The sequence below is a fragment of the Athene noctua genome, chromosome 26 (assembly GCF_965140245.1).
Source record: "Athene noctua chromosome 26, bAthNoc1.hap1.1, whole genome shotgun sequence".
Taxonomy (NCBI): domain Eukaryota; kingdom Metazoa; phylum Chordata; class Aves; order Strigiformes; family Strigidae; genus Athene; species Athene noctua.
This window is the reverse complement of record NC_134062.1, coordinates 2,931,921-3,073,084: the sequence shown is the minus strand read 5'-3', so window position 1 is coordinate 3,073,084 and position 141,164 is coordinate 2,931,921. Positions and strand designations below refer to the sequence as shown.

Sequence of the window (141,164 nt, the reverse complement as noted above, 5' to 3'; positions counted from 1 at the left end):
CTTTGCTTGTTCCCAAAGCTTCTCCCTTAAACATCAGTTGAAGAACTAGTATTTGGAGACCTGCATGATGTAGAAATTGCCCAGATTTTTTATCTTTTTGATTCCCAAACATAAGTCACATCTTGATTTAGAGTGTATCAGATCTTAAATTATATATCTTTTTTTTTTTTTTCCTGATTGAGAATACATTTGTGGTGAAAGGAACACTGTGTATTTTATTTGCAATGCCGTGACTGGGTTTAAGATTGGCCAAATACAGTGATATATGGCTGCTTTGTTCTCCTCGTAGCATTTTTCTGGCTCTTTAGTGGGAGGTTTATGGCTTTTTTGTGCAATATGAATTTGACAGCCTGTATGGTTTTTTTAAATAATAAATACAATGCTTACAAGAATAAAACCTCAATTCCAGATAGAAATATGCACCCGCATATATATGCCAGTGCCAGAGGCTCCGATCTCTTCCCATTGGTAAGTACCAGAAGTAAACTCACAGATGCACACAATCCTCAGCTGGCTGAAACAGCTGGCCGTGGCTCGCAGGAATCTTCACAGACCTGTCCCTGGTACGGCTCAGCCCAGCGCAGAGATGTTGTGCTGAGAAGGGGGGATGCTCCTGCTTCCGTGAGGGAATCTGTCAAGTCATGAGTACTGCCCAGCACGCACCGGTCACACGCCCGGGGGGGCCAACAGCTCTCATGTGCCCCTTGTCACGGTGCTCCTGGACAGGAGGGTCGGACGGGGTGACACTGCCTGTCCCCTGGCCTGTGACCCTGGCACCCAGTTCAGCAAGGTGACAGGCCAGCCCAGCCCATGTGAAGGTGACGGTGCTGGAACCAGGCCAGCCAACAGCCCCGGAGGGATGCAAGCTGATGGGTGCCCTTCCGAGCTCAGCTGGGAACCAGGTACCTCTTCCAACGTGGCCCGGGAGGAGTGGGAGGGCACAGAGGCAACGTTCTTGCGGCATCAGTAGGTCCTGACCCCACAGGTCACGCACCAAGAGCTGTCGCTCTACAGGCACAGGAAAGCGATTCAGAGCAGGACTCGGGCCCCCGTGGCTTTACGAGTTACCACAACCCATCCAAAACACGGCACTGGCTGGACACATCTCACGCGTGAGGTTGGATGCACCGGGGCTGTCAGCGAGACTGAGCCAACAGCTTTCTTTCCCTATTGTGCCAAATAAAATTCCAGTTGCCAAACTAGAAAGGGGGCTCAAGGCGTTGTATTGGCACCGTGGAGTACCTGGCCTGCTTGTGAAAGTTTGATGTTTGGCTCACCTGGTCCTCAGCTGCCCAGGAGCAAGTGACCCAGGACCAGGAAAGTGCAGGCTTTAACACACTTGTTAGTGCTGAGTGCAGTTATAACCCAGCTGTCATGAGTATAATTACCAAAGCCACACTTAAACCAAAACTGCAGATGGACTCTTTTGCTGCCACATCTCCTTAATAAATGTATTTGGAATAGCAAAGAGAAATGTATGATGCTGTAGAAAATGACACCAGAGAGGCTACGGAGAGGCCGTAGCCAATGATCAGAACTAATGGATCGCTGTTTAATAATAATACTTAGCACTTGAATAGGTTTGAAGCTTCAAAGAGCTATGCAAACGGTAGCTAATTAATCCCCACGAAATCCCAGCCAGGTATTACTGGATTCTTCCCCTCCTTACACAACGTTCAGATTACAGCTACTAATTGTCCCCACAGTCACAGTGGGGGAGTGCGGAGATTGCTGAAATAGGAGGAAGCTGACGTGAACCCCACAACGCACAAAATGAGAGGTTTGGGCCTTTGGGAACATTACTGGAGCTAATGATTCCTCCCCTTTCAGTGATCCTAAGGGTTACTATTATTATTAACCTCATTTTCACAGGGAGGAGAGAAAGGAGCATCAGTAGATGAAGAGTCCCTGTAAGAATTTGGTAGAGAAGCGGGGTTAGAGAGCAAACCTCAGGGGTCATTCCTCAGCTGGTGAGCAGCAGCACGGCTCCCCAGAACAGCAGAGTGAGTGCAGCTGGAATCACCCCCCCGAAGTCTGGCACGGGACAGGGCACCCCACATCTCGTATTCCCACCCACCCACCCCCAAATGCTGCTTGACTGCAAATATTTAGACCCGCTGGGTTAGAACACCAGCTGTCCAGGTGATGATAGAGCTAAATCCCTCCTCAGATATCCAGGCACCTCCTCCCCTGGAAGGGCCTTTTGGCTAACGCAATGTTTGCCCATGTTAATCCGGAGCAGGCTGACGCAGAGCCACCGCCTCCGGGCCAAGGGCTGCGCAGATGGAGAATGGGCGCGCAGGAGCGACTCACCCACGAGCAGCACTTGTGGGCTCTGCCAAGACCTGTCGGGAAGAATAAAGGAGAAAGCAGGAGAGCACAACCACCCCATCCCCGAGGGCCTGGCAGCAGGGGAGCGGCAAAAACTGCAGAGAAGAGGCTCCCAGCTCCCGGCACTGACGGTACAGGCACTCTCTTTGCGGGGCTCGGGGTCCCGCACCCTGCCCAGGAGCAGTGGGGGGCTCTGGGGCACGGGGCTCTCTGTGGGGTGAGGGGCTGCCCCAGCCTGGCCGTGGCCTCGCCACTAACCACCTTGGAAGGACCGGGGAGGAAGAAGCAAGGGGTTTTCACTTGCTCCGTGGGCAGCATTTGGGGTCTCTGACTTGTCATTTGGTGACCAGGCAGAGTTTGTGTCCGTTCTGCCACTGGCACGTCGGGGGACAGTTTCACCATTTTGCTGCTGTTCTCCCCTGGCTTATATTTACGGTATAAACTCCTGCCGGTAGGGGATGTCTCCGGTTGGGGCTGTGTGTAGCCCCTTCGCAGTGGTCTGTTACTGATGGACTCGCATCTCTCCCTCTCTACTGAAACCATACGTGGCTCTGGAGTCCCCGTGAGGGGCAAACAGAAAGGCACCAGCCAGGAGATGAGAGACCTGAGAGCTGACGTGCTCTGTGCTGCAATCCAGACCAGCTGCTGTGTCCTGCAACTAGAAAACTCAGAGCAGACAAAACTGCAGGTACTTCTGTCGCACACAGAAACATTCAGCTCATCCCCTTCCCCGGCTGCTCTTCGGGACCAGCCCAGACCATTTCCACCTTCAGTCATGAAACACCGGGTTTGATAGATCTGAGCTCTCCTGAGTCATCACGGATTTCTCCAGATCCCTCACTGTGTAGCTCTATAGATAAAAAAAAAAAAAAAGCAAAAAAAAAAAAGCTTGCCTTTCCATTTTTGCATGTGGCTTGTGATCATTCAGTTGGGGGTCACAGTACAACTAACTAATCTTCAGGCTTACAGGGCACTTTGCCATCAGCAATTCAGCACAGGGGAGGAGAACAAAACTATTTCTTTTCTTTGTCACTGGCCCTCACACTAATATCACAGCACTGAACGGGATCAATGAGAATGTGCTGCTACACTTCCTTAATGGTTTATTACAGGCACCAGGGTCCTGCTAAACAGCATAATAAAATATCAATAAATAGACTGTTTGCTGTAAAGGCTCCTTCTGCTTCTGCAATTTCTCCACCTCATGCACGATTTCTGCAGCTCAGGATGTTTTAGTGTAGCCAGAGGGTACTCTGGTACGCGGGGAAAGGTGGGAAGGTGGGAATGGATAGATGGGTGAATAAATGGATGGGCTGGTAGCAGGCACAGGGGTGTCAGTTTTCAGAGGCTGGAAAGGAACAAGCACATCACGAGGGAAACACTGATGCCCACTAAAATTGTTCTGCTCTTCAGCTTCCTACAAACAACAAACCACAAAATTGTTCAGGAGGAAGCAAGGCTGATTCCTCTCACTTCGTAACAATCCCAGAGGGGAAAAAAAAAAAAAATAATAATTTTAAAAAAGTAGCAATATTTTTCTTCTCTTTTTTAAACCAAGATTTTGGGGACTGTTGGTACGAAGGGACATTTCATTGGAAAAGTGGTTAATACATGTACAGAAGTAGGGGGAAAAAAAAAAAAAAAAGGCCTACGTGAATCATTGTGTTCAAACCCAGACAAAAATGGAGTTTCATGACTGATGAAAACCACCAGGACTTTCATTTGGGAAAAAAAAGGCTTTGACCTTCCCCCGGAGCAGGAAATCCTCTATCCACCCCGTTCTTCTAATCTGCTCCATTTTTGATACCATCTTTTCTTTAGTGCCTCTGCCTAGAATATCACAGCAAAGCTCCTCTGCTGAGAGACCGCTGGATCTCTGATGCAGCGCGGTATAAGGCAGACCTCCTTTTTTATTAATAGCTAGTGGTCTACCCAAGCCTCTGGGTGAGCGAGGGCTCCGTGCAGCCTGACGCTGAACCTCAGCCAGTCTGTGCCTGAAAAATCTCTGCTGACCAAGGGCTGTCCTACAGATTCCCCCTGGGGGCTTTGGCAAAATACCTGATAAAGATGTCTTCAGCGTGTCTGACATCAAGCTATTATGCTGTTTACAAGAGATCTGTCGAAGACAAGTGCCTTCTGAACAGAAACCTTTCCCTTCCCAGGCAGAGAGCAGAGGACGCCCTAAATTAGCTCCTGAGGATGGAGTTATTCCAACACACCCAGGGACAAACTAAGCCATGCTTCAAGCTGCATTGAGCCGCGTCCTGTTATGAGTTTGACTTATGACCTGTAAACTCTCTCTCATTTCTGATCATCCTTCCTTCTTAGTTTGGCTTACTGATCTTGCACAATTTATCCAGAAGTTCAGCAGGAGAGAAGGCAGAATTTGGAGAGGAGGGACAGGAGATGGCAAGGTTAAGAAATGCCTGCTGGGAATGCTTTGGAAATCACCCAGTAGGGACACATCCTTGTTAAGAGGAGTGTTAATATGAAACAAAGCAGCCAGAAGCCCTGTCCTCCTCTCGGACACACATGGGAAACCCAGGAGCTCGGTTACAGGAGTGGCTGTAGTGCCAGCGTGCAGATCTGTGGGCAGAGCCCCGGAACACTCGATGCCCAGGCCCCTGCTGAGCTCTTTCCCTGATGCCTTCATTTCAGTCTGCAGCCAGAGGAACAGATATCCAACATCAACTGAGGTCTTCCGTGGCCTCTCATCCCGCCCTGCCGCCGTCCCGTGGAGCCACGGAGCAGAGTGAGGTGCACGCGTGTGCGTGCATGCGTGTACGGGAGAGGAGGGCAGCACGAAGTGGTGAACGTTTCATTTCTCTAATCATAAATTCAGCCTCCTGTAAATTCAATTCCACGATGCTGCGCCTGTGACGTCAGTAAATCACAGCCATAAAGAAGGGAAGGCAACAGCAGCATGCAAAGGGAATGTAAATGTGGCCGGGAAGCCGAGGCCATCGCTCACCCTGGGTTGCTGCCGAGCTCAGCCAGGAGAGGCAGGTCTGGAAGCGGCACAGGTGGAGATGCCCGTACCAGCTCCTACCCTGCGAGAGGGGCAGCACCCTGCATTCCCATCAGCTGCTGGCTTCCCCCACCAAAGGCAGCATCTTGCAGGAGGAGACGGGAAGCATCTCCTTGGAAGCTGACTCAGCTGAATGGACATTCGGGCTCAGCGGAGGATGCCTTGCGTCTCCAGCAGGCTGTTAACAGCTCTGTCTCTCTCCATCAAAGCTGATATTCCTATTGTTTTGCTGACCAAATTTTCCCCCGAGAAACAGCATTTACTGCACGTTTGACACCTGCTGTACAGAGCTGGGCGCGTAGCTGTACAAAAGCTGGTGGATGGCTTCTCTTCATAACAGGCGAGTTTCTGCCTCCAGCAGCGTCCTGACACTCCCACTGAAGGTGCTGCTGGCCCGAGTATTGCAACACACAAAATCCCTTCGCATCCCACCGAGCGGGAAGGGACTGCAGATATTCTCAGGTGTGAAGAACGAGGCCTTCGTGGCCTGGCATCTATGCAAGATCCCCGAAGACTTTGGAAGATGCTGAGAGTTCTTCCTCCCCCCTGTGCACTGAGAACATGCTGATCTGTTATCATGGCTGAATTCACCCTGCATGGCTCTGCCCAAACCACTTGCTTCTTCAGAAGAGATCCCAGCTGGCTTTCGCATCCAGGTGACCTTCTTCAGGGACGCTTCCCCCTCGCCACCCCGCTGCCCGGTCATCACATGTGTGGCTCTTGGCAGCCCAACGTGACGCTGACCCGAGGTTCCCTCCCGCACAGGCTGCTGCTCCACAAAGCAGAGGCCGATCCCACAGCCCCGCAGGTGATGAGGATGAGGAGGGAGAGCCTGCTGTGCCCTCTGCGCCTACAGCACCCCAGCCTCCGCCACTCCCTTCTCAGGACCCTCTCTCCGAGTCCCCTGCTACACCAGCACAGCCTATTCAGAATTTGGCCCGCTCTGCTTTGCCGTGTTGCTTTCTTGCCCCCCCCATCTCGCAGGGTGGCTTTGTGAGCCCCCGAGCTGTCGCAGCGCGACTGCCAGCCGCCTCCGCCCCACGGAAAGCGAAGCTAATGCTGTGTGACATCTCACTCCCAGCACATCACACACCGAAGACGAGACCAGCTGAGGCTGCTCCCTGCTTCCCGTCCTGGAAACTTCCAGCACCAGACACCTAAGTCTCCTCGCAAAGAGCTTTTCCAGGGTGATGGAGGGGTTTTTTAATGCATCTCAAGTCAGTCTGTCACAGACTTTGCTGCCTCCTTTCTCCCCAGAGCAGGGTGACTAACTCAGCAGCAGCAGATTGGGTCACAGGCTGATTCCTACTCTGATCCAACCGAACGAGGAGAGGCAACGTTAGAGGAGATTCAGAACTGCCAGGAGCAGAGAGAGTCTCAACAGCTTCTCCATACTGGAGGCTGGCTGCATCGACCTCGGCTGTGTATGGCAAAAGCCATCAGTAAGGTCTGCAGTCAAGGAAGCTGGGTAAAAGCCTCTGGCCACTCCTCCTGCGTCTGTAGAAAAAAACCTCATCCGAGCCCTGCAAGCTGCTTTTAGCTGCCTCAATCCTTTCTCTGTGGAGAGACTTTGCAGGAGTCACAGCCAGGCAGAGGCCATTTCTATATGCAGCCATCCCTGTGTCTGTCCTTCATCCGCTTGCTGATAAAACGCCCCTCACCACAGAAACAAAGAGCAGCCTCTAAAAAAAAAAAATCTGCCTGCCCGCTACCTCCAAACCACGCTTCACTTCTGATTGACAGCTTGGGAAAGTTCCTAATTATGTCCCCTGGACACTTTGGAGGCGACCCACCCCAGAGCGTGATTTGATGGCTCAGCGAATGGATGGCCTCGTTTGTACTGATTTATATTACAGAGCCAGATCTAGCCTCATCAGCCTGGCTTGACCTAGTTTTTCTCTTGCATAGGTCAATAAAAACACAGCAAACAGAGCTAATCAGACACTGGATGCACAGTTAATTTGGGCTGGGACAAACTTACGGGAACACTCTGCAAACTCTACTGTCTTAAGGAAGGAGAGAATAAATCTTTCCCTAAAAAGTCAAAGGAAATAGTACACAGAACGTGCCATTTCCAGGACAGGTAATTCATGAGGCTATTTTTTTTTTTTTTTCCCCCCTTGCTTCCCTTTTGGTCTGTCTGCATCTGGTGGATGCTGCACAATTTTCCTTCCTCTGAAAGCAGAGAGGATTGGTCACTTCTCTGCACTGGGGTTGTAAGCAATCACCAAAAGGGCATGAAGTGAGACAAAAAAACAACAACAGCAAAAAAATAAAAAAAGTGTGCAGCTGGCTCTAGAGTGTCCAAGTAAATCCTGGGTAAATGCCAGGCTGCCTTAGTGACTGGGTCTAGCGGGACAAGGATGTGCCTGTGTGGTGAGAGGAGCAGCACCACGCGAGGGGGCTGGCTGCATGGTGGCACTGTGCCACTGCCGCGGGCACACGGCCGGCGGGACCGCGGGCAGGGCTGGGCCACCGGCGAGCACACGCACGGGCACACACACACTGCAGAACGTGCCTGACAAACCAGACCCGTTAGACACATACAGCAAACGCACGCGCGTCGCCAGGGACATCCTAACCAAGTGCTTTCCGTGCAAACACTGACTCACACGTGACATATTAGAGATCTGCAGCAAAACCCGTCTGCCGCCCAGGATGCGAAGAGATGTAAAGTCTTCCAGCCACGCGCAGGCCACCCCTCCTCAGCCCATCACACCACACGGACGTGACGTCTGCATTCCGACAGAAACATGTCCGAGGCAGAACGCTTTACGCGTATCACCCACGCGTGGCGGTGGCATGCGGGGACCCGGCCATTTCGTGTTCTCCTACAGCCATTGCGTCCCTCTGGTCCCCCTGCAAACACAGCACCAGGTGTGCTCTGCGCAAATGTATTTTTCCCGGTATAGTCCCACTCGAGCAGCGGTCACAGGAGGTGTGCGACACGGCTGCGTGAAAGAAAGTAACAGGTACGTGGTTACACAGGCCGTATGGATGCATGTAGTAAGATACACATGCACGCAGCACACCCCTACCCCACACAGACACAGTCTACAACTCACTTAATGGCTCTCACTTAGCAACCTGCATGCTTCCAGCACCTCTACCTGCCCTTTTCCTCCCCAAAGCAGCTGAGATCTACCAGCAGCCCTGAGGACGGCGCTAAGGAAGGGCTGTACCTGTTCAGGTGCTCCAACCCTTTGCCCTCCTGGGGTTGCCTGTGCTCCTGCCCCTCCTGGCTCTCTCCTCGTGTGGAGATTTTCATGACGGAGCCCAGGCCTGAGCCACAGCCTAGCGGGGGCATCTCACATCCACCTGCTGATCATCACCACACACAGCAGGTGATGAGCGAAGATCACGGAGTTCAGGGCCGCCTTGGTCTAGCGCTGAGGTCAGGAGCGTTTCTTTCCCAAGGAAGATGAGTAGTTGCTTTCACCCACAGCGGACAGGCACAAGCCCGCTTTGCGAAGGGGGCAGGAGCTGGTGCCTGTCCCAGGGAACGCTGCCCTGCAGGCAGCTGCTCAGGGACTGGGCTCCAGCGCTGCGGGTGCTTGGAAGCAGCTTCATAAGGGCAGGCAAAGGGGCCAAGGTCACCCCTGCCCACGCTCACACTCAAGTGAGAGCAATCAGCACAGCACTCCCACGAGAATAGAAGCTGGCACTGATGTGCCAGTAGTGATGAGTTCTCCACTTCTGGACAGAGCTGCGAGGTTCAAACTGGCCTTAAACCACCCTGGAAAAGCACATCAATCCCTGCAGGCGCTGAGCAGCTGAATCCCCAAAAAGGAAACGGCAGGGCTGTCTGCATGGGGGGAGCAGCGAGGAGAAAAGCGGGGCTGGTGTGGGACGGACCGAGGCAGAGCTGGCCCACGGAGGACTGCAGGGCAGCGTGGCCGGCTCCTGGGGAGCGAGGCACAGCGGACTGGAGGGCAGAGCAGAGAGGGAAGGAAGGGCTCCCAGCCCGCTCCAGGGAGTGCAGAGCCCACCCGCATGCCCCCCTGAGGATGGACATGTGGGGACCAGGCGCCGTTCACCAGCATTGGGAGAGGGCTACCTGCCACCAGAACTGCACCAAATACCTTCATCGCAGAGGGGGAGAAGCAGCAGCTCCAGTCCTTTCGGCCCATGTGCCGGCTGCTCGCCCAAGAGATGCTCGTGTTTGCAGTGAGGGAGAAACAGCCGCTGACAAAAGCTATTCCCGGGCAATTAGCCCCAAGAGGCCGGTGAAGGCTGCAATTGCTGTGCTACACTGCATCCATGTTTCACCGTACCGTTGCCAGGGGAGGGGGAAGGAACAGGAGCTGAGTGCACAGAAATATGCTTGTGTATGTGTAGGAGCTTCCACCACTCTCATTACAACGCGGGAAGGTACTTCCACGCTGGGATCCAGGCCTCCTCCTGCTGCACAGGGAAACTGCAGCTCTGAGACCTGGCCCCTGGCTTCAGCTTTTCTACATCTTGGCCCACTTATTGCAGCAACTCGAAAGAGCTTGGTCCTTGCAGAGGCTCAGTCTTTAAGGAGGTAGTTGTGCAATCCCAGAGGCTTGCAGTGACCCAGCCTCGCTTTCTCTAAAGAACCGTCTATTCAAAAGATTACAGCCTTTAATGTTAGCTTGCTAAGGGAAGGTCTGGCAGCAAGGTTAAGCTCCTAGGCCAATATCCTGGCACAGACACAAAAGCAAGTGGGATGTGGCCATCCAGAAATAAAAAAAAAAAAACAACAGACCAGTGGTTAAGGAGATTGAAGATATCTGGATTTTATTTCCCCCATTTTACCACCATAGTCCCTCGGAGGGCAGAGCAGGGCCAGACACAAGAACGCACGAGCCAAGTGACACCAGAAGCTGATGCTAGCACCCAGGAAAGGCTCGCCCTCCCCCCTGCCTCCAGGAAAACCCTCCTTCAGTGTGCCATGCTGCCAGGACTTCAGCAAAGAATCAGCACTTGCAGAGCAAATTCATCTTGCTGCCTGCTGGCCCCCACCACATCCCACTCCGCAGCATTGTCCCTGTGTCTCTGGTGCTGGAGCATCAGCGTAATGCGATGTGACACCTTCCCCCACACTTTGTTATAAATATCATGTTTCCCTGTAACTGTGTCTGACACCCCCTTGAAGGCATTTTCTCATGCTCCCAGCCAAGACGTGGGCACGTGCAGACCCCCCCCAGCATGCACTGTCTCTGATGGCAGGGGACTGCCCTCCACGCCCTCCCCTTCCCCACCGACAGCAGCGGAGATGTTAGTGGCAGTGGGCTGGGGTTGGGTAGGGTGAGCCATCTGCGGTGATTCCCCTGCCTTCAGTCTGACTCTCCAAGAAATAATGCTGCTGGATCACAGATTCCTCCCTTCTTCTTCTGTAAGATGGATGCCAGTGCAACGGACAGGAGTTTATCCTTCCCCGTGACCAAACTCTTTTATTTATTTGGAGAGCAGAACCATCTCCGTACCACCATGCCCCAGCACCCCCTTCTTAGCCATACGTGCTTGTAGTGATAGTAAAATGCCACTAGATGTCTGTCAGGGTCCTACACGCTGCCTGCTAGGGGCAGCCCTGGTAAACAAGAGGGACAAGGCTGGGGTGCAAGCTGTGCAGAACGCTGTGTCCCTTTCTCACTTCATTATCCCAGTCAGGATTTCTGCTCTTTTGGACCTGCGGAAAATGGAAATAAATTTCCATTTATTTCCTTCTCAGAAATGTGGGGAAGCTGAGTGTGATCGCTGTGTACCATAAGCTCTTCTCTGGTTTCATTGCAGATGGTTTTAGACAAGTTTTGAAAAGTTTCCCCTCAGGACATGACCTCTAGGTAGGTCCCTCCATTGGAGCTGCTTAGAAAGACCTTCACCTGTACCCTACGACGGGGACATGGACAACAAAAAGATGCTGTTTCAGTACCAGCCAAGAACAAAATCAGCTGTGCAATGAATAAGCTCTTCCTTGTAGCAGGACTGGTCACCCACAATCGATCCTACAAGGGCAATACATTTATGCAGCTCAAGTTCTTCAAAGAGCTGAGGACGCCTTGCAAACGCTACGTCACTCTTTTTTTTTTTGTCATCCCACTCTCAAATAGACGTGTCCTGAACCCATCAGGGCTGAGCTGACCTCCTGAAGACATTCCCCAGCTCATCCCTCGCTCACCCCTCCAGTCTCCTTTTAACTCTGAGCTTCTCACCTTCGCCTTGCCCTGGCCTGTCCCGTTCTGGTCCTGCTGGGAGCCTCATCCCACCATGTCAGCGGGAGAGATGGAGCTGACCTCGCTCTTAATGCTGCTCCAGACCATGAACCAGGAGGGCTCAGGGCTTCCTCCGCCGTTTGCCCAACACCTTACCCCCGTTGCTCTGAGGCCAGGGAGGAACGGCAGGCTCGGGAAGGTGCTAAAGAGGGGACAGCCACCTTCATGCAAATACCTGTGTCTAATTATTTCCCAGTCTGGTCCTTTTTCCTGCCTCTGGGAGGGTGGGAGCCTGGCAGCGGGCGAGCAGACCCTTGGCAGGAGCTTGGTGCCGGGAGCAGAGGTCAAGTCATGGAGCCGCTGCCCAAGAGCCATCGCTGAGGCTTCTTCCAGTGAAAGGGCAGCTGCAGCTCCATGATTTCACCTCTTGGGTAAATCTCCTCAGCAGATGCAGTGCAATTACCGTCACTGATGTAAGCGCAATTACAGCTCAAGCTGCTTGAGAAATGCCAGTTATTTTTCAGAGGAAATTTGGGAAGGAAATCATCTCTTTTTGTGTTTTGGGGAATTTTAAATTTACACCAGCTTCTTTTTCTCTCAAAAGAGAAGTATGAGAAACACGCTTTTCTTAATACTGTTGATGTAAAGCATATTAAGGAAACACAAGAAAAAAAAAAAAAAGAGAAATCTGTAAGAGGGAAGCTATTTTTGAGTGGAAAAGAGAGAATTTTAGATATTTTCCTTTCTCTTTTGAAATCGGTAACCAAAAATTTTTATTTTTCTATTCCAAGGGTATTTATCTCTCTATGTAATAAAGTTAGTTTGAAAAAAAAAAAAAAAAAAAAAGCAGCTTTAGGTCCAGGTCTGTCCCGTAGAGGTAAGGACAGCATAGGAGCGTCTTCACTCAGAGCTGTCCCTCCCCATGGCTGCATCACCCAGCTCGAGGCAAAGGAGATTGTGACAGTCGTGGAGAAGAAAAACAAATTGGCTTCCCTTTTGCTTCACAGCTGACAGCCCAGTATGGGACCAAAGGGGACACCCAGTTTAAATCTCCCAGAAAGGCGGCTGTCCGGGAGAAAAAGGCAAAAGGCAGTTAAAAAATAATGGAGAGGAGAGAAGAGAAAGACAGAGGTAGGTACTCGGCTCCCAAGATCTGGGGCTGTAAGGAGCACAAAGCATTTGGAAACGCTCAGAAGTTGTGTCTGAAAAGCTCCCCTGGCTGATATGTCAAGGAGCTTCCACTCGCCCTTTCAGAAGCTTCTCTCTGCTGCAGCTCGCTCCCTTTGTAATGGGTGGCTGTTTCTAATTATCTGTAAATGTTAAATGTTCCCTAATTCAATCAGAACAACTTGTTCACAGATGGCAAACCCTTCGTCTGCTCCGCTTTCGGCAGAGTCTCTGACTTAAGAGCCATTCATTGATCCCTTCCTTCCCAGAGCGGCTGGCTTGGGACATGCCAGAGAGGAGAGGAGTATGTGGTGTAGAGGGAAGGAGTGTGTGGTGTAGAGGAGCAATTCCAGGTCTGTCCCTTTCCCCTTGACAGCTCTCACGCCATCCTCTGTGTAGCCCAGTGCTCTCTCCTGGCCAGGCCAGCACAGCCATGACTCTGACAGATGCGTGGCTTGGGTTCAGTCTCTCTTCCTCTCCCAGCAGCCACGTTACTGCTCCTGTCTCGTCCGAGCGAGCGGCGCTGCTCAGTGCCACCTCACCCCACCCTACAACAGGTACACGGCGTGGGGTCTGGGGTCCTGACGCAGTTATGTCACGGGCACCCGCACCCCAGATCCTGTCGCCACTACGCTACCTCATGTCAAGCTCATGCCCCCCTGATGCTGATCCCCTTGGACTCTGAGATTCTCATCTCACTGCCTGCTGATGAGCAGCACATGCCGGTGCTCCGTGTCCTGGCTCATTCCCTGCTCCAGCACGTGCGCCCACTCACATCTATCCCTCTCAGCTATAGCACTTTTTCCCTTGCTGCTGTCCAGACTTGTTGCTTAGGGCAGAAAACTGCTGCCCAATGCCCAGGAATAGCTGTAAGAGGGATCCTAAACCAGGTATCCCCATTCACGTCACTAAAATTTGCAATTTACACTACACAAGCCAGGGGGTATGGGGGACAAAGGAAGGGGGTGGTGAGGTTTTCTTGTTAAACCCAAGGGAAAGTCTCTTTACTGCCGATTACTAATGATTTATTGAGGCATCTAGTCTTCCGCTTAGACCTAGAAAAGGGTCTTGCCTTTGATCAACCAGTGACTCACCATCTGCAGCCGAGGTGATTTACGACAAATGCAAGCTATTTCTGCACATGGAAGGGGAGAAAAAATAGGCCTCATCATCACCGAGAGGGTGGGAAGGATGAAAAACAAGCCGCCCACAGGATAATGCCGGCTGGGCTGCTCCTCACAGCTTTGCTGCTCCCCCAGCACCTCAGCGGAGAGCCTGGCTCCCCACGGTAAAAACGCTGCTGCTGCACGGGGCTGTGTGGGGGAGACTCTTACGTCTCAAACAAATGGCTCCGCGCCAGGATAGGAATAGAACAGCTTAAATTATATTCTTCATGTCGCATCGTGGGGCTGGGCGCGGGTCTCCATCAGCCACGGCCCATGGAAGGGGAGAGCACCGACGGCCTCAGCCGAGCACGTACCCTGATCACGCTTCCAGGGCTGAATCTGCTCTTTCAATACCCATCTTTCCCTTAGCCAAAATCTAATCACTTCCAGATCAGGAAACTGTATTTCCTGGAAGCTTTTTTTTTTTTTTTCCCAAAAATATCCATTAAAAAAAAAAAAAATCTTTAAGGACCCCTAAACTCTTTCCACGACATGCCTAAAACCTGAAGTGTCCACCTCCACCATCCCCCTACCCTTCACTTTCTGAATCTGCAAAAATGCCTTCAGCTAAAAGATTGTCCCCGGGTCTAGAGAAGGAAAATGTTTCATTGTTCAGGACGTGAGCAGATTCACAGCTAATATCCAGCCACCCATGAGAGACTCCCGGCACAGTGAGCTTTGCAGAATCACTGCTCCATATCCTCCAACAACTGGCTAAGGAGAAGCAAAGTCATTAAAGTGTGCGTTACACTTGCTGGAACAATCCTTGGGCAGAAGCTTCATGCAGAGCCCCACTGGGCAAAGTGCTCCGCTGCTCAGGAGCAGTGATTAGGGAGAGCTTGTTAATGAAGCAGATTTTAGTGACTAAAAGCAAGTGGAGAGAGAAGAGAGAGAGAGCAGACTCTTCATCAAATGGTATAATGTAGGCTTGCTGCAGCTGATCTTCGGCGGACATAAATCAGTTCTGTTCTCCCAGCTTTTATCAGCTGAGGATCTGACCCACGGGATGTGCGAATCATTGAAGGGCACAGCACCAATCACATCATCATAAAACTGCTCATCTCTGGCAACTGCCTGCTGCAGATCTCAAAGCATTTTGCAGACATCCAAAGCTGCTTCAGAGCCATAAAGGTTTTGCTCACGTTTCCAGACTTGCCTTTTTTCATACACTCCCTGAAGGTTCAGCTGCTTTAAATCAGGGCGTTCCCCCCTGAAGTAGAGGAAGGGGGTGTAAAGGGACCCTAAGTAAAAGCATAGTCAGCCCTGCTGTTCTGATCTCGCCGGGCCACCCGCCTCTGTAATGAAAATCAGCATCACCCTGTGGATACTAGAAGAACATGACCAATTTACTCTGTCTGAGGCTCTGTTCTCAGCCCTGTGGTACGTGTTTTGCCCTGCGTGAGAGATGAAAGGGTGGATCAATGCTCTTAAAAGACCCGACGTGGTTTTCCACAGAGGGTGTGTACAGGAGGATTACACACACAACATCCCCAAATGCAGAAAAATACGCTTTCTCTTCTCTTCTTTCCCCTTCTAATTTGTCATTTCTCCTCCCCACCTCCATACCTTTCCCCTCAAGCAGGAGCAATGGGTCTCCACAGCCACACAGATAATTGCCATTTCCCGCAACAGACTGCCAAACACCAGGTATGATCCTCTAGCCTTTCTATCTTTCCCTCAGTGGTGTAACTCTACCACTCTGAGTACTCTTGGAGCGGCGAGTCCCTGCTCGGGTACAAGTTCAGCATGAGGCGGGGGAAACCCGTGTCCCCAGTGCAGAAAGGCCATCGGGGAAAGGAATGGGCTGGAGGTGAAGGGGAAGTGTCCCAGGGTCACTGGAAATGGAGCTCATGGGAGTTTGCTAGCCCAAGTGAAGGCAAAATCAGGACAAGACCCTCCCCAAAATAACACCTGAGAGATGCAGAACAGATGTTCCCAAGTGCTCCAGAGCAGCTCCCGCATGCTGAATCATTTGTGACAGGAGGAAAATAGGTGTGAAGGCAGCGAGTATGGGTGGGTTTGGAGAGACATCTCTCCTCCCCAGAGGGAAACTGGGAAGGAAGGGACAGAAGACCCCCACACACACACACATGCTGCTAGGTGGTGTACAAGCACAGAAAAGAAGTAGGATTCAATTAGACCTGACACAGGCTTTCTGCGTGTCCTCCAGGCACAAGTACCTCAGTTTGGCAAGCCCTTCCACATCTCCGCAGTTAGCGGAAAAAATGAGGCACTGTCTGATCCTCTTCATCACTCACCGCTCCGCAGTGCTCACCCACCCACCCTTCCCTACTCACCCTGAGGATAAAACCCACTCAGCCAAGCCCCTTCCCAAACAGTCCTTCATCACCAGGGATCGATTTCCTATATTGACTGAGCGGGCCCCAGCCATTAACAAGTTCATTTTCCGTCACTTAGATGCAGATGGATTCCCTCAGGAGCCTCAGGGTCACTGAAGTTTCATTAACAGACACTGTAAAAGTATTTAAATACATTTGAAAAAAAAAAGAACAAACCAAACCACTTGACAAATAGAGTGAGCCCACAGCCCTACTTCTATCAGGTTATCTTCAAAGGTAAAAGAAACCTCTGCTGCCCGCAGAAGGACAGAAAGGCCTTACAGCTTGTCCCTGCCGTTATCCGTCTCACAATACATCACCTCTAAAGAGGGCCAGTCTCCCATATGAAACCATCTATTCATTTATCCAGGCCGATGAAACCATCTATTCATCCCGATGAAACCATCTATTCATTTATCCAGGCCCTGGCTGAGGGTGTTGCAGCCCCTAAGGGCTTTTGGACCCCCAAATTCTTGTTAGCTCTCACACATTGGTGGCAAACTGAGGCACAAAATGATGAAGACTCAGACTCACGTCTGGACGCTTACATACTCTAGTAGAATGGGTGTCACAGACTGGCATTGGTAGCTCTGCTGCAAAGTGAATTCTCATCTCAATGGTTTATATCAGGGGAAAAAAAAAAAAAAAAACAAACCACCAACAAATTAACCGAGCCCTATCCAGCCTTGAACACAGGAGATTACATGGGAAAATATGTGTCAGAAATACAGGCTGAACTCAGGAGTTTATTTCTGCTGCTAAAAGATTTCTGTCTTCTTGCCAAAGACCCCTAGAAGCCACTCTGAATTTTACTACTATGAAACTCCACGTAGATACTGGCTTAGCTTGTGACTCCATGAGAGGGGATTTGGAATCGAGAAACATCATCAAATCTCCGCCACGGAAAATTCAGCCCTGCAGACCGTTTCCACTGTGAGGTCAACCAAAGAGCTAGTAGGAATTAGCAGGCAGAGCCTGACTCTTCGGCTGTTTGAGTGAAAGTTGGGGTAGACTTGTCATGGGGACAAATCCTCAGTGCCAGGCCAGCAGCTGTCCCGGGCAGATGGGCAAAGCCTCCCTACCCGGTGGCTCTGGAAAAGTCTCATCATCTCCTAGGAGCTCAGCATGAGGAAGGTGACCTCCTTCTTCCAGCACCTGCAGAAGGAAGCAGAAGCTCATGGATGGAGGAGAAGGATTGCTCCCACAATTAGACAGGAGGACGGAACTGGCCCCCAAGGAGAGATTTGTCCTCTGAGGGAGAACGGTAATGTCACTTCACTGGCCTCTCTGCAGTTACTCCAGGCTGACAGAAACATTTCCCTTGGAGTCCCTCCAAATTCACATCGCTAACTCCTCGGACTGCAGCAAAATTCCTCTGAACCAACAGCAGCCAGGCCCGGCTGGCATTTACAAAACAGACTGCGAGGGGGATTACTCTGGGTTTGCAAAAGCACTCTTTGGAGTAAAACCCCTTTGCCTTCCCCAGGACGGTCGCAAGAACCTCCGCTGCCTGCACAGCCTGGCCATAGTCTCCCCCTGCTCGCCAACGGGAGATTCATTAATGCCAACAAGGTAAACTCAGCCTGTATTATTCATATCTGTATTTATCAAGTATTTATGCTGACAACCTAGAGGGCGATAAATCAGCATCACAGGGATGTGTTGATTCCTGTGGCCGATGGGGATGCTGACAAGGCTGATGCCCGCCTTGCCTGGCGGAGGGGGGCAGAGCGACGTGCTCACAGCCAAGCAGCTCCTTGGTGACAGCCGGGAATTAACGGCCTGGCTGGAAGCGGGGGAGAGAGAAAGGACAGTGTTTGCTGCATGTGCCTCAGAAGCAAATGGCAAGGATTGAACGGGGAAGCTGCTCGTGCAGCAGAAGTGTTTCCCCACCTGGATGTGGATTTGAACAAAGCTCACACCTGCGGGCCGGGAATGGGCCCTGGGCTGCCTTCTGTGTCCAGCCATGGCAGCACGGAGGGGAGTGGGCTGCCCTGCTGCCCCACACGTGGGGCTGCTCCATCCTCAGAGCAGCAGCTGTGCTCGGCTCACTCCAGATTTACACCAGAAATCCCCATGTCTGGGCTGCATTCGCTGCAGATTTGCTAAAAAGTTAATGCACTGGAGTCGCTCCAGAGGTACACCTTGGCATGGGGGGGTGTGTGTGTGATCTGCTCCAACCCCAGGGACTCCAGCAGGGTGACAGGGGAGTTACCCAGCTGATGGCAATGTGTCCCTCCAGACTCATTGTGGTGGCCGCAGTGGCACTGCTCCCTGTTCACAGCAGCAGCTCTACTGCCATAGCATCAGATTTACACTCTCGTGCTATTTTGACTTGACAGCCTGCAAACGAGATAGGCCTGCAAACCTCTTGACTTCTCACCCTGCGATCCAGAGATCGGGTCCCAGAAGAGCTTATGCAAGAAAACAAGCCCATTTGTCCAAATACTAAAACTAGAGGGCTTATTTCCACTTGTAAATTTACAGCAAGTCCCGATCCCGATTCAAATCCGAAGCAGACCGTGTCAGTGAATTTCCAGTTGAGAAGAAATCCTCTCTGCGGCTTTTCCCTCATGGATGACTGCACAGCAGCTTCTAAAACCCTCAGTCATAAGACTATTCTGGGTATTGGTTTGGGACTCTGCGTCCTGCCTTCCCTGCCATGCATGGGCAGTGCCAAGGCGCTCAGGGAGGCAGGGCTGCAGTGCTGTTCAATAATGCATGCTGTTTTCTAATACAATAACCACTGAGGCTTGTGCGTGCTCCGAATGAGCCGTGCCAGCGCCCGAGAGCGTATCGCTCCGGATGTTGGAGCCGAGAGACCAGTCTTGAAGAGAAGAGAGAGCGTTCCCCTTGCCGGACCTCATTAGCAATACCGGGAACACGTGGCCTTTGAACTATTTCTGCTGATTTCATTTTCTATTTCTCCTCTATGTTTTCTTTCTCTGTGCCCCAGGATTCCTGTGGCCGCCGTGGCTAACCTGGCCCTTGCGTGCACACGCACACGCACAGTCCCAAGCGCACGCCTGCATGTTTGTGCGCATGTAAGACAGACCTTTTAATGCCTTCTTAGACGTCAGCTCTGTCGAGAAAGACGATCGCTCCTTCCAGCAAGCATTTAAGCAGCTTTGCCCAAGCAATTGCTCTTTGCTGACGCGGAACAGCCCACACCGACCCCACCGCGAAGCCGAGACACCGGCGTCCGGCTCCCCGCGGCTCCATCGCGGCTCCATCGCGGCTCCATCGCGGCACCATCGCGGCTCCATCGCGGCTCGGGCCCCGCCGCGGCCGTCCGTCCCCTCGGCGGGGCTTGGGCTGGTCCCCCCGCCCGGCGGGTCCCCCCTCCCCGGGGCAGAGCGGCGGAGCCGGCCCGGCTGACACTAGATGGTGCTCGGCGGTTGTGCTTGGTGCAGCGATGCCCGGGGCCGGCTCCCGGGGGGAGCAGCACGGAGTCACCAGCCCCCTCCGACAGTCTTTTTACCCTTGCGACGTGTTCCGTTCCGTTCCGTTCCGTTCCGCCCGTTCCACCGGGGATGCTCGTCCCGCCGTGCGACGGGCATCAATCTGCCCGGGTGGTCCCGGGCCGGGAAGGGTGGGAGCAGCCGCACCCCCCCGTGCTCCGGGAGACGTGACCCCTGTTCCTGCGGCTGTAAACCAGGAGATGCCTCAAGAGCACTCAGAAAGTCTGGCGCCCTTTTCCTAACAGATCAACAGATCGCCTCCACCCCTTCCTCTGCCAGGACGCAAAATCAAAACCATCTCCCAGCAGTAACCTTAGTGTTGATGGCTGGAGTGGAAGGTGTGGAGGAGAGAGGAGAGAGGAGAGAGGAGAGAGGAGAGAGGAGAGAGGAGAGAGGAGAGAGGAGAGAGGAGAGAGGAGAGGAGAGGAGAGGAGAGGAGAGGAGAGGAGAGGAGAGGAGAGGAGAGGAGAGGAGAGGAGAAAGAAGAGAAGAGAAGAGAAGAGAAGAGAAGAGAAGAGAAGAGAAGAGAAGAGAAGAGAAGAGAAGAGAAGAGAAGAGAAGAGAAGAGAGAAGAGAAGAGAAGAGAAGAGAAGAGAAGAGAAGAGAAGAGAAGAGAAGAGAAGAGAAGAGAAGAGAAGACCGAAGAGCTGCATGGCGCAGTGGTTTGAGCTAGACATGGATGCTGCTTGCAGCAGTCTTACCCATCAAGAGCACTCCAGCCCAAATTCACCCCAAATTTGTGTCTGGCTTGATCGAAAGACACTCGGATCAGCTGTTGTTGGGCATTTCCAAAACCTGGGTCCTTCCGAGCCCACCAGCCTTGCACTTCCAGCCACTTCCCACTGAAAGCCTGTCGCAGAGCTCACACTGCTTTCTGCGAGGCTGGGGATTCCTAATCTCCCCGGGCTTCTTTTATCCGTGTGTAATGAGGATTATGGTTTAATTCCTGCCTCACAAGGGGGTGCTGTGGGGATTGAGAGGGTTAAGGCACTCAGATAGCACGGCAGCAAGGCTATTGCAAACCCTTCAATAGAGGGGGACAGAAAATCCCCCACTGCTGTTTGCAGACTGCTCACAACTTGCATCAGCTTCCATTAACTGGGAGGCAATTTTCTCACCGCTTCATATTTAATTTCTTCTCCCACTGATGGCCCTATCCAGAGGACAGCAGGACTATCAGCGCTGAATTGCCTTTTAGAAGAATGGTGCTTTTAGATCGGAAGGGGTGTCTGCTGTCTGTTCGGTGTATATGTGTGCGAACGTATGTGTGTTCATGTAAGCATGTAGGAGGCTGTATCAGAAGAGCTCAGAAGTGAAGCCAAGCAGAGAATCAGCTCAGGGAGCCCTTTGCACCTCTGATCCCTCATTGTTGACTGTGCTGCAGACACATTATGTGTGTTTACAGATGAAAAAGCAAAAATAAAACTGATGCCGGCTTTAAAATTCTGTTCAGCACAGCCTTCTGCACTGATTCAAAATGTTTATAAACACAGAAGTTAATGTAATCAGCACTGCAGCAAATACACACCAGGTACACGGCGGAGACAGGAGTGTCAAACGCGCTCCCAGCTCAGAATGACGGGCCGCTGCTGCCGGCTCTTCAACTAACAAAAGCAGCTGAAAAAACCCACTGAGGAATGTTTTACAGAGCAATTCCTCCCCTCCTCCTTCTTCCCTCCTTCCAGTTCCCTCTGGTAATCGTAATTGTGAAAAATAAGATAAGATGCCCATTCCCACTGAGCCTTTCAAGTGGCAGGGTCTTGCCAGGCTGTGTGTGTGTGCAGGGAGGTGCTGGGAAGGGGCCAGTGCTTGGAGAGGGGAGTGGAGGAACCAGAGATCACCAGTGGGGGGGAATTGCCGGGTGACATTTCCTCCTCCATGGGCTGCCCAGGATGGAGAGGCAGTGGTCCCCTGCGGGCCGTCCATCAGCCCAGCCCTGCTGTTCCTGAGCTGCTCATCCCGGCGCAGGCAGGAGCTGCCTTGGCAAAGATCTGGAGAAGCCGTTTGGCCCCTGGCTCCGGGAAGGATGGGCAGCAGCTTGCCAGGGGAGACCCCATCCAAAGGAGTGGGGTCACTGCAGAACCCTAACCAAACCCATCCCCTGCCCTCCTGCACGTTGCCAAAAGGCCGTGCTCAACCACGTCAGGCAGCGGGGAGGATTCGGGGAGGCGCGTGTGAAACGTCCTGTTACAGCAGGTTGCTGCAGAGACGTTACCTCACATGTCAGCATCAGCAGAAAACTCTTGTGCTGGCTGAACAGCCAAAATGCTGGGCGGACAAAACACTGATCGACTACAAGCGAGCCTTTTTTTTTTTTTCAGCCAAATGTTGTTTCATGCTTTAATTGCAATTTTCAAGAACTATATTAGCATGACAACTTATGTAAGTGTCGGCCAAGTTACTACACCATTTCTAGTATCTGTGCCTAAAACAGATTTCACAGGGGTGTAGAGGAAGGGGCTTGTATAACGTTTGGCTCTCTGTTTGGATGGCTAGTTGCCATCTAAAATGAGACTTCTACTATCCCTCAAAATCAAGAGAGGGTAAATATAACTTCCGTACAGTATTAAAAATGATTTTCCTTGGGGAAGGGGGGATTCCTCACAGTCCAGTCCTTCAGACTACCTGAAGCACTGGGCGAGTTGGGTTTTTCTACCTCTTTGTTTCTAGTGGAATATGTTTCTAGATTTATGAAAGGGCTTTCTGAGCCTCAGAGTGGTTCACGTGTTCCTGTGCTAGGAATGGAAAGGACGGGCAAACCTTCGAACCCCCTGCCCTACTATTGCAGGCACCATGGCATATGAAGCAGTCAGGGCTTCTCCTCCACGTCTCTGCCTTGGGATGCACTTTAGAAACCTACTGCTGTGAGGGTTAGAAACGAGGAAAGAAACAATTGGCTAAACCAGCTGATAGAGCAAAGCCGAAGGCAGCCCCATCAGCCCCTCGGAGGACGTGCACTCCGAGACCTCCCCAAATCAGAAAAATAAGTCTGACGCAATTAAATATGTTACATATTATGATCTTCCTCCCATCGAAATAACAAAAACTGCCAAACCAGAGGATTCTACTCCTGCCTTTCCTGCTCAGGCAGAAGTCCCCTTGGGTTTCACGGAAAGTTTGGACTCACAAAAAGCTGCAGAAGAGGGGCCCCATGGCACTGTGTAATAAATCTTATAAGTTAACAGCCAGAACTGTGCCAAATGTGATGGGTTTTGCTTTGCACAGGATCATGAAAATAATACATTCTGGCTCAATAATTTAGGCCTGATGCACCAGGGCTAATGGTCTACTGCTGCTGCTGCTGCTAACGGATTCACATTTTTGTCTCAAATGTTTGAGGTCTGTGATTTGGGAGGCCAAGGCCCAAGGCTCCCCATATTCTTGAAGGAAATCTTTATCACGCCCCGGACGTCACCTTGCTTAGATCAAGCTCTGATCAATTCCGAGTTTTTCTTTCTGCCATTAATTTTAGATTTGATTTTGCAACAAACTGGGTGGTGGGGAGGAGGAAATTTTGTGTTCGCCACGTCTGTTCTGTGTCCCCAGGCACAGCAGTCCCCTTCCTAGCCCTCGTGGTGAACAACTCGGGCAATTTCAGTGTTTGCCAAACCATCCTCGCCGGCTGTGGCCAATCAGTGCACCAAGGGGTTGCACCAAGGGGTTGCCAAGGGTGAGAACGGGGGCCTGCTGCACACCCCCAGCTTTGGCTACTCTCTTTCCTTTCACAAAGGAAAACCTCCAGCTGCTGGGCCTGTGAGGGGAACCCTGAAGGTGTGACGCGAGGGTCACCAACCCAAGATGTCTTTGCCTGGGTCTGCAGGAAGCTGAGGTCTGGCACGCCCCAGGCATTCGGCAGAGGCTGGCTCGGGTGCCCGCGGCAAGATATTAAAAGGGAGGCAGGAGGGGGGGGTGTAACAGCGGGAAAAATGTAAGTTGGAACATTGTGTAATGTGGGGAACTCGATAGCAACCTAGAGAGACCTGCCCAGGGGAGTAATGTCTCATCAGAGGTATCTCTTTAACAGAGTCAGGAAAAGAAATAATGAGATTTTATGGATTAAAGGTGAAAATAGCCAGAGAAACGCTCCGAGGACAGGAAAAGCAACCACTGAGGCGGCTGTTGCAAGGATGCCGGGAGCTCTCCGTAGCTTTCCTGTCCACGGGGACAGGGGGTTGAGCTCCTAAGCTCTGGCCTGCAGCTTTGGAGAAGAGGCAGGAGGCAGAAATCATCAGGACAGGCTCAGCGGCCTCCACTCCGTAAGCAGGATGTCCAGAGGAATCCCAGTGGCCTCAGAGTCTGCGAATCTATTAACTAAACCTCATTACTACGTAATAACTTTTGTTATTTTGGAACAAACCTTGTATCTGGCTAATCCGCTTTGTTACAGAGCTGCCCATCCTTCCCTCGAACAGGAATTAACTTCTAAAGGAATTAAAAGGAGGAGGAGACTGCTGAAGGGGTCCTTAGAGGTATCTTTTTATAGCTGCTGGCTGCCCCCCGCTTCTCTTTTCCACGATGTGTGGTATCCTTCCCCACTGCTTCTGTCCTTTTCTGCTTGCCAGGCATTGATTTGTTCCTGTGTTGTTCTAATGGAGCTTGAAATCAACGTGACTTTGTTGGTGGTTGTTGTCATTGTTGTTCACATCTTTGTTTGGGGTTCAGCATCCTTGTGGAGGCCAGGGCAGCTCAGGGGCTGGCAGCAGCAGGCTAAATACCTCCTTAGCAAAAAAAAAAAAAAAAAAAAAAAAAATCCACCAAGGCTGTGTCTGTGTCCACATAACAAGGGCTGTTACACAGCGTGGCGTACCGGTGCGCCAGCCCTTGTGCTGGTTCTGAGTCCCCTCGGTGACCAGCGCCCGCAGGATGAGTCCCGAGCAAGCTCGCTCTCGCAGCAGCCCCCGTGAGGACGCTCTGTATTACTTAGGATCCGTATCTGAAGCGTTTAGGAGTGTAAATTTAGATTCCAGATGATAGCTGGGGCTGTTTCACACGCGGTTTTAGGTAAAGGCGTTTTGAGATGTCGTATCGCTGGCCAGATGGCTTTGGCTGCTGCCCCTGCCCAGGCGGTTCCCCCCACCCGCAAGGGAATTCGGAAAACGCAAAACCTGGGTGCTGGGGCCCCCCAGCAAGCCGAGAGGCGCCCGCCGCTCCGAGATGCTCCCCTGCCAGCACGGCGGCCACTCGCCGAACAAAGGACAGCTGCCAGCAGCAGCCAGCCGGGGGAAAGAGGAGGCGAGGCCGGTCCTCCCTGACCGCCCCCCCCCCCCCCCCTCTTCAAGCCGCGGCCATCCCCCCCCCCCGCCCCCCTCCGCCGCCCCGGGGCGCGGTGATGCTCCCCCCCGCGCCCCATCCCCATCCCCATTCCCATCCCATCCCTATCCCCATCCTCATCCCCATCCCCAACCCCATTCCCAACCCTATTCCCATCCCCATCCCAACCCCATCCCATCCCATTCCCAACCCCATCCGCATCCTCATCCTCATCCCCATCCCCATTCTCATCCCCATCCCCATTCCCATTCCCATCCCATCACATTCCCATCCCATCCCATTCCCGTCCCATCCCCATTCCCATCCCATCCCTATCCCCATCCCCATTCCCATCCCCATCCCCATTCCCATTCCCATCCCATCACATTCCCATCCCATCCCATTCCCGTCCCATCCCCATTCCCATCCCATCCCTATCCCCATCCCCATTCCCATCCCCATCCCCATTCCCATCCCCATCCCATTCCCAACCCCATCCTCATCCTCATCCTCATCCCCATCCCCATTCTCATCCCCATCCCAATTCCCATCCCATCCCATTCCATCCCGTCCCATCCCATCCCCATTCCCATCCCCATCCCATCCCCATCCCCATCCCCATTCCCGTCCCATTCCCGTCCCGTCCCGTCCCCTCCGCCGCCGCCGGGGCAGGCGAAGGGTTAACGCGGCGCCTCCTTCCTCTCGGCGCTGACATCACGCAGGAGCGGGCGGGCGCCGCCGCCCCGCCCCGCCCGGGAGTGTCTGTGTCTGCGGGTGCGTGTGCGTGGAGCGGGCGGCCGAGCCCCGCAGCCCCCCGGCCGGCCCGGCCCCGCGCCCCCCGCCCGGCCATGGAGCGCCGCAGCCGGCCCGCCGCCCCCCCCGCGCCCCCCGCCTGAGCGCCGCCGGCTCCCGGCGCCCCGGGAAGCGGAGGGCAGGCAGCGGGCGGGGGCTGCCGAGCCCCGCCGCCGGAGCCACGGCCGGCACAGCCCGCGGAGGGCTCTCCCTCGCTTCTCTTTATTTGCTTTTTTCCTCAGCCCCCCCACCCCTTCCTTTTTTTTTTTTTTTTTTCCTTTTCTTTTCTTTCCCCTTTTTTTTTTTTTTTTTTTTTTATTACATTTTTCCCCTCCCCTTCTCCTTCGCCCCGCTCTGCGGGCGGGCTCGCTCCCGCAGGAAAGCACCGGCCGGAGCTCTCCGCGCCCGCGGAGGGGGCCCCCGCTCCCCGCCGAGCCCCCGGGCCCCTGCGGATGCGCGAAGCTCCCCTCCGACCGCCCGTCCTCCCGCTGGGCGCACCGCCTCTTTGTCCTCCTGCGCCCACATTGGGTTGTTTTTTTTTTTAAAAAAAAATTTTTTTTTTTTTTTTTCCTTAAGCAGACCTGAACAGCACCGGGGGCGGGGAGGGTGGGGGGGTGGGGGGGGCCCAGCGACGCTGCCAGACCGACCCCTGCCCATTTCTCCTAAGGAACTCTCATGGCTTCACAGCTGCAGACAAGTTGCCGTGCATCTCGGTGGACTATCGGAGTTTGCATCCTGGCGGCCGCGCTCCTCCCAGGTGAGCCGCTGCCGGCCGGTCCCCCCGGGAGGCGGAGGGGCTCTGCGGGGGTCGGGGCAGCCCCGGGGGGGGGGGGGGATGTGGGGTGAGGGGAGGAGGGAGGGGGGGTGCCGATGGTGGGACAAGGGCTGCGGAGCGGCGGGGAAGGACGGGATCGGATTTTTGGGGTGCGCGCTCGGGTGTGGAGCAGGTGTGGAAGCATCTGCGGGAGGGTGGGAGAGAGCCGGGGCCGGTCGCCTCTCTGGGTTGGAGAGGAACAACACGGCCGTTTGTTTTGGAAGCAGCTGCAGGCAGCGGGCTCCCGAGTGCTGGGAGCTGAGGCCGTTTGTTTGCTTTTTGGATCGAGCAACGTCTAGCGAGGCAGAGCAGCCAGGCTTCCCGGGGAAGGGAGCCACAGGGCTGGGGGGTGAGCACAGATGGTTTTTGGGGGGAGATGGAAGGGTTCGGCTGTCCAGCATCCCCGGGATACCTGCGCCCCTCCGCACACACACACACACACGCTTCCCACCGGTGCTTTTGCGGAGGGACTGGACTGCTCCCAGCTTTCAGACCTCCCTTTCACTGCTTTTGCACTCGGGGGCGGGGGGGTGTGGGGGGTGCCCGATCCATCCCTTTGGTTCTGATCCATCCCTGGAAAGGAGGAGATGGGCAAAAAGATGCGGATCGGCTTCCCCCCGCCTCAGTCGACCAACCGAGGCGGCTGCGGACCAGCCCGTGTGTCCCCACCGCGAGGCTCGGTCCTGCCCAGGGCTGGTGGAAGCGGGAGGGTGACCCACTTCGCTAAGTGCCCCCGGGGGGGGACTCTTTCATTTCTGCTCCACTGCCGGGTGGGTTAATGCCGTCCTGGAGGGCTTTCTGGACTCGGCTGTAGGAGACGTTGAAGGGGGACCGGCAGTCTGGGCTTACAGCGCTTGTGAATGAGCTGGGAAGTGCAAACAGAACCGATGTTTGCCTTTCTGAGGCCAGGCTCCTGGTGACTGGGTCTGGCGTGTGCGGCAGAGGGCACATGTGCCACCCCCGGGTCGGTATCCAGCCTTCGGCAGGGGTAAGAGGCAGCCGGTGCCTGCGGGGGGCTGCAGCTGGAGGGGAGAAGTTGGGATCCCCTCCGCTGGGCTGGGGGCAGCATCCGAGAAGAGCAGCCAGGCTGGCTGGGCTGTGACTCTGAGATGTGGCCGCGCTTAGCAAGGTCTGGGCCAAACGCCCGGCCAGCCGAGGTGCCAGGGTTCCCCAGTGCCAGCAGAGACGGAGATGGGAACACCCAGGGCATGGGAGATGAGCGGCGCAGTGACTGGGCGAGGGCAGGGATGAAGTGGGAGGGGGGGGGGGTGGGGGGGGGTGGTCAAGAAATCAGCGAAACTGTGAGAGGGAAAAGGTTAACAGAGTGATGAGAAACCCGGTCTGGGCATAACTCTGGGTTCCCAGGACAAAGGGCTCTGCTGTGCGTTGCAGGAGGAGGTGATGGAAGGGATAGCAGCCTCTGGTCCCTGCGCTCCTCTGCGTTTCAGGCAGGTGCCTGGCTGAGCTCTGGCTCCTCACAAGGAGGCTCAGACCTTTCCATGCTGTTCTTCACCTGGTCTTCCCTCCTTCTCACCCCTCCTCCGGGCAGCCCCATGCAGAAAACCCTCCCCACAGCCCCCGGGGAAGGCACTGGAGGTGGAGTAATGCTGTGGTGACTGTGCTGGGTAAACCAAAAGGGGTTTATGCTCCCCTCAGTCCCTCTTGGAATTGCTTTCACCAAGGAGACATGCAGACAGTGACCCTGGGGCAACCTGGCATCTCACCTTGCCCTGTCAAGAGAGACTTTTTTCCCCGCTTACTCTATTTTTGGCTGTTCTGGAGGCTTTGCTGCCACTCTGCAGTAGTCGGGTAGTTTGTCTTGCACTGTCCCGCTGACAGCTCTGCCAGGATAAGCCAGTGGTGCATCTAGTGGTGCCTTGCCAAGCAAAGGGTACGGCCAGCTCTGCAATGCTCCGGGAGGAAAATCCTTCCCGACCCCTGTCCCCGATCACCCAGTGCCCTGCAGCCTGCGCGGGCAAGACTCTCAGCTGGACCAGTTTAGTGGTGGATGCACCAGGCAGGAACGACTGAGCCTGTATTGTGTATTCATTCATTCGTTTCGTTCAGCCGGGCGTTTATTTGTACTGTGGAGGCATCCCAGAGCTGCAGGGAAGGACCAGCACCATACGGTGCTAGGTGCTGCACAAAGCCACAGCAGGCTGCCAGTCCGTCCTAAACCACAGGTCTGAATGCCAAACTGAGGCAGGTAGTTCCTCAAGTTCGCAGTGCATCGTGCCAAAATCAGCTGAGGGTTTATATATATATATATATATAACAAGCCATATGTAAGCTTTGAATGCAGACAGAATTGCTTATCGAGGAGAGGGGGAGAGGGAGGCTTGGGATACTGTTATAAGTGAATTAGTAGCTGTAGACTTGGTTGAAAAATGCGGTTTGGTACCTAGTGCCCAGGAAGGATGGGAGGAAGGCAGGAGACACTACCTGCTTTCTGGAAAACCTTCCATGCTCATCTGATCAATGCCATTTCATTTTGTTCCCATCCACGTATACTGCCTCCCCCTTCTGACAATGTTAGCTTTTTTTTTTTTTTTTTTCTGATAAGGAAATAAAAGTTCCCTGCTGTAAAAGCTGTAAGGAGTCCCTTATAAAAATCTGCTTTACAAATTGGCTTTAATGTGATCGGCTCAATGGTCCAGAACGGATTCAATTCGGGGTTCCAGCAGCCCTCGGTGCAGATCTGCCTGCCCGTCCATTTGGAACCATTAACCAGGTTTCAGCTCAGGCGACGGCATTAGGGCTTTGAGAGGCTGATGTGAGTAGGGCTTGTTGAAAAGCCGTGGGGTAGTGGGGAGGAGAGCTCCTCGGCGGCTGCTCCTGAGAGGTTACGAACACTTGCAGCTAAATTTATGCTTTGCAAAGCTTAACAATCTGTCTGTTTATCCCCGCCACGAAACTTGGTACAGCTTGAGATGCAGACAGGCAGAGCGGGGGCATTCATCCTGCGCTTGGTCCTGCATCTGCAGATCTCTATTGCCAAACGCTCCCCTCTGTCTGGGGACAAATTCCTGTCTTCTATCACTGGGCTACCTCTTGGGCTCCGAGAGGGGCCTGTGAGTCTTTCTTTGTGAAGCGCTTTGAGATCCTCAGCAGGGGAGAGCTGGAGAGGTGTTTGAAGCCTTGATGCAGGGTTTTTCCATCACAGGGCTTGAAAGCGGCGTCGGCTGAGCTGCAGTGACCTGGAGGCCTGAGGTCAACCTTGGCTGCAGCTGGAGGGAGGGCTCCTTCCTGGGGAGGCACGACAGCTCTCTGGAGTGCTGGGAATAGTCCAAGTGTGTCACTGCAGGATCTGGTCCGTCTTGTACCCTAAAGAGCTGATTCTGAAGGGCAGAAAGTTGCCAGAGTTTTGTTCAGCCTTTGCTTGGAGTTCTCAGCGGTTTATTTTTTCTGTCCCCCCTCTATCTCCTCCCAGAACTCAAAACCAACGACATGGGGTTATTTCAGGAAGCAAAGTGTGTCTTTTGCTGATATTTTCTCATTAAACCTCCCTTGTTGCGGTGGAACCAACCCGTCGAGTTTTAAGCTGGTGTGAATTGATGAGCTCATGTGTGTGTCAGTGTGGGTGAGGCGACAGGCTGTACTGGGAGGCAGCTCAGCCCACGAGCAGAGGGTGGCTGCCCCATGGCCAGAGCCGGGGGACAGCCGTGGTTAATGCTGTTTGCTCTCTGAACCGGCAGCAGCGTTAATCAAGCAAGAGCTGCCAGCCCAGTGCACATGGATCCATTTGCAGAGACGTAGAGAAGCAAGGAAGGGCATTGCCACATCCAGCAACACATCCAGCGCGAGGCGAGCGCTCGCAATTAACTGGTGGCTGACAAGATGCCGATGCTGGCGGAGCCTGGCACATCTCTCCTCTCATCACCCCTCCTCTGGGTTGCAGCTGTACCAGCCACAAAGCCAAGTTTACAGGGAGGCACCAGAAGGATCCTTCGGGCACCGCTCACACCTCAGCTGAATCATGAAGGGAACCAGAAGAGCCGGTTGGCGTGACCTGCTTCCCAGGCCCGCGCTTCCACAGCACCCCTTGCCCTCTGCTAAGCCTGGGGACAGCCCGTCGTAAGGCAGGGGAGAGCGGTACGTGGCCACCACTAGCCAGGAGAAGGCTCCTTCCCACCTCCAGCGCCCTGGGGAGTTACAGAGGGAGTTACAGACAGGCTGTGGGGGAGATGGTGGGGCAGCACCAGGGGAAAAAGATTTTTTTGGAAGAGCGGATGTCAGGTTGCCTGAGAATACCGCAAGGGTGAGTTGGGAAGTCCTTAGATGGCCGGCCACAGTCCTCAGGGCTTCTGAGAAAAGGTTTGAGTCTTGCAACATCATTGCTCGAGGTCACGATGGCTCTTGCTTAGTCCTTTTCACAGACCGGCGAGGCATCTCGGTGCAAAAAGCAGAAACAAATGAGAGAGGGACAAGGGTACTCCAATCGGAGCAACCCCTAGAGATCTTCTTGCTTTTTCAAATACGTCAGATTAAATCAGGGCAGCTTTGATGCAGGGTGAGTTGGTGCCGCCAGCCGCTGGAGCTGGGCCCCAGTTTGCATTTGAGACACCTATTGTGTTAATTACCAGAGCACAGCCATCCCAGCACAGAGAATTCAGAGCTCTGCAGCGAGGGCTCCCTAACCCAGATTACTGTTTCAGGAAAAAATTTGTTTAACTAAGGAGTGAAACCTCTCGTGATACATCCCCTTGCTTTCTTCCTGGCTGCAAATATTCTCCCGGCCTTACGGTTTCCTTCGCTTCTCCCAGTGAAGGTTTAGTCCAGGCTAGATCAAGGCACGTACCCTCCCAGCACATGTGCACGTACCCGCTTGGTTTTCAGGGGGAAGCCCTCAGCTCCATAGCAGAAGAGAAACTCCTGCCCAAGCTGCTGAAGTGCAGAAGTACCATGGGAGGAAGGATGATTTCCCCTCAGCCTGTGGCAGCCAGACAGGCACCTCTCTGTCCGTCCACTGTGCTGCCACGCTCGGCTTAAAGTCCTGTCACACACAGAAAAGGGAAGCAAAATTTGCAGGTGCAAGGGGGACCCTTCCCAGCACTGTGTTATTTTATATGCCCCGTGCTGCCGTTTCTGTGTGTCCCTGGCTCTGTGGGCACCCGAGGAAGCGTGGGGAGGGTAATGCCTTGCTGTCCATTAGCTGTTTCTCCCCGTCTCTGGGGCTGATGCAGCTGTTCACACGAGCTGGCATCATAAAAGCTGCGGCAGCTCTCGGCTCTGCAGCAATCCCAAGGCAGACGAACAGCAGCTACTGGGCATGAGAGGGAAGAGAGAGCACCAGTCCCTCGCTCTTTGCCCAGCCCAGGAGGACAGGGGGTCCCAGACTAGGGAGGCTGCTTGTGCCCTGCGTGGCACAGGTCTGCCGAGGCCAGGGGTCTCCTGTCCCCTCGGCGTCTCTGGGGGGTGCTGGGGATGGATAGGAGGAACTGACCCAACTTGATGAACCGTCTCTTCTCCATTCCCTCACAGTAAAGCTGTCCCTGCGGGAGGTTTATAATCCTCCTTTGACAGTATTTGGTGTGTTGCAGGAGGAAAAAGCCTTTCCAAGCACTGTCTGCCCAACTCTGCCTCGCTGTCTTGCCCTGCTCCGGGCCTGCCCTCCCTGGCTCCAAGCCAGTCCAAGATCGGTGCTTTCCATCTGCACCCGACCTACAGGTGGGCAGGGGAAGAGCTTAAGGAGAGGCAGGATCCGTGTGACTCTCCTCCCTGAAAGAGAAAACACAGGGATGGGGTTTTGTGTTCCCCATCCCAGCCTATTTGCTTTTCTAACTGCAGGAAATAGCAAAGTGCCTCCATCTGCTCCCGACCATGCAGGGATGCTACAGAAGGACCTGCAAATCACATCACTGCCTTGGAGCAGCGGCAGGTACCAGATGGACCACCTGGCTATGAGACAGCAGGTGCTCCCAAGCCTAGTTAGTCAAGAGGACTCTGCCTCCATCTCTCTTCTCAGCAGTTCTCTCTCCACCTGGGAGAAGCCCATAGCCAGACTGATTTTGAGTCTCTTTTTCCTTTCCCATGGAAGATCCATTCCTCCCCCCGTGCTAGAGCGGGGCATCCGGAGGCACGGCCAGGAGTGACAGAGGGTCCATGCAGCTCGCAGCCAGTGGCTAACATCCAGCCTTTCTGCTCTGGTGACAGGCGAGAGCGGTTCCCGGCACAAAGGCCCGTCTGTGCAGGAGACGAGGGGGCTGAAGCAGAGTGCCGTGTGGCCACCTGAAAGCAAAACCAGCCTTGTTCTCTCTGCGAGGCTAAAGACACGGGCTCAGAACAGGCCGCCGCAGTGGAGGGTCTGTAGCCACATCGTGCAGATCCAGGGGAGACGCTGGATCTCAGCCGGCCTTGTAGGTATCTACTTTTTGCACTGAGGATCCCACGCTTGGCAAAATCAGGTTTCATTTCTTATCCGCTGGCAAGATACCCTCTGGACCAAGGGGGATACCGCTTTGAGAAGCTTTTCACTGACCGTTTTCACTGTCCCTAGGAAAGACAGGCCAAGGGGGCAGTCTGGGGGCAGAGTTCTGGCTGTGGAGTCAGCGTCAAATGCTAATTTGTAAAGAGGCTGGTGGGACTGAAGAGCTCAGGCAGAGGCCTGTAATTAGAGTCTGTTGTGCTTGGTATCCTAGCAAAGCCGGGGGTTACAAACGGCCCATGACGGGCAGAAGTCATAGACCTAGGGGAGAGTTTAATATGATGAACAGGGTTTGCTTGGAGGCACATACAGAGAGCTGGATAGTTCAGGAGAAAGGTCAGGTTTTCCATCGCTGTCTTTTCCAGGTTTCTGTGTAGAGCGGCTTGATAACGATGGGTATACCAGGCTGTGCGAGGCACTGTGTCACTCAGGGCAGGGGAGAGCAGCAAGGGAGCAATGAACCCTGCCCTGTCCTTGAACAGCCCGAACAAATGAGCTGGCTGAGCTCAGAGTCTGGGGCTGGGCGAGTTATCAGCACTCTGGAGTTGTAGCTCACCCCTCACCCAAACCCATGGCCCTGACCGAGCTTCCCGCTGCTTTGAAACATCTCCTTGCCCTCCCACTGGGCCTGGACTAGAAATGAAGAGACCGTCCTGGTCTCTGGGTGTGCTACAGCCCCAGCTTTCCTAACGAAGTGTCGGAGCTGCAGCCGCTGCTCCAGAGACTGGCGAGGGCTTTGTGCTCAGCAAAGTGAACGCTGGGGTGGGCAGGAGCAGGGTGCGTGTTGCTGCCAGCACGTTCAACATCCCTACGAAGCCTGAAGTCAGGACTACACTGGTTTCACTGGAGAATGAAGCTGCACCAAGCTAGGGCTACTTTTTTCTTAGGGAGAGGCATCTAATGGGTTTTTCCTCTTGGACTTTTCCTAGATAATCAGCACTGAGACCCCTTGTAGGCAAGCCCAGAGTCACACTCCCACCAGAGTAGTTGTGCCAGTGGCCTTCCTAGCCTGGAAGCGCCAAAACTAGAGGAAATGTTAAGGACAGATAATCAGTTTAGGGACTGTAAGTCCACCCAAGAAGAAGATCACCCCTGTTCCGAAGAGGTTGCAGCACACGGCATTTCCTTGCTGCTCTTGCCTATGTCACTGTCCTCACTTAGCCAAGGCCTGTGTCATTTCAGAAGTGATGTTGTTTTAGCAGAAGGCAGCAGCTAGTGTATTTGGTGGCGTACAGCAGAGACAACCACACAAGCTGTTCGTTCCTGGGCCTGTTCATGCTCTTTTCCTTGTCAGCTGCTGGGACACGGTGCCTGGGGACCGAGCTGTGGGCTGGGGTATCTTCTGGGTGCGGGGGAGAGCCAGGGCTGTGCCCATTTTTGGTCATTAAGGATCAGGGATGTGTTGCATAGCAGCATCCTTGCCATGCTGTAATTTAGATCAGCTGCCACAGTTTCCATTGGATACAGGACCCCTCGTGGCTCGACAGGCAGTGCTGCTGGGTGCTGTTAGGCAGCGTTGCACCCCGCAGCTGGACACGCTGGAGCTCTGTATGTGTCCCTTGGGAAGGGTGAGTTCATTTTTGTGTACCAAGGGGCTGAGACCTTGGTGGTTGGTGCTGTAGATAGGGGCAGCCTCAGACCAGCCCAGCATCCAAAGCTACAGGACACTTTATTGTCATGACTTCAAAGCCAAGTGCTGTTCTTGCTGTGTCATATCGGTAACGCGCATGGTGTCTTACGAAAGGCTTTAGAAAAGGCTTCTTGCTTTTCTGTTCAAGGCCATGGTTATGAAAGGCGCTCATGTGCACCAACACGTGAACCAACATGCGTGTACCCGAGTGTCACTTCTGTCCTGGAGTTTGCCCTTGTGCAGGCATGTCCACCCGCTGCCAGCACTCCCCTCTCCCCAGGCACGCATTGTTTTTCTGCTGTCTCCTGTGGGGAAGCGGGGACAGGAGGGTGGTGAGGGCAGGGGACATGCTGCTATTGCTTGTGACCTCTTGCTGGCCAGCCCGGGTGGGGATGCGAGACCCAGACCTTCAGGGCAGCAGCGATGTCCGTGCTGCAGGGCACGAGGGCTGGGGCAGCTCCGAATGTCCGCTGTGTGCTGAAATGGGGGAGAGGGCTTGTGGGGAACAGGGAGAGGCCTGGAGCTCTGTGTGCAAGCTTTAGGAAGAGACTTTTTGCTAGTGATGGGGCTGAGCTTGCCAAATGTATCTCATGTGCTTGGGTTCAGCAAGAACCTGGAGAAAGAGGGGGAGGGCTTATTGGGATCTCCTTGCAGAGGGAGTGATTACAGTATGCTCTGATCTTTAGAGGAGGCTTGTTTGGGGATTTGCTTGATGCTCTGATGCCTAATGGGTGTGCTCATGTATCGCTTTGATACAAGCTGAATAGGATCCTTTTGGGAGGATGACAGCAGTCCTGATAAGGGGTGGGAGGGGTGGGAGGGAGAGAGGCTTGCACAGAGCCCAGCTTGTAAAAGGGGGAATGTTCTCCGTGCCTGAGGACCCAGGAGGGAATTAGGAGCAGGACTGAGTTTGGCAGGAGGAAGGCTGCAGTGGTTGCAGAGGAAGGCAGTGCTCTGGCGGTTTATCCTTGGGTCCTCTAGGACCCCTCTGAGAGCTCTCCCATCGTTACCCCTCCCGTTGCCATGCAGCAGCGTTCAACCTGTGATCAGTTAACCTGGGGATCAGTCAGCTCTTGACAAGATTCCCTAGGTGGCTGCCAAAAGAGGAGCCCACCCCACTCCCCACCCTGCGCAGGGAAGGCAACACTAACCAACTGGAAAAACAATAAGAATCAGAAAGGAAAACCGCCCTGGTGCTCCCGCACAAGCTGATGTGTGGGTTTCCCCGCCCCAAAGCCTAGGTGGCCTTGCCACGCAGAAGGGCTGGGACACGCTGCTCCGGCGGGCAAAGCACCACGTGAGGCTCTGCCCCGGCTCTAACTCCAGGGCCAAGTCCTTCAGTTGACATCCACGAGCAGGTCCCTGTGCCCTGGTGTCCTGTTCCCACTGTGTCTGGTTACACCCTGGGGCTCCTGGCCCAGCAAACCTGAGTGCTGCTCCCGTGAGGGTGCTGCTGCGTGGAGCCGGGTCGTCTCATCTCCCTTGGGACACTGTCCCAGACACCGCTGAAGCAGGGAGAGAGCAGAAGTCACCCCCCAGGATTCAGAGGAGCTGATGTGCGTTTGCTCCTGATTCAGCTGGGAACTGAGCTAGCCATCTGACAGCGAAAAAAACCTTTATCCCCTGACTCCCCCCAGTTCTTCGGGGAGTTTGATTTCTCAGCTTACAACAGAAGGATGGTAGTAGGAATGAATTCTCTGGGGCTAATATTTCCAGCTATCACACTACAGAAAGAAAATTCTTTCTTTCTTTCTTGGCATGGCAGGAACAGACTTTCAGAAATGTTCCCTGATTTTTAAATACCCTTTTTGCCTGTGGTGTAAATACTAAAGCGTGTTTTTTCTCTCCCCTCTCTCCCGGAGTTTAAAAATATCGCTAGCCTGGGGAGGTGCATCTTTCAGTGAGATTTATAACGGCTGCTCTCAAGTGATGTGGAAAATGAGCCTCCCTCTGCCCCATCCAGCCTGGCACCTTCCAAGAATTTATTTCCTTTATTTGCGTGAGCCTAAGAATACTTAGAGGCTGCATCTCCACCCAAGCACTCTAATTATTTAAGTTTTGTTTATGGCCAGTCTCTGGGGAGGTGAGTAGGTCTGGGCTGCTGATCCTTCCCTCATCTGGATAATTCAGCCCTGCATTACTGCCGTTTGATAATGATCAACAAATCACAGATGCTGTATGCGTTGCCCGCTGTGTAACACCCCGTCTCCGTAAATTGGCTGTGCCTTCGGAGCCGGGGTGAGCGGGACGTGCGTGGCCTCTCCTCTCGCTGGCAGGGCCGCTGCACAGAGGCGGGGAGCAGTGAGCAAGCCGTGGGCCGGGGTTTGTGAGTCAGCACAGTGGGGAGCTTGCTGGGGCAGGGACTTTTGCACAGCACCTAGCGTGGCTGGGAGCCTGACCGAGCTGAAGGCGTTAGATGCTATCTCAGCTTGGCTTGTACCAGGGCGAAGCAAGAAGCAGGCAGCTCCCTGTGCGAGCCCAGAGCTTTGGTTCCTGTCCAGTCACCCGAGCCCTGGTCAGTGCCCTGCGCCCGTGCCAAGCTGCTGCATTGCTTATCCCGTGATCCCCAGCTCTTCTGTCTCTGGCAGCTCGTGGGACCCTGCTGGGGGGGTGGCTGAGCGCTGCTGGGGAGGCGGGAGGCAGGGAGGAGGAGGAGGAGGCACCTTCCCTGTGCCCCAGCGCCTGGTCAGCACACGCAGGCTCCCTCCCCAGCACGGCCAGGTGAGCGCTTGGGCTCTGCTGCCGGCCAGTGTCCAGCTCCACGGTCAAGCTGTGGCTGCCTCTGGTCTCAGCCTGACACTGCAACTCCCTGTCCCTGCGTCCCTGCGGTGCCCAGCCAGGTCCCTGCCCACCTGCAGGGCTGGGCTTGGCTCTCCCATTCACCCGCTCGCCCACAGGTGGGCTGGAGGGTCTGGGCAGCGAGAGGTTCTTTTCCCTCCTCTGTGCAAAAGCTTCCCAGCACCAGTCTGATCCACAGGAATCTGTTGTCTCCGGAGGCCACGTGGTTGCCAGCACCTCTGCTCCCGTCACGCTCCGTGATAAAGAGGGAGCGAGAGAGATTTTGATTACATTATGACAAGCGACAGAGAGATGGAGTGAAAGCTGCAGTCTGCCTATTGTAATTCCAATTAGCGGGGGTAATGTGGCCAAAGCCTGACAGCTGTATTGATCCAAAGTTTGTATGGGAAGAACCTTTAATGCAGCTTTCAAAGGTCCCCGGGGCATGGGGCTGAGCACATGTACAGCTGTGGGGCAGGAGAGGAGAAGAAAGGCCTGTTTATGATGGAGCACATGAACAGGCAACTGCATCTCGCCATCTGAAGTGCCAGAGCCAGCCTGGTAGCTCAGGTCTCTCTAGGGCTGGATTTGCCTCAAAGTCTGTGCTCTAAAATCCCCTTGAACCCCACTTAGGACTTCTTTCTGCCCTCATGATGAAGCGGTTCTTCCTGGTGTGCATGTGGAATGAATTTGTCGAGACTCAGTTTCAGACTGTACCCAAGTAAAATAAACCAGCAGTGATCTTCCTGATGGGGAACAAAAGCCCAGGGCTGCATGGGAAGGGGGGGAAGAAGGAGAAAGGGGAGTTTTCCTCTTGCACTTCAAGGCAACTCCTCAAGGTCAGAGCTGAGGCACGCTGGCAGCGGCTGTGGGCAGGCTGTTTGTGCAGATGCTGTCTCAGCTGTACCCTTTCTGTGGCTAAGGGGAGGACTCCAATTTGCAGTTTTGCTGGTATTGATCTGAGACCTTTCAGTGGCTCTAAACTCACTTCGGAAATAAAAGGCTAAAATCATTTTTTTTAGGTATATATATTTTTTGTATTCTTGAAGTCCTAATTACTGCCTTGCCCGTGGAGGACCTTATGGCACCTTGCTGGAAATGTGAATATCTGCTGCCTCACACTGACTTCTACCAGGCGTGAATCAGCTTTTACTTAAAGCTAAAGAATGGCCTGGAGGTGATGGCAAAGGCAGGCTGAGCTCAGAAGGGCTGGCAGCGTTTCTTGGCTTTGCCACAAGCTCCCTGGAATACCCTTGGCTAGCTCACTTCACCTCTGTGTGCCTTTCCTTCTCAAAAGCAGCCGGTAGCAGTCCCTCTCTTCTCTGCTCATATTGCCCCGTCTCTGCAGGGCGCCTTGCACAACTCCTCTCGCCGATGTTACTCTATACAAGCAGGAGACCGTTTGCAAAGCACGCGGAAAGGTGACTCCCCTTTATTTTGTCGTTTTTTGTAGCAGCCAGCAGCCGACAGCTCCTCGCCCAGAGATTTTAGAAGGCAGGAAACGGTTTTGCATGGATTGATGTACAAATATTCTGTCGGTGCAGACACTGGACCCAGTTTCTTACCGCTCTGAGTGTGTGACGTGGGGGCTGAAATCATGGAAATGGCTGAACATGGTCCATTGGCTTCCCTGCCTGGTTTAATTCAAAGGCTTCTTGATTTCTTGCTCCCCAGGTTTTGCATTTGGGACATTTCTGGTTCTCAGTCACTATCTGGGAGGGTTTCAGGTAGGTGAGAGGTGTGGGCTGACAGCCCTCCCCACCCCTGCTGCCCTGCCAGCCCGGGGCAGCTCCCACCCACAGCCTGGCTCTTTGCTGGGCAGTGCGCTGGGCAGGACAGGAGCGAGGTTCACGTTGTGCCCTGTCCTTGATGGATTTGCTGTGAATGCTGAGGCAGGAAGGGCGACAGCATGCTGGGGACAGTAATATAAGTCTTCAGACATCTGCAATGTCTTTTGCTTTTGCAGATAATTTCCCAGGTGGCTCTGAGCAAGTTTCATAACACCTGAGCTGCCCCACTGTAGGATGCAGGTAACAGAAATACCCTGCCTGTTGCGTGAACAAGCACTTCAAAAACTCAGTGGCTCTTCCATAAGAGAGGGCAGGTAGCAATGCAAACCCGGGCCCTAGGAGCCATCCGACTTGTTTCACGTGTGAGCCATCACATGGTACTGATTAGAGTTACCTCAGACAGCAGATGGATTTAAACAAGTGTCTTTATGCTGTAAAAGCTTTCTCCTGGGTAGATTATGATTTTAGCCATATGCAAGAGTCTATGGTATTCCAAGACTGGGGGAAACTTCCCTAGAAAGATGTGTCCCACAGCAAGCCATTTCTTTTTGCAGCCAAAGGAGCTGCAAGACACACTGAAGGAGGGAAAGGAGGTTCATATCCAAGCTCCTTAGAAGCTTGGAGCCAGGATACTGCAGCTCTGTAAAAGCAAAGAAGCACCAAGCTCAGCAACGGCCCCGGAGTCTGTCTGCATCCCCCTCCTTAACCCTCCTGCCCCAGTGTGTCCCAGCAAACTGGGCTGGGAGCATTTCAGGCTGGATGAGTTATTACAAAATCCTGGGCAGGAGAGAGAGAGAGAGAGAGAGAGAGATGGAGGGTTTAAAGTTTGATTATTGTTAATTATTACCCAGGCTTCCCATGAGACTTTCTGGGAAAGAGACATGCCTCTCTTTTGCAAAGGTGTTTCGTGGAACATTAGTCTCTGTCCTGGCCACGCTGAGTCCTTTCTCTCTGCCTTCTTTCTGTGTCCAGTGGGATTAATAAAGAGCTGCTGGAGATCTTCTTATCTAGTGGCTGAATAATGTTTGTAATACAGGGAGGGGAGGCAGCTTTGATCCGGGAAAGAGAGTAGAGGGAAAAAAAAAAAAATAATCTATTGGGGCAGGGGGAGGGTGTGGGCCAGGCTGGGCTGTGCTGGCGCGTGGGAAGCAGGCATGGCTGCTCCTGCACCCAACCTGTTCTGCAGAGAAAAGATGTGGGTTTCCAGGGCTTGTCGGGCTGGGAAAGGAAGGGCTGAACCCAGACACCAGCAGAGAAAAAAAAATTCTGGGAACCCCCTCTGTAGGAGAGGAAGCACACAAGAGGGGTGCTGCGACCAACCCCATCCACACCAGGAGGCTCTGCAGCCTCCACGAGCCGCTGCCCTGGCACAGCCCTCCCTGGCGGGGTGTTGATGCCCGGCAGCTCCTGCTCCCCTTCTCTCACCAGCAAAAGCGGCCACATCCAAGCTGGCACCAGCGCTCTCACCGGGCGGGAGCCCGGAGGCGAAGGGCCACACCTGAGAGGCAGGACGGGCTCTTGCTCTTCTCACGGGTGTGGGCTGGGAGCCGGTTGGGCCAGGCTGGGCCCCCGAGGCCAGCATCTCTGTGAGCGTGCCAAGGCCACGGGAAAGGGAGCAGCTTGGCGCAGGAACGGTTGGTGCGGGGAGAAGCAGTTGCTCTTAGGCAGGAGCGGGTTTAGCTCCCCCCTTCCCGGCAGCGCTCCGTGCAGCCTCCCAACACGCTCCTCTCTCACGCTGGGACCGCTGGCTTTCCCTCCCCAGCCTCTTCTGGCCCTTGAGCCCTGAGAAACGCTGCTTCCCAGGTGGGACGAAAACTCCCTGGGAGTCCGTGGGCAAGAAAAGCAGCTGTCTGGTCCCCGTGGATCGGGGGACAGGGCTGCAAATCTCAGCCATGATCCACAGAGACTGAACTTGTCTGGAGCTAAGGAAGTTGTGATAATGGTGGTCACAGCTCCAGAACTGGCTCTGGAGAGCAAGTGTTGCTTTGGTTGGGTTTTTTTTTGGAGAAAATGGGCCTGAGCAGTTGAGACAGCCTGTGCTAGGAGCTAACCTTCCTAAATGAAAAACCACTTCTTTTATTTTTTATTTCTTACAACAATGTTCCTCGGCATTTTTAGCCTGTGTTCCCCCATGGAGAGTCCTTCCCCTTTGCAGGTCCAGACAGCTTTGTAGCCTTTGAAGCCTACTTACTGCTTTTCCCCCAAAATGCAGCCAGTTATGGGGCTGATCACATCAAGCTGCATCGGGTTTGCAGCTCACTCTGCAAATCCGAAGAGGGGAGAAGAGGTCTGTGCGCCTGAGAAACAACCTCTTCTCTCTGGGTGCCTGGGACGTGCCTGGCTGCATCTCTCAAATACTCCAGAGGCGTCCTGGGTATCTCCAGGAGGGTTTAGATGTTGTTTGTCTCTTCCAAAGCCCCACACCGTGGCCCCACATGGATGGGTTAATCCACAGGGAGATTAGTGGCTGAGTTTTATCTTCATCCACCCCAGTCCTCATCCCCAGTCTGCTCAGATGAGTCAGTCTGGGAGACCCGGCAAGGCTGTGCCAGCTGAGCCCTGTGCCCACTCACTTCACAGATGAAGAAGTCTGGCCCACGCGCCTGCCTGCTCTGCAATCCCCTGTTTTAGGGGGTGAGGTTTGCTGAAGGCGGGCAGGGAGATGCTCCAGATGTCTGAGAAAACGTGGCTCTTCCTTCAGCCAGGGAAGCCCAGGTCATAGGATGGTGGGTGTCTGAGCGTTCATGCCCCTTGGGAGGGGAGCACACGTGTCCCTCCCTCCTGCGAGGCCACCCCGAGGTGGCACCAAGCCTCCGAATGTCTCCTCATGGCGGGAGGAGGAGGGAGAGGGGCAGAGGGGGGTGCCCTCCCTGTCTCCCCAGGCGTGTGGCTGGGCCCGCTCCTGCCCTGCCCGCGCTCCTGCGTCGCTCCCCCTCGATTTGGGATTTGGCTCACCAGGACCATCTGTTCCTTTCGGCCCGTTGCCATGGCGACGGGGTGGCTTGAGATGGGGTTTCACCAGCAGCGGCCGGGGAGGCTGGGAAAAAAAATCCAGGCAGGGAAAAGTCTGGTTTTTTTTTTTCTTCCTGGGCGGAAATGAAGGGGAGAGGGAGGGATCCTCCCACGGAGGCTTCGTCCCTTCCTTCCTCCCCGTGCCCCCGCACGGCTGTCCTGTCCCCAGGCTCCTGCTCGTCCCCCTTTCCCTTCCCATCTCACCCTTTCCCTCCAGTTTGAGTCTCCCCATCCATGTGTGTGGCCGCAGCAAGATGGGCTGCGACTGTGCTGGTGTGTGCTGGGAGGTGTCCTGCCTCCCCCCGCCATGCCAGCAGGCAGTGAGCCCGGGGGAGAAGACGTTGTACCCCTCCAAACCGTGGCTGTGGCTGTGTCCCACCACTTGCCCACTTTCTGCCAGTTTGGGGGCTCTCAGTCCAGCAGTAGCCCAGCCTGAAGTTGCCCATCCACACTGGTGGGTGGCTTGGTGTGTGCTCACGCTCAGCCCCGACAGTGGGAGCAAGATTTTGGGTTCCTGCTTGCTGGGCCGTGGTCGGGCCCCTCCTCTCCCGATGCAAAACTTGTGGTTGCATGGGAACACGTTGGCTGGTGGGCAAGTGCGGACTGGCAAGCGGGCTGAGAGCCGCTGCTGGCGGTGTAGACACAACCTGGCCTCCCGCTCTGCCTCTGCCCCACTGAGCCCAGGCTGTGCAGGGAAACTGGGCAGATCCCCTCACCCTGCCCGTGGACACAACCCAGGAGAGGCTGTGGTGGTTTGGCTGTTGGTTTTAATGCAAGGAGTCGCTTGTCAGACCAAGTTACGCCCGATCTTTCTTTGTAAATAAGCCTGGAATAGCTAGTGAAGCGGGTGAAAATGGTGCCCTCCTGTTTGCACATGTTTGCCTGTGTCTGGGTGTGTGTCGGTGGATTTCAAGTGGAAACGGCTTTAAAAAAAAAGAAAACAGAAGAGGAAACAAGTAACTATCTGCTTGTAGACAGTAAGATCTTGCTTAACGTGTAACAGATGAAGATGAAACGAACGCAGAGTGACAGATTGACAGAAAGACAGACATGTTTTTGTGCTAGTTTAGCATCCTGATGGAAACAGAAGATAATTCAGGTTGCAAAGGACCTCAGGAGGTCATCTGCCTACCTGCTGAAGTGGATGGGTGCGCTAAACGCCCTCTGTCAAGAACTCAGTACCCCTTCACCTGGCCGCAGACACACTAGAAGGCCACCCTTGGTGGCCGGGCTTTGCAGGGCCATGGCACACAGGAGCTGTGGGGCCGAGCCCAGGGTGGTTCCTACACGCTGACGGTCGGGGGCTGTGAGCAGCTCAACAGGCAGCAAGTAAACCAGTAGCAAGCTGGGGGAAGCCTAAACAACAGAGCTCCTTTTGGGTACGATACTTGCTGGAAAGGCAGTCTGGAGTTTTTGATGATGAGGCTTTTTGTTTGTTTCTACTAAATCTAGGGAAACGGGATCGATGAAGCGAGTTATCACTGTATACCTTTGGGTTGGAGTCCTGCTGTGCTGGCTGCAGTCCCGGGCGGGAGATTTTCTGATCTCTGGCTTTCCCCCTGCACCGGACATGTCTCTGGACGTGTCTGCTCCCAGGGCAGTAAGGCAATAGGAGGCATTTTGGGCCAGGGCTGTGTCTGCTGCCTTGACGATAAGTCTTGGTTTCCCGCTGAGAGCTGTGGGAAACGGAGTATCAGACCCCCGAGGCTTCACTGACCTGTTCTGGGAGCTGAGAGAAGAAACCAGGGGCTTGTGTGGCCCTTGTGAGTGCAGAGCTGGCTTAAAGACACCTTTCTCTTCCCCTTGGATCCCAGATCTGAGTGCAGCAGGACTGAATGTCACCTGTTCCCTTGTGACTAGCGATTTACAAGCGCTCATCCTGCTTCTTGTTTGCAGAGCAAATGCCCTTTTCCTGTTGGCTCTGCCCTCCCTGCAGTGGGGAATCAGCATATTCCGGTCTTGAAGCTTCTCCCAGATTTATGAGCTTGCTCCTCACCTTGAGAATAAGGCTCCCTTGCCCTGAGAAAGCTTTGAAACCCAAACCACCAATTGCTGACTTAAGCAAACACCATTGATCCTTCAGCAAGTAAAATTTCTTTTTTTTTTTTCTTTTTAGGACACGGGTTGTTGAGATTTTGTTGTTCTCTCTGTTATTTCTCTTTTTCTCTGGAGACATGAGTCCCTAACGGTTCTGAGCAAAATCAATGTGATTTGAAAAGAACTCATCGATAACACTTATGGGGGATACTGCCTCCTTGCCAGAGACTGACAAAAAAACCCACAAAAAAAGCTCCTCTCAGTTTCCTCTCCCCTGGAAAAGCAAGGTTCTTTAATTGCCTTTTAATCTGGGGAAGACGAGAGCTGTTTGCATTGAATTGGTAATAGGGGATAATATCTTACCCTGAGTGATGGGTTATTTGATCTCTGTGCGTCAGAAACCTGAGCATATGCCTGTGAAAACAGGCTGGGGGGGGGGGATACCAGGGCTGGCTCAGGGCCCAAATAGGAGCACAGCTGCTTTTTTATTTCAAATAATAATTAGAAATAAGATGAGGAACAATCACCTTTTGTCCTGTTGCTCCAAGACATCAAATGATATTAGGAAGCCCAGGGAAAAGCCTTCAAAGACGTGCATGGGGCATAGGGGGGGTGTTAACACTACCCAGAGCCCAGGCAGCGCTGTAGGCTGCCCCACCTCAGCCTGGCTTTAGCCTCCAGCCATCGAAGGCTGCAAATACCTGCCCGAGCAGAGGCACAGCGCGGAGGGCAGCTCCGCTCCTTGCAGCACTTGAAGCACGTGAGGAGCCCTAAGGAGAGGCGGCTGCGTGAGCGTGTCGGTGTGGGGCAGGTGCCGGGTGTACAGGGGTGAGCAGACCTGCACCCGCTGCCCCCCATGCCCGACAGTTTGGAAACATCCCTCATGTCCACGCTACGGCCCTTCTGCCCGGGAAGGAGGAGGAGGAGGCAAGGCGAGGGGTGTACCGTCCAGAGAAACGTGCAATCATTTCTTTCAAACAGACAAATCTCTGTCACGCTGTGGTCAGGTGTTTCGTAGGGCCGCAAGAAACGGGCAGGTTTGGCGTGGGGACATTGTTTTGACCTTGGCTGCCACCAGTGCCCTACACTTGTGCCCTGGCTATGGCTGCACAGGGCCAAACACTGCAGCACCTCTGGTGCTCCGCTGGCCGAGCACTGCCACGGCATCTTGTGCCTCTTGCACACACTCGCCTCCTTCTGTGTCTCTAAATGTCAGTCCTGGTCCCAAACGGGGCTTTGAAAAGAGGATGAAAGGAGGATAAATCAGGCAGTCACCAGTTTACCCTCCCGACGTGATATTAGCTCCGCAGGCATCACAGAGGTTTGGTGGTGAGATCCAGAGTGGAACTCACTGACGTCAGTCCTCTGGATTGGGCCTGGAGTCGGTTCACAGGGCGGTGCGGGGGGGGGCAGTGGGTGCTGGGAGGCGGGGGGGGGGGTTAGGAGAGCCCCTGAGCGCTGAGCCCAGTGAAACGTGCTCCTAAATGCCTCCTGGCTTCAAGCTGACTCAAGCACACATGGGAAACTTGTTGCTGTGGATGACACCGTTCATTCCTGGCTGGTTTTGTTTGTTTTGTTTTGTTTCTTGCTGCAGCTGCCTTTGGAGCAATAAATAGCTGTGGATCTTGCTTGTGGTCTGTGCAAAGCAGTTAATATTTAATCAGAGGTCTGAAGCTGGATTTGTTTGGTTGGCAAAACATAAAAATTGCTTTTTGTGTTTTTAGAGCTAGGCAGATAGGGCCAGACTTTCAAAAGAGCTCAGGGTCAGCTTTTAATTAATCAATTATTTTAAGGTTGTGGCACGCTGGTCAGTGACAGGTTTTCTAAACACCTCAGCTCCCAGCAAACCACCCTAATAAATGCCAAAGCATCTGAAATGACTGGCACCCAGCATGCCCCTGGTGTGAAATATTATTTATAGAACAAGTCCTGCTGACACATGCTAGCAAAGTGTTATCTGCATCCACTCCCCCTTCTCCTGTTCCTTCTTGGGGTTCCTCCAGGTCTGTTGACTTGGTTGGATTCTGCTCCCCAGGACACAAGTAGGAGATGAGAGGGACACCCTTCCTGCAGCAGCAGCTCGCTTTCTTAGGAGGTCTTCCCTCTGGCGTTGTTGGTATTAGGAATCCAGGCCCTTTACAAGTGTTAAGTGCAGAAACCCTGCTGCAAACTCCTAAGGGAGAAAAGCTGAGCTTTGATTCCCTCTTTAGCAGTTCTTGCTGCCTACAGAAACGTTGCTGGCAGGTATCTACAGTTGGACTCCGTGGACAGGCTGTGTGGAGCATTGCTCCACTTCCCTTCTTCTGACTCCTTCAGGCCAAGGTCAGAGAACAGAAGAGGCTCACAGGTTTTTGAGGGGGCTCTTGCCAAACAGGAGAGTGGCAGCTGTAACATTCAGAGAGAAGCATCCGGGAATGCTCCTTGTCCCAAGCCCTGAACCTACTGGAGTTGGAGGCAGGATACTGCTCACCAGCAGCTCTGCAGCATCCTGCCTCTCCTGGTCCCCATGAAATTTTATTGCCCCTTTTGTCCTTTCATTTGGGAAATGCACACCAGCCTTAGAACTTTGCTGTTCCCCCACTTCACCTCAGAGTACACGGCCTCTTTCCAGGGACATAGGAGTGAAGCTTGCCCGAACTCAGAGCCAGACCCCACAGGACTGTGTTGGCAGAGAGCTCAGTCCCCGCTTGATGGATCCTGTCCCTCTGCAGAGCACAGCTCCCGCGTGGGATCCCAATTGCTCCCACTTGCAACATTTCTATGTTGACTTTGGATTGCTGTAGGAATTTGGCAGTCTGTGGGGTTCTCCAGTATATTTTGCAGTGCCAGGTCTCTGGATTATTATCCCTTGAGACTAAGCAGTGGGATGGCCACGACTTATCCAGCTGGTGTTTTCGTTGTGTAGGAGGGCACGGTTTATTTGCGAGAAGGACCAAGCACCAGCATGTCAGCTCTGTTGCCTGATGCTCAGAACATTGTGCCTGCTGAAAAACAGCGATGGTATTAGGTCATGGAGTCCAGCAGTCCACCTCCAGGGGCCAGTGCCTTGTCAGGTCTTGTTTCTGAGGGTGCAGGGTTTTGTGTGCTGACCTGTCAGTGGACAGTTATGCAAAGGGTAGAGACCTTGGTTCTGACCCCGTTGATCAAAACACTCCCTGCTGGGGCTGTAGCACAGGGTTTGACTGAAGCATAGCTGCTGCCTCTGCGAGCGGCCTGTGGGACAGATCTTTTCTGATCTCACCTTGGCACTGCCACATCCGCCACTGGAGGGGTGATGGTCAGTGCAGGGTGCTGGAGGGGGGGGTCAGTGCAGGGTGCTGGAGGGGTGATGGTCAGTGCAGGGTGCTGGAGGGGGGGGTCAGTGCAGGGTGCTGGAGGGGTGATGGTCAGTGCAGGGTGCTGGAGGGGTGATGGTCAGTGCAGGGTGCTGGAGGGGGGTGGTCAGTGCAGGGTGCTGGAGGGGGGGGTCAGTGCAGGGTTCTGGAGGGGTGATGGTCAGTGCAGGGTGCTGGAGGGGGGTGGTCAGTGCAGGGTGCTGGAGGGGGGGGTCAGTGCAGGGTGCTGTAGGAGTGATGGTCAGTGCAGGGTGCTGGAGGGGTGATGGTCAGTGCAGGGTGCTGGAGGGGGGTGGTCAGTGCAGGGTGCTGGAGGGGGGGGTCAGTGCAGGGTGCTGGAGGGGTGATGGTCAGTGCAGGGTGCTGGAGGGGTGATGGTCAGTGCAGGGTGCTGGAGGGGGGTGGTCAGTGCAGGGTGCTGGAGGGGGGGGTCAGTGCAGGGTGCTGTAGGAGTGATGGTCAGTGCAGGGTGCTGGAGGGGTGATGGTCAGTGCAGGGTGCTGGAGGGGTGATGGTCAGTGCAGGGTGCTGGAGGGGGGTGGTCAGTGCAGGGTGCTGTAGGAGTGATGGTCAGTGCAGGGTGCTGGAGGGGTGATGGTCAGTGCAGGGTGCTGGAGGGGTGATGGTCAGTGCAGGGTGCTGGAGGGGGGTGGTCAGTGCAGGATGTGTCCCGCAGCCCTTTCTGCACACACGCCCGGGGCTGCGAGGTTGCAGGATGGGGTTAATGCTCTGCCGAGGCATCCTTTGTTCTGGGCAGGCTGCTGAGGTTTGGAAATGGAGTGCTAAGAAGTGAACACCACAAAATATATACGTCCGCACTTTATGATGCTGATTTTCAGTTTCAACAGCTGTTCCATTTGGAACGGATGAACATGTACTCCGGCTTAGTAGGAGTCAATTAAAAATAAACCGAGGGAGAAGGATTGGTGTTGGAGCCCAGCGACGCTCATCGGCCATAAAAGTTGCATCCTCGCAAGCCTGGATTTTCGCTCCAGTTTGCCACAGGCGGCAGGATCTAACTCGGGGCCCTCATTAGCATAGAAATGCTGTCGGTTGCTCTCAGTCCCTGGCCCCATGGCTTTGTTCCTGCTCATGGCAGGAGCAGGGATAAACCCTCCTCCCCGGCGGGGGCTCCTGCGGTGGCACTGCTGGCCGGGGCGGGGGGGCGGCGGGGCTTCGGCTGCCCGGGGGATCAGACATCTGCAGGGAGGGGGCAGGGAAGGGCTGCGGCCCGCTTTTGTTGTTGCTTTTTTTTTGCCTTATGTGGCCAGAATATGGTTGTGGCCATCCTTGGGTTTGTTTTTTTTTTTCCTTTTTTTCCTTCAGCTTCCCCAAAGCGACGAGGGAAGAAAATTTGGGCTTAGCGCTGGGTCCGCAGAGGTGAGCATCCCGCTGCCTGGGCACGCAGCAGAGGAACGCTCTGAGCGGCAGAGTTTGATTACAGATAGGGCTCCTCTAATGTCCCTTCTCTTACTCCAGCTCTGACCACATCTTTTTTGGCAAGAAACCTCGTGTCTTACTGCTTGTGTTTTGGCCAGCAAGAAATTGCAAGCCAGGTAGGGAAGTGCGGGGTCATTCAGAGTATGTAAGATGGGGTGTATGCCTTCCTAATGGAAAGGACCTGATGGCCCACAGCAGGATCTTAAATTTCTTCCCCTCCCTACTAGTGCTAAATACTCCTTTCTTTGCTGCGATGGGAAACATCCACAGCTCTTTGCAGCATCAGACTGTCAGTGCCTCCTCCCCTGCAAGAAATACATCTGGGTTACCACTGCCTCTGTCTCACAGACTGGCCGTTCAGGGGGGCAGGAGGGGGTGGGAGGGAGAAGAGGCCAAGCATCATTTTACAAAGGCTGGATTGAGCATTGGGCCAAAATGCCTCATCTTTAAGTGATGAGTCAGAAATCCAATCCACAGGCAGTGTCAGTTTTCACAGAGGGGTGGTTTGCGGAGGGAGAAGAAAAAAGACAAGTGCTTTGCTTAGAAATTTGGGCAAGAGCTAGTACTGCCAAGGAGGCTCGGGAGGAGAAGATAGGTTCAGCTGATGTTCCCGTTGTGCTTGTGGTTTGGTTTGTCCAGGTTAAGACCCGTTAAGGAGGCCAGCGCTTCGTAAGTCATTTCTGGAAAGAACAGGCTGTCGTGAAATGGGGTCTCCAGCTAGGCAGCCCCTTTCGAAAATTAGGCCAAGGTCTCTTGAACAAGTGTTTTGAGCAGTTGTTGGGTAAGATGCCGAAAGAGCAAAGCCCTCTCTCTAGTCCAGGTCAGTGAGAAAGGCTTGATTTTACTGAGGATAAGCTCCTGCAAGACCCTGCCTTGCCATCAAACGGGAATATGGAGCTAATCATCCAGACTCCTCCACATCCACGGAAATAAATAGGCACTTTCAGACTAAGATTCATCCAGCCCAAGGTAGATCTCTTATGCACACAAGGTGAATTATGTGGTAGAAATTTCTCTTCATTGACTCCGCAGTTAGTGCAGACAGCCGGGTAAGACGAAGGTGTCTGCACGGTGCAGCGTGAGCTGTTTTTCCACGAGGGGGGCTGCTTGTTGTGCAGGCAGAGTTTCTGCTCCTCTCACCTTTCTGCCACTGCAACTTTAGGAGCCATTTCAGAACCTTGGCATCGTTTTCTGGAGATGCTAAACAGCTTTATGGAGTGGAAGATGGCCGCTTTCTTGGAGCCTCCTCGAAGCCCTTCACTGCTTCTCTCAATCACTCCTTGTGCCTTCTTCCAACGTTTTTAGTTGTGTGTTTGTGTGACACGAAAACACAGGGATGGGAAATTAAATCTGGAGAATAAATGAGAGATTTATTGATCTATTAATATGACAGAACTAATTACTGTCTCTCTCCCAAGATTCATCTCCTTGCCTGGGTTCCCACATGCCAGTGACTCGGTCCCAAGAGTCGCATTACCACAACAGCAAGGCTGAGAAGAGCCTCCAGAGGGGAACGAAGAACAAAACACACAGCCTGGGCACACAGGGCACAGCGACATCCCAGCACTCAGGCTGGGTGTGCACAGAAAGCTGAGGATAAGACAGAGCAGGAATGACTGGCCAGAAGCTGAGCCATCGCCTGCCTTACAGCTGCTCGTGCTCACTGGGGTAATTCCCAGGACAGTCCTTCCTCTGGGACCGAAGCTGTAGTTTTGCAGAGGACAACCCAAGCCAAGTGATCTGGCTGCAAACTGGTGTCCGCACTGCAGGAGTTACTCTCCATTCATCTAGAGCAGAGGTTGACTCTAAAAGCTGAAGTCTCCTGAGTGCGCCTGGCAACAGCTTATGCAGTATTTTCAGCTGCTGAGAGGCCTTGCACTCCTGCTTGCGCTTCTGCTCCTGTTCCCGTGTTATTTAGCACTAGTATGGGCAGAACCCTGCAGTCCCGTGGGATGCCAAAACATGCTGATTAATCCCCCTGGCTTCAGCCCCTGGCAGGCATGAGCAACAACAACAACAAAAAAAAGCCATTTGTCCTCAATGTGTGCATTGAAAAATTCGTGGTTCATTTTATTCTTCATCACCTTCAGCGGATCAAAGCCTGGGACTCCACTTAAAACCTGTTTGAGCAAGGGTTCAAAGGTTTCACAGTGTCTTGGTGAGGTTTCATAGGCTGTGTGTTCAGTCAGTGACTTCTCTGCATCCCTCAAGATCTTTCTGATAAAAACCAAAGGCAGTGGGTCGAGATCAGTTTTCAAACAAGCTCCCCCCATACTGCAGGGACCCTTGGGCCTGATCCTTCCCCGGCAGGCAGTAGCAAACAAGGACAGCGTGGGCTCTTGGCTGCGTGGGGGCTAGTCGCTGGATGTCTTTGCGTTCATGTTTTATTAAGTGCAGATGTTTGAAGGCGGGGTTGGCAGGGAAAAGTTTCTGCAGTGAGACGGGGTCAAGTGAGCCTCCTCAGCTCTCCCCTCGCCACACACCCGGCTCCCTGTGCGCCATTGCTGGGTTTTGCTGCTCTGAATGTGTCAGGTTGCTCTTTCCGGCAGAGAAGGACAATGCTGTTGTGTGCATAGGTGCCAGAAGGGCAGAGCAAAAGACGGGCGGGGGGGGGGGGCAGAGAAACAGAGAAAAAAAGAGCTAGAAAGTGCAAGTCAGGTGCATTTGTGCGTGTTTTGGAGCCTGCCGCTCTGCTTCCCCTTCCTCCTGGGAAGGCAGAGCTGAGAGACGACGGAGGGGGAGCTTCTCAGCCAGCTCTTTGCCGGCTGCCCTTGACACGCCAGAGGGAAATCACCGCGCTGGCAGGGACCCCAAGGCAAGCAGTTCCAGCACAGCTTGCCTCCCCCGCACGCCATCCCCCAGGAGCAGGCAGGGATGCTGCCAGCAGGCCCTGGCACCGCAGCGATGCTGAGCAGCTCCAAAGCGGGCCCCGGGCTTCCCTTGGTGCTGTACAGCCCTGGCTGAGGGTGTGCTGGAGCTCGGGACCCCGCTGCTGGCTCCCTGAAACATCTGGAGGCGAGGCGGGACCTCTGCTTTTTGGTACATCTGCTTTCACACAGGTTGAATTTAGCAAACAGGAGTCCAGCACCTCCTCCTTTTGTGTCAGGATCGCCCGGCTCTGCGGATGCTGATGCTACCCAGCATCTCCTTCATGGCAGACATTTGTTTGCAGGAGGCAGTGGTCTGGTGGTAATGGGACAATTCTTAATGCCTGTGTGTGATCACAGCTATGGTTGTCAGCGGGGATTGCTCACCAAGTCACCCTGCACAGCAGTCCGCATCCCAACAGGGTGGTGTGAGCCGTAGAAGCTTTTTGGAGTCTTTCCTTCAAGGGATATAAAATATCCCAGTTGCCATCAGGCACCAGGATTTGAGCCAGGTACTGGCTCTGCACCTTGGTACTGCCTTTCAACCAAGAGAAGGTGCTTGGTATTAGCAGTAGGAAAGAATAGACAGTAAGTAACATGCCTTGAAGGGGCAGTTCTTCCCTGGCATGGCAAACCATGATCAGCTCCTGCTCTGAAGCCCAAGGGCTGAAACTGTCTGTATTCTCCTCCTGAGCTGTAGCTAAAGGGCCCCACAGGTGACCTGCCTTGAGGGACAGGAGGAGAGGGAGAGCACTCGTGGGAGGGCACCTTAGGAAGAGGCTGAGACCCAGCAGTTATGGCAGGAGCCACGTCCAGCCTCCCTCCTCCCTCCTTGGCCAGGCTGGGCAGCAGGAGGGCAGAGCAGGGCCCTAGGACGTGCTGGGGGAGCCGCCCTGGGGAGGGAAGCTCTTGGTTCATGGGGGTGCAGGGGATGAGCCCGACATGGCCCCTGGGAACAATGCACTATTTGCATTCTGCCCAGAGCCAGAGGGGAAGCTTATCTGTGACTGTAACAGTGCCTGTGATGATAAGAGTGTTGGCCAGCTCCGCCCGCATCTGCCAAATCACCCCCTTCCTCGCTTGAGGGGTGCCTCCTGTGGAGGGGGTCCCCTCCCCGTGTGGCTTGCACTAGTCCTGTGGGGCACTTGGTACAATGAAGGTGCCTCCCGCTGCCTCCAGCCCAAGGCAGCTCCTGCACAAACCAGGTCAGGCCAGGAAGCACTTGGCCCCACTCTCCTCCGGCTCTGCCCAGCTGCTTCGTGCTGAGCTGTGTCTCTAGGAAGGTTTCTCATTTATGGGTTGGGTTTCTCTTTTGGCTGCTTTGTTTACAAGAGAATAAATGACACAATCAGGCGGCCTGATCTTAAGCGTTGGAAGGGAGGAGAGGGTTGATCGAGATCTTTGTGGCTGCTGCGCTCAGCTTAAGCCATTCCCAGGATCAGGGTCTGTAGGGATCAGCCTTGGTAGAGAGACTGAGACCCTGCTCTGCTTGCAGGGTTTTTGTGGGAGCACGATCGACGCCAGCATCATGCTACCATGGTAGTCTGATTGCTTTCCAAGCCCTTTCTCCCCACAGCAGTGCGATGCTTTCATGCTTTTCCAGGCCGATGGCTGTGGACAGACACAAGGCAGCCCGTAACCTTCTCCCCTCCCGTTCTCTGTGCGTTTGTGCTGCCTTCCTCCTTGTCCCATGTTTCTGGGTGATGCCCCTTCCTGTGCGGCTCCTGGCGCTCTGCCTCTGCGCGTATCTCCCGTCTAGTGTTCCTGTTTGCTCAGTTGTGCCATGGTTGGCGGGATAAAGCAGAGGGAACAGGCACACTCCCTGCCCACCTGTGCCTGCCGGCACCTGACGAGCTGCTGCGGTAGCCACGGCCGAACGTGGGATGGAGAAGGCAGGTAGGGAGCGAGCGTGGGAGAGAAGGGCCTGTGTATGAAATATTCCAAGTAGGGAAAATTGGCATGTTTGCTAATGCTATAAAGAAGGAGGCAGCCTTTTCTCAAGCCCTGGGGCAGATAGGTAGGCAATAAAGGAGAAAAAACCACTAGAAATGAGATCCGCCAAGCTGACGGCCCAAGCAAGCTGAAACCTGCCTGGTGAGGAGGCTTGTTCCAGAGTGGGAAGGGGCAGATTCCCAGTCAGGACTGGCTGTTCGCAGTCCCTCTCTCATGGTAATGGAGCCCAAAGTTTCCAGCAAAAACTGAGCTTTCAATATCTGGAGGGGAACTCTGCCCCCAACCCTTAACCTTGACTTCAGGCTGCTCCAAGCTTGAGGAAGCCTGTGAACCCAGTTTATACCCTGCAAGCTCAGCCCAACAATTTCTCTCTGCGAGTCACAACTCAGAGCTGATCTGGGTCCCATCTGAAGCCACGCTTGGGCTAATTTACAATGACAGTATAAAAGGAGGCTCATTCTAGCACCACGCCAGGACCTTTCATTTGTGCTCAACCATGGAGAGCCCACCAGAATGGGAATGAGAGAGGAAACCTTTTTGGTGGATCCTGCTGTGACAGCTGGGTTTTTCCGCTACAGAGGGCTCATGCAGTCCCAGATACCACCCGGCTCTGCTGGTTCTTACCCTGGTTCACGTGCAACATTTGCAACTGTCCTCAATTCTCGCACCAAAGCAGCTCTGTATAGCCAGCCCACCCTTGCTGAGGCTGGAGGAGGGGAGGACAATGTTTTTTTTGCACTAAACCGTCCCTTGTCATTAGGGCTGGGAACCAGAGTACATTCCTCAACAAGCCAGCACAGACCCCCCCGCTCCAACATGCCCACCTCTCCCTGCTTTGCACATCCTTGTGTTTATGGTGACCCTTGTCTGATAGGTCCCAAGCGACGGGGACTGACAGAGAGGGTCCTTCTGCTTTCCCGCTGACGTTTCTATCTAAAGCTGCGTTTCTGGGGCAGGTTGGAGCAGGCAGCCCAGTTTCTGGTTGGACAGGCTTTGTTTGTGCTTGGGAGAAATGGAGAGGTTGGCTGCAGGCCTCAGCTGGGATGGGAGTTGCACGGCTGCGACCTGGGAGAGAGGGGACATGTTGCAACTTGCTGCCCGTTGCTCTCCCTCTCCCCGTTTCCCTCTCGGGGTTTTGAACTTTGGAGATGTCTTTCTGCGAAAAGGGGTGTGAAATGGTGCCAGAGGGGAGCACAGAAGGAAAAAGGGGAACGGCAGAAGCAGGTGATTCTGTCTTACAGGAGTAAACTTGCTGGAGTCTGAGCACCGAGCGCCTGTCGAGGCTGTGCAGTTTGGACCAGCCATCCCCCCTGAGCTCCAGGCTCTCAAATTAAATGGCTTGTAGTCTCCTGTCCCCTTGGGGAATGTCACCCCAGTGGCATACCACTGGTAGCTCAGGCAGGGCCATGTGAATCCAGGAAGGTCCTCTGAGCTTCCAGGGCCCATGCTGAGCTGGATCTCTGCCTCTGGGGTCTCGGCTCCAGTGGTGGAAGCCGGCCTCCCCCTTGCCCTGCTGCTGTACCCGCCGAGAGCGCTGTGCAGCTTCAAGTGTTTCAGAGATAGCTGGACATTTGATGGATAGCTTGCACGAAAGGCAGAGGAGCATCGTAGGGCACCTTGAACTTGTGACCAGGGGACCTGGTATCCCTCCATCACATCAGTCAGCCATGAGACCGGGCAGTGCTCATGTATGAGAAGGAATAGCATTGTTTCCCTTTCCCCACTTCCCTCTCTTCTGTTCAGCTCCTTCTCCATTTTAAATGTTATTTTTTCCCAACCCTTTCTCTTTTCATCCCTCTCCTCTCTCTACTATCCTTTTGTCTTTCCCTGTTTCACCCCCCTTCCTACGTGTCTACAGAATGCCTCTGCCCAGACACAACAGATGCTGAAGGGCAAGACTGGAACTACTCTAGATGCAATCTCCATTTTGCTCAAGGATCATTAATTACCTTGATGATTAAATACAATTAAGGATCCGTAAGACCTTTCTGTTATCAGAGCCTTTAGCAAGGGCAGCTTTTAGGAACCTTCACCAACAGTAAAACAAAAGGAGGAGATAGACCAGTAAATCAGGGAATCCCAATTAAAATCCATGCTTAGCTCATTAACCTAATTACACATTGTGTCGTGCTAGCCTCAGCTCCACTGAGGGGGAAGAGAGGCTGCAGTGGGGGCGGGCTAGTTACTCCTGTGCTAACCGTACTAGGTTGTTTATGTTAGATCTCTATTGTCTCTTTGGCTGAGAAAACGGTCTTTGTGGGGGATTTCTTGCTGGGCTGTGGAAGTTGAGAGGCATTTCTGGCAAGCCCTGGAAGGCAGCGTTCCTCCATGTAATGCAGCATGTATTTCCTCTTCCCCGAAATGTCCTTTCTACACGCACCCTGCCCTGGACCCCAGCTGGCACCTTCCCACACCCAATTCACCCTCATCCCTTACCCTTGGAGAGGCACCAGCAGAGCTGGTGGAAGGAGGAGGAGGGCACCTGAATGGGATGATAATGGAGACGAGGAGGAGAGGAGCTCTTTGAGAAAGGGGGAAAGGGCAGGGGTTGGTGCTGAGCATGGAGAATCCTTCAGCTGAGGCTTCAGCAGGCTCCTCTGCTGCAGAGGCGAGGCTGAAGCCTGCCAGGCCTCTGTGACGTGAGGCTGGCTCTGCGGGGAGCCGCCTGCTCCAGTTATCTGCTGTGGCACCAGACAGCCCCGTCCTTCCCTTCCTTCCCCTGCCTCACAGCAGGGACACCAGGTTGCACAAAGGCTTCCCCTTCTCCCATCCTGGAGTCTGGGTCCGAGATCCTGCTCCCAAAGCCCGGCACAGCCCAGCAGGCAGAAGTCTGTCCCCCCCCCAGGGGCTTATGCCAGTTGTTGGGGAGGGAGGAGGGAGGTGGGATGTCTCGGGAGCACGTTTGTCCCGCTGAGAACAGGAGCGTTTGCAGACCCTGTCTCTGCTGAATCCAGGTGACTCATGGATCTGTGGTTTTTCCACACGAAAGTCTGAGGGCTGGATCCTGCGGTGTGCAGCTGCATCCAGCGTGCTTCGCTGCCTACGTGTCTGTGTTCAAAGGGACGGGGAGGAGGCGGCAGGCCCCAGCATGTCCTACCCATAACCAGTCGAATTTGGCAAAACAAGTCAGAGCTCGAAGAGGTCAGGGTGTGACTTCCCACGTGGCGGGGCAAGGGAAGCAGGAGCTTACTGGAGACCCCGAGTCCAGTGGGACCAAGCTGGGACTTTCCTAGTACCTGCCAACACGGAGGGAGAAGGGAAGGAGGCAAGGAGCCAAGAAGACACGCTCCCCTCAGCAGAGCGGCTCCCTGTGGGTCTGTGCTGCACAGCCATTGCCAGCTGGGAGGGGACAGGTTTCCCTGGATCACTGGATTCCCTGGATCAGCAGGGCTTGACCTGCCCTGCGGAGCGCTTGGGAAGGAGGCAGGGGGGGAGCAGAGAGGAGAGTTAGGCGTGTGCAGGAGTTTCGATAGAGGCACAGCACAGCTTGCCGAGCAATATGCCACGTATGGGCTATTTGAGCTCCTGATAGGGAACTCTGCCATAGCCTCAGGTGACTTCACACAGGGCCAAGGCAAACCCACTGGCAGACAAACGGCCGTCCCTGCATTGGGAAGAGCTGCAGTTCGGCACTGGCTCCCGTCTTAGTCTCTAGGGAAAGATCTGTTCCTTCCCTCTGCCCACATATAAACACACCCCAACACTGTTTTCTTTCAGATGGGTATGCTGAGGGCATGTGAGGAAGATGACAGGGATACGAGGGGACAGGAAGCCAAGGGGAACTATTGGGAGTTGGGTAGGGCGAGGTAGGTTGGGGACAGATGGACTCAGATACGCAGATGGAGCCCAGAGGTGCAAGCAACCTGCTGAGTGGGTGAGATAGGATCACGGCAGGGCGAGTCCCCTTGCACAGCTCAGTCCCACGTTCCCGCTTAGTCCTAGGCTGAGCCACGGTGAGGGTGTTTGGCCTGGCACCAATTTACTTGAGGACAGTATGTCTGAGAACAGCTGTTCAAAAACTTCCACAGCGAGTGCCAACCTGAACTGAGCCTGCAGAGGCAGCCAGGAGGCATAGAGGTGATCAGAATCCTTTGAACTTCAACAAAACAACAAATAGAAAACAGATTGGGAAGTTCAGGATGCAGCACTTCTTTTTTTTTTTTTTTTTCCCTCTCCTTTTTTCTGATTAATTTGCCCTTACTTTGGAAAGAAAAAAATCCCACTCTCTTAACAACCTGTGTTTTGTCCGCTGCCTCTGGCCCAGCAGTGGCTGATTTCTGGGAATGACATGTCCTGGAAGACACACTGATCTCCTGGAGCTCTAGGGCTCTGAGAAAGTAGGGTCTGCTTTTGCCATGATAGGAATGGAAAAGCAACAACTTCAAACCCTGCTGAAGTCCCCGTTCTTTAGATTTTTGCAGGGCGTGTTGTAATCCAGATGGGAGGTTTGCAGTTGCACTGCTCTGGGACCACAGGCATTGCCCCAAACCAAACAACCGACTCCAGGGTACAGTAAAGAAGTTATCCCCTTTGCCTTAAAACCGTAGGCCAGCTCTCATGGAAGAATTTAATCTAGAAGAAGATCAGCAGGCAGCCTTCCTGAGACATCCCAGCCCCACTGGGACAGGAGGGCTTGCTTTACACATTGACTATTCTTTAGCTGGTGCTCTGCTTCCAGGTAATTAAAATGACTTAACCCTGCAGCCCAAACAGCTGCCTGCAGATAATTTGTCTTTATGCCCAAGGGACCTTTACCTCGTTGTCTGCTCCAGAGAACCCCTTAAGTGCAAGGCATGTTTGGAGGGTACAAGGATTTCATTACAGAGCAAGAAAGTGAAGTCAGAAACTCAAATACCTTTTTCTGGGATCAGGGCAGCAGAAAGAAAAGAGGGCATGAGAGAAGAGAAAAAAACAGATCCTAGGGATGTGAAAGAGCAGAGGATGCTACAGTGAGAGAATTTGGAGTCTGTTTCTCACTTACACCAAGTATATCTGGAGTATTCCCAGAGCAAACAATGCAATTACTTTAGATTCACACTATGCCAGCGAGTTGTCAGACCTGAGGTTCAGACTCCCAAAGGGCCCTGTGCAGACTTGCGTGTAAGCTGTTACACTTTCCTAAGGGGTACGGAGGCTCTGAGAGAAAAGGCCACATTCACTTTTCTGAGAACAACTATAAACTTCCTCTTCCTCTTGGGCTTCCCGTTGCCTCCCTGCCTGAGCCCTTCACTTGAGGAGATCCACAGCAAAAAATTCCAGTCCTTCTCTTAGTGCTTGTTGAGCTTGTATAGCCCATTGGGGTTGAAAATACGCTTGGGGATAAGATCGGGCTGTCCTTTCAGGTTGCCTTCAGCCTTGCAAAGAGGCAGTTGTTTTCCGTTTCAGAAGTGTTATTTCTTTCTGGTGGGATCTCTCCCGAGGAACGTGTGCCTCTCCCCTAAATGAAGTCTTGTAATTTCCCTTTCAGACGCATCATTCTTATCCTCTTGTGCTCTGTTTCCTTCCTCTCACTGCCCGTGTGTTTTGCTGGGTCTGGGCACAGGGTGACTTCAGATGCAGAACCCCTCGCCTTGGTGTTCTTGCTCGGGTGATGCCAGGGTGGGCTGATCTGCTCGCCACGCTGTGGATCTGTTGAGAGTTCAAGTCCAAAGACCTATTCCCTATGACTGTCACAGTTTTGGTGCTGTGACAGCATCAGAAGCGGGGAGATTCTCAAATCTGGTGCCTTTCCAGACCTAGGAAGAAACTTAGCTTTTGGCTTAATTAATGATTCTTTCCTCTCATCCAACTTGCGGGTATGCTGGTAAGGCACCAGTCTGTGTCTTGCAGCAGTTATTGCCCTTAGCACAAGTAGAGTCCTTCACCAGAATGGCTTTACCATTTTCCCAGTGCCTGAGCTTACTTTTAATGAGCAAGTTATTCTATTTCTGTGCTGTGTCAGGAGGACATGTCCTGCTCTGCTCTGTGTTCACACGAGGTGACAGCATGCCTGAAAACTGGCATTTTTCTCTGCCCACCTTTGCCTCCTCTCAGAGTTTCTACAGACAAGCCTCTGTTGCCAGACACAGCCCCTGAGACCTCTATCCTTAACTGCAGATTGACCCTTTGAACTCTAACCCCCACACTAATAGGAGTTAATGACATTTATCTACAGACTTATCTTTCTTTTCCACTGCCTACTCCCTTACTCCCCACACTGAAGTATCTGGGTAGCTGACTGCCAGTAACGGTTTGTGGCATCCAGGTGACATTAACTCTTTTTCCATGATGGGAGAATGACTGTTCAAACAAATTAAGAAGCTCCCTTTAATCTCTTTTCCCCGTTTTTTTTTTTTCTTTTTTTTTTTTTTTTTTTTTTCCCCATTCATTTAATACCCATGTGGTTATTTCTGGAAATTTTTCTCCACTACTATTCTGGTCATTTTGTACAAAATTGGAGATGGGACTTTTTGTCCTCTTGTCTCTTGCTGTTAGCTATTTATGTCCTTCCATCCATCTTCTTAGGTAGTCAAGCATCCAGCTGTGCTATATCTGTCACCTTGGTACCTAAGCAACAAGTAAAGGTGTTTCTTAACAGCTGTTAGCTCGAGCAATGGCTGCTCTAGAGCAGAGGTGGCAAAGAAGTGACACTCAAGCTGCTCTGCAGCTTGTGAGCCACACTAAGCCCAGCTGCCATGCCCAGAGGTGGTGAAGCACCAAGGGGAGCCCTGACCGGGTTCGTCCCATCCTTCCGTGGAGCATCAGGAGCCCAGGGGAGGTCTTTTTGCCTCCTTGAGAGTCATTCTGCACAGCTCCTCCATCCCTTGCTCCCTGATGGTCCTCAGCTGTTCTGGGACCTGGTGAAGAAAGTCCGTCACATCTGAGCCCCGAGTCTCCCCGCTTCTGCCTCCGGTGTTTTGGCTCCAGAGGCAGTTCACCCCATCCTCGGGTGCTCCCCTGGGGCTGCGGGAGCGCTGACTGCGCGGTGCTGTGTGTCGTGGGGCGGGCTGGGGAGGGGGGATGCTGGCTGGCATTGGGGCACCGCTGTGCGGGAGCGGGGGGCTCTCCACGGCGTGTCGAGGAGCAGCTGTTGTGTGCAGTAGCCGAGCTCTCGGCCTCCTCACTCCGCAGGCAGGTGCTGAGAGATCTTGCCCAGTTGTTCGCAGCTTTCCGAGGGGAAAATATCAAAGTTCTGCTGGAAACCTGAAGGATCCTTTCTTTTCTTCATTTTTCCTCCCACCAGGGAAGCTGGCTGACATTTTTTGGGTAAAATTTGTCTTTAAAAATGTACAACGTTCTGCAGGAACTGTGTCCATATTGTCGTGTCTGCTAAAAAATGTAATAGTCTGGTTTGTGTTATCTCTCCTGCTTTCTTCCCCTCAGTCTGAAAAGAACATGAGTTCTCTTAAATAGCCTCCCATGTAGTTGTTAGCAAGTGGGAAGACACAAACAGCAGACGGAGGAGGAGGTGGGCACACCAGGCAGGTGGAGGGTGGGAGCAAATCCGTCTGTCTGGAAGGAGGAAGAGACAGGGAGCCCGGAGGGACCAGCGGCGGCGCGGGGGCACCCGGCAGAGTGGGGCCGTGGGGTCCCATCCTGGGCCACAGCACCAGGCTGGGGGGGCGGGGGGTGGCCTGGGGACCCAGAGAGCTCCTAACCTGGGGCCAGGGTGGGATGAGACTCTTGCAGAATGAATCCAGATGGACCGGAGCTCAGAGTGGGCTGTGGAAAATGAAGGTGGGGGGATTCACAGGCAGGCGGGAGGTGCTTGCGCTTTGGGTGTGAGCTCTGTTGGAAAGGTCAGCTGTGGAGATGACTAAAACGCAGAATGGGCTTGCAAGTGGGGATGTTGGGCGTTGCAGAATGAGTTTTCCTTCTGCCTTGAAACAAATTGGTGTTTGGAAATTTCCACGGAAATGAAATTTCAAAAGAAAACTTTGGCCTGGCTTAATCCAAAACGTCCCATTGCATTACAACCAAAGCATTTCATTCTGGTGGCAGTTCTGGTTGGTGTTTACCATGTACCATTTAAAAGTTGTTCTACAGTAATTTAATAAGTCTTAAAATGAGAAAACCTCTTTTTTTTTTTTTTTTTAAATGAGAAAAACTAAACCACAAACAAACAAACAAAAAAAAAGGGAAACATTCATTTCCAAGGCTAGCACAGACCATTTCAACTTTATCAGAAGCTTTTTCATCTTTTTAATTGAACTTTGCCAAAATCAGCACGTTCCAGCAGATAGTTTTGGCTTGGATTAAATGGCACTTTCCATCAGAAAAGCATGCCATGTTGGAAAATTTTCCCCTAGCTCTTCGTTTTTTTTCACATTCTTTCCATTTTTGTGGCAAACTTCGTCAGTCCCCAGTTTCAGCTAAGAGGAAGTCCCCAGAGAGCAGTTGACCTCCTCCTGGTCTTGGTGACTCACTGGAGCCCTCCCCAGTGGCACAGGGGAAGATCCAGCCTGCTGCTCCCATAGCCAGCCTCGAGCATGGCTTACTGCTACGAAAGAAGGAAACTGCTGAGGCAGTTTCAACAGAAGTCAATGAAATAACTATGAAAGTCAATAAAACATGTCAATTAAGGCCAACTGAGCTATTTAACCCTCCATCTCTGGGCCTGGTTTCTCCAGCGTGAGGCTGGAAATGGGATGTTGACTCCCGGCTTGCTCCATCCTGTCGACTGTTAATAGATATTTATGGGGAACTGATTGCTTTTTGGTTCTGGCTTGTCTCTCACGAGTCTAGACTTCGGGAACAGTTAGGTTTAGAGCAAATATATGATTCAAGCCTGCCATAGGGTTTCAGACCTGTCACAGTAGTTGGTATCCCAGCCTTCCTGCTCTGGCATCTCCAGATTGAGGAAAAAAAGTGAAACATGCTGAGAGAGGCCCCAAAACCCAGCCCAAACAGCAGCAACCCAGTGTAGATGCTTGGTGATGCATCCATAGGGTGATACATAGCTGAAGTGCCTCCCAGGATGTGTATAGCTTTGTGCCTGGGTAGAAGAGGCCCAATGAGTCACTCAGTAGAGTGTGTCATTCCACCTCCTGAGTGACACTCATCATCAAGTTCCCCTGAGTGTTATATCACAACCCAGCTCCTCCCTGGGGCTACCTGGAAGCACAAAGCCACTTTGTTTGAGAAGGGGAGGCAGGGAGAAGCCTTTACTTTCTCTTTCCTGGAAGTTTGCTTGCCTCCCCCATTGCACTACTACCACTAAGTATACAACTAACTATCCAGTGAGTCCCCGGTTCCCCCTGTTTGCCCCACCACAAAGAGCAAGCCTTGCTCCCATGGAGAGGTGTCCAAAGGGAAATGCCATGTGGTCCCTATTTCGTAAACTCCTCTCTGTAGGACAAATCATCTTCTTTCTGCAGAGGTCCCTTTGAACTCCTGCTGCCCCTGACTTGCCCTCTGCTCTGGGCTAAGTGTGATGTGTCTTTCGAGTGCAGCGAGCCCTTGCTGACTGCCCTCACCTTTCTGCTCAGGCAAGAGGGGATATAACCGTGCTGCTCTCCCTTACCATCCCCAGAAAACCAAAGCCACTGGCCTGTGCGTCCCAGGGCCGTGTACCAGGCAGGATAAGGCAGGGAGCATGACCCTCTGTGGGAGGCCTCCCCGCCAGGCTCTGACCCTCACTCATTGCTTTCCTCCCCCCCGTCAGATGCTCATGATTGGGGCCAGCGCAGGCTGCCTTTAATGGCTGCTCTTGTCACTTGTTTACAGTCCTGAGTCTTACAATCTCAGCGGGCTCTAAGCCCCCACCTGTGCAGCTGTTCTGAACCTCAGCAGTCATTCCTGAGACAGCCTGGATGGAGGCTGGGACCTTAACAGCCAGGAGAGCTGCATCTCCATCCAGCATGGGGTCAAAGGGACTCCCAGGCACCCAAATCTGCCCTGCTGAGCTCTCTGTCCTTGCGAGGTGACATTCCTGCTGAGCCGTAGCAGGCCATGCCAAATCTAAACCCTGGCTAGAAGGATCACAGCAGCCACTGATCTGGCGACTAAGAGAGATGAGGCAAACCTGGAGTGCATGTCAGCTCCCCGGGGCAGTGGGGACTGGAATTGTGGAGCTGGCTTTGCTCAGAGGCTGAATGGGACGCTCGCTGTCAGCCTCGATGTCTCTCATAATTTCTGGCATGTTCTTAACACAAAATGTCATAGATTTGATCACAGCCAGTTTGCTCGTTGTTGAGAAAAAGGCAAGGCACATTTTGGGAACCTTTAGTCTGGCTGTTGGTGTGGATAATTAGGTTTGCTTCCAGCCTCTGTCAATAGAAGAGGTTTTCCACTTCAAGTCTATAAGCTTCCGTTTCTTCAGCCATAAAAAGGAGGGTGACCTCTTCTATTTGTATTTCTGTTTGCATGAGCGGAGGGGCTGTGAGGCCTTACCACAAATACCTCCATACCGGCTTCCTTAGGTGAGAATTGTCACCATAATATGCAGATACCCACATTTAAACTGAGCCATTCAAGTGAGATTGCCAGTGATTGCCTGGGTGGCCTTGGGCACATCTCTTTGTCATTCAGCACCTCTGATTTCATCAGCCCTGAAAGCAGGGGTAATAATACTTTCCTGCCTCTCAGGGTGTTGGAGGCTTAATTAGTGTTTGAAAGGCCTTTGAAGATGCAAAGTTCCATAAATATGCAGACTTATTCCTACAACTGGGGCCTAGGTAGGACTGAAGTTTGGTGTCTGTCACTCTACACTGTAGAGATCATGAATCCGGGAAGAGGTTACGTTTGTAAAATCAGTTCCCTGCATGGGGACTTGATGATAAGAAAGTTGAGCAACAGCAGGCTGGAAATCAGGCAGGGCACTGAGTTTTGGTTTACATGTACACACTGTTCTTTATGGCCTGTTATTCATGGGCAGGAATCTTTAAACAACCCAGACAAAGTTGGGAGGTCTGAGTCTCTTCTACCTTCCTGCAGAAATCCCTCTAGGGCAAGATAAAACACATTACAAAAGAAATCCCAGGGAGCATCCATTGCCTCTGGTGGGTGCCATGTTTACATTCATCTTGTTTGCAAACATTTTTTCCTAGTTGTCAGTTGATGGGTCATGAGCCGCCGGAACATATATCACATTTTTTGGTCACAAAAAGTTTGTTGTTTCTATCTTTGAACAAATTACAGTAGAATTTGTGTGGCGTTCCCACTTGAAATAGTAGAAGACATTTCTCTTTAACTTAAGAAGATAGCGAAGTATCAGCAGTACGTTTTATACTAAAAGGGTAATGGAAGGAGAGACAAGGGGGAAGCAAGACCGCAGTCAGAAAGCTGTGACTCGTTAACATGCATTTAAACTATAGGAAAGTAGAAGTTTTGATCTTCACAAAAATTACAGGCCTGGCCAATGCCAGCGTGGTTTGGCAGGGGTGCCTTTTTCACCGTGGCTTGGACAGAAGACCAGAGAGTTTGTATCCTTCGGTAATTGCCTGTGACCTGACATCTACCCCTCTGATAAAAGATTGATTTGAGCGAGGACAGAAGGAATCAGGGGGTGTCGAGGCTGGTGGGGCGGTCAGATTAGAGTTGCTAGATATTAACCCCGTCGCTGAAGTCACGCCTGAGTCAGCAGAGTTTCGGCTTTGTCGCGTTCCCATTGTGAAGGCGAGTGAGTCATCACCGCCCGAGCCCTGAGAGCTCCCCAGTTTCCTGCTCCAGCTCTGAGCCGTCAGCCCAGGCAGGGAAGGAAGGAGCTGAAGTTCTCTCTTTCTGTGCCATCAAGTTTATTTTTGTTTTTATTGAATCTCTTCAGTCTCAAGTTCCTTCATTTCGGAAATGAGACTCTCTATGGGTTACTATCTTGATCCCCTCTTCACAGCTCTTCATTAAATCCCTCCTCCTTAGCACCTGGAGAGCTCTAATAGTGAGAATATTTAGCCCTGGACTGGGGCTCCTTGAACAACATCCAAGGCAACACGCAAGTCCAAGAAAGAGGCAGGGCAGAGAAAATACTCATGTACATTCAGGGACTCAGCCCATCAAGATAAGGTCTCAGGCCAGTCTCAGCTTAATTAGCTCCCCCTGCTCAATGCTTCAGCTCCTTTCCCCTCCTCCACACTTGATTTTCCAGCTGTACTGTTCTTTTATGCTCTCCCTTCCCCACCCAACCACCAAATAAGCATTGGCTCTGAATGTGGTCCCCCTTCTCAGTCTTCCCTCTTGTTTACAGGTCAGAGTTGGTAAGCAAGAAGACCTTGGCTTTTTCCTTGCTGGCGGGCAATGAGGATACTCTTGAGAGAAGGGGCTTGGGGTTTTTGTTCATTGTCTACCCTTCTCCTTGCTTGGCCAGCTGCCTGCTTTTCCTAGGGCAGAATTTTATGGTCTTGGACAGTGTCTGGTGCTGCCCCAGAGGAACTAGTGGCTAGGGATGAAAAGAGAAGTGAGTGGCTTGGGGTGTGGTGATGATGTTGGAGAGACACAAGAGGGGTGGGCAAATTTGTAAGGCTAAAATGGAGGGAAGGCAAGTCAAAGAAACAAGCATTGTAGACCAGGTTGAGAGGCAATCCTCTCCCCGTTTATGGAGATGGGTAGCGGGGGCAGAAGGGAGATGTGACACAACTGCACATGGCCACAGGGGAAAGGAGGTGAGAGTCTTCTGCACTGGACAGGCATGAGAAAGCGCACAACGGGAAAAGAGCTGAGGAAGGAGCTGGGGTAGACTCCAGTCCAAAAGGCCTGGAGGGACAGGCTGCATGGACAGGAAAGTGGGCCAAGTACTGAGCATTGGTGCACATCGGGTAGAGGCAAGGGGCAGCCTGGTTCGCTGCTCAGGTGTGTGGGAACTTGCAGCTCTTGACGAAGGATTAGCTGACATGCTGGCGGGGCGGGGCGGGCGGCAGGAGCTGGCTCCTCCGCGGTGACTGAGGAGCCTTTGTGCTTTGTTGCTGAGCATGGGGTTTCAGAGCTTTATTGCAGGAAGGCCTTTCCCAGCGCTGTGTCAGCTCTTTCAGCAGGAGCCCTGCTCTGCCAGCCTTCCTGCTTTTGCCATGGGGCATGTTCCCCTCCCCATGACTTGGGGGGTGTGTGAAAGCTGGGAAAAGTACAGCAAAGAGTGGCAGCCGGGAGCAAAGGCAGACATGGTTGTTCCCTTCCCACTCCTTTGGTTTGCAGCCCTTTTCCTAAGGAACTACGTTGGCCACAACTGAGGCTCTTTGCAAGGTTGAAGCACAGATGGCAAGAACTAGTGGTCTAGTCTGGTGTTCATCTCTGATTTTGGCTGCCTGTTTGATCCGTGGCCGGTCTCACCCTGGTGTCTGCTTTTCTTTCATCTATTTCTGTGAGAACACCTAGGACAAACATGGCCTTGGTCTTGTTTAGGGCCTTTGTGTGAATCCCAGTGGTGGCTCAGTGAATAGAATTCCCAAACCGTAACAGAACAAACGGAGCGTCAGTGGATCAGGCCCTTCGGGAAAGATCTTTCATTCAAGTGGATCCTAAGGCTGCTTTGTGCTGTATTTATCCAAAGAGTAAATACTGCATAGGCAGAAGGCAACCCTGCTTTATCCCAAAGACATCTCCACTGCCCTGTCCCAGCAGACAGTGAAGGGCTGGCTGGAGACCTCACTCAATACAAGCTATTGACTGGTCCTCAGATAATAACCTCTCTGCTGTTGCTACTGTGTGCTGGTTCTGGATATGAACCAGTGACCTAGAGTAAAGGGCCCTGTGTTTCCCATTTGCAAGCCAAAGCCAAAGCCCGGTCTTTCTTTTTTTTTTGAGAGGGATTTGGATGAGAGCCAGATGGGGCATTGTGCAGGCTGCCATTTCCGTCAGCTCCCGTAAAGCTCTCAGCTGGGGGAAGGGATGCTTGGGCTTGCAGTTTCTCTCCATGTGCCCCCACCTGATGACAATGTTATCTCGGGCCTTTCACTTTCATTTGCAGCAATGTCACCGGCAGCTGTAATCTTGCCACATCTCTTACTCTCATCTCTTTCTAAGGTCCCCTCCCCTTGTGTTGGAAACTCAGGCTCCCCATTCTAACCCCTTTGGGGTTCAAGCTCCACACTTAAGCGGGGCAGAACTGAATCAGGGCATGACAGAGAGCCCTCCAGTGAAAGTCAGGGAGTGCATGTTGGTGAGTCACTGGAGACCACTCCTTCACTGCAGTGGGCTGCAAGCCATTGACTAAGTGGGGTGAGGCAGGCGCTGTGCTCTTGGAAGAGCAGGAAAGTACCGATTTGAATGCTTGGCAATCAATATAAAAGTCTCTCTGGCAAGAGGAAAGGTATTAACCCCAATATCCTGGCCAAGCACCAGCTCACACCTTAGCTTCTTGCCACCTGAAATTCCCCTGCTGGCATTTAGGATCTGCTTTTCCACTTCCCACCCTGCCTAACACACCTGTGGTGATCCTTTGGGCTGGTGGAGGCTGGTTGTGTTCTGCCCCACAAGGGTTGCATTTCAAACCTTGATTTCCACTTAAATTAAAAACATGGAAGACTTGAGAGATTAATGCGGAAATACTGGGAGAAAAATTTGTAAGTGCCAGCAGCAGTTTTGAGCTCCTGTTCCATTTTTCCCCTCATGGAAGGTTCTTGGAGATCTGTTCGAAGCGTCCGTGAGGCATACAGGGCCATGGACAGGGCATCATCGCCCATAGCCAAGGTGCAGGGCAAGGGGCTGTCTCAAAATCATTGTGTAGGATCTTCTGTAGTTTGAAGTGTGATGCATTGTTTTGTCCTTTTGTAAGGTCCGGCTACCGTGACCCTTCAAGTTAGTTCTAAGTGATGCAAAGACTTACGAGAGCTGATTCCTCTAACATTTGCATCAGCCATGATATTGCCACACGAAAGGGTGGCTCATCACACTACTGCCAAGGGCTGTTTCAGTGCCCTCGGGGTGAGATGACTATCAGGGAACAGGAGGGAGAGAAATTGGTGAGAGGCTCAGCAGAGGCAAGGTTGTGCAAAGCAGTGTGGAGTTCACATGGTTCTTAACAAAGAGGCATTGATTGGAGGAGGCTGTTGTGACAGAGCTAGCTAGTGCCTGGAGATCATTTCCAGAGCTTTCTATATGGGGGAGCAAGAACCAGATTTGCAGGTGTGGGAGCCTCAATGTAACAGCACCTCCCGGGCTTTTAGGGTTTTCAGGTTCAAGAGCCACCAGCTGCCACTTACCCTGCTCCCTCGCCAGCACCCCTCACACCCAGGGAGTCCAAACCTCCCTTCCCAGCCCCCTGCCTGTGCCGCGGGGCACCGTGAGGGCTGCATGGTGCCCCCAAGCCTTGCATGACCTGGTAAATATCTGGGTTTGGGATCGTGGGGAAAGGCATCAACACAAACCACTTCAGAGGGCAAGGTGGAGGAGTAGGATCTCAGAGGTCTCCACTAATGAGGTCTTGGCACCAACATGTCTTTGGCACTCAGCTGGGCCTTTTTACTGCTTTTGGTCCCTCACAAAAAATAACACCAAAAGCTAATGAGTAAAACACAGCTCGGCAAGCTTCAGCCTATGCATCTAATAATCCTTCCTCGTGTGCTGGCTGCCCCCTGGGAGGTGTCAGAGTGGGTTGGTGGGCACCGGGAGATCTGGCATCGGAACTGCAAGTGGCAGGATGCGTCCCAAGCCTTTTCTCTGCCATACCGACCACACACATCCTTCAGCAAAGAGAAAGCAAAGCAAACCCCAGCGCTGCACATGCACACACACATCCTGCTTAATATGTTTGAGCCTCTCCAGAGGCTGATTAGTGATTTTATTTTCTCCTCCTCTCCCGGCCTTGCATGCTCATTGCCATCAATTATCTATGCATTTGCCCTGATGAATTATTGAGTGTGTAATGGGGCGAGGGAAGACCCGCCATCCCAGCTCAGCCACCTTGCAAACAAACGTTCCCCAGAGCATGACAGCAGCTAGTTTGCCCTCTGGCTTCTGATTTAGGATGGGGAGCATGGGAAGCTGATCCAGTAACTTGCAAAACCCCTTTACTCCATCCATTCCCCTTCCTCATCATTGTTGTTGAGGTGTGGGTGTTACTGCCGTGGTACGGAGCAGAGCAATGGGTGCGTTATTTCCCTGATGAGAGCCTTGGAGGAGCGGAACATAAAGAGTTTATCCTGTCTTGCCAAAGAGCCATGAGTTGCTCAGTCACCTGGAAAGGAAACGCGATTTCCGCACAGTGTTTGGGGTTTTTTAGGGTATTTTTTGTTTGTTTTGTTTTGTTATTTCTTCTGCTGGGTTGGTTGGGGTTTTTTTTCCCTTTTCCCCTGAAGCCTCTAGAAAGTTTGGAATGTGTTTTTGTTAAAGCTGCTACATGTAGGGGCCTGAATCCCAGCTTTGGCAGCGTTTTGTTGTTGGCAAACAGTCCTCAACTGGCACCGGCATTTTCCCTAGGTGAAAGTCTGACTCTTTACACCTGGGCAGAGGAAGGTTCTGCAGGACAGTTCTGGGGTCAGGTTCATCAGCACCAGAGGCTCCTTCTTCTCCAATTCGTGTCCGAGTACAGTTTGTACTGTTGCATGGATCCCATGGCAGGGGGAGGGTAGAACTGGGAATTGTTACTGCTACTCAAGGTCAAGAAAAATCACTTGATTTGTAAAAGGGTCATTTGTTAATTTGCAGGGAAATCAGTGTAAAGAAAGGGCATAGTAATGATGAAGTGAGGGATTGTATTGATCTCTTTTGTGATATACACCACGTTCTCTGCCAGGTTGGCTGACAATATTTTTATTTAAGGGGCATGTCTTAGGTGCCCATCCTTGGGCAGCGGTGGCCTTCAGCCTGGCGTGGCCGCAGGAGGCTGCTCCTCACCCGCACGCCTGGCTAAGGAGAGGCCAGGCTGTCATCCCAGCTGCCCTGGGAGGAGAAGCCGGTGGCTTTTCCATCCTCTCCTCTCTGGGGTTTGGCTCATCTCTGGCTTTCCTGGCACTGGAAGGATGTGCTGAGCCACGACTTCCTGCTGTCGCGAACGGGGCCTCTTTCATTGGGATGTCGAAAGCCTGGTTCAAAGGGAACCGCTGAGGCCTGTGGGGGGTCAAGGAGCTTGTGTGGGAGCGGAGCCAACTGTGCCATCGCCCCAGCCCTGGGCAGGCTCTGCTCAGGGGCACGGGCCCTTCATGAAAGAGGTGGGGACCGCTGGTGATGAATCCGCTCTCCTGCAGCCCTGGGAGAAAGAGGGAGTGCTGAGCACACCTACAGCCAGGCAGCCGGGAGATGGGCGGCAGGTTGTTCCCAGGGCCTTTGCTGCGTGATTGCTTTTGCTCTCCGGCAAGCTCCCACACGCTTTGCGAGGCTCTAAAGGCTTCAGAGCCAGACTGCTTGGCAAAGCTGTTGCTCACCTCCGCGAGTGTGGGCAATTCTGCAAGAGGCTTCTCTCACCTCCAGGGTAGAAGGAGCAGCATATGCTGCAAAGCATGTTGGAGACATCTTCCCCCCTCCCCATCCACTCGTTCTTTCCTCACATCCCAGCATAGCATTAGCTGTACCCTCATTTCATCAGGAAGGCTGTCGTGGGCCAGGGGGTCCCACAGGTCACTGGCCAGACTGGTGTCAGAAAAGTCTTTCACTGTGTCTGGCTGCCTGGACATCCTTCTCCAGTAGGCCAGTGCCTCCCGGTTGGCGTGGAGAAACATAGTCTGGCTGTGACTTTATCAGAGCAGGAACATCCCTTCCCTCTGGTTTCTGGAGGGATATGCATGGCGAAAACAGGCCCGGCCACACTGGGAAGGGGAATGTGCAACCCTGCCAGCTCAGCTGACGGCGTCTGAGGCCTTAATGGCTTCATGCATGCAGGCACATGAGGGCACCAGTGCTTTGCTGTGGCTGTAAGCAGCACTGAAAAACATTCCTCAGCACCCAGCTGCAATGCTAGGGTGTGGGGCAAACCGGTGCTTTGACTCAGGGAAGGGGGCAAGTTCACACAAAGCTCCAGAGACTGAGTTTCGGTCTTAACTGCTGATGACTGTGGTCAACTGATGGCGTCTCAAGGCCGGGCTGGATTGTTGAGGCTTGTCCTCAGGGTCACAGGCTTGGCACAGAAAGAAGGAGAAGGGGCAAAATAAGCAGCTTAGATGAGATGTGGGGACTGAGATCAGGCTGGGTGCGGCAGGCATGAAATGAGGGGGCAACATGAAGAGCGTGCCGAGAGAACGGTAAAGGTGCTGTTTGAGGGTGAGAAGACTTTTGTAAGCCTGCACCTGTGTGTGTGAAACTGCAGGAAGGGGACTTTGGCTTGGGTTCACCTGTAGAAGTCCCAAGGCACATCTGCCAGGGGTCTGTGGGGGCCAAGACTGAGAAGTTCATTTTGGCCTTGCACAGGAAGCAAGAACAGGGTAGGGGTGACGTTTCAGAAATGCTCTGTCCCCTCAGCTAGAAGATGCTGTCCTGTTTCTCTTGCTATGCATTTTTTTCTTTCCACAGCCTCAGTCTCTTTTATTACTCTTTCATGTTCTTCACTCTTTGTACATCTTTCTTTTTTTATTACCCCTTTCCTTCCTTTACTCTCAGTCTCCCAGAATACATCCAATTTCAGATTCTGCCAGAAGGCAGTGAGCAGAACCTGCTTTTCTTGTTCTTACCACCTTGCTTCTCTATCATATTTATCATATAAATACTGGCTGTATAATTACCAAAGCATTATCTCTAAGCATACAGATTAAGGAAAGACACAGTGGCAGCCAAAAATGAATTTCAGGGTCAGTCTGGTGGGAGATATTTTTCCCCAACTGTCAGGAGAGGAATCAACTGAGACAGGTTAGCAGTCATGAGCAGCAGCCACCACTTCTCCCAGGCACCTTTCATCTGTGCTCCGCGCAATCAAGATGGAAGGTTCCTAAATGTAGCCACTTCTGGGGTTAAAAAAAGGCCACAGAAACGATCTAGATCATGCAGGTAGATCATACAAGGCAGTGCTGTAAATCTATTCTTATATGGGAACTATTGCTACTCTGAAATCAGGGCTGAGTCTTCGCAGCTCGTTTAATTACTGATGCATTTCCAGTAGGATTGAATGGATGTCTGAGCGTGTGTTAGCATGTGTTAGGATATGCTGTGCTGATAAATATCAGCGCTCATATGCCCCCAGATACCCACGCTCTGTATATTTACAATAACTGATTTAGTGTCATCCAAAGTTGAGGACAAACGGCAGGACAGTTATTACTGATCCAGCCTTGTGACTTTTGGTGATCACGAGCCCTAGGTTGGCTGCGGAGCGTGAGGGCTGGTTGTAGTGAACTGTGAACACCAGTTGTGGGGAGGAGGGTGTTTATGAATGGGAATGACGCTGCAGGTGGATGCGAATGGAATAAATAAATAAAGGAGTTCGTGGGCCTGATGTCCAAGAACTGTTCTTTTTCTCTGTCTCTCTGTTTAAGAAGTACACGTAGATTCACATCTTTCCATTTTCTTGCAGGGCTGCAAGCTCAGATTGTCTTAGTCAATGACACAGTCTCGGGGTTTATCGGGACAGACGTGGTCCTGCACTGCAGCTTCACCAATCCGCTCCCCAATGTGAAGATCACGCAGGTCACATGGCAGAAAGCCACCAACGGCACCAAGCAGAATGTGGCCATCTACAACCCTGCCATGGGGGTCTCCATCCTCTCTCCCTACAAAGAGCGGGTGACTTTCCGGAATCCTTCCTTCAAAGATGGCACCATTCAGCTCTCTCGGCTAGAGCTGGAGGATGAGGGAGTTTACATCTGTGAGTTTGCCACCTTCCCAACCGGCAACCGGGAAAGTCAACTGAACCTCACTGTGCTGGGTAAGATACTGGACAAGCTTTGTAGTGTGAATTGTTGCCTCCGGTTAAACAGGTCTGGAGGAACCTGAGACTCATGGCCCAGGGCAAAGGTGAATCTTGGGTGTAAGTTTTACCTGTGATAATCGAGTTGACTGTGAAGAGGTGAAGAGCAGGGAACCCAGGGTAGGTGGTTCACTGAGCTATCGCAGAAATGCCTCTTCCTCTTCCCAGGCCTCAGTTCCCCTCTCTCTTAATGCAGGTGCAATAACAGTGACCTGCTCCCTAAGAGAGTGGTGAATTTTAATAAGCTGGTGACTGTCAAGTGAACAGAGAGAAAAGACTAGAGAGGGAAAGATCCTAAGCACAAGTAGAGCTTGTCCATGGAGCTTAGAGCTGTGAGTGAATAAACCCCACCCAAGGTCTACATGATTCATTTGCTCTCCAATTTCAGTTTCTCCATCTATCATAGGGCTGAAAACCTATGACAGGAGAGGATTGACTTTCCATCGTGTATCCCTGCATCCAGGGCACCTCCACCCGTCTTTCCCCAGAGTAGGATGCTGGCAGTTTGCAGCAGCTGTGGATTCACCACAAGGCTCAGTAGCGCTAGATGTCTCTGGGGTTGTAGTAGAGAGGGTAGCACTGCTCTTCTACTCTTCTAACCATCCCTCTGTACCCTTTTCTTCTTCTCCTTTTTGCACTTCCTCGCAGCCAAGCCCACAAATCGGATGGAGGGCACCAAGCGGCCGCTTATTGCTAAGTCTGGCAGGACAGAAAAGATCTTGGTAGCCACCTGCACGTCCTCTAATGGGAAGCCGCCCAGCACTGTCACCTGGGACACCAAGCTCAAAGGGGAAGCGGAGTTTCAGGAGATCCGGAATAGCAATGGCACCATCACAGTGATCAGCCGGTACCGGCTGGTGCCGAGCCGAGAGGCCCATCGGCAGCAGCTCATGTGCGTCGTCAACTACCAGCTGGATCGTTTCACCGACAGCATGACCCTCAACGTGCAGTGTGAGTGAGCGTGGCAGGGCTGGGGAGCAGTGCTGCCTGGTTAGCCCTGGGGTGGGTCTGGCGAAAGAGGGGTTTTCTGAAGGGGAGGTGCTGGTCTGGTAGAGGGGCTGAAGTAGGGGGTTGCTCTCTGTTTTCTGGAGAGTGAAAACTGAAGTGATCCCTTGGAATAATCATGTGCTTTCTCTTTTTCACACCTTCTTTCTGTCTCTGCCTCTGCCATGTCCCTTTGTTCCTTCCCTTATCTCTCTCCTTCATTCTCCCTCTCACATTCCTTGTCCCATCACCTTTCCCACCTTGCAATCTCTTTCCTTCTCCCACCCTGGCCCCTTCATCTCTTTCTATTTTATTTTCTCCTTCCTTTTCCATAACTCTTTCCTCTCCTTCTCCATCCTGCTTTTCTATCATTTTTGCCCCCCCGCAGATGAGCCAGAAGTCACTATTGAGGGCTTTGATGGCAACTGGTATCTCAACCGGAAGGATGTGAAGCTGATATGCAAGTCTGATGCCAACCCCCCCGCTCACACCTATGAATGGAAGCTGTAAGTGCCTGCAGTGCTTCTGCTCTCAGGAGCACATACGACCTTTGAACAGGGCCGAGGAGCCTCTGTAAAAACCTCGGTCACCCTCTGGTCACTTAGGGCCCAGTCCCATTACTGTCAGTGGGGTTACTCCAAGGTAAAACCTCTGCTGCAGGGGGAGAGTTGGACACTTGAAGTTGCTGGAGCTGTGCTACTGCGGAATACCCGGGGCTGATTCTGGTTGCCTGGCACAGCTCTGCCAGGACGCCTTCATTGCACAGGGACTGGAACTAATTTCTTTATTTGCAAACCAGGGAAGCTGCTGTTTTCGGCCTTGGCCTCTCTGGCTCACCCCCTCCTGTGCTGGCCATCCTCTGAAGCTGAGCTGAGACCCAAACCAAGGTGCTGCCCTGCCAGCCCTGTCCAGAGGGCAGCTGTGCTGCTGAGGCAGGCAGTGCAGTGTTTGAAGTGACTAGAGCAAGGGACTCGGTTTGGGCGGGTGGGCTTTATCGGAAGTTTATCAGAAGCTGACAGAGCTGGGACTGGCATTTTAGCTGAGCCATACACAACCACCTCACCGTGTGATGGACAGAAGTTACCCTCTGTCTTTCAGCTCTAGTTTCCTCCCAGCATCTTCCAGTTCAGCCTCAGGAGGGAAGGGCCGTGGGTAAGGATCATACACACCCCCTCTCCCCTCTGCTGGACCGGAGCTTGCTACCAGCACAGTGCAGCCTCAATCCCCAGGAGAACTTCCCATTCTCACTTCACTGGAATAATATTCTGCCCTGTTGACACGAAGCAGCTGAGATACCACAAGGTGAATCATTTTCCCAGCGCCACTAAGCGCTTCAGGAGCAGAGCTGGAAAAGAACCCAGGATTTCCCTTCTTTAAAGGGGCACAAATAGCCCAGAATTGATGTACGTGTGAAAAAAAGCTTTCCCTGGAATCAGCCCCAGCTGTAAGCAGGAGCTCCCCTTCAGAGCACTCATCCCCATGCAACTGACACTAAACAAAAGCAATTCCTTGTCCCTCCAGGGTTTCAGCTTTTTGGCTGAACACACTAAAGGGACTGAAAAGTGAGTGAGGGGTATCTGGGGAGTCGGATGGGAATTGATGCAACCTGATGTGGTTCTCTCTCCCTCTCTTCCTTTTCTATGAGCACTCATGTATCTTTAAAAAAGTAAGATCAAATGGATCCTTTCTTGTTTTCAGCTGGAGTTTGTCGTCAGGAAAGAGGCTCTCAAAATGGCTTTGCAAGGAGCTAGGCGTATTCTCTGTCAGTTCGCTTCCCAGATCGAACTGTTCGCAGTGAAGGTCTGAAGAGGATTGTTTATCTTGCCTTTTTTTCTAGTTCTCATCCCCAGATCTCTCCCTCTGTTGATTCTGCCAGTTTTTGACTTAAACTCCGAGGGGGCTCTCTGGGTTCCTCACAACATTGCCAGGAAAGTGTTAGAGGCAAAGATTCCCCTTGTGGCACCCAAGGCAGAAGAGATCCCAGTTTAGGCTATCTCTGTGTAGCAGGACTGGCAAACTAAGCTGAAATGAGCCTTGTGAGATGAAGCCGGGGACAGGAGGCGGGTTTTCTCTCTGCTTTTAGGCAAATTATTTTCATCCCTTTGTTGTGCTCTTGCTCACATGCGGGGCTGGAGGCTGAGCGCTCGCTGAGCTCCTGGGCTCTGTCGCTGTGTGCAGGCAGAGCCAGCAGCACGCACGGCCCCATCTCTGCCGGGGCAGCCTGCTCCTGCTGATCGTGATGCTGAAGGCAGGCTGAGAGCTGAAGCACAGGGTAACCAGGTGCCAAACAGCTCAGCCAGGTGATGTTTCTGTAGCCCAGGGCAGGAAAGGGGGTTAGTTACTCACTAGACTCAAACACAACAGGGGATGCAGGTGGCAGGGCTGAGCACGGCGCTGCGTGACCGAGTCTGAGTATCACACATCATTTGCACACCTGGTTTACACACCGTGCTGGTAATAAATTCAGCTCTGGCAGAAATGATTCTCGGGAACGGCGCATCTTTAAGCCAGGCGTTGAGTTGGTCCTTACATCCTTGTGTGATTTATGATTTTTAAACACTGGGGAGAACTGTTTTCCTATGGATTCTCTGTGAGTTGTGTGTGTGTCCATTTGTCTGTCTTTTATTCTGGCAAGGGTTTCTTAACTTAGAGCTAAGAGGCTGCAAGCATCAATACTTTGCTTTGAGAAGGAACTGTGGAGATAAAAATTGAGAGAAAGTACAGAATTAAAGAGTACAGGTTTCTAAGCCTGATAGCGCTTCAGTCCAATTCCTCAGCCTCTGCCTTTTTGCACACTTGGTGGGTCACTTAGGACTGAGTATAGGATTATTGACCTAAGATGATGGAAAGGAAAGATGGAGTGCAGCAGACGGTAAGGAGAATGGACGCAGAAGGAGAGTAGAGAGTGAGAGAGCACAAGTAAGCCTGAGGGAAATAGAGGCGGAATGGGAGGAGGAAGAAAAAGCTGGGGCAGAGAAGTTGCCCCCTGGCTCTTTCAGCAGACTCCTGCTCACCCGTTCTTGGCCTCAGGCTGCCTGCGAATGGGGCCCTGCAAGGAAGAAGCAGACCAAGCAGGTGGGATGAAACCCTGATAAATAACTGTACCGCAGCCAACCCCCGAGGCACGTGGTGCGAGTGTGTAGGGAGGTAAGGGCTGGGACCGAGATCCACGGCCATCCCCTTCCTTCCCACAGGGCCACTTGGGTGATATCATACTTAACCACTTTGGTAATGCCAAACTGATTCCTCATTTCTTTGGCTGGGCAGCCAGAGAAGTTGCCACTAGCATCTTTGGTTTATCCGTGTGCTCATATGTGCCTCTTCCCCTTCCTGGGGGTCAGAAAGCAATTAACTGCTGCTGATGTTCTGCTCCTGCCCGGAATGTAAAAACCAGCCATGCTTTCTTCTCCTCTCATTTGGATCGCGATGAGCAAGAGTCAGGGGAGCTGTTAGAGGAAGCAATAGCCTTCCTTAGCGTCCCACAGCACAGTTTTTAGCTATGCCTTTGTTCTTGTAGATTCAGGGCCCTACAGGCAGAGATCCAATAGGCTGTTCTATTCTTCCGTCAGCTTTGGGGTCGCTGGTTTGATGTAGCTGGGAAAGATTAATGTGTTTGCTGTACATACGTGCCTATGTGTATACGTAGACGTGCAAAATAGGTGTGTGAGCATTTAGGCACTTCTTTACAAACCTAATTTTACCCCCATTACTCCCTTTTGTTTCTTACAAATTGCTGACAATATGTGCACATTTTTGTTCGGAGGAGGGGAAAGAATTATTTGAGTAATTTTTAATTGCCTAAGAAAAGTAATTACTTTACTTTGCTTCAGTAATTAAGAATAACCAGACCGTGTGTGTCTTTTCCTAACACATGGGGGTTTTTTTAAATTTTTTATCTGCCTTTGTTCATTTATTCTGTGTATCTCTAGACTTAGTTTTGCATTATTCCACTTTCACACTTACTTGACTATTCAGACATAGGCAGGTCATAGATGGCAGGGCTCTAAATCAGCACTGTTTTACTCGAGCTTGAGATGCAATTAACACTGGCTGATCAGCTGCCCAGAAGAGTTACATGGGCAGGAAATCAGAGTAAAGCGGGGTCAGGTTGGTGTCCCATTCCTGTATTTTTCATCAAATGGGAAGTCAGGGATGGACGAACACACTGAAGATGAGCCTGCTAAAGATGAGCCACCCAAAACAAGAGTGACCTGGCCCTAAGCTTGTAGCTGCTTGGGGATTGTGCTGGAAAATTAACTGCTTTAAGGCTCTGAGTCTGTTTTCTAGATAGGGGAGAACATAGACTGAAAGTGCTCCACATCCCATTAGCCAAATCCAAGGGGCTGTATGTGACCGAAAGATGTCCAATCTCCCTTATAATCACAGAGAAGAGATAAAAAAACCCACTCCACGTAAAGAACATGATTCTCACCATGCAGTGGATTTACCCTGGAGACACTCTACTGACTTTCCTGTAAGGCTGAGGGTTTGGTTTCAAGGCTGACTACATTAATGGGCATTTTCCAGCCACCAGGTTCTGGACCTGCCCAAGGGCAGGTGCAGCAGCAGCATGTCACTGTCATCTCTGCAATACTGCTTGACCCTACAGAGTATCACCTCTGGGATCAACCATAATCTTTGTTTCTCCTAGGCCAAACGGGACTCTGCCAGGGAGCGTGGAAATCCAGAACAACACCATCTACTTTAAAGGGCCTGTCTCCTACAGCGTGGCTGGCACCTACATCTGTGAGGCCTCCAATGCCATCGGTACACGGTCAGGCTTGGTGGAAGTCAATGTCACAGGTAGGAAAACAGTTGGCGTGCTTTGAAAGACAGAAGAGAAGGAGGAGGTCGGGAGAGAGGAGTGTGAACAGCTGACAACTACCAGTCAGTTACATCTCCTTACTGTCTGTCTTAATCACCAGTGTCTCCTTCTAGGGTGGGGAGTTCCATGATGCAAAGGGAGCAGTGAAGTTCTTTGCTTTGCACTGGTTTGGCTTGGATTTTTTCTCCTTTCCTCTTGTCTTTTCCTTTCTTACACCAAGATACATGCAATTTGTTTCCCCCTCGTCTTCTGTTTTGGATTCAGAGTCATCACTGGACATGTTAAAAACGAAGACGTGTCGGGGAGATATTTGTTAGAAGGTAGAAGAAAGAGTAGGATGAGGATATAGACTGCCACTGAGGCAGTAAAGCATGAGATGGATGAGTCATTTGTTCAGGATGATGTTTGGTGTTTCTGATGTTAGGCAATTCTCATGATTTTTCACTTGTGCTCCTTCCAGTGTTGGTCTGTGCATTTACTCACCTGGCTGCCACAGATTACCAAGAGGCTGTGAGCACCTGAGTAGCTTTGTCTGGGCTCCAGAAGGAATAACATCACGGGATGCAGACAGTGGGAAGTGATGCTGTGTGACGTCATAGGAGACAGAAGGAATTTGTGTAGCCTGTAGGCACAGGACTTAGGAAAAGATATATGGATATGCTTAGGTAGTGTCAGGACGAGAAAGTGAGGTCAAAAACTAGGTTAAAGAGAAAAAATAACATATGGCAATAGCCTGATATCAAAGAGACAAAGGGATATTGCAAGGCATCACCAAAGGGGAAAAGTGGCTGTTGGTGCTTTGAGAGCCAGGAAGGGAAGTTTACCCCGTTCCTTTGGGGTAAAAGGAGTGTTTTGTTTTATCAGAGGGTTAATGACAGGCAGTGACCAGCAGTTGTGGGTCTCACGAGAGAGAGGGAAGTAGTACTTGCAGTAGTGAGTTGGAGCACTGCCACGCTGCAGTGAGCTCCAGGCTTTCGGGAGACAGAGGAGGGAGTGACCATCTGATGAAGCTGGGATACATGCCTGGCCGCTGGGGCAACTTGCTGAGGCTCCCCTCTGGCCCCCCAGCTGGCCAGCAGCGCTGCGGAGACTCAGCACGGGTCTCCTTCAGGTGCTCGCTCTACACCCCAGCATGGGACCATTGCCACCCGGGTGGGCAGGCAGCACAAACCACGGCACACGGCCACTTTTCCAGGGGTCTCACCACAGGGACCGTGGGGTGTTGTAGCTCCAGACTTGCTCTCGCTGGGAGATGTGACTGCAGCGGGTGAGCTTGGAGAGCTGCTGCCTGCCTGTGTCCTGCAAACACCACGGACTGCGAAAGCTAGAAGGGCAGTGAGGTGCACTGGGGGCTCCCAGGGCCTGGGGAGTACAGGACAGGTTCCCGGGGTCCCCAGCCCTTCCTGCTGTCCAGCCTGAGGCAAGTCAGAGCACCGGCTGTTCTGAGAGCAGGTCACCTCTCTGGGCCACCCCAGTCCTTGAAGAGTTTTCTAACCTAAGAGGGATGAAACCGGCTTCTCAGAGGGGCCGAGCTCCAGCCCCCTCCACCCGTGCTCTACAGTGGTAAGTGCTGAGCAAGCAGAAAGACGAGGCCTGGGCAGGTGACCTGAAATTAGCAGTGACACTGTGTTTGGCACCCTCACCACCTCAGTTCCCCTCTTCTGTAACATGGGTAAACCCGGCTAATCTTCCTCTATCCAAGTGCTTGGAGGTCAACGGATGGGATGTGCTAATTAGATGCTAATTACCAAGTATTTATTTATGATCATTATCACTGTAGCAGGCCTTTAATTCACACCTCCTGTCCTGGATCCTTGCCTGCTGAGTTGTTCTTGGTATAGGCTTTTCTCTGGGGGATTTTCTATTTGCCAGTGAAAGGCACCACAATAACAAAGCTCTTTGTTCAGGACAGCCGTGGAGCAGCACCCGCCCTGCCCAACCGCCTGAAGCTGGGGGAAGGTCATGGCCAAAATCCTTACAGCTGCTGGCCGTTTCATGGGAGTTGCCACCAAAGGCGCTGTGGTTCTGAGACAGTGCAGGCAACTGCCTGGTTCAAACTGAGCAGACTCGCTTCCCATCGGCAATAGAAAACGATCGCACGCAGTAACTAGTACCTTGGGTCACGTTTGAAACAGTGGTTGGAGAGAAAAAGTCTCCAAGCTCAGTCCCCAGTCGCAGAGAAGGAGGTGGGACAGGCATTGCAGAAGACTTAGAGAGGAACGGGCTTTGTCTCATTTTTTGTTTCTGCGTAGCCTGTATTTCCATTTCCTGCTGTTGTTCTGTCTGTCCAACCACCCCGTATCTCTTGCAGTGTCAGGACACATGTTCCCAAACACCAGATAGAGCCCTCTCTTCATATTTTCAGCTGCCACCCACCAGCATTTCATCTGTCTCAGCACCACAATAGCATTGCATCTGCACGGGCACGAGGGTCTGTGGGTTCCCCCTCCAGCCTTTGGGCGATGTCTCCCTTCCCGGTGTTTTTTTTCAGAGGACTGGTAGAGCATCGTTCTCATGCTCGATCAGCTCAGTTCTGGCAAGAAAAGCAGGGACCGGCAGGATTCCTGGGGAATGACTTGGGGTTGATGTCTGCCTGCCTGTAATCTCAATTTATTCCCAAAGGTCCGAATTGCGGGGTTGAGGTTAAATGAGAGGGAAGGAAGGGCACACCCACAGCTGCCCTGCTAGGAGGGATTAGCAGCCAACACAGTAGGCCAGGCCTCCACCACATTAAAAAAAAAAACAAAACGCTTTTAATAATTCATGGGATCTGAATATGTTTATCCAGCTCTCCCTAAGGACCGATTAGACCATGCTGGGGAGGGCTCAGCCGTCCTCGCTCAGCTATTACAGGTACATTTGTTTGGGTCTTGCAGGCAATTTAGGGATTGTCAGTGGACCACGAAACCTCTTTCAAGAGCGGCATGCAATAAATGGAGTTCAATCTAGTGAGCAGCCAGCCTTGGGAGAAAAAAAAAAAACAGAAGGCTGATGCAGAGAAAAACCTGCAGCGGCTTTTTTCCCCTTCTGTCTCCCTGGGTACAGACCTGCCCCCTCCTGCCACCCAGCATCCTTCCTCCCAGCCCTGGCCCCGGAGAGGAGGAGTGCAGGGCTAGTTCAGCCCCCCATCAGGGGGAGGGTGATTTGTTCAAAGGATGAAGGCTGAACGCTTCTATTAGAGTTATAGCACATTAAAGAGATTGATAAGTGGAAATTTAATATTTTATTCCAGCAATCTGTTCCCATAATAGCTTCTCCTGCCTTGCAGGACCTTTGTCAGTCGCAGCCAAGCCATGTAGGGTGACATGGAACTATTTATTACAGGCGGTTGGGTGACATAATAAAAGGCTGTGGTTACAGACTGCATGCGGGTGGGGTGGTCCTGCACGGACATGTGAGCCCAGCCTGCATCCTGGCATGCAAATGGGCCTCGCAAGCCTGCATGCCTGCTCAGGGATGGCCAGCTGCACACTCAGGTGTGCGTGCAGGGCACAAGAGCACCAGTGCGTTGGCGTGTGTGGACGTGCATGTATTTACGAACATGTGCTTGGCTACGTGGGCTTGCGTGCATATACATACCCTGGTCCTTGTGCATGTGTGTACATACACATTTGTGTGTCTGTGCGAGGGGACATTCATGTTCTTGTGTATTATGTTCAGCCAGAGGAAGCACAAGGAGAAAGATGTTAAAACATCTTTTTCTCCCCATGGGCCTTCAAGCACCAGGCAAACCTCAAAACCAAAGGAGAATCACAGTGCTAGAGCTGGGGGAGCAGGGGGAGCAGAGTCTGCGCTGAGGTAGCAACCACAGCCAGCCTCTCTGCTGCAGGGCTCTTGCCTCTTTCCCCAGGTCAGGAAGGGGTCTTTTCCTCTAGAATACTGCAGGCTCCCCAGGTTGCTTGCTTGGTGTAGCCCCACCTCTGCAGGCCCCAGATTTCCAGGAGACAGGACAGGATGTGCGATGCCCTGTGAGAACGGGAGGCTCTGTGCCGTTCGCTGCCCAGGGTCGTGCCAACCCGTGGGCAGGCGGCTTTGCAGCCCTGACCTTGGATGTGCTACAGGCTGGCAGGGGGGAGGGAGGGCTGGCAGGGGCTGACAGCCCCCCCATTTGCTTGCCTTGCAGCAGGGAGTTATTTACACACCACCAGTGATCTCGTCCCAGCAAGGTCACTGCAAACAGCCCGTGGGGCTCACTGGAGCCCTCTGCCATGCAGCAGCAGTTCTTTGCTAAGGCTCAGAGCACAAAAGAAAGCTTTTTCTGGGAAGCATTAAATCCCGAGCCTGGAGCAGGTGCACCCAAAGCCCAGCCACCGGCCAGGGTCGTGCCACGATGCACCAGCCAGCGCTTGTGGCTGCTTTAGGTGGGAGGATGTAAAGCCAGGGGCTAAAGAGGAGCGAGCCCAGGGGGTCTGTCTGATGCTAATCTTCTGGATGGCGTGTAGGAATGTCTGCTGCATCCTGTCTGATGGCATCTGTGCCAACGGCCCCTGCGGGAGCGGCGCTTGATTGACAAGCGATAGGTGACCTGACAGAGAGATTAAAACTTAAGACACGTTTGGCATCTGGCCTAAAAGCCGTCACACTCTGAAATGCCAGTGGCAGCTGCTAAACTTCTGGATTAGTTGCCAGAGGTTTTTTCCACCCCCACCGCCTCCTGTCCCCCCTGCCAGAGCAGAAATCCCTGGCAGGGAGAGGAAAAGGCAGGATCCCTTGAAGCCGGAGATGGGCATGCAAGGGCTCTTGTGAAGGAGAAAGGACAGCAGTGCTGTAGGCTTCTCAAATTGCAGCCCTATCCCAGCTGAGGCAGGCCCAGAGGTATCTCCCTCTCTTCACTCACGTACACGTCTGTAACACAGCGGGTCAAAGTCCTGGCCATAACTTGGCGTGGACTGTATTGGCAGGGAAAGTTTGCCGTCAGCAATCTGCCTCAGAAAAACTCACACATCACCACTGTATTTGTTGAGGCCATCTGGGAACTGGGAAGCTCCGTGAACCCGTTGGAATGAAGGTTCCTGCTCCTCCCTGGAGCTGCTGCTCACCTTGTCTAGAGCCAACCAAAGGCCTCTTGCTTCCCGTTGCAGCGGGTGTTTGATTTTGCGAAGCAGAAAGAATTCCAGGGCCTTCCTCTGGAGAAGCTTCATGCAAGGAGCAGCTCGGGCTGACAAATGTCCAGAAGGTAGTTTTTCATGGAGTTTGACATTTTCCTCAATGCCTGTGGCTACAGTGAGAATCTCAGCTGGTGCTGGGTTTTTTCTTAGCCCTTATGATTGAAGGGAAAAGGATGGAAATGTGACTTCAAGAAAAAAAGTATCCACGGGAAGTAGTATCTTTTAAAATATCTAAGCAGTGCGATGAGGAGAAGAGCTTTTGAAAGCTGGTTTCCTGTGGATCTGCATATCATAGAAGAATTACTCGGTGTCTAAAGATGCGCTTTTTCTGATCTGGGCCCTTCCTGCCCTTGGGAGCAGCCTCTTGTTCCTGTGGGTTCTCTGATGTCTAATGATGTTTAGCTCCCACCTCTACCAGGGATCCCACTCCAGTTCTCTCCAAGAGCTTTATGATAGGGATAATTTTGGCTCATTCTTCGTCTGTCAGATAGCACTGAAATTGGCCAGCAGGTTCAAAAAAAACATTAGATAAGGGATTGATGGACAGGCAGGATGATTTGCATACATCTCATTTTTATTGGAAACGAGCCATTAAAAAAAAGATGCGGTTTTTAAAATGTGTGTTTTCGAAGCCACTCTTGTTTGTCTCAGCGGTGGCAAGATGCTGCAGGGGGAAGGCAGGAGCTGGGGCAGGGAGATGCTCAGAGCCCTCCACCTTGCATGGAGGGATCAAAGGGAACCTGGGGGCTCGGGCAGGTGCTGGAGCAAAGCCCAGGGTGACCCCCCATCTCCCTGGGCTCCCAGCTGCCGCCCCAGAGGTCCAGCTCCTGGCACGGGGACAGGAAGCTGGGTTGAATGCAACAGCTGGCAGAGCCGGGCAGCGGGCAGATAGTGTTGCTGCTTTAATTCCTATTCATACAGCACTCCCTCTTTTTATGAGGGCTGGGGGGTAGCAGGAGGGGGGGGGGAAGCCTTTTTATGCTGGCATTAAAGCCTAGCTTGTTCCCCCTCCCTCCACTCTGCTGTCTCCTGTTTCTCCAGTCCGCTTTTCACAGCGGCTTTAATTCTCTCCAGACTCTTCCTAATGGATTTTTCACATGGGGCCCCCAGCACGCTCAGGCATCACACCAGTTTCCAGAAATTTCACGCACCCCTCGAACACAAAAAGGGGATCCTTTTCCCACACTTTCCCCTCTCTCCCCAGGCCGCAGTGCTGCTCTCTTTCGCACCCCAGACACGAAACTCGGTGGGCAGCGGGGTAAATCCCCCTTTGTGGGGCTGACAGCAGCGGATGCGTGCGGAGCGATGCCTGCTGAGAACCGGACCTGTCCCGAGCCATTAATTAATTAACCTGGATTCTGAGCACCGGGGCACCATGGCAGGAGGCTGCAGGCCTGCCAGGCTGTGCCCGGCAGCTGCGGGGCGCGGGGCTCCCCCCCCAGGGCCTGGCTCCGGGTCTGGGGAGGCCGCAAGCTGCCGGGGGGAGCCGGGCTGGGCGCCCGGGGGGAGGCTGCTTTCCGCTCCCCGCCTGCCCTTGCGAAGGGGGAACCTTGTTGCAAGGCAGAGGCCCAGCAGCAGCCTGTGCCGCCATCCCGCGGCGGTGGTGGGCAGGCGGCCTCCGCGCCTCGGAGCGGCCTGTCACCTCCTGCCCGCGGCCTTCAGGCCTCATTGGTCCCCGGTCCCCTCCTGCCCGCGGCCCTCAGGCCTCGTTTGTCCCCGATACCCTCCTGCCCACGGCCCTCAGGCCTTGTTTGTGCCCGGTCCCCTCCTGCCCACGGCCCTCAGGCCTTGTTTGTCTCCGGTCCCCTGGCCCAGGGCTTAGCCACATCCTCCCCCCCACCCGCCACATCCCTGCTCGCTTGTCCAGGCTCCGGGGCAGGAAACAATGTGGGTAGGGAGGGGATGGTGTCTGCTGCTTCCCATCTTTCTGCTCCCTCTCTTCCCACAGTTCTGTTTTGTTTTCTCTGGCATGGGAACTGGGCCACTTCGAGGAGGATGGGGACAGGATCTAAGCAGAAAATAGTTCCTTCCCTGAACGACGTGTGAAATCCAACATAGCGGAGCGTTAGTTTTCGTGTCCACGGCGTTGGCAGTGGCAGGGGGGTGGCGCGTGGGCGAGTGCTATCTCAGGGGCGGGCGGCACAAAGGGCAGGAAAAAAAAAAATATATATAGGAAAGGTAGAAAAACATTTCCCCTTTCACTTCAAGCGTCCAACCTGGGCTGTTAATGAGGCTTTTAATAGAAATGTGGGCCAAGCTCCTTTTGAAATTGTGCGCAGAGTTCCCCTCTCAGATCTGTCTGGTTTGCAGGGCGGGGAGGCAGAGGGGTCAGTGTGGCTTTGGGGACCCTGTGCCCAGCGTGCACACCTGCCCGGGGCTTCTCAGGGTGGGGTATTGGGACCCACAGCCCACACGCGAAATCCGCTGCGGGGAAAAGCAAGGTAGGAAGAGGCTGCAGATTGAAGCTCTGGGGTGGGGGAAAATAAAAGATATATCCCCTGGGGTCTGAGCCAGCTTGCTGGTCATTCCCTGCACCCGCTCCGGGTGGACCCCTGCTTTGGGCACGGTTTTGGGGACTGAGCACCACAGTGTTGCAGAGGCTGGGATGGCAAGGAGCGGGCCTGGGGAGGGCGGTGGCAGGGGCAGGGGTGGGCAGAGCCGTGTGGATGTTTGTGTGGTTGAAGAAGAGCCATCAGCAGCCAGGACTACCAGGGGGTGGACGTGACATTTCTTGCTGTCTCTGCAGAGAGGTTTTGCATTAACCAGCTGGCTATGACAAGCCTTCTATTGATGCAACATGTGGTTTTGGCTTTCCAGAACCCAACCCCAGCTCCCTATGCTGAAATACATGCCCTTGCTCCTGCTCTGAAGGCTGTCTTTGGAAAGGGATGCTGGCTCCTGCCTGCACAGCGTCTTGCTCCTCATTCTGGCTGTAGCAGGGAGCCCCTCCATCTGCCTGTGCCCCAGCCCGTTCTGCCCAGCGTGCTGCTCTCTGTGTGGTTTCAGGCTCGTGAGACTTTGCTCAAGGCAAAGCAGCACTGCAGAAACCAAGATGCTGTTGTTGGGATGATGTCTCAGGAAAGGCAGGGACGAAACAGCTCAGGCACGAGCAAAACGTTTGTGCTGCAAGGATCAGGCCAGCAATTCCTCAAACTCAGTACCCTTGTCCAAAATCTGCAGCTGTTTCAGGAGCTGCCTCTACCCGGGGGAAGCTCTCTTCTCCCCGCTCTTCCTTAGCGGCTGGGCTAAGCTGTGCTGCAGGGAAACCCTCTCCTTGCCCAGCTCCTACTTGTTCAGGGCTTCCTGCCCTAGTGCAGAAACGTGGCTGCCAGCAGCAGGTGGTCCCGCCGGCACATGAAGGAGGAGGAGGAAGCAGACTCTGCCTGATATCCCTTTTGAATTTCCTGCCTTTGGTCCCCTCCTTCCCCATCTCCCCATCCTGGCTGCTCTTCTGGGAGGGCGTGCTGAGATTGCTAGTTGGTCTGTGCCTGTCCTTGGCTGCCAAGTTAAAAAGTGAGGGCCAGGAGGCTTCAGAGCACCAATAAAGGCTTGCAGCTATGAGCAGATCTGGCAGAGAGGTTTTAGGGGTGGAAAAAGCCATGTGAGGGGTTTGAGGATGGTGTGTGTGAGCAAGGGTGCCAGGGGGCATTAACCAGGCACCTGCTGTCTAAATTCAGAGGCAGGTGAAGGACTGAGACAGCCATGTGGTGCTTAATGCCTCATGGACATGGCTGCTCAACAGGCAGTGTGTGAAGGCTGAGTGTGGCCAGGGGCTGTAACTGTGCCCAGGGAGGGTTAGGAAGGTTGATTTAAGTCCGGGATCAAACTTCATCTGTGCCAAAGTGTAGGTGTTGGGCTCCATGAAAGAGAAGAGAGCTTCTTTCTCTTCTCTTTTTCTCTTTTGAGTTATTTTTTTTTTTTTTAAATAGGTCATGCTAAATGTAGCAACGAGATTAGCATGAGTAGTGACGCTATGCTGGCCAGAGTAACAGCAGAAGAAAAAGAAACGGTGGGAGGTCTGTGTCTCTGTGCCACAGAGCACGGCCAGGTCAGCAAGAGGGTTCAGGAGCCAGCCGTGAGCCTGAGCAGCACTGTGCAGCTGCAGATCACTTGTGGGGTGGGTGGGAGGGAGGATCACAAGGTACTGCTGCCCTCTGGCCCGACCTAGACTGTTGGGATGCGGCTGGGCTGCGGGATTGCTGAGAAGGGGGATGCAAAGCTGGTGGGCGTGCTGTGACATCTGTGGGAGCAGTCGTGGCAGCTCAGTGCCCACCCTTGGATGGGGTTTGGGTGTTGCTCCCTGGCAGGAGCACCCGGGGGCTCTCAGTATGCTCTGGTAAACTGGACCTGAAATGTCACCCAGTAAAACGGAAAGCGTCTGGACTCAAGGCACTGGGTTTGGTGGGATCTGAGCACATCTGGAGAAACCAGGATGGAGTGGGGAGGGAAACACTGCTTCTAGCCTGCTGGGCTCCTGCATGAGGCTTGGCGAGCTTGGCACAGCACGCTGCCTTCCCCTTGCTAAGGCAGAGCTCCCGTGCGCTGACCCCTGTGAAGATGCACCCTCTTCCCCTTTCCCTAGTTTTTCCCTTCCCTGTTCCTTACCCTCATCTTCCCACCCCCTCACCCCCCCAAAAATGGCAATGAAAGCATGGAGGGAGGGCGCGTTTCCGCATGGTTTGACACTGTTCCCCCTTCCATCTGTCTTTTCCTACCCAGAATTTCCCTACACCCCGTCTCCAATCGATGATCGCAAATCCATGGTGCAGCCGAACATCCCCACACCGGTGATTGGGGGCATAGTGGGAGGAGTCTCGCTGGTCCTGGTGGTGGCTGTGGTGCTCTTTGTGGTACTCCGGCGCCGGCGTCACACCTTCAAGGGTGACTACAGCACAAAGAAGCACGTGTACGGCAACGGCTACAGCAAGGCCGGCATCCCGCAGCATCACCCCCCCATGGCCCAAAACCTCCAGTACCCCGACGACTCGGATGACGAGAAGAAGCCGGGCCCACTGGGCGGCAGCACCTATGAAGATGAGGATGAGGATGCGGGAGGCGAGCGCAAGCTGGGTGGCCCCAACAAATACGAGGAGGATGCTAAGCGGCCTTACTTCACGGTAGACGAGGGGGAGGCGCACCCTGAACCTTACGATGAAAGGACACTCGGCTTCCAGTACGACCCCGAGCAGCTCGACATAGCAGAGAACATGGTCTCACAGAACGACGGATCTTTTATTTCCAAAAAGGAGTGGTACGTGTAGCTCGGCACCCTATCGCCACACACACACACGCTCACACACACACACACATACACACACGAGTGATGCCCTCCCACTCCCCCTGCATCCCTGCCGAGCGGGGCCGAGCGTGCCACGGCCGCTTGCACACACACCCTGCACGCACGCTCACCCCCCGCACTCGCACGCACGCCCCCGGCCAGCCCCAGGCGCTCAGCAGAGACTTTGGACGCTTCCAGCACTGGCAGGAGGGGCGGGCTGGGCCGAGCGGGGAGGGAGGGCAGCTTTGCTTACAGATCATTTTTGGGGCGTACGGGAGGTGGGAGGTTGGGTAATTATTTTCTCGGTTTTGGTTTTGCTTTTTAATTTCTCTTGACGACTTTCGTCCCCTTCTGTGGTGTTTGTATTGGTCGGTGGCTTAGGTGTTACTATTTGCTTTAACGACTGTTGCCCAGCCTGTATATTACACTCTGTTTGTGTCTTCATGTCTCAGAGTGCCCTTCGGCCCCGCTTCCCTCCCTGAGGTTCCTCCTCCCAGTTCCGCACCCCTGAAACACTGGAATTTGTTTGTATGTTGTCTTCTTTGTTTGTTTTTTTTTTTTAACCTTGGGAGGGGGTCAAGTGGGCTGTCCGTAGAAGGACAGAGGCCAGGAAAGCTTATGGCAATGGAAACATAGGTGCCATTTTCACATCGACTGATTTTTTTGTTTGTTTTTTCCTAATCACTTTCTTTTCAGTGGGGTCTGGGTAGCGTTCCCATTGCCCACTGCACGCCTGGGGAGATCCACTCTCGGTTTTTAATGACTCAATAAAAGGAAAATGAGGAGAAAGGGGGGAGAAAAAGCCCTAGAACAAACCCCAGGTGCATGGGCTGATAGCAGGGCAGGGAAACAGAGCTGCCATTTTTCTCCTACAATTTATTATTTCCTGGCTTTTCATTTTCTGTCTTTGTTTGAGTGTTCTTTTAAAAGTAAAAAAAAAAAAAGGAGTATTTATTGCTGACATTTTTTCCCCTCTGATGGCTCAGAGAAATGCTGGCTCTTTTTTGTTCTTGTTGCTGTTGTTGTTGCTAGTACCAGCCACAGAGCAGTTGACTCTGGCATAATGGTTGTGCACGGCGTGTCGTGCACACTCCTTGTTGCCCTTGCCTGGGGAAGGGGACCAACCAATACCACTTCGCTTCTCCCGCAAACTCACTGCCTTCAGCTCTGCTCTGCACACCCTGGCACGACTGATCTCCCAGGGTGCCATTCAGTCTCTCTGAGGGCTTCAGTACAGGATCAGGCCCTTACGTTTTATTATACCACTAAGACTTAATTGTCATGTGTTTACACTTTTTTTTTTTTTTTTCGGGTCAGAGCATGGGGGTGCTTCTCTCTAATTCCTAGCAACAACCCCAGCCCTTAGCTATATTGCTTAGGCTGCATTGATTGCCACTTTTTCAATATCACATCCCTCTCCTAAGCAAAGGCTTGATAGACGGGGCAGGAGTGAGTGAGCCCAGGGTATTGATCTCGTCCTCCTTCCCTTGAGCCACTGCGATGTGATGGGGAGGCTTGGATTGCTGCTATCTCTGCTCTGTGGATAAATGGGATTCCAGACTTCAGGGCCCTCTGTCTGACACTGACCGTATCCAAATTAGATTCACTGGGTTGGGGCTTATTTTTCTTCTTGTGGGTTGGATTTTTATTTTTTTTTTTTTAATTTGATGTATAAATAAATCTTTTGTTTGAAAAGAAATCCCCAGTTTTCTGAGCTGTATTATCATGCACATCTAAAAATAGCAGGGCTAATTCTCCTCCTGCCTTACCCGCTGGGTTTTGTTCCATAGCATCCAGCGGTTATCCTGCTACAAAAGGGAGGGTGGAGAGTCAGACCCACGCAGATGAGTCAAGGTCAGATCTCTGAATCAGGCAGCCTCCAAGGCTTTCCTTTAGTGTGTGATGCTTGGTCCAAACAATATGAAGCTCAGCCTGAGCCGTCCACAGTTTGTAGCTTGCTCTTACTGCATTAGTGGTGTAGGGGAATGGGAGATCCAGTCGTTAGGCTGTAATCTTTCTGCTGTTCCTGCCAGCCCTTCAGGCTTCCTGGCTTCTGGCAGAACAGCCAGATGCCACAGGAAGGCTGGTTTATGTCTGCTCGAAGCAGGGCAGACAGAGATTCCCTTGGGATCTCTTGGGCTGAACCTTTAAAAAATAAGGCTGAACCTTCCCGTGTCCGTCCACTGCCACAAGGAGCACCCTGCAACCAAGCAACCCCCCAGTAAAGGAAATGAAATCTTTAACATCTCTCCCTATCTCTGATTCCAGGTAGGGGCTGGTTATTAGGGGCGGTTGTAGACCTGCAGAGGGAATGGCTTCCCTCCAGTGCCTTGGCATAACAGCATACACAGGGCTTTAATTCCCCAAAATGTGAACCCTGGAATGTGGATCAGGACAGAGCAGCATTGCTGAGCTCTGCACCTTAGCCCCAGCTTGCTTTAACATAACGTGGGGTGTGCTGCAGAGCCTGCCCAGTTTGTGGCTCAGAGATAGTTCTCAACAAAGTCCATCTCTCAAGTGAATAGTCCTTTAGATCTGAATTTCACAACTAGGCTCTAAAAAGGGGTGTGACAGCATCACCAGCACCAAACTCTGGGTGGTCCATGACCAAGCACAGAGTGGGAATCGATGGCACAAGACCCTCCTCTGCAGCTTTCCCCCAGCACAGGTCCATACTGTGAGGAGATGGGTTTGGAAGAAAACAACCTTTTATAAAACCTGCAGGATCCAGCAGCAATTCTTTCATGTTCCACATTAGTCACAGGCAGGGGCCACTGATCTGATCTGGCAAATTCACATTGCACTGACTGCACAGCACTGCAGGACCTCAGCCCACAGTGAAGTTGTGTCCTAAAGCCCAAAGGTACAAAACCTTGCAAATGGAGCAAACAGGCCTGGGAGAGAACAGGATGGTGTGGTTCTTCCTGAGTTGGCTTGCAAGAAGCACGAACAAGGAGTCCTAAGAAATATGCTTTGGTAGTTATGAACTTTACACTTAGAGATGTCATTTTTTGAGATGTAGCCTCCTGGGATTTTTCAGTGCCCGTTCACACGCTGTCCCACGTCGTTAACTGAATGGGGGCTTGAAAAAACAGTGGAGCTCAGAGAGAGAAAAGGAGATTGCAAAGCAATATGGTATTTCCAAGCTAGAGCCTCTGAAGTTCTCCTCCTGCTCCATCACACTTCTTGCTCCCCAGTACTGCACCAGCACAAGTCTAGGGAAGAGCTCAGCCACTTAGCTCATCAGAGTGGTTCAGGAGAGGGGTCACAGAATCATCTAGGTTGGAAAGGACCTTGCAGAGCATCTAGTCCAACCGGTAACCTAGCCCTGACGGTTCCCAAATGATTATTTTTTTTTATCCAGAACCTGGTCAAGCCTGGAGTGGAAGATCCTTAGACAGTATTACCCTGCAAGTTCAGTGGCGCATCCCTCGCATCCTTGGGCCCTTCAGCATTCCTCCGTTGGTGCAGTTATCCCCACAGCCATTGAGAAGTGCCTCTGTGCAGTGATTTGCTTCTTGCTGTCCCTTGCAAGGTCAGCTAATTGGCCAAGAGGCTCTTGGGGTGGTAATTAGCCAAGTGATTAGCCATTAATCCATAGCAAGGTAGAAGGAAAAAGAAGTGTGGGGGAAAAAAAAAAAAATCAGATTGATGTTTCATCTGAGAACCATTTTGATCCAGTAACAGCATCACTCCTTTCTCTGGGTTAAATTGCTCTGAGGGGGCCCTTGAAGGTAATTAGAACAGGTTTTCCACCAGCATCAGGAAGAAAGTGGTACCTGTCTCTTCTACCCGAATACAAGTAGAGATGCCAAATTGAGGTCCATGTGCCTCCTGCTTCCTGGGGGGTTCTGCAGGGGAGTCAGAGTGTTCAGCTTGCCAGGGCAAGCTGCCTGGTGGCCCCAGGGGCCTCCTGGTGCCTGGGCTACAAGGGGAGGCAGAGGGGCAGTCTGGTCTTCACTGGTCCCTTTGTGCTTAAGCTTCTGCCCCTGGGCCAGATTCTGGCAGGCTGGAGTCAAGCTGCCGAATTCAAGTGGTGACACTTTCCACAGGTGTGCACGTGAGCTCCCCAGCTGGGCCACCTCTTTGAGGGACCCTGAGGCTGCCTCAAGTGAAAAATTCCCCTCTTTTTCCACCCCTCTTTCATCAGAGGTGCTAAGGGACCCAGCAAAGAGCAAGCAGAAGCTTCCAGCTGGGTGGTGGAAGCTGTTTGTTATACCCAGATTGGCTTTCTGGGAAGTGCCATGGCACTGCTTGGGGACCGGGTGTCAGCAAAGGGCCTCGCCAGTTGCTGTACCTCTGTTTGAAGGGATCATTGGCCAGGTCCCTTTGCTGGGTTCTTGCCAGTGAAGAGCGTATCGGCGTGGTGCTTTTCCCTTCTCAAGCCCTGATCCTGGATCAGCCACTTGAGGCAAAACTTGCGGTACCTCAAGGTTGAGATGGGTGGTTGGGCGAGCTGAGCAGGCAGGTGAGAGGGAGGTCGGTCTGAGCCCGGCGGTACATTGCTCTGGGTCTCACCGCTCTCTCAGCCAAGAAGATGCAGGCGAATTTGGGCCAAGCCCCCAGTGCCTTCCTTGTGTGTATTCAGGGAGCCATACTGAAGCAGACGCATCTGTGTCACAACCCAAAATGAGCCTGTAGTTTATGTACAAAGACACCCCAGCTGTTTTCCTGCTGGGGCTTAATCTCTAGGATTATTCATTACAATTCACCCTAGTGATGTTATTTTCCCTTATTTAATTACCAGATTTATTTTTTTTTCCCTGTTAAATCATTTTCATTCAGCCAGGGGAAAAAAAAAAAATATTAAAAAAACCCTGAAGATTTCTTAGTAAAAAAAAAAAAAAATCAAACAAACTGAAATGGTAGCACCAAATTGATTGCAAAGACATAAGGGACAAAGGGAGCCATTTTCCTGATGTTGAGTCAAAAAAGAACACAACAACTGTTCAGCAGAAATCACTGAGGGTTAGAGAGAGAGAGAGATTCAAAAGATTGATCTTCAAGCAATTAGAGAAGGGAATGCAATTAGAACGGGGGGTTGTTGCTCTCCTTTGCTGTTTTTCTTTCCCATACACAAGCACATCAGTGCACACGCACACGCACAGATTTTTGGAGTTTCAGGCACGGGCCATTCCACTCAAAGAGCGGAGAGGAAAAACCCCACTGCCCAGCTCAGCGCGGGCGAAGGGCGGGTGGTGTCATCCTGTGGAAATGCGGGGGGGTGTATCCCAGCCCTGTTTTGTTCTACGAGGAGAAGCGCTGAGGCAGGTCGTAACTTTGCACCAAGCAGGTTAAAATTCCCTGTAAGGTTCCCTCGTTCACAATCGCTCCTGTCGGAGCGTCGAAGGTTTCGGGTCTGTTTGCTCTGCTGGGCTGTGGGGAGAGGAGACGCTGCCAGCATCATGTGCACGGATGCCTGCTCTGTATTCTGTGGGGCTTACGAGAGCACTTTACCCCCTTTAGCCTGCGATCTCACCCCTCCCTCTTTCCCTCCTCTTCATATTTGAGGGAATTTGCTGTCAATTTGAGCAACTCCTTGAGAGAGGCAGGGGAAGCCTTGGGGCAGGGGAGGGTGCCGAGGGCTTGGGTCCAAGCACTGCCTCAGCATCGCTCCTAAACCTCACCAGCCTCTCCCCAGGGGCTGCCGGTCTGGACCTGGGGAGGGGCTGGGGTGCTGCCTCCTGCAGCGGGGTGAAGGGGAGGACTCAGTCCACCACCCAAGCCTTAGAGAGCGGGGTGAGTTTGGACTTCACACCAGTGTGACTGTCCCTGCGCGATTTACCTGGGGGTGAACGTAACAACCATACGGAGGCAGATCCTCTGCTAACGTAACCTGGTGTTGGTGGAGGTACTGTTGCTGAGGATCTGGTTTTTCTTTTCTTTTGCCTTTCTTTTTTTTGAAAAACATGATTCCTTAACTCCAGTGATTTTATCTCTCTTTTTCTTCCTCTTGCTGTAATTATCATTGTGGAATAAAGACTACAGACAGACAAACAACCCCAACCCCACCTTTCTCCTTTTTTTTTTTTTTTTTTTTTTTTTTTTTGTAATCTGTGTTGTAAGTGCTTTTGTAAAAAATAAAAAATAAAAATAATGTAATGGACTTTTATGATTTTTTGTTTGTTTTTTTGTTTTCCAACCTTTGTAATTTGTTTGTTTGGGGTCCAAGGGGGCATTTTCATGGTTATAATTTGTGTGGGTGGGGTGTTGCATCACCCTTCCTTTTACTTGTATAAAAACCAATAGTGGCTCAGCTGTGGAAAAAAAATGTACTTTTTTATAAATAAAGAATTTTAAAAAAAGATACATTCTCCTTTTTTTCTGTGCATCTGTGACTGCGTCGTTCTGCAGCCTGTGACTAGTAGCTGTAAGGACAGTCACAGTAGTAGAAATGGCATCTGCTTTCCAACAACCTAGGTCTGTTCCCATGATGTGCAGTATTTTGTAATGGGAGTTGCTAGCAGACAAAGACCGAGGGCTGAGGGTTAAAATACCTCTAAAACATCAAGTGGTCTGGAGAAGGTGGACAGGGAGTGACTGTTTTTGCCGCTGACATAGGTGGTATTGTGTCAAATGCTTGGACAGCAGGTTCAAGATAGAGAAAAGGAGTTGGGAGCGTTTCCCCTTATTGATGTAAACAGTGAAATTCTTTGTCAAAAGATGCTGCTGGTGCCAAAGTTGACCTGAGCTAAGAAAGTGGCTATAAAAACCTAGGGGAAAAAAAAAAATCTATCAGAAGCTATTAAAAATTATGACACTGTCTCTAGCTTAGGAAGTTCTTAAGTTGCTGTTAGCTACAGCAGATGGGACAGGCTATTGGAAAAATGTCAATACACACTTGCTCTCTTCTTACATTTTCTCTAGACGTGTAATTAGGTGCGGTCAGGGCCAGGATGCTGGGCTAGGCCAACCTTTGATCTGACACAGTAGGATGTTTCTTAGTGCAACGCTTGGCTACCATGAAGATTGTGCATCAGAAGTGTCTGAACGCGATAGGGATGCTGCGGGTCCACTGGGAGGCAAGATCAGTCAAACTGCATCCCTGCATCTCTGATACTGATCTCGCACTGGGAAGAACAGTTTTCCTTTCCCCTTTCCTCCAGCCTCCTGACTGTGAATACATGCTACAAAGAAAGCCTTGTTCCCAAAGATCAAGGCAGACAGCTCTGCAAGACCCAGACTTTTGCAGGGGAGGGAAGGACAAAAGCAAGTAGGAGATCAGAGAAACAGTGCATGCTCTTCCTTGCGCTGATATCAACAGGCACTTTGCCATGCCTCTGGCCTAGAGAGCAGAATACTCCCTAGGAAGGGATTTTTGCACCCAGCTTCAACATGTGGATGATCTGTTGGAAGATTTGAACCAAAACCCAGCATTCCCCATCACAGAGAGAGAGGGGGAGGGATCCTGACCCAAATCTGAACTTGAACGGGTCTCCATTGTGAAGAGATGGCCAGGATGGAGAGGGAAGTGTTCAGGATTAGGCTGGAAAAGAGTGGTTTGGTGCAGACGGTTCATTCCCTGCCAGCAGCAAAGCAGGGGTGGAGCATGTGCCAGAGCAGCAGGAGGCTCTTTGATACCAGGCTGGATGATCGATGCATTGTGTGCTGCTTGGCAGACAGGCTCCCTCCAAACCCCATGCCACTGACGGAGCCGGGTCTGTCATTCTGCTGAAACTCTGGAAGGGGTTAAAGATAGCCCTGGGGAGGCTTTCCTCGGATGCAAAGGGAAGAAAAGCTCTTGTTATCAGGCTTCAAGGGAGTTGTGAGCACTATCCGGGATGTATCTATGTGTCCACATATTTTACTCCTCTCATTTTCCCCTCTTAGTAGCGGCAGATGTTGGCAGTGTGGCTTTGCTTCAGCTGCAGCCGTTCGGCTCAGTCAGTGGCCCTCAGAGTGACCATGGCAGCGATGCAGGGGCAGCATCCTACAGAACTGGAGCCCCAGCAGCTGGCTCCGCCACATCAGCCAAGTCTGGGGGTGGGAAGAAAGAAAAGGAGCACTGGGGAGCTGGGATGGGGCTCTAAGATGGGAAGGATAGGAGGGGCTATCTTTGCCCACCGACCTGCTGGGATGAGCCTCTGGGAAATGCCATGCTGATTTCCCAGACCATGTCTTACAGTTAAGCGATGATGGATAAAACCCATTGCATGGGGCCTCTTCTCAGCAGCTCAGGTTGCAGAGAGCCGAGCGCAGCGGGAACGGACTCCCATGCAGTGCCCCTAAGTATTGTGTTTCTGTGGAACAAAACAGAAACACGTTGGGGGCGGGAATGCCAGCAATGCATGTAGCCCATGGAAAAATGGTAACGTGGCTTGGACCTCTTCTCAAAGCCACATCTCTGCAGGCGAGCACTGCTGGCCCCAAAAGCAACTTCAGAGCCCTGACAATCAGCAGAGGATCAGAGGAGGAGCTGGATCGGGGCAGGAGGAGATGAACAAGAGGCTGGTGTTTGCTCTGAGGCTCTATGCCCACTGCTGAGCATGGTCCAGCAGCAGAGAGCCAGTTTAGACCAGAGAAACTGGGAGATGTTTGCGTAGTTCAGGGCTGAAATGTCCGTGATGAAGATACAGAGCCAGGTTCCCAGTTGGCGCAGGCACATCCAACTTTTCTGACTACAATGAAGTTGCGCTTGTTTCCACCCATTCAGATGAAGATGGTCTAAGTGGGATTTGTGGTGAGAGAGAGTGAGATACAGTCCAGTGTAAGCAAGGGTACCGCCCAATGTCCTTAGGCACCTGGGAAGGAGGTGTCCCCCCCATGCTGGGATTCACACCTTGCACAACACTCAAAACCAGATGGATCTCCCAGGGATCCACATCCATGGCAGACTCAGAGCTGGAAGAGCGAGAGCCAAAAGGCTCCAAGAGCCAGAGAAAAAGGCAGTGTAACTGGGAGACGTTAAACCGGGCTGGCTGTGAAGGGCTGGGAGCTCAAGGGGCACTGGAGAGAGCTCAGGTCATCACTCCAAAAAAATATGACCTTCAATCCAAAATTCATTGTGAGGTGAGAGGCAATCCATGCTCGAGTTCAAGCCATAAGGCTCAAGGTCACACGCACCATTACGTCTCCTAGAGCTAGTGCTGGAAAACCTGAACTGAGAGGGACTTGCTGGTTTAGAACAGGGCTGTGTGTGAATTACTTGTAGTAACAAATACGTTTGATTAGGGTTTTGGGGTTGGGTTTTTTTTTTTCATGGTTTCAGATTATTTTCAATCTTGAGTTTGATTTGTAGGAACATATTTGTTAGAGGAAATTGCTTTATGCAAATGTATTCCAGCTGGGGGACCTGTGACACCGAGAAGTGCTGTTGAGCCTCAGATGCCCTCAGTGGTGCCTGGCAGAAGGCGAGGGGGGCTGGTTCACTCCTCCTCCAAACGTGGCATTTCACAGCCTTCTCAGACGTGTTTAGATACAGGCTCTCTCTTATATAGTATTTGCAGAACAAGGATCAGCCTGTAAAAAAAATAAAACCTGGATGCTCATTGAACTCCTAAAATTTTACATACTAGCTAGCAGAAGTAAGAGAGGCAGGCATGGCTGTGCAGGCAAAGCAGGGGCACGGCAAGATAAATGTGTACATGATTAAAATGTAGGTTAAAAATGTTGTATATCACACCCCCAGGGCCTGAGTTATTGAAAGGTAGTAATTTATGGATACCAGCCATTGGAGTCGCTCCCTTAGCCTCAGCAGTTGAGGTAAATGTTGTGGCCTCGTCTGACTAAGCCCAGCGCAAGGTGAGTTAGGGACACTCCCTCCTCCACAGATTTCACAACTGCTGAACCAAAGCCAGATCCTTGTAAGAAACATGCAGAGGTTTTTGTCTGAACTGTGTAGAATTTGGCGGAGAAAATGCTTTGCATGCAAAGAGGCATAAATGTTCTTTCTGCCTCTCTGCAGAGGACACTGTCCTGTAGTTGGTGAGCTCAGGAGGAGCAGTTCAGCGCTGGCTAAACCCCAGGAGATGAATATGGATCAAATCTGAAGAAATCATAGGGAGCACCCTTCGAGGAGCTGTGAGACGAAGGGGTTTCTCTTTTTCGTTAGCGCCTGGTTCTCAAGCCTCGCACCTGAGTCCCTGGTCTATCTGGAGCTTTGCAAAAGCAAACTCTTTCCTCCATCCACCTGCCCGTGAGCCGCTGCTAGCCCCATGGAGAGAGGGCACCTGAATGTTTCCATTTATCCCTTAACTCTCTCTGTTCCTCTCAAACTCCTGCCAGGCTGTTTATCTCACAGTTTCAAAAAGAAAATTGCCAACTTCACACCTGTCAGGTTTAACTGATTGCCTGTCGCTTGGAGGGAGGGAGTCCATCCGTATGGCCCTGGCTGCACTGGCTCTGCTCGCCAGGGGAAATGTCTCCATCCCTTGAGGAACAAAACACTTCATTTCCCTTCTCCCAGTCCCATCTCATTGTCCTGCTGTAGCTCCCAGCCCTTTCAATTACCGCCCGACAATAATAATGAACAGTAGCTTTCTGCTGGCACACAGTTTTGTCCTCCCGGAGAGCTGATCCCGTCATGAGACACTCATCCCCTGAGGTCCATCGTTTCCCCGCTGTGCAAAAGCGCCCATCCCTGGGGGGGGGGGGTGTGTGTGATAGAGAGAAGTGAAATGACTTCAGCGAAAGGCGTGCAGGGAATCAGGGAAAAAGCTCAGGGGTGGGCTCGGGAGATCTACATCCTTATTTTGCTCATCGGAGCACACTTCTGCCTAGGGGATATACACAAACACACGCTCACTGTGGCCACCCCCAGCAGGTGTCTTTCCGCAGGTCCAGCTCATACCCCCTCCTCTACCCACCTCAACCTGCAGAATCCGGAGGAGGCTTAATTTTGGCTGTGCCCTTCCTCGTAGCTTAGCCAAGGAGGAGGTAGGAGAAGGAGCAACAAGTAGGAGGGGCGCCCGGTCCAGCTGCTGCCAGCTGTGCGAGGTCCACGGCTGTTGGTATGAATGCTGCAGCTGTCTGGCATTATGGATGGATACTGGAGTGGGAATGGCGAGTCTGAACGGCTCGAGTAAACACGGCGGAGCAGACCAGAAATAATGGCATGGGGGCTTTGTAATAGGAAGGAATCATAATTAAATAGAAATTAGTTACTTAAATGGTCACTTCCTGGGGTTTTGTTGCTGTCCGATTAACTTAACTTTTAATTTGCATAAGCAATAAATGTTTAATTATATTATTAATATATTTGAGTTGAGGAGCTTATGGGGTTTTATAATTGGCATTTAACTAGATAGTTCCAGCATATTAACTGATGTTTTATAGCTCCATGCGAGGCTTCCCAATTATAACTGACCTAAAAATTTGCTTGGAGGACCTGCCTTGAAAGTGTTACCTGAGCAACAGAATAGGGGGAGCTGAAGAGGAGGATGCGTGGAGCCCATCCCTGCGCAGAGGAATGTGCGCGGGCAGCTCTGCTCCCTCCACAGAGGCTTTGAGACCCCTCTCTGCTCCCTAGGATGCTCTTTCCTTAAGGCCCACATCCCTCCCTGTGTCACACCTCCCCTCTCTCAGCATGGCCTTGTGACTGATCAGGTCTGGCAGCCTCGGGAACTCTGTGTTCAACTCCCTGTGCTTAATTTTTCCCCTGTTCCTCTGCCGCAGCTTGGCACCAGTTTTTTTCTCACCCAGGAGGTGTTAAGGAACATCCTTTAATGTCCAGTTTCAGTAGACTTACTGAAAATATAAAGATAGACATCTTCTGCATTATTCTTTTCGGGGTCCTCTTCCTTTTAGAAGTACGGGTGCTTCAGCAGGGATAGAGTATCACAATGGCTGAATTAAATCTGAACCTTGGGTCTATTCATGGGCTTCTCTACAGATCCGCCGACCTGTCTCATCCAGGGATTGCTAGGGCACTGGGGTGGTCATTGCTTCCACACGCCCGATGAAAGCATTGAGTAGCATCAGGTCCACCATCCTTCCTTGTGTGCTCTGTAGAAATGTGCCCACTGACAGTGATTCCCTCTTGACAACTCCTTCTGAGACCTGTCAGCCATTCTTAATCTATTTTCTATTCCATCTCCACACTTACTTTGACAAGATGACTGGTTTAGTAGGCAAAAAAATGACATTGTGTTTGAATGACAAGACCCGTTTCCCACAAACCATGTAGACTGGCATCGATTATATTCCTGCCTTTTAATTCTTTATTAACTGGAACCTGTGTTAGCTTTTTCTTTGGTGCCAGCAAATCACTCTATAGTATTCAAGTCATTCTCTGTGTCCTCTCCCAGCCTGCTAGAATTTAACCTTCCAGAATGTAACTATTTCAACAAATAGTAAAAACTAACAGCAGTGAGTTGGGGATCTCCTCAGGTAAGTCTTTCAACCTATCTGTTTGCTTATAATAAGTGGAGTATCCAAGGAGATGGTGTCCAGCAAGCTCCTCAGTCTTGTCATCCTCAAACACGCAGAAATTGTTTTGTCATCTCAGAAGCCACAAATAAATGTCTGTTGGTCTCCAGAGACAGATCATGAATAGTTATTCAAATCTTCTGCCTTTTCTGAATCGTTCCTGCCCTCTTGACCATATCCATCTGGTGAAGTGTCTGTAGAGGATTGCAGAGATTTTGTTTATTCCTCTTGTGTTCCCCAGGGTAAACCTAGCTTTTGTATCAACTGCTTGTCCTTCACAGCTTCACTTTCAGACTGACTGAGCACTCGCTTTCCAGCTTTTCCGTTTGATCTATATGGGAGATGGGGGCAGCTCCCCACGTGCAAGCTCACAAATACCCAGCTGAATAAGGTTACGTGGCCAAATATTGGTGGTTCCATGCTAAGGCGGGAGGCTGTCCCACAGAGCTTGCAGGACTTTTAAGAAGTTAGGAGGGAAGGTGTGTTAGGAGTCTTTCTTCGCCATTAACAGAGGAAGAAACCATTAAAAGGGTTGGGAACGTAAAATCTGCTTTGTCTTCTGCACCATTGTCCCTCTCCTGGAGTAGGACTGACTGGGGGGAGCTGGGGACACGCTGCAGCTGCTTTCCCAACGTCAGTGCAGGCACAGTGACTGTCCTGGCTTGGGAGAAGCAGCTCTCAGGAACAAACGTGTGAGAAGGAGGAGGAGGGAGCAGCACTGGAATGCAGGTCAGAGCCACAAGGGCATCCAACAGCTTCCTTCTCACACATCACTCCAGAATGGCTGGCAGCTCCCTCCCGGCTCCAGGAGGCTGAAGAGTCATTCTTTTGTCAGGGCTGCAGTAGGTCTCAAGGGTATTTGGGAAGCTGTGGGAGAGGAGAGAAGGAGAAGGGGTGTGTTAAGAGGCACAGCAGCCCCGAGCCCTCCTGCTGCAGCTACCAGGGGATGTAAGAGAAATGTAGCTCTCTCCACCTTTCCACTTGCACAACTGCTCATGCACCTTTGGCCAGACGACAGAGAAGCAGAGCAGTTCCTTCTTGCCCCGCCACGCACACCCTGTGTCTGCACCTCACTCCCAGCAGTCTCTGCATAGATGCAAACAGGGAGCTGATCCCAGCCTTTGGGCCATCCAAGATACAGCTGCCTGGAGGCAACAGGAGACAAACATGGCCCAGGGCACATGGCTGAGCAGATCGAGATTCCCAGGAGTGCTGCTGAAGATTGTCGAGCAAATTAACTTTATTAACGCAAATGATAAGAGTCTGAGCTGCCATCCCTGTACCTTCTATCTGACAGAATTCATCTGGTGGCTGCTTGTAATAGCACGACCGTAATGGACTCATCAAGGGAGCAAGGCTGTATCTCTGGCTAAACATGGATTTGGGACCACGCTGTGGTCTGGGCAGCCCTAGCAGGCTGCTAAGATCAAGAGACACGCTCTGGTGTAATGGGGTTCAGGATCTGGTCCCTTCATCCCTCCAGGAGAGGCAATTTCAAGTGTCATCACCTTCTCGAAACCGTACAGCAAAAGAAATAAATTACCAAAGGGATTTGATTGTTCATTACTCTGCTGAGCTGCAAGGAAATGAAGCAGAACTAAAATTAAGGGCTGGGAGGCAGAGGAAACGTCAGAAAACATTTCCGATCTTCTCCAGGGCCCGTCTTCCCCAAAACAGGCTGGGGCACTCTCCATGCTGCTGCGGCGAGCTGAGAACACCCTGGTTCTGAGAAGGCAGGGGGGTCCGTGGGGCAGGCCAAGTGGTGTGGAGAGAGGGCAGAGTGAGGTCTGTGCTGGATTTGGATAGATCCAGACAGCAAGGTCGTGTCTGCCCCCCTTTGCCAGAGCCACTGAGTGGCACAGAGAGACAGGGACATCCCAGAATCCGGAGTTAACGCAGATGTTTCCCGGCTGAGTGGAAAGCCTGGGGATGCAGCACACACGTGCACGGACAGAGGGGCTCAGGCTCTGTGGGTGGACGCTGCTGTTGCACCCTCTGAACAACCCACTCCTTCTGTTTGCACAGTAACCCCTTTGCGAAGCTCTGTCCTTTCACACAGAGAAAAGGCCTAAGCCCTCAAACCGTATTCCCAGGTGCTGCACTTGGCTCCAGGAGTGGAGGAAAAAAAACCCAGCCCAGTAAGAGGTGTCTGCAGGGGAGCTCCCACTACAACAGAAGTCAGTCCTTGTCTCTGCTGGATCTTATGGGGTTAACAGTGCTCCTATCGCTCCTAGGCAAACCCCATCCTTGTTAGTGGCCACCGGGAAGCCTTGCAAGGGAAGGTCACCAGGGGTTAAAGCCGCATTCCAGACATGCTTCTGCAGCCAGCAGCTACTTAACCAGATGCTACTTAACCAAGGATGACTCTGCTGCTTCCCCTGCAGGAGAGGAAAGGGAGAAAGCTGGTCGTTACTGGAGAGAGCTGAGATGCCTCCACCCTTGGTGAATGGCAAAGCAATTGCCTTTGCTGGAATGCGTGGGAAATCTCCACTAATATCAAGCGCATCCATGGGTCCACTTGCAGTTGGGCATGCTCTTCAAAGCAGCCACCCCAGGGAGGGCTGGATCTGCACACACACTGCCAAACTCTCCCAAAACCTCATCAGAGACAGGCAAGTGGTTTGAAAAGTCTTTAAGTGCCAGTTGGGCTAGTAAAAATTACAGAGGAAAGCAAAGCGAGCAGGGATCTTAAAGGGATGCCGTGATTAGTACCTAGCCAGTGGAGTGCCCTCAGGACCCAGGGGATACCCAGCCTTCCGCAGAGAGGAATTAGAGAGGGGATGTATCAGGTCACTCACAGAGAGGCTTCTTGGCAGTTGTGAGGGATTCCCGCTTGAGGGAGGAAGAGGAAGGACACGCCAGAGAGCAGTCACGAGCATTCGTTTGTTTAACCAGGCTTGGCAACCCTGGCTTTTGGCCCCACTCAAAACACACCCTGTAAGGGAGACCCTCCCAGCACCCACTTGCTCAGACCAGATGGGAGGAGGTGCAGCAGCCGGCGGAGGAGCCCATGTGGGCCCCGAGCCCCCTGCGGGCTCAGGCTGTGCAGAGGGGGATTGCCAGGGGATGAGGCTGAAGCCCCGTCAGCGGCAACGCCAGGACTGCAGCCATGGCTTGGCGCTCGCACGTGCGGTGGCTAATTGTGCAAACGAGAGTTACATCAACGCACACCCTGGTGGGAGAGGCTGTGGCAGCTTTTTAAAATTCCTTCTGACTTGTATGAGGGCGCAAAGGCAGAAGAGCAAGCTCTGCCTTCATCTTGGTGTTTCACCTTTGTTTGCCTGGCTGCATCTCCGGCTCCTGAGGTGACACGAAACCCTGAAGCACCTTCTCTTGGTAGCAAGAGAGGTCCTGAGCTCTTCCTGTAGCTGGAGGAGTCTCTGCGAGGCAGGGATGGGGAGGGCTGCTGGATCAGCTCTGCTCTCACTATGCTTTTGTCACCAAGTGAAGCCCAGACACCCCTTCTGCTCAGAAAACCCTGCCAGCCACCTTTGCTAACCAATTTGCTCCTCTTCCCCGTGCTGAGGCCTAACTCCCCCTCTTTCTCTCACCATATGTCACCAGATGAACAGCAGCTGGTAACAGAGCTGGTTCTGGATCCTGCGGGGGTTAAGTGATGGTGCAAACTGCAAACTGACCACTGATCATCCATTTGGGTTTGCACAGGGACGGATCCTCCTCACTCTGAAGGGATTTCAAAAGTGGTTTTCTTGCAGCCTGACCACCTCCACCTGCAGTTAGGCACGGGTCTGAGCTGGAGCAAGGTCTGAGCAGGGTTTAGGGGATGTGTTCCCCTTCTCCTCTCCGCTTCAGGCCAGGACAAAAGGAGGGGACAGGGAGATTCTGCACTCAGCTGGGATGGAGGGAGGAAATGCTGCTGCGGAGGGAGCAGGATGGCCCCTCAGCCTCACACACAAATGGCCCAGGGACCAGTGGCTCAGCTTTCCAAGCAGTGTTTTTCCCTTCTTAATCCCTTTTATCCTCTGGATGCTCAGCTGTCCCTGCAAGGCATTCGCTCAGTACACACAGCGAGGGGAACTGCCCCCAGAGGAACCTACCCCACCTCTCCTCCGGCAGATTGAAGATCCCTTTAAAATCTCCAGCGACTTGCAAGCCCCGCTGTTTATCCTACCCTTTGGCCCATCCCTGTGCCAGCTCGCATCTCTGGCTCTCCTGGGAACAGCATTTCATTAACCCTTTGCAAACACAAGGCGTTGTGAGGCAACCAACCAGCTTGTGCCTGGGGGTGTGGATGCTATTGAAGCGTGTCTCAAATTAACCAATCCTGCTCTTGTCTTTAAAACCAAACTGGAGAGGTATTTGTTCTGCCAAGCTTTTCAACTCAGTTTAATTTAGCTCTGTGAACTTGCCATGTCTCAGGCTCCCTGGAATGTGTCAGGTGGGGTGTATTATAAATATGCATCGTCTGATCTCATTGTCTTACTCAAAGGTTCAGCAGGCAGAAAGAGTCCAGCAAGTGCTAACTCCTTCCACTGGATCAGGGTGACAATCCAGGTCACAGACAGGCTTACTCTGAGCTGGCACTGCACCGGGACAGGCTGCCTTAGACATGCAGGCTGGATGTGTCTGTGAACAGGGATGCAGCCGAGCACCAAGGTAACATTAACTCTAGCAAGGCTGAGAGCTAGAAGAGCTTCAAAGCTGCCAGCATCAAGAAAGGAGAAGAATCACGATTCCTTCCCATTGATTTGCAATGTGTCTGTGAGCAAGGCAGCACATTGCTGAGAGCCTTGCCTAGCCAGCCATGAAATAGATGGGGATTTGTTTTGTGTGGGGAGGTGATAAATGGAAAGGGAACCCTACTTTGCAACTGGCCACAGAGGCAGGCAGATCTCTGAGCAAATGGCGTATCAGAGGTGTTGCATGTTGCGATGCTGGTTTTCTGCAAAGCACTGCGGGATCAGGTTGAAGTTAGGAGGAGGCAAAGACAGGAGAAGAGTGTGCAGTTCTCCGAGCAAACTAAGCTTCACTCAGAGCTGCAGTAAACCAGGCCCAGAGACTGGCCCAGCTTCCAGGTGTACCTGGGGGATGCAGGTTAGTGCAGCAATTAGAGGGGCTCAGGCTCTCCCTGGGGCAGACAGCCAGGACAGAAAGAAGAGAGTACCAGTGTGAGACCCAGCCCTCTCATCCAAACGGAGCCTTCCTGCCTCCCAGCACCTCTGTCCCACCCCACAGCTGTCTGGGCAATCTGTGCAGGACTCCATCCCGCAGATCTGCTCAGGCTGGATGTCACTGCAGCAAGCGCGGGATTATCTGGCTGATCCCAGTTTTACACAAAAAGTCACTCCCAGACAGGCACAGACCCTCGGTGAGGATGTAACGTGTATCCTTGCTCCCAAGTCTTGCTCCCAAGAACAGCCAGGCTGCTTCACGATGCACATGTCCCAGCCACACAAGTAGCTTTAAGGGAAGAGCCCTTACTCCTAAAGGCGTGACAGACACTGTCTCTTCTTTCCTTTTGCAAAGTCCTCCACATCACTCCCCCCATACCAAGAGCAAGTGAGTCATTTCCTCTGCTCTGGCATACCCTTCTCTGGAAGCTTTCCAGTTTATCCGTCTTTGCCTCACTTCAAGTTCCCTTTGGGAACATCTCTCTTGCTCTCCTGCAAGCTGGTTCTCCAAAGCCTTCATTGTTCCTCTATTATTATTTACTGTTGTGCTCTGCAGCTGCACTATTTCACCCCGTGGGCACGGCGCGTGTGGACAGCTCGGTCCGTTTGTCTCCGTGCTTTGAAATGCTACCATGGCTGTTTGCAGTAAATCTGAGCCCCAGCTTTGTCCACACGGAGCCCTGCGGCTGTTTGGACACGGGTTTTGGTGTTGTTTTTTTTTTCACAGCCCGTGCTGTGAAACCATGCGTCACTTGTGCACTGTTATTGTGCTCGACGCGGCTCTCCAGGATGGACATTCTTGACTGGTGGACATTCTTCACTCCTCTGGGAGATGTGAACAACGCACAGAATTAGACTGCTGGATATGATTGAACTGAGCGTTGGGATTGGTGAATTACAATATCGGCACCTCTCAAAACGCTTTAATTGATCTAGCTGGTAGAAAGATCTTCATCTGTTAGCGGTTACTTTTGGAAACCCAGACACACGCACCATCAGGTGACAGGGAAGGATGCTTTACAGAGAGAGAACCACTTTTCCTCCTTTCCTGTGTCTGCCTCCTTCTCCAGAAGAGCCGCGGGAGAACAAAGTAATGAACGAAACTGCTCTGAAAGAGACTGGGGGTGGGGTGTCCTTCTTTTCTCCTTAATTGTAATACTGTGAATTAATTCACTTTCCAGCAGGAACGAGGAGTTCCCAGCAGCCCTTAGACATCCAGATAAGGCTGTGCTGTTCGTTCAGCCCCTTTGGGTTCTCTGCTACCTGCCTCACTGCCAAGTGCTTCACACAAACTTTTTGGAGAGTTTTAAATTATTCAAGCATGACACAGAGCAAGGGGTTTTGCATTCTTAATTGGCAAAGCCTTTTCCCACTCCAGTCTGGAGGCCCCTGAGCTGTCCTGCCAATTTATTCTGATCCTGATTCACAAGCCTTGCAAACATCTTCCCAGGGCTGCCCCAAAGCCCTGTCAGTGTAGCTGAATCCTCACCTGCCAGTTCTTACCATCTTCTCCTGAGGCTTTCCTGGTGCCCTTCTGTTTGACCTACAACACCCCTTCCTGCAGCCACCCTGCCCTCCAGAAAAGCTCTGGTCGTGCCTCTGACTTTACCTGTTAAAGAGGAGGAAAGGGAATACGGTGGGTTGCAAGGGAGCCCTCAGGAATGTCCCAGCCACAGCTCTTCCCCAGGAAGGGGAGACTGGGGAAATAAACAGCTGGAGATGCAGATGAAGGAAGGTTTTAAAAAGGAGGGGGGAAAGGGGAAAAAGAAAAAGGAAAGAGCCAACAGAAAGGAAAGTCCCTCTACCTCTTCCCATTTTCTTCTCTGCGCTTTCTTGCTCTCTCAGGACTTTCATCTCTCATTTATCTTCCCTGTCTCCTGACATTTCCTCTTACTGTCGGGAAATTATCCCTGTCACCTTTCCGAGCTGCCTTAGCTGGACTCCTGCAAAGATGGGACCATCACTTCTGCAGGATGGCTCAGCCTGTGCTCAGGAAAGAGACCTGCACATGCAGGCGCAGGGCTTGTTGTCACAGGGTCGGGTCATTGTTGGGTGTTTGCCATTCTGTGGAATCACTGCATTGCCACACAGCCCCGCCTTAGGCAGCTGGGATGGGTCCCAACACCGGGACCTTCGTACCACAGTCTTGAGAGACTGGCAAGAAGAAAGTACTGTGATAGACACCCCAAAACATCTGCATTTCTCCTTGTGCTCCTTTGTTCTTTCCCTCTTCTCATCCCCTTACTGTCTTTAGCCAGTGCCCTGTATTTACCTCTCTGCCTTCTGCAAACAGATGCCTGCATTTTCCCCTCTTTAAATTTTCCTGCAGCCCCGTTCAAGTTCCTGAAGATTCATTTTAGCTTTGTTTATTTATTTCCTTTTCCCATCTTTCCCCTTCCACCCCTTTCCCCCCACACACACATATACACACACCTACTGATTTACAGCGGTAGCAGGAGGCTGATGTTCTCTGCTCGCTACCTGCCATCCAGAGAGCCATTAGGGACCAATTCATCATGGAAATGCCCCAGCCAAAGTGACTGGAAGATTCTTTACAGTCGCCGTCCCCGCCACAATCTCGAATGCTGTCCGGGGGTTTGGATTGCAACATGTCAGCTGTCTGCCTGAGCATGGCTGTAAGTGAGCTGTCTCAAGGCAGAAATATTATTTACAAGATAATGTGGCTTACGGAGAAGGGAAGAGAAAGAAAAGTGACTGCCACTGCCGAGGACAGCGGGAAGCGGAGCCTCACTTTCTGATGACTACAGCATCCTGCCACTCCAAGACACACAGCTCTGAGCTCTTAATTAAGTAACAGGGGAAGGCGGGGTGTGGGATGCTGACCGACGAAGGCTCTGGGGTGTCCTTGCGAGGCAAGAGAAAAGCGGGTTTGCATGGAAAAGGATGGGGGATAAGCGTCAAGACAATTCCCAGGGCAAATTCTTTATCGGTAGCGATGTCTCGGCGTGGTGCTGGGAGTTCAAGCGGTTTGTACTGATGCAGTAAACATGCCAGTTCTCTGCTGTGCAATTTGTTGGTATTGACCAGAGAGGGGATTTCCCTGGGAAATGTTTATACACCTCAGTTCACTCCTGGATGACAGCAGCAAATCTGAAAGTTGAGAAGGCTGGCTGTGAGGTGAGATCTGGGAAATCTTGGCAACAATGCGGCACAGTCGGTTCTGCGGCTGCGCCTGGTAGGTGGGATCTGGGGGAGCCCAGCCTTTGAGCTCAGCAAGCGCTGGATCCATGGACGGGAGGTGGGAGTAAGTGGCAGATTTTCCTCCTGAAAAGTCCTGTATAAGTTGTCCTGTGTGGTTTGGCAGTGTGTGCAGGCAGTTTGTATCCGTGCACGTAGGTCAAGTGGATATCATTTTGAGGCCTTGGGGATGGGTAGTTTAGTGGAAATACTGGCTACCGCTATGACACCCAAAGCCATAACTGTTGCAGAATAAGGTCCGTATCGCTCAGTATGTAGTCTCTAAGAGCAGCCAGTAGCCGGTGCATTAAGAAAAGTACGAAAATTAGGTGTGACAGACAAGTTCTACAAAGCACCTTGTTCCCTCATCCCTGTCTCACTCCCCTCCCCTAAATATCTTTTCCTTCTCCTCCTCCTCCTCCTTCTTCCTCCATTCCAATTATCTCCTTCTTTCATCACTGCCAGAGCTGTAAGTACAAAGTACCAATTAGCTAGTTTTCAAGTTTAATTAGGTTGGAAGGTAGAGCAAATTAAATCCTTTTATCGTACATTTCAAAGCACTTTCCCATCAGGCCCATGGGATAGATTTCCTTTGAATGAGGTCCACGTTAGTCACTGAGGAGCTGGCCCAAGTCACAGAGCTCTCCAGCCATGGGGCAAACAGGAGATGAAATGCAAGATACGATTTATCTCCCCCTTGCCCCTAAATCCTACGCTCAGGCCATCTTTTTTTGTAAGGTTTTAGAGGTGCACATATCTCTGCTCTACCTCCATGAATTGAGCATTGGTCCTTAGCTCTTCTAAGGTCTACATTAACAACAAAGCTCTCCATTTCAACAGGAATTCACTGAAGACATTGTGACAGAGCCCTGCAGAAAGCTTTCAAGATAGTTAAATAATATCAAGTAGCAGGTCCACACGAGTCCCTCTGCACAACATGGGGTGGCTGCTTGGCAGCACCTTTATTCCCTAAACCCTTCTTCCTTCGAGGACAGAACAAAAATAGAAAAACAGGTCCAGGAATAACCACCCGATTTAAGGGGAAATTGCAGGATAGAGTAAGGAAGCGGCTCTTGGACACACAGTGGGCTGCAATTGTGGCCACAGATTTCTGTTCCTCTCCAGCTCTGACTCCTCGGTTTGAGTACGACCTGTCTCCCTCTGTGAGGTTGCCCACACGTGGCTACCCAAGACCGTTTCAAAGCCCGCTGGCATCTTTGCTTCTGGAGCCCCTGGTTCTACTGGTCTTTGCACCTTCCCAGTTGTGCTGCCTGCTGCTCTAACCCCTCTCTCCTGTGCTTCCGTGTGTTGCAGATAAGCCACTACCTCAGGGTGCCCCAGGAGGCATTATTGGGATCGTGGGAGGCGTCATCGCAGCAGCTCTCATCCTCGGCGTGGCTGTCACCGTCATTATCGTCTACAGGCGGCAACAGAAGAACCGCACTGACACGGACAATGACCTGTAAGTAGCCTCATGCTCGCAGAAGTTCAGCACACTGGTGGTACAGGTGGTCTTGGATGGGGCAGCAGAGAGCACCACTGGCCCAACTTCTTCTACCTGCAGACAAGAAAAGTTTGGGGCACCAAACCCTTTTCCCTGCCATTTCTTCCTCTTTGCCACCCTCTGGCTGGCTCCTCTGACTTTTCCCTTCCCTGGGGCCACGCGGGGCTTTCCATCCTGCCTTCTCCTGGTTTTGAGCTCTTATCTCAAGTCTTAAGTGGCACCTGAAGCACAACGATACTCACCCAGATGCTGCTTCTGCTGTAGCATATGCTTGGGCATGGTACAGCTGCTCGGTGCCACTGTCACCTCCAGTGGCAGGGGAGGATCCTGTACTTCCCTCTTTCAGTGAAATGGGCTTCGGGCTTCTGAATCACGTTCTGTCATCAGAGAGGGAACTCTGGCAGACCCTACGCACCTCTGAATGTATCCCAGAGTCCAGAAAGCAGCCACATCCACTTAGCATTCCGGTTTTGTACCTATGGTACCAGCCTGGAAACAAGAACTCTGGCAATGTGAAAGTAGGGAGAGGGGATGCCCCGGGGGCTCCTCTTCGACAGGTACTTGCTTTGCTCTTCCCTATGCGGTGAAGCACAGATCCCAGGTAGGGAATGCGGTGGTGTGGAGCTCAGCCTATGCAGCATGAACAGAGCCCTCTTCAGAAATTTTTATCCTGGTCTCTTCCTGAAAATCTTTATCTTGTCACTGCCTTTTCACAAAGCACACACACACCCCCCCCGCTTCATTCCCACTTCATAGCGGAGGCACAGAAAGCCCCAAGGCCAGAAGTTGCTTTTATCTTCCACAACCCCCCACCTCAGTGTTGTTACATCTTGGCCACATTTTGTGCTCCATTTAATCCCATTTGAGAGAGGGCATCGGAGGATAGCAGGAGAGGGAGGGAAGGGAACCAGGGAAAGCAGGAGGACAGAAAGGCACACAAACAAACAAAAAAACACCCCAAAAACAAACCACCACAAGGTGAAATTGCATCAACAGCATCGGCCCTGTGATAGCGATGCGTTCAGATAACCCACTTCCCACAATGGCCCTCTGTGCAGGCACAGGGAAGAGCCACTTTAGCTGAGAACAGAAGTACAATGGTGCCCCAGTCTGCAGAGGTGCTGCCTCAATTGTGGAGTCTGCTCCAAAGCCTCTGAAAGTTAATAGCATTTCTTTTCTTTAGAGCCATAAAGTCAATGTTTTGCAGTGCCTCAGGGACCCATTTTACTCTCGCCCTCACCAGTACACTCTGGTCCTATCCTGGAATCCATTGGGTTGTCGAGGGAAGTTGCTCATCTCTGTCAGAAGATCTAGTGAAGTTTGTACAGAGAGAAGGGCGGGGGAGACAGCTAATTAGTGGATCAGAGCTTTAATAAGTTTTGTAAAAGGATTAGACGCATCTGTGCATGTGAACAGAATGTGCAGAGACAGACTCTAGGCTGGGATTATAATGGCTGCCAATCCTTATGCTCTGGGGCAAAAACTGATCCCCTGACTCGGGGTCAGGGATAAAGTCCCTGCATCCATAGCATGTCTGTGAGGAAGACTCAAACTCCTACTGGGAAGCCTGTGGCAGGGGCTACGGTTCCAGATAAACTCCTGAGCTGGGGCTGACATTACCTTGTGGATTTGCGGTGACCACTGCCCGACACCTTCTGGTACCCCACAGCCATAAAATGAGCCACCTCCCATGGGATGATTCGGAGCCATCCCAAAACAGTGCCAGGAGACGGGTATCCCAGCTTCACCCTCAAAATCTGCAGTCCAACATGGGGGATTTGCTTGGAATTAGGAACAGAATGCTAGGAGGGGGTTTATTTCTATTGACAATTCTAATTGGGGTGAGAAAGAGGGCATGGGGAGCTACTGAGAATAATCTATATGATTGTATTGGCCGTTTGGTGACAAACAGAATAAAATCTCTGGCACATGCAGCATCTGGCTTGTTATGGCATGTCAAAGCAGGCAGACCCCTTTCTCGTGCTCTCTACTCACCAACCACTTCTTTATCTGCAGAATTGATTTGCCTCCATCTCACAAACCTGCCCCTCCACCAAAGAGGAAACAGGAGATGAAAAGCCACCTGACTGCGGAGGATATCCAGGTACGCCATCAGCCCAGGTGCAAGTTCCTTCCTCTGGCAAGGAGAACTGATTCCAATCAGTGTCTGCAGTGCGTAGATTTTGGAAAACCATGTTTGCAAAAGCAAAGACGTTCATGGCCTAAGTTTGAGGGGCAGAAAGTACAGACTTGCCTGCCCAGAATTCCCAAAGAATGGCACCAATTGAAAGTTGTAATTTGGATCCTGCTTACTCCCTTTTGGGGGTATTGAATTATAAATGAGATGGTGTTCAGATGGGCTCTTAGATGTGAGGACTGTGAGCATCCCCACCATTTTGAATGTCCTGAGTGGTAGCGAGGGGTGTGAGAAGGAAAGAAAGAGATCCGGAGGCAAATAATATGGCAGGAGGTAAAAGGTAAGATGCACTTTCTTCCATGGTGATACCATGTGGCGGGGTCACCTGAAGCAGATGTTGCCCCAAGGTGTGACAGAAGGATAGTACTCGCTCTTCTCATCCCTCTTCTCTCTCTTCTATTACAGGTTGTTCACGTAGACAACATGAAACACGAGGAGGAAATCCAGAAATTCCCTTTGCAGACTCCATACTACGACATGGCAGCCAGCGAGCCCTCTCCCTACTCTGACAGACAGGTAAGGAGATCAGGGTGCCAAGTGCTGCTTGACCTGACCCTCACCCCCCGCCTGGCTGCCTTTCACACAGGCTCGCTCACCCTTTGAAACAAAAGAAACCCCCCCCCAGGATCCACAGGCGTGAACAAGCAGCCTTCACAGTCCAGGAGCATCCTCTCCTGGACAAAGGCAACCTCCACACTCTGATCTCAGCCCACCTCTCAGATACCACCGACTCTATTTCAGCACTTGCCCCTTTTGCCCTTGGTTCCCATAGGTCCTAGAGCTGTGCCTTTATGGGTCGTTCCTCAGTAAAACACCTTGCTTATTCCAAATCTTCATCAGAGGACTGTCACAACCTGTGGTAGTCTCATCTTTACCTTTACAGCTAAGCCTACGAGCCCGATATCCACCCTGGTCACTCTTCACCTCCTGCAGTTGAGCCCCCATCAGAGTTTGCAGCCGAACGAAGCAGCTCTCCAAGAGCAGCGTGTGCTGCGGTGAGAGCTTTGCGAAGCAATTACCTGCAGGGCAGAGCATGCCAGGGTTTGACTCTCAATTGACAACAAGTTCTTTAAACCCCCTTTTTTTGTGTGTGGATTTGTTCAGCCTCAGATAGGGAGATGCTAATGTGAGGCAGCAGCAGCAGAGAGATTAAGGGTCAGGGAGAGATGTTAACAGCCACGCGGGAAAGCCTTGTTTTCAAGGACTGAGGCTGAAGGAGGAAATGTTAGATTCAAAGGGCAATGGCACAGGAAACAGAGAACAGGTAGGATTAGAGTCAGTCCTTGACGAGAAAACAGAAAACCTTCCTGCCCCCAGGCCTTGGACAATATCCTTTCCCTTCCTCGCCCCATAGCATGGGGCTGCTGCTTCCATCCTCCACGGGAAGCTCAGGATCCTCCTGTAAACCTCTTCTTGCAGGGGAGACGGTTCAGAGCGCTGCACACCAAATCCGGTGCTTCTAGATCCCAGCAACGTGAACGCCCTTGTTTGAGAAAGCAGTATAAATATCAGCCCATACTAGAGTAATATTTTATGAACAGAACTAATTATAACCCTCCCTCCAGTTCATTCTGGTATGACCCTTTAATGCATATTCCTGCGCAGATAATAGAAGGGCAGGGCCCAGTGACCTTTATCTAGCAGAAATCTACAGCGAGACAGATGCTGAGGGCACTGGAAATAAAAAAGGCCCAGTTCTGTGCTAAGCTGTGTTGATGTGATCCTATTTGTTTCATCCTAGCTGAACGTGGCTGATGTCCCTCAAGAAAAATTTCCCTCTGGTGCCCTCCCTCTGTCCTGGGCCTTGTCTCCAGCTCTTTCTAATCCTTGCTGAGTGGTTGGCAAGTTTTAAATGAAACACGGGATGCTAGAGCCAGACAGGCTGCTCTGGTGGAGAGCATCTGAGAGCCGAATTTCAGACAAGCAGGAGGATGGAGAAGCTCATTTCAGGAAATAACGAGCAGTCAGTTAATTAAGTGGCAGAGTTAGTGATGTGAGATGGGGCCTGATGGGTAACTGCTCTGTAACCATGGGAACTGAGTTTGCTGCTCTCAATCCTAGTCTGAGAAGATGCATTTCTGTGTCCCATGCTTGGCACTCGCTGCTCCTTACCCGTGGTTTTAGCCAAGAGGTGACGGACCGTGGAGCCCTCCTTTCATTTGGCCCGTGAGGAAACTCCCTTTGCAGTAGGGATGCGGTGTCCGGGCGACTCAGCCACAGCTCTGCCCACTCTTGGCATAAGTCTAGTACAGCTGCAAATCGGACTTGTCCTCTGGTCAGCTTGGCTGGCGGTCCCTGCAAAGGGTATCCGGCTCCCCCGTCACGCACACGCACCACGCCTTGGCTTTTTGCCCCAGGAACGAGATGAGGCTTGCTCCCATTTCTTGCTAAATCACTGTATCCTTTGGGCAGGCAGCAGGCTATTCGAGTTCGTGACTGGCAAGGGGAAGGAGGGCGTCGCTTTGCTGCCAAGCTCTGCTGGTTTTGCTGGATTTTTCCCAGATAACACAGGCAGTGTGTGCTGCCACAGCCAGGGCCAGGTGTGCATCACGTTGCCCAGCCACGCTTCGCAAAGGAACCAGCTCTCGCCCTCCCCCCTGCAGGACCACTCACAGGCGCCACTTTTTTCACCCCTAAATGCACCCCCCTGCTGAGGGGATGCCAAGGGGTGCCTGGCTGGGATAGCACTCTCCTGGAAACCTCCAGGGAGCAGCAGCAGGGACAGGGGTGGTTACCAAAACCAGCGTAGGCAGCTCTCACCCAGTAACCCCACTCCAACAGCACACTAAGGGACCGACTATGGAAAGCTAGACCTGCACAGTCCTTCGCCTGAGAGATGGGTCAGTTAGAGGATGAGGAGGGAAGCATATTCCCTTCAGCTTCGCTGGGTCTCTGCCAACCTCACTTTGATGCAGCTCCCCCCTCCCGCTGTGTTCAGGCACAGATGTAGGCAGCTGCGCTGTTGTGGTTCTTGGATCCTTTAGAGGGGAAGGCACAAAAGGAAGGCAGGATATTCTTGTTCTGCTTGCACTTCATCTGGAGATTTGACTTGGGAGGGTAGTGAAGAAGATGAGTGTTGAAGGGAACAGATTCTGCAGGAAAATGGGGCGGGTGCATTCAGCTTTAAATGAATTGTGCAAAACCTCATAATTTGGGATAAACTAGATTCATCACAAGGCAGCATGAAAGCCACTGCCTGGGGTTGACAATTTCACAGCACTAGAATGGGAGTCAGAAAGTGATTAGAGATGGCAAAGAGCGAGAGAGAGGGAAATGGGAGACGTGCCAGGAGGAAATAAAAGAGGCAGGTGGAGGAGGAACACAGAAAGGGTGTGCAGGTATGTGTGTGTGTGGACATGTGCAGATACGTGCTGGCAGGGGACCAGGCGAGGAGGAGAGGCTGGGGCACGTCTGCAGGGACAAGGTACCTGCAGAAGGGAGTAGGGGTGGGCCCCGTGTTGGAGGCTGCAAATGAATATCTATCTTTACGTGTGGCAAACTGTGGGAAAGAAAACATGAAGCTGGCAGCCCAGAAATACCCAGAGGATGGCCCAGTGGGCAATTAAGGGTACAGAGTGGGCATCGGGGCAATGGGGTTGTCTGCAGCATTCGCCTCCGAGCTCTTGTGGGGTGAAAGCTTGGGTTTATGTGGGGATATCTAAGCGGGAGCGAACGGGATGGGAAGGTGAGCCGTGTATTTCAGATAACACCCACAAAGCCTGAGCATGTCTGAGAGCACGGGGACCCATGTGCCGGCACACGGAGTAACACGTGTGTGGGTGGAGGCAGAGCTGTGCTCTGCGTGCACGTGGCAGCGCCTCTGTGTCCTACCCTGTGCGTTTGTGTGCGTGAGAGAGGAAGCATGAGCGAGGCGGAGGTGTGAGCGCGTGTAGGAGCAGAAGTATGATTAGTGTATATGTCAGCAATACCTATTTGCACAGGTAGAAGGGAAAGTTTCATGGCTGCAGACAGCGAAATAATTCCTTTCAGTTTACAGGGCAATTACCAGGGTGCCGATGCTGATGATTTACAGAGAGCGCTTGCATGTGGCAATGCTAGACCTTGTATACAAGTCACATTATTGATATTGTCATAAATTTTGCTCCAAACAAGCAGCAGGGAGCAGGAGCGAGCCCAAGAGTGGCAGCACGCAGGGGAGCTCCGTGGAGAAAACTCCTCCAGTGGGAAGGAAACACAGTTTTGGAGAGGAGTGAGGCAAAATAGACAGGATAGGACTGAGGAGGTAAAGACTTAGTCTGCCTTTCTCTGGGACTGGAGGAGGTACTGAGGAACAAAGTTCAGGGGGAAAGAGTCCTTCAGGGTATAGGTTTGGGTTGGAGACTGGAGTTGCCAGTACTCATTTTCTTAAATGTCCATAGGCACTCGGTCTGGGCGCAGCCAAGAAGCAGAGAGGCCATAGGGTACACAGCTTTCATGCCAACAACTTGCCACTGCCATCTGGTCACCTCCCGAGGGCAGGACAGAGAGTGACCTCAAGCCTCCTGGTCGTCCAGCGCTGCTGAGCACCACAGGGGAACCGGACACTGAAAATGTGGCTGCAGCCGTGTTCCCCATCAGAGAGCCCAACCCTGCCACAGAGCGGTGCAGCAGGTGGAGTTCATCACTCACTCACTGTGTAACCCCTTCCAGCAACAGGCGCTAACTAAACCAGCTCATTACAGGGCTATAAACTTCTGAAAATGGCTCTGCCACAGCTAGTACAGGACTGAGGACACTTCCGAAGAAGAGAAACATTTTCAATCTAAACACCTTTTGCAAAATTGCCGTGTGATGCAGCCACCTTGGAAAGGGGAGAGAGAAATTGGAAAGCTTTTTCATTTGGAAGAGAGAACTCTCTCCTCTCAGAGAGGCTTAGCAGATGCTTGGCGAATGCTGGCACAGAAACCAGGCCCAAAAGCGAGTATTAAAGATACTCCACAGGGCAAGTAGCCAGGGTACCCCCTCGCACCTTGGCTACTGACACTGGAGCTCCTCCTGGTAACTCATTTTCCCCACTGAGCAGTGAGGTTTCCAGGCCATCCTGCCTTCCAGGGTTCTCTGACCATTATTATTTGCAAATCATGAAAGATGTCTGGGTAGGAATGATCAGACAAATTGGATAAAATCCATTCATGCAGTTCTTGCTGATAAGCCCGCTTAGTAAGGGAATGCCCATAAATATTTTCATGCCAAGGAAGGATGCTTTTAGCATCTATTAGATGTTATTACAATGACAAAATCATCCTGCATAATTAATCTGCACTAGCATAGTGCGCAGCCAAGCCTCGTGTTAAAATGTGGCACTCTCCAGCCCCCATGGTAGGGCAAAAGATTGGCTAAGCAGCGTTATTTCTCTGCGGTAATGTGTATGCTGCCCTGGGAGCTCAGCTTTGAAGCCGCTCCCTCCAGGCATCTCCTTCCCAACACCCACAATTCAAGCCTTCCCCATGATTTTCACTCATGCCCCCAACTCTGCTTTTGAGTCCAGCGTGCTGCGATGAACCCCGAATTCCTGGGTCAAAACTGACAGCTCAGGTATCCGATAAGGTTTTGAAGTCACCGATCCACCCCTGGCTAAGGGAAAGGCTGATCCCAGAGGGGCTGATGAGAAGACCAGCGCAGCAAGATGCTGCTGGGAGCAGCCCCGGTAAAAGGGGCAGATGGGGCAGTTGCTGGGAGTGCTGCCGACCTGGGCCGAGTCCCTCAGCTCCGGGGTGGATTTGGGGAGCAGTGCTACTGGGACCTTTGCTTTGATTTGGGATTTTACCTGACTGATTGTTTCATCACCTCCCTACCTCCCTCTTTTTAACTGTTTTTTCTTCCTCTCCCCTCTCACCCTTTTCTTCTTTCTCCACCCACCCCTCACACACTCCCTCTCCCATCTCATCCACTCGCTCCCCACCTTCTGCACGGTTCCGGTGTTCTCACTCCTTTGCCTCCCCACTTCGACTCCGATTCCCCTCTCCTGTGTCCCCACCGCCTTGCTGCTCTCTTCTCTCCAGAACTCTGGCAACAAGGACTGTGATGTCCACTATGCAGAGCTGGACACGTCCGCTCTGGCCTCGTCACCCAGTCCTCGGACCTCCATCCATGCTGGCGGAGACCTAGTCGAGTATGCAACCATCCAGCCCAACTTACGCTAGCGCATGTCACTCTAGGCCCTTTCCCCTCAGATTCTGGCCTCAAGGTACACGATCGCACTCTGCCTTCCTCACTGCGCCCCACTGAAGTCAGCGCTACCCCCCACCCGCATCTCCTCCCCTTCCCGTGGAGTGGCCCCGATGCATCCAGCCCGTCCTTCTCCCCGCTCCCTCCACCTCCTGCACGCTGCCCACCATGGCTGCTCTCTTTGCTACCCTTTACTTCTGGGGGTGCTATAGGAATGCCTTGGCCTTGTCTTGACCTTCCGTGCATGCTCTTTGCAGTGTTTTCCCTTGCTTTCTACAGTGAGGCGAGGCATGTGGGAGGGGGAAAGGGTTAATGGCTTTGTTTCAGAACAGGGGGCCGCCCCCTCTGCAGGCAGTGTGGCTGGAGACACAGGGAGAAATGAGGTGGGTTTGAAGGATGCAGCTCTTGGGGTGGGCTTTGGTTTGGGGAATTTTTGTGAGGCTCAGCAACATGAAGGAGAGCAGTGGTACTAGGATGTGGAGAAGCCGAAGCCAAAAAACCTTGTGGAGATGTTAAGGGGGCCTTTCCAATCTAGTCTGTACAAGAAGGGGAGGGAAAGAAAAGGGAACTGACTGAAAGAAACAGAGAAGGGTCTGTGTGCATGGAAGCAACTATAGATAAGATGGAGCATATGTGCATGTGTGAAAGAACAAGGTGGGAGAGGATGTGAGAGAATATGGGAAAATGTAAAGGTTCCTGCATCTGAAAGAGTTAGTGAAAAAGAGACAGTCAGAGAGAAACCGTGTATGAGAAAATAAAAGAGCTTGCGTTGCGTGAGGTTGGTGCATGTTTGGATGTTTGAGAGGGAAGGAGGATAGTTCCTCTGGCGCTCTCCTCCTCAAAATTAGAGACCAGATCTGACTGTTTCCCTGTTCTCCTGTTTTTCTGAACCTTTTGTTTAAGCATCACCAAGCTCCTCCAAGCTCAGGGGCTGTGGCGGGGATTGATTAGCACTCAGGTTTCATTCAAACCTACAAGTGGTTGATTTGGACCATCTCTAGCTAACAGTGACCCTTTGAAATGGAATGGTGCTTGCAGTGGAAAGAGGTGTCTTCGGCTCTCCTTACAGCCCCTTACCCTCTAATCACTCTTTCCTCGGGTATTAAAGCCACCAGATCCCTGTCTGAAAGGGAGGCAACTCTCCTTTCCCACCCCATGGGAGATTTGCTGAGTGATGCCAAGAGTTGTTGGCCAAGGAAGTGCCATTGGCAGCCCCCTCCTTGGCCAGGACTCTCCCTCACTCCTGTGTATTCCCCGAGTCGTGGTGACTGCAGCTCCTGCCTTGCTCCTTCCCCTTTATTTTGCTGCCTTTTAAATGGGAGGAAGGGGCAGTAGGTTTAACGGGGCTACAGCCCCACAGGGGTACTCAATGAAGAGGTGCAGGGAAGGGTGGAAAGACAAGGGAGAAAGCAAAAGGAGAGATGAGGTGCTCTGCAGCTCACTGAATCCCTCCCAGGTCACCCAGGGTAGATCTAAGGAGGCACACAGAGAAGGAATGGCTTGAGGATGAAGAGGGGTGGTTTGAAGAAGAAGATAAAGGGCAAAGGGATTGGATCCTTGGGAAGGAGGGGAATAGCTCCATGCTGGAGAATAAACCGGAGAAAAATATTTTTAAAAATTTCCACTGGACAGTACGGTTGATTGATGCCCCCTTGCAGACTAGGAACAGCAATGCTAACAGGTGGGTGAAGGGGGAGCAGAACCACCCAGGTGGAAGGTGTACAGTGGGTTAGTTGAGTTTGCCTTTACCCCCGTGGTCCCTGGTTTTCCTGCGTTGGGAGCAGCCCTGTAGTTCCCTTGCTGTAGCAAAAACCTTCCTAGGTAAGTGTCTGCAGCAGGCCTGGCCCGGACCAGAACGGTAACCTCTCTCTCTTGCGGTATCTCACCCACCCCTGCTCCCAGAATGAGGATCAAGGTCTTCGTAGACGTAACGAGCAAGAGTGGACAGTAAGTTTTGGATTGGTTTGGTTTTTTTCTTTTCTCCGTTTGGCTGTGGGGTGTGTTTGTCGCTGGAGAGAGGTGCTGATCAGCTCCCAGGAGCCTGCCAGGCAGCACTGCTGGCCTCCTGCACGCAGAGAGGATGAAAATGCCGGCCCAGAGGAAGATGTGGGTGAAAAGCAGCCACTCTTCCTTATGCCTTCACCTCCAATTCCCAGGAGTTCCCTGGGCTGCACCGGAGGGCCACTCCCGTTATTACAAACAAGGCAGACACTCCCTAATCCATCCTGGGAGGTCTCCCCTTGTCCTCCCTGGGGTGGGGGATTTTACTGTCAGCAAAAGGACAGTAATCCTCCAAATCCAAATTTGGAAATCCTCCCAGTTTCTCTGAAGTAAAAATAAAGCCAGTCATATGGTGCTTTGAAGGTGTAATCTCACCGCCACAAAATCTCCCAGCTAAGACACACCACAGATCAGGGCGATTTTTTTTTTTTTTAAATGTTTTTTTTAATTATTTCCTCCCCCTTCACCTCCCCACACTCCCGCTCTCAGTTTTGTTTAGGAAATTCTCGTCCCTGTTACAGCAAGAATAGCTCAAAACCATGAGACTTGCACCAAGATCCCAGCAAATTAGTGACCATCAGATTCCCATCTCTGCTTTCTGACTGTCCCTATAAAACTATTAAACCTGCATCAGTTAGAGATTTGGTGCAGACTGAGCTGGGGATATCGGAGGACCATCAAATGTAGCAGCCTTGACCCAGTTCCCAGTTGCCACATTCCCTTCCTATCAACACCAAGGTTGACTGAATATCCCCCCAGGTCAGTAGCCCCATTTCCAGTTTTCAGGAGAAAAACAAACAAAAAAAACCCCAAACAGCAAAGGTGGCTCCTTATTAGTTTGCCATTTGTAAATGAGGATAACAGCCCTGCCCTGCCTCCAAAGAGGTAGAGATGAGGACTCTGGAGAAAAACAACAAGGAGGGAAACGTTTAAAAATATTGATGGTCTAAGCTGCTGTAGGAACACAGAACAGGTATGTACTATAGACAGCAAGAGAAAGAGTTAGAAGCACGCTGTAAGAAGGAATGCAACTTAATGACCAAGTTTTCTGCATAAGTTAATACTTGCATGTGTCTGGCTGCATCCCTCACTGTAGGGCCTTGCCCTCTATTTCAGGAATCAGCTTTCCTCATGCTCAACCTTTTCTTTTTCTGAACCCAGGGTGAGCCTCTCTGTCCCACGTGCCCTCAGATTTGTCCTCACAAAAGTCCACCAGTCCTAAGAGCAAGCTCGGGGCCGTGGGTTCCTCTTCATCCCTGATACGTTAACGTTTGGCCTTTACTCAGGGCAGTGATTATTTATTCCAGGAGATGCCTCATAGATGTCAAACAGAGAGCCAGGACATACCTAAAGTTGTGGCCATGCTTGGAAGATGAAAAGCAGCTTGAAAACACTGAGTAGGGAGTTTAGAAATGGGGAGGGGAGGATGTGAGGCTCCCAGCACCATAATGAAATGCCACTTATTTTTGGTTCCCATTATGTTTTCTACCTTCCAACACCTACATCCTCTCCACTGACTGGTCCACAACATGACAACATACTGTTGGTGTCATACAACAAAACTGCTTCTTCCTGTCCCTCAGTCTGTGCTCCATCCCAAAATTCAAAACCAACCGATGGAGAGGATCAGGGTAGCAGCAGTCTCCCACCTGTGGAGACTGAGCACAAAACACTGGCCAGAAGGAGAAGAACCTGTTCATATTTACCTGGCCAAAGAGAAATGCTGACAAAATAGCACTTGTTTTCTCTAGCCCTGCTTCATGGACGCTTGTTTCATGCCCGCATCAACTGATAGATCAACAGAAAGAACTATGCTGTGTTGACCCAGTATATTGTCAACAGGCAGCCCATAAAATAGCATCTCATGTGCTCCATCCCAAAATTCAAAACCAACCGATGGAGAGGGTCAGGGTAGCAGCAGCCCCAAGTGACAACAGTTCTGAACAGCAGGGAACTTCTCCCAGCCAGGGAGGAGGTGAACACATCTGACAAGTGCACGAATGTGCAACTGTGTTTGCCTTATGTATGGCCAAGCAGGGAAAACCAGCCTACTTCTGTCTGCAAGCCACACTGCAAGACTAAAGACAAGTTTAAACTGCATGAGAGGTTATTAACTGGCGCTTGGGCTTTCGAGCAATGGTGGAAACCACAGTCCTCTGTGGTGGTGTCTCTCCGACGCTCACATGTAATAGAGTCTCCAGATTTTCCAGAGACTAGAGCAGAGAAATCCCTGGGACCCTGAGAAGGAGTTTTTCACTTTTAGACCAGTAAGAATTCATTATTTCAGGATGATTAAAAGTCAGGATACGGTCAGATTGGAAGGAATTCTGTCTGCAGCGCACCCAGTTTTACCAAAGAGATGATCTGCACAGAGAAGAAAAGCTGGAGGGAGGTGTGTAGGGGATGGAGAAGGGGTTGAGAGTCACAGCAGAAATGAAAGCTAATTCAATCAAATAAAGACCGTTTAAAGGTAATCTGCCAGGCTGTCTGAAACAGATAGATTGCTGACATCCCCTTTAATCAAGCTCTTGAAAATAAAACTGGGAGGGGAGGATGTAACCCAGATAATGAAGAGTTGTATGGAGTCATGCTGGAAACAAAGGCAAGCGGGAGAAGTCAGGTGGGGGAAGGTGGTAGAATTATGTGCCAGTTCAATTTAATTAGTTCATTAGCCCTAATTTAATTTCAAACTTTGTTAAAGATAAATTAGGTTTGGGAAAAGTCACAGTGGGACTGGGGAAGGAAGTCAAAGGGCACCGGCTGCTAAATATGTTTAAAAACAACCAGGCTGATTTTTGTTCTCCTCACTTTTGCTACTTGGAAATGAGATCAGGGAACAAAGCCAGAGCAATGTGAGTCCTGGCCTCACATGCTGAAGAAAGGTGAAAGGAGACAGGGAAGTCTCATCCTTTGACCCCGACGCTGGCATTCTCCAGCCGCCCTGCTCTGGCCCCACTCCTGCCTGCGGAGACTGAGCACAAAACGCTGGCCAGAAGGAGAAGGACCTGTTCATATTCACCTGCCCGAAGAGAAGTGCTGACAAAATAGCACTTGTTTTCTCTAGCCCTGTTTCATGGATGCTTGTTTCATGCCCGCATTAACTGATAGATCAACAGAAAGAACTATGCTGTGTTGACCCAGTATATTGTCAATAGGCAGCCCATAAAATAGCATCTCATGACCCCTTGTGCTTCTTTCAGTGTTCGCTGCTAACACCCAGCTCAATTTACACGAGATGTCTACTTACGTTAACTCAGAATCTCTTCCCTATTAGACCTTTCTGTCTATTAGACCTTTTGAGTGCACATATTAGTATGAAGCCCTGTGCTTTTCTGTTGCATGCTCAAAAAGCATATAAACCTGTCCTCCCATTTAATTGATAACAGATTGCTAGCCTTGCTAAGAGACCCTCTTGCCTGCTATGTGTTACTAAATTTCAATCACCGAGACAGCTTTCCTTGCAGGTTAGCTTTACCCAGAAAGTTGAGCTATCAGTTAATGACTTACCTCTATAAAGCAGGGGGAGAGCATGGCTAATACTTTTTTTTTTTTTTTTTTTTTTCCCCCTTGCAGACATGGAAAGGATTTCTGTTGTGTTTGAGATTTCTTGAGAGTAGATTATACAGGGAGAAGCCCTTTGCACATTCTGTGCTGGCTAACACTCTCTCTAGCTTCTAGCCCTTCTTTATCCCTTTTTATCAGCTGGTGCAATGAAAAGAATAGCACACAGCTATTGTTCCCCACTTCCCTCACGGTATGGATCCCCGGCTACGCTATAGAATTTGTATGAAGAGAACTGTCTCCAGGCTTGAAGTAGGTGTTGCCACAGCCTGCCTGGTTTTCCAGCCCCAGGGTTGGGTGTGGTACACTGGTATATCTGAGCCTTGAATTCTGTAGAGGCCTAAAACTTTCTCTGTAAATCCAGCTCCCCCCTGGGGATGGGAGAGCTGAGAGTCAGGGCTGCCTCAAGCAGCTAGGATTGGATCGTAGGGGTTAAGGTAGAGTCAGTGAAGCTTCCTCATCTCCCCTGGCTTGTGTTCCTCCAGCTGTGATGCTGCACAGCACCCCTCCACCTTTTCACTTTGCAATTAAAGGCCAGAAGAGGACAAACCCCTCACTGAGGTAGCTGTGGGAACTGCCCACCCAAATTTCAGATACCAAGGCAGCAGTTCTAAACAGAAGGGGCCCAGAGCCTATATTATTCTTTGCTATCTGGCCAGGTCAAGACCACTGACTTTTACAAGCTTACATGGCAGGATATACAGTTTTGTCAAGGAAAGGGCAATGAAAATCAGATTGACCTTAGCATTGCTGCTGTTTTCCCGGTGCTCAGACAAACCTTCCATCCTCTAGCAGCCTTCTCAGCAAGGCTGTTCCTGAAAATTGCCCTAAGACTCTGCAGCCCTCCAACTTGCTTCTTGCTTCTTCTAGCAGTCAACTATCAATAAATTATTGTCGATGCTTTTTTTTTTTCCTATATGATTTTTTTTTTTTTTTTTAGCATCCTGGTGAAATATTTATCCAGGAACTGACAGCAGATGAGCTGAGTAGATTGTTCTGTTCCTTCAGGCGTTTTCTCCTGAGGGTCAAATCCTTGTCCTTTCCACTAAACTGACTGTTTCTGGTAGTTTGAAAGAGAAGGAGGATGGACTGAAGGGCTTCGACCAGCCCCAGTTCAAACCACAGGCATCAAATGGGATTGTCAGTGCATTTGCTCTCTCTTGAGAAGGGATCAGCCCTTGGTGAGAGCCCATGAATGTGAGTTGATTTTAAAGACCAAAATCCCTGTCCTCGCTAGATGTCCCTCCTGCTTGGGTCATCCTGCAGGGCTTCAAACCGAGGAAAGGGGGGTGTGAGCAGGGAGGAATCCTTCCCATCTGCTGCCACCCTCTGGGGAGCAGAGCCTTGGCCTGAAGGAAACCTCTGTGCTCTCCCCTGAGCATCCCCAGGCACAGCAGGAGAGCGGGGGGGGGGTGGGGGGGTGGGGTGTCTGCCTACCCGGGGCTGCTGTTCACATGGAGTTTTGTGGCAGAAAAAAGGGGCTCTGCGGTTTTTGCACTCCAACAAGCAGTATTTCTTCAGTATTGCTGGCCAAACCTCCGCAGAATTATCTCGGTAGAAATCAAAGTACTTAGGACTGCGAGGGGTTTTTCGTTTCATTTGGCACTCAAAAAAGGAAGAATCAGATTTTGCAGAGCTTCCGTAAGAACACGCTCCATCAGAGGGAAGATCGTGGCACCACAGAGCAGTCCTGATCTTGTGAGTGTTTCATATTCTCTGCTGTTGATTTGACTCAAAACTGGCCCCGAGGCTTTCAGTGGAACTGCTCGCGCAGGTAAAGCTTAGCGCATCACCAGGTGAACATCAGACACAATCACCTATTTTGCCTCTAGAGTCCCTGGTCGGACACATGTGCCCTTTAAATAAAAGAGCATGAGCCTGGATTGGGTTAATGATGCATACAAGCACTGCTTTTTTTTTCAAAACTCAGGCATGGAAGAGTTAGGAAGATTGAAATCAAAACTGTCCGTTCTTGGCCAACTGTTTGTTTTACCCAGAGAGGCAGAGCATTTGCAGGCAAGGGGCAAACCCTGCAAAATCTATACGTATTCCTCAGCAAGATGGATATTTCAGGGAATGAGACACAAATTTTGAAATGCGAGGATTAATCACCTGGGTTCCTATTTTTCTGAAGCAATAAGCAGAGCTATTTAATCTTCCATCCTACTTGTTCTATGTGTGTCTCAGCGAGGAACTGAAGAGTTGTGTGTTTTATGCCCAGCCATCCCAGAGTTTTCACCCCTTGACTTTTGTCTCTACTTACAGAACTTTGGAAAGTGTCACTCAGAAATATCGAATGCGAGTGATTACCTGACCCGCTGTTACTCACATGAAGATCGATATCTGGAGAAGATCCCTCATGTCTATACCCCCTTGTCAGATCTCCCGCAAGATCTTTATCCTCATCATTCTGACATCTCCTTCTGCTGCCCACCTCCCGGTTCCCGGGCTCCTTACATCTGTCCTAAGGAACAGTATGTTTAAAGCCTCAACACTGCAAAATGAAGAAGCTATAAAGTTTTTTCACTTCTCCTGACCCTGTCGCTCAAAACCCAAGGCCTTTTAGATGCCCTCTTTGCCGTTGCTTATTTTATTGAATGATTTTTCAATTTTGGTGCGATTGTAATTGCCATGATTAAGTTAAGTATCTGCCTGGCTTGCTAATGCTCAAGGGAACACTTTGCCTTTGCCCACATCTCATTCAACATCTTTTCTCATCCTGGCCCTCCTGTATCAAGCTGGCTATGTGTGTGCATGTGTCTGTGGGTGACAGCTGCCCTGTGTTGGATGGGATGTGCCCAACCTGATTAAATGTCCGTAGGTTCCCTTGTGTCAATCTCTACACTGTTTGCACCAGAGTAGCCAGGTGTGGAATCTTCACAGCCCTCGTTCCAGCTTGCGTGGAGTTTTACAGCACAGCCAGTGCTCAAATCTAAGGTTGTGGTGTTTGGGTTGGGTTTTTTGGGGGTTTTTTTGGGTTTTTTCCTCCCTTGGAGAAATTTGTTTCCCCCTTGGCAGCAGGGATAGGAAATCCCTGTTGTGAAGAGCTAAACAGCCAAGATTGCTGAACCAAATAATAAGATGCTTATAATGCAAGATGCTCAAAACCAACCCGAGAACAGAGAAAAGGGCTTGGTTTAGGGGGGTTGTTTCTATCCTTTTTCCCTCTTGCTCCCACTCCCAATCTCTTGGATTGGCTCTTTCAAACCTAGGGGGCATGGGGACATATTCTGGAGCCAACACATATGGAGTGGCAAATCCTAATTATTTTATCTTTAAATAACCACCTCATAACCCAAAGGGGAAAAAAAAAAAATTAGAAAGAAAAACACTCTAATTTTACTTTTTGAAAGCCTAACGTGACCCCCCACTAGCTTTTCCCCCCCTCTCTTCCTTGCATCCGTTGATTGGAATTTTAAAATGAACTCAGGCAGAATATAAAGAATAAATAATGATTTCAGGTAATCTCCTTGCTCTTAATGAAGGATAAAAGCCAATAGAGGAATCTGGCCTTTTAACTTTTATAAAAGCATCTTAGTTTTGGGACTACAATGTTTTTTGTTTTTTTTGTTTTTTTTTTTTTATATTGGAATGTGTGTGGGTGTGTAAATCCAAATGTGTACATTCCTGTGACCGCAAAGTGTTTTAAAGAAGGGAATTTATCTCCACATCACATTTGTGTTCACTTGTATTAGAGGAAAAATAAATATAGATATACACTTAAATGTATATAAAAGCAAAAGAAGAGGAAGAGGAGAAAAAGGAATGAATATCCTGTGTAAGAGCTTGGTTTCAAGGATAACTTTCATCTGTTTCACCCAGGTATGGCATAGAAGAGATGACGGCTGGGACAGTTCTGAACGAGGGGATATGCCTTCTTGGCGAACGGGCACTTACTTTCCTTTCTCTCAGGTTGGGTATTTGGCATTCTGCAGACACTGTACACTTAACATCACTCTGGAAACCACGAGGATGTTTGAGCAAAGTGCATGTGGGAGGGGAGAGGTGGGGACCACACCGTTATCCTGACGCCCAGACACCGAACAACATTTTGGTGTGACTTGTACAAATGAGAAGTAAAACTACCATCAAGATGAAAGCCTCCTGGTAGGAGGAGGTATCAGTAACATGTTGGATGCAACCGGCCCCGCTCCTGCCATGCCACTTGGACTGAGGCACCATTTTATTTTTGTATATCTGAACCTAAACTGCTACAGTTGTTCTATGCACTTTCTGTGTTCCCGTCACCTAGAGTAGCCTCAAGACTCACCCTGCTTGTCCCTCTTCCTCCACGGAGAAGCACATCGATGTTCACACTACCTCTTGGATTCCCTGCAGGCTAATAAATAGATCTGTACATAAGAGAGAAGTTTATACTTCAGTTAGTTAGGCAATATAGCACCACGTGAGGATGATGTCACACGCACGGATCCCCGACTCTTCCCACCGCTCTTCCCCTGCTTCCCCAGTGCACGTTGCCACTTGTGCTTTGTGGAGACGGCATGGTAGCTGGTCACAAGGACGAGAATTTGTGTCTGTAGTGGGAAATCGCTGCACAATGTGGGGAAGTGGTTTCCTGCTGGGCGGTGGTTTCCCACTAGATAGACGGGTCATTGTGTCAGGTAGGTGACCTGGCTCTGCTTGGCTGGGTGAGGTGTGGATGAACGGGCATCGATGGATTTCTTGGCCAAGCTGAAATGGCCAGTAACTCTAACAGGCATAGCAGCTTTCATTTGTGCTAGTGCATGGAGCACTCTCCTTCCTGGAGGATCAGGGGAACTATACAGACACAGCCTGAGAGCACTGAACACAACTTCTCCAATACCATCCTTTTGGTCTTGACTGATGGAGCCCTTTTCAGAGTCTTTCGGATTCACATTTCCTCTGCCAGTCTCCAGAGAATTCAGCCGGTCATTTCCTTACACAAACGGACTCAAGTGCTATGTGTCTTGATTCAGATAATGTATTTCTCTCTCTTGTTTTCTTCTCAACATACCTTGACGTACTTTCTGGTTACCACAGAGCTGGAAATTGGGTGTGCTCTGAAGTGAAGCCACAGCCAACATCTTCACCCCAGCAAGGGAACCATGCTTTGGAGTCTGCCAAATCTCCTTTGGTCGCTCCGTTTGTAAAGGTGATCAGGTGCTAGAAAACCCAGGGGTCTCTGACATCCTGGAACCAACCCAGCACCACTGACCATGCAGAAAAAGCAAGCAAAAGTTAATTACACGCTTCCCTATTAACATGCCTGTAATCGCAGGATGCTGCCTGCACGCTGGCAATTAAAGTAGATTTGATTGGGAGCCTTTACCTGATGCTGCTTCAGACAGATCTAAGAATTTAAATGAGAAGTGGAATATGGTCAGGGTTTCAGAGACGTAAGGAGAGAAGCTAGACAAAATGGTTGTTTGCCAGAGGAGGCAGAGAACATGTTGCAGGTGGTTTCCTCTGCTGCCGGTGGCTGGAGGGACGATGCTTTGATGAGGAAGGGGAAGGCGGAGATACAGACTGCAGCATTACAGAGAAACTCGAGTTGCCTTGTGCAGCTTTGTGCTTGAGCTGCCCACAGAAAACTGCCACAGAGGGGTTTACTGTGCTTTTCAGCAAAGCAGAAGTGTTTCGATCCTCCTTAGAAGAGGAGAAAGCAAGAAAAGCCTAAATTCAAAATAGTAGTTTGACTTATGCCAGCAAATATATTAAGCTTAGGAATGTCTTGGTTCTCTTTGCCTCTTAACATTCTCTCTTCTTCTTAAGAACTGGCTTGGTCTCAGAAAAATGGCAAAAGAGAGTCTCCACACACCACCAAATTCCTTTGTACTCTAGGAAAAAGGGGAAAAACCCCTGAAGAAAGAGCTAGTGAGGTTCAAGTCCATTGTTTCGGTTTTACAAAGCTGCGTTTAGAAATGGTTCTCATTTAGGGTTCTCACTCCTCCCTCCCTTTCCTTACCGTTGCACAATGTTTGCCTAATGGCTATTTCCAAACTTTTCTGCTGCTCCCGTTGCCAGGGGCTTTGCTCCACGCTAAGGCTGCCCATGTCCGCGGCGACCTCGCAGGTGCAGGGATCCTGCTGCAGCCCCGTTAATGAGAGGTGTTTCCCCTCCTGTCACGGTGCAAAATGATATTGAAAGATCCCTTCTCTGGGAACAGAGCCATCCGCTGGGGGTAGATTGCTGAGCAAGTTGAACAAGAAACCGGTGGAGTGCCATCATGCATCCAGGGGGCTAACGGTATATGGGAAGAACTGGTGGTTTATTTCTGTGTCTTACTGGTGTGAGACATGAGGCCATTCTTCCTGTTGCTGGGGTGAAATGTCATAAATTCTGTTCCATATGTTGGGTGGCGCTGACACAAGAGCTCTTGCAGATGGAAAAGCCTGATCACAGAACTTAAATAAAAGTGAACTGGAGTGTTATAACAACTTCTCTCATAGCTGTGAAACTTGTGTGAGGCGCTTGGTCTCTTCCTTTCCCCCGGTGCTGACTTACTCCTCGGTAGCTCACTACATCCATCATCCCTTGCACATTCACACTCCGAAGTGTGCCCACGTGCACATGCGCTCCTGGAGTTACTGGCCCAGCTCTGCCTGTTTGCAAAGACTGTCCTCAGGACTAGATGAACCCACCTTTCATGTTGTATCCTTCACCGTCTGCAGCACCGGCGGGGACATGGAACCTAAAGGCAAACAGAGGAGCAGTGTTCAGGTGACCTGCAAGGCGATGCCCGGTGCACGTTACTACTACAACTCTGCCCTCAGAGCAATACAGCCGTAATGACAATGCCCAGGGGATGCCTCGTTCAGTTCATTTATTTCACCTGTTCCCTTTTTGGGAAGCGTCCTCCCAGCTTCCCCATGCCAGCGGGTGGAATAGATTCCGAGCCACAAACAGCCAGTCCTCTGGGCCAGCAGCTACCTAGGGACGCTATAGGAGAAGTCGTCCCCAGGGGCCCCCTCCTCTCTAGCCCATTTCTCTTGCGAGAACCCCGATTTCCTTCTGCAGGTAAACAGCACTTCTGGTTCCACATGCAGGTATACGCTGAACGTTTTAGGACAACAAACGCGTTGTGTGTCATTTTGCTGCAAGGGGCAGTTTGACAGCCCCTGCCGCACTCCGGTGCGCTGCGTGGGAACTGGCAGAGAGGGATGGAGAGCCCAGGGACCCTTCCTCTGTCCCATCCATAACACAGGGGGAGGGACACTACTCCATCTCTGCTCCTGCTTAATTACACGCTCCGCTAGCGTCCATGAATCACGGTGCAGTGAGTGGGCAAGCGCTGGTCTCCTGGGTATCTCCTCACCAGCAGCACGCAGCGGTCAAATACACGGCGGTGAGGGGCAAAACGGGGTCCTGCACCAGCTGGCGGGAAGCGCTCCCTGGTTAATCTGGGATTAGCAATAGCTGGATTCGCAGCAGAATAAAACCCCATCTTTAAAGGGGGTGCTCTGGTTAAAAAAGAGTGAGACATGCAGTCTGGTGAGAGGGCAGGGGGAAATGGGAGATTGCTCCTGGCCAGGGGGATTCCCCCGCGGCCCCGCAGCACCCCAGGGACAGGTGACCACGGTGCTGGTGGCAGGGCCCCAGCCTGGCCGTGCACCTCCACAGCCCCAGCAGCCCGACAGGCACCCAGGTCAGGGCTTCCCAGCCACACTCCTGCCTCTCCCCCCGTCCCGCGGGGGACAGAGGAGCCATGGACAGACAGACAGACACACTGTTGTGTGCATGCACATGCTCCTGGGGGAACAGGGCGCCAGCCCAGTCCAGCTGAACACGAAGCTCTTGCTTACTTAGGAGGTGCCCTATCAGACAGATTTGATCAATACACCATTAGAGAATTTTTAGCACAAGCCACTAACTCTGAGAATGAAAAATCCCCAGGATATTTTTTAATAAAAAAGCTCCACTGCACAAGGATAGAGCCTCTGCATCTGGATAAAGACCTTTTGGAACAATTCAGCCACAGATCTGGGCGAGCAAATGGCAGAGGGCTTGGGGGGAGAAGGGGGGTGTCACAAAAGGAGGGCAGAAGGGTCTCTGTCTTGCAGTGAGAGGGTTGAATAGAGCCTGCGTTAGCAGCAGCCAAAGCTGGTCATTACCAGGCAGCATTTATTGGATTGCGTGAGATAAGCTGTCATGATCACGGCACATTTTGCTGAGAACTCCAGCCTTTCTCTTGGTTGTTGCTCAGGATGGTTCAAGAGGAGCCACAATCCAAGCCCCAGCGCAGGTTGGTGAAAGCCAGTGCTGGCAGCGCTGTCCTGCCTTTGCACAAAGACAGACGAGTTTATCCCGTGTTTCTGGAGCCTGGCATCTCCTCCCAGGACTATATTTACTTTCTGAAGAAGGGAAAAGAATCCCGATTTACCTTCCGCACGGCAGTTTTATTACACAGGTGCCATTTTCACGGAGACTCCCACCAACGTCCAGCTAGAGCTTTACTCACCTGAGTTGAAAAGCCACATAAACACCGAGGTTAGGATCAGAGACGCTTTGCACAGATAAGGTGGAAAAGATGCCTGCTCAAACAGAGGTGCTACGAAACAAATCCATTTCTGCTTTTTATTTTTTTTTATTTCCCCACCGCTATCAGATGTGCGAGCAGGGTCAGCACTTAAGATGAGTTTTGAGGTCTCTTTCTCCCGTGCTGAATGTATTATGATCAGTGTCTCACTCAGAAAAAGAGTACCTCCTGCTGGGCCACTTGATGCGTGTAGAAATTTATGTATCAGTCTATATGTCCCAAACTAAAATATCAGTATTTCTGCCTCTTGGACTGCACTAAATATATAAAACATATCAAAATACTTATATAGCTAAAGAGCTGTTTGTTTTATTCTTGGAGCCAGTCACCTTTATAAAGAGCTTTTCATATAGAAGAAAAAAAAAAAAAAATAGGCACCTTGGAGGGCAGACAATATACCACAAGTATGGAGCGGAGTGGGGGAGCTGCAAATTAAAGAACAGCACAGGAAAGAGCTGCATTAAGGATTCCACGTCTCTGCTGTGAACAGGGATGGCTGATCTCTTTTTTTGCTATACTGTCATGCTCTATTTTCTCTCCCTTTATGGCGGATGGGAGGTGAGGTTTTCAAGCCTGCCAAGAATGCATCCAGCCCAGTTCCTCTGGGTGAACAGCACCATAGATGGAATGAACTTTCTCCAAGCTTCCTGCCACCCCCAGATCCTCCCCTCCCCCTTGTAATCTAGGCTCAAGTACCATCATTTTCATATCAGTACTAATTACATTAATTATTCTCCTCAGTATAAAACTCATTAAGCTGGAATTTATGGTTCATTAACTCAAAGCCAGAGTTCTTCCTCGGTGCAGTGGTGTGGGGCCAGGATTATTTCTGTCCTGGCTGGGGGCAGGTTCTAATCCATGTCCCCTGGCCACGCTCAGCATCGCCCGTTGAAGCGTGAACAGAGTCGCCTGTGCTTGTCCAGGGGTGTCACACCGGGCAGGGAAGGTGTTTCCGAACCACAGGAGGGCTGGAAAGGCTGACACCCCTGGTGCAGGCCCGGTGTGAAATGTGTTTTGTTACAGTTCAGGGAAGATCAGGTGTGAGAGCAGAGTGAGAGCAGCCAAGGGAATACTTACAGGCAGGCTACGTGCCAGGGTGGATCAGGATGAAAAGGACGTGTCTGGTGGTGTGGAAAAGGTTTGTACTAGTGCTCGGGAGATGCAGCTCCAAGCCTGGTACAGAGCTGCTGTGAGCCTGCGGAAGGCGCCCAGCGCAGGACAGAGAGGATTTATGCTGCCTGACCTAAGGCAACCTGGGTGGGTGGGTGGACTTAGTCATGAGAGAAATGCTTCTTCAGAAGGACATCACACCTGCTTTGAGGGGAAGCTCTAATCACCCCCTTAACATACCGTGGGTGGGAAAGGCCAGCCTGGCTTATGCACCTGGGGTGAGAGTAGTGGTATGGGCGCCTTCCCTCCTCCGAGCCAGTGCTCCACACGCCCGTTCCTGAGGTGGAGGGCTCAGCCCGCTGCAGAGTCCCACCTGGACTCCCTGGGACTCGGAGGTAAAGCTGTGAGGAGCACTTCCACTCTCCTGGGGGGTGACGGTAAGAGAGGAGCTCTCGCTGTCACCATCTCTCCCAGGGACACCTCTCTACCAAACAATGCGCTTGACTTCTTCTAAAGAGTAGCCAGGAGTGGTCTCTCTCCCGGCCTGACCTTGGAGAGTATCACAGAATCGTCTGGGTTGGAAAAGACCTTGAAGATCATCCAGTCCAACCATTGACCTGGCAGCTCCCAACTACACCACATCCCTAAGCACTAAGTCAACTCTACTCTTCAACCCCTCCAGGGATGGGGACTCCCCCCCTGCCCTGGGCAGCCCATTCCAACGCCCAACAGCCCCTCCTGCAAAGAAATGCTTCCTGACTTCTAGTCTAAACCTTCCCTGGCGCAGCTTGAGGTCATTCCCTCTTGTCCTGTCGCTTACTACTTGGTTAAAGAGACTCATCCCCCCTCTCTGCACCCTCCTGTCAGGTAGCTGAAAGCAGTAAAAGCAGTCCTGGGAATGGGAGGGAAGGAAGAGAGATGAGAAGCTGCGTGTTTTCTGCCTCGGACTTGGGGTCCAGCCCCGCGTGTTTCAGACAGGGCTCCCAAGCTCCCGGACTTGAGCGTAGGCTGCTGCAGGAGACGGAAGCGACAGGCAGGCTGACCCCCTAATGGACCCAACTGACAGAGAATCCATTTCCTGAGTGCAGGGCCTCCTTCGCACCGCGCAGGTTCCTACCACGCTCCCTAATTACTGTAATTAAGCAGTCATGCTGAGTGATGTTAGACAGAGGGTTCAGAGTCATTACAGGCCTGCGGAAGACGAAATGAGCCCCGGCTTCAGTGTCTGATCTCTTCTTCATGATGGTGATGATGGAGATTAGAGTAGGAGACAGAGCTTCATGACATGGGGTCACATAATCTGTCATGGCTCTCGGGTCTGCCCTTGTCAAACCTGGTGAGCCCCAGAGGGGACACAGCGCTGGTACCCTGCTCATTCCCAGGGACCTCTGCATCCCTCCCGTCTCCCAGAGGAGAATGACTGCCCAGAACGGTAGTTTTGAAGCTCTGGAAGGGAAAGGTCCTTGTGACTGGCACAGAGATGATAGTGATGCTCAATGCCTACGTGTCTTATTTTGTCATTTGTCAAACGTAAGAATAAACATGCAGTTGGATTTGCGGCAGTGAAAAGTCCCGGGGGGGCAGAGGGGAGTGTGGCTTTACATGATGCGGTTGGTATCCACCATTTTCTCTCTTCTCTGGTCCCCTTTAGCTAGGAGGTGTGAGGTTAGTCTGTACCCATGTACACCAACACCGTGGTGATCATGGAGTGTAAATCTGTTTCCCTGTGGTTTTATACAGCAGCCTGTTTAGTTGAGAAATGGCCTCCCCTAAGGCGCTCGCTGACAATAGCAAAGGACTAAACTGGAGACAACATTTTTAATCCCAGAGCTGTACTCTCTCCCTCCTCAACCTTTTTTTTCCCTTGAGGACATCCAGTGTTTTGCAGACCCCCTTCTATTCACACAGGTGGTGAGACACGCTGTGTACAAGAGGCAACGGCTCAGTTCATATACAATTGGCATCTAATTCATTCCTTTGTGAATGTGAAAATCAATACTGTTTATAGAATCCACAAAGGCTCCTCAATCGGTCAGTGTCCTTGTTAAGTTCGTTTCTGGCTGCCAAAAGATCCTTCCAGGAGGTGATTCTATGAGCTGAAGAAGGAAAATAATGACTCCCATTTCTCTAATGAACCCTGAGAAGTCTCTAGGTTTCTCCCCTTGCCCCCAGTAGAGGGAAAGTGTTTCTTGGTAATCAACTTTATGGGATGGACTGAATTTTCTTGGAATTTTGCCTGCCTAGTCAAATTCTGGTACTTGATTTTGCTCCAGTTAAGGTCAAAATGTCTTCTTACACATGCGAGAACATGTATTTCTTCAGCAGATGCTAAATGATTTCAGCTCTACTTGTGCTTGCAAATTTTGCGGGCATAACAATAAAAGCCCAGTTTGGTCTGTCCCACAGCATCAGAGCTCCACATTTTTATTTTTTTTATTTTTTTTTTTGCCGTTTCCTATGTCTCTAATTTTATCTCTAGCAAATATCTTCAAAATAGTGTTAGATCCCCGTGTCCTGCTCATTCCTGCCTGTGCTAGGAACAATTCCAGCCCTGTGGTCAGCTGGTCCAGTGATAGCTTCTTTCCATCTGGGGATGTTCCAGGGGCTTGTACAGCTGTTGACTGCTTTTCCATTTCCATCTGTTTATCTCCTCAATGACTCACCAGTTCAGTCCCCAGCTTCCAGTACGGCTCTCGCGACGTAGTTACATGGCAGCACCACCTGGAGCTGTTGAACGAGTGACTTCAGCAGACCAGGAAATCCAGACTGAGGCCTCCAATTTGCAACTGCTCTTTTTTCGGTGTTCACCTTCCAAAACCTACAGAATTGTTACTAATATTCCATCCCTGCTTATTGATGATAAACCAGCTGGAGTGTGATTGCTTGTTGTATCTCAGGGTCTGCTGATAAATGTTGCTGTTAAGCTGGCCATTTTCCAGTTGTCGGGGCCTCAGTACCAGAAAACCTTTCTTTTTCTTTTTCTTTTCCTAAAGAAAATTTTTATTTTTCTTTTCCTAAAACAAACAAAACCGAAGGAGCCTAAGACTTTAAAATTAAGATTAATTTTACCTTCTTTTCTCTCCCCTACAGTCTAAATAAGTGGGTGCTGGCTGCGGCAAATACAAGCCACACTTTTTACAGCTGTTTCTATTGGTTTGTTTGTTTTCTACCCCACGGTTTAAACTGATATATAGTGCATCCCTCTGGATTTACACCCATTTCAAATTGTCTCGTTATGTTCTGGGAGGACATTCAATTACACAAGAAGAGCTCAACTGCACCTTGCTGGGTGTTTCAGGGCTTTTCTGAACACTTCCAGCTCATCCATAGCTGTGCTTCCCTCTCTCAGAGGGCAGCAGCCTCCTGGATTTGGCATAGCCCAGGGGTGAGGAGCCCAATCCTGGCTTCACCTTCCCTCTCAGGAGGTGAAAAGAGGCAGCTGATCCTCCTCTGTGCTAGTTTGAAAGGCCTGACTTGTCTTTTCATCACCAGCAAACAGAGCGCCAGGACCACTCTTCTTTTCACCTGCCGCTCCCCGGGGAAGAGCGGGGGCAGTCAGCATCAGGTGTAAGCCCCGCTCCCGCAAGCCCAAGGGACAGGCTCTATCTGCGCATTCACATTTCAGCGTCTCACGGGGAGGAATTTATTTCTCTGCAGGGTATAAAAGACAGCAAAGAAACTTCGTGGTAAATCCAGAGTTCAAATAAATCTTTTTTTCTATTTGGGTTTTTTTCCTCCCTTTTTGGAGAGCAATTTTTTTCTTCTTCTTCTTTTTTTATTTTTTATTTTTTTTTGCAAAATGCTACAGAGTCACAGAACTCCACAGAATTTTTAGATTTTTTTTTTTTTTTTTTTTGAGCCCTGGATTCTTCTGTTCCTATTCGCTCTGCTAATTACCCTTTTAGCTTGCTTTTGCTCTAATTTCACAGATCGCGTGGTTTATTTATATCTACCTATCTATAATGATTTCAGAACCATTACTCACAGCAGCACCAGGAAACATTACATTTCCCAATTTACAATTGCAATTATGATATCCGTCAGAAACAAATGCAGCTGCCTTTAATTTTAAGCAATATTTTGATCATCATAATTAAAAAAAGAACTTATGGCATTGCACACATTAGAGAAATTAATATAATTTCCTGCCTGCCTTAAAAGGCATGTAAAGTAGTGGTCGCTGGATGAGAGATTTAGGGGGAGAATTAACCCTTTTTGTTGCTTTTACCACTCTTCAAGGCACACTGAAAGCCTTAATAGTATTGTTTTTAAGAGTTAACTTCACTATAGAACTTAATATGTGAGTTCTTCGTCCTTCAACTCTTTCAACTCTTTTTTTTTTTTTTTCTCCTACTTTTCTCTTTCTGAAATTGCTAGCTATTAAAGTATTTGTGTGCAAACAAGAACATTTTCCTGTCACTGTTCATTTCAGCTTGCACGTCTGAATGTGCGGGGACAGATGAAATCCAGTTGGTGATATTATAATCGTTCCCACAATTGCATAGTACAACCTCAGTAACAAACTGTGGCAGATCCTGGGTCTTGTGTGTCTCGTTGTGCGTTACAAGAACGAGCATATGCAGCACAAGTTTGGATTAATGACACAAAAGCATCTTTGAGGGAAGCAAGGATTTGGATGAACAGCCATAGAACATCCTTTTCATCAAAGATGGGGCTCGTTCAATTAATTTTAATGCGCTGTCTTAGTCGTGGAAGGTGAGAGTTTGACTTGTCTGAGTTGCAGGAGGTTCATCTATCCATGACTACTTGTATTAGTTGCTTGCTACTCGGAACTCCCCTCGCAGGACTCATCTTGGGTAACTGCCCAGCCCCATGCAGTGACATGTCACAAACCCCTGAACCTCTGAAAAATCCTGGCCAACTTGACTTCTTCCTTTGCACTACTGATCACCAGACTAACACCGGAGGGTCAAGCTCTATGAGTATCAGGATGAGCAGAGGAAAGGGCAAAGAAAAGGCAGCTTCCCTCCTTCCACAGCCTGTCCTACCACTCGCAGCCACCTTCCCCTCTGCCAGTGGTAAAGCTGCACAGTCTGACCTCAGCGTTACGCAGCCTGAGGCACCGTCTCCCCTCCAGCCCCTGCAGAAGCACCCAACTGAGCACACGGTCGAGGTGCAGCCCCATGCTCCATCTCAAAGCCATTGGCACAGAGGGGTCTAACTCTGTTTGCTCCTGCTCATCGGCTTCTAGGGAATGCCTCTAGATTTACATTGACACTGGAGGAGGATGCAGCCAGGCTTTAGCTCTTTCTCCACAAGATGACGTGCCGTGTAGCGTGCAGACTTCTAGATAAGGATGAAATCTGAGCTTCCCCCTTCACTGACGACCCCTGCTCTGAAGACCTCCTGGTACTTGTGCTTGTGTCTCATTCTCTTGAGCTGTGCCCCCACCATGCTCCTTTTAACCACTGAATGCTTTTTCTCAGCTGGGAGCTTGTTCTCCAGTAGTGAAATGTTAATAATAGGCACAAAGGAATTGCCAAATTTGATCAAGCCTGGGGTTCAGCCAACTCGCTATCCCTTCTGAGACCATGCCAAAAAAAATAAGAGAATTGGCCTTAAGGTACAAAGTTGCCGTTTGAGCCTTGTATTAACTGCAGATGTAGCCTGACACTGAATAAATTGACCCACTGTATTGGGTTCAAGGGGTGGAGGAGAGGAGGAGAGG

General features: G+C 51.6%; 1 protein-coding gene across 7 annotated transcripts; it reads left to right on the top strand.

Moving 5' to 3' along the window:
• Positions 1–26,345: 26,345 nt before the first annotated feature.
• On the top strand, positions 26,346–132,518 carry NECTIN1 (nectin cell adhesion molecule 1). 7 transcript variants are annotated; one of them, XR_012635227.1, is made up of 11 exons: positions 26,346–26,467; positions 73,133–73,483; positions 74,174–74,476; positions 74,898–75,015; positions 79,161–79,312; positions 111,731–111,878; positions 113,937–114,024; positions 114,523–114,633; positions 120,120–120,304; positions 122,188–122,232; positions 128,113–128,163. XR_012635227.1 is itself a non-coding variant. In XM_074927672.1 (11 exons), the coding sequence occupies exons 1-11, from the start codon at positions 26,386–26,388 to the stop codon at positions 128,159–128,161; spliced, it is 1,557 nt and encodes a 518-aa protein (XP_074783773.1). In that variant the 5' UTR covers positions 26,346–26,385; the 3' UTR covers positions 128,162–128,282. The 7 variants fall into 7 exon arrangements, 6 of the variants coding, with proteins under 6 accessions (XP_074783773.1, XP_074783770.1, XP_074783775.1 ...); XM_074927672.1 differs by having other exon boundaries at positions 120,120–120,229; positions 128,113–128,282; XM_074927669.1 differs by lacking the exon at positions 120,120–120,304 and having other exon boundaries at positions 128,113–129,806.
• The last annotated feature ends 8,646 nt before the right edge of the window (positions 132,519–141,164 follow it).

Bases quoted from the DNA above. Each gene is read 5' to 3' on its own strand.
- NECTIN1 (XM_074927669.1), top strand. From the start codon at position 26,386: ATGGCTTCACAGCTGCAGACAAGTTGCCGTGCATCTCGGTGGACTATC. The intron at 26,468-73,132 runs GTGAGCCGCTGC...ATTTTCTTGCAG, and splicing joins GGCGGCCGCGCTCCTCCCAG to GGCTGCAAGCTCAGATTGTC. The intron at 73,484-74,173 runs GTAAGATACTGG...ACTTCCTCGCAG, and splicing joins ACTGAACCTCACTGTGCTGG to CCAAGCCCACAAATCGGATG.